Genomic DNA, 144,179 nt, shown 5'->3' with positions numbered 1-144,179 from the left:
CTAGGTGGGCCCCAGTTGAAGGAGTATGAGCGGAAGTGCGACGCGAGAGAGAGTGTGAGAAGAAGAGCACGACGATATGGTGAAATCGCTCTGTTGTAATGTGTAGAGCATAGTGAGTTCGTATTAGGTTTTTACAAAAGAATATGTGTACATACCTGGCGGCCCGTCCACTTACCTGGGCGACCACATTGGGCTTTATATCCACAACCTCCCACTCAAAGTCCAATATGGTACTTTAAGTGTGAGAGAAGCTACTATACAAGCTAATATACAAGAGATGTAGAGAAGTGATGTACTACCCTACACCTAACTACTTGTGAGCCAATTGTATAGGGAAGTCCTTTTGTAAGTAGATCACTAGGATTTTCTGTGGTGTGAACTTTGACAAGCTGAATTTGCTTATCCTCGAGCATTTCCCTGATGAAATGATACTTCACATCCACATGCTTTGTCTTTGAGTGACAAACTGGATTGCGAGCCAATTGTATAGCACTCTGGCTATCACAATATAACACAGGCATCTCTTCTTTGATTCCCAAATCTGTTACTAGTCGATTAAGCCAAATTGATTCTTTGCATGCCTCTGATGCTGCAACATATTCAGCCTCTGTAGTAGACTGAGTAACATAATCTTGTAATCTAGAACACCATGATGCTGCTCCACCAGCCAATGTAAAGACATACCTCGACGTAGACCTTCGGTTGTCTAAGTCGCCTGCATAATCTGAGTCTGTAAAACCCTTTACACTTGGCTCCTGACTCCCATAGAATATACGCATACTCTTTGTAGCTTTCAGGTATCTCAATATTCCTTTCACTGCCTCCCAATGTCTCTTGCTTGGGTTTGACATGTATCGACTTACTACTCCCACTGCAAATGCAATGTCTGGGCAAGTAGCAATCATTGCATACATCAAACTACCCCACCCACTGCAGATGCATATGGAATCTTATCCATTTCAGCCTGTTCTTCCTCAGACACAGGACAATCTTGTTTGCTAAGTTTCACATATGGTGGCAATGGAACACTCAATGCCTTTCCCTTCTCCATATTGAAACGTTGCAAAACCTTGTCAATATACTCTGTTTGAGATAACCAAATCAACTTCTTTGATCTGTCTCTCTCAATGCGCATACCAAGTATATGACTTGCCTCACCCATGTCTTTCATGTCAAACGATTTTGCCATCTTTGACTTCAAAGCTGAAATTTCTTCTAAGTGCTTGCCAGCAATCAACATGTCATCCACATACAAAATAAGGATCAGACAACTGCCATCCTTAGCCTTCTTTGTGTATAGAGAGTGATCGAACTCACTACGTTTGTAGCCTGAGAAAGCATAAACTTGTGGAACTTATGGTACCATGCCCTCGGTGATTGTTTTAAGCCATAAAGACTTTTTAACAATTGGCATACCAAATCTTCCTTGCCTTTCTCAACAAACCCTTTTGGCTGCTGCATTTAAATTTCCACATCTAAATCACCATGCAAGAATGCTGTCTTGACATCCATTTGGAGCAACACCAAATCTAATATGGCAACCAATGCAAGAAAGCATCTCAATGTAGTCATCTTGACCACCGGAGAGAAGACTTCATCAAAGTCAATGCCTTGTTCTTGCTTAAAGCCCTTGGCAACAAGCCTTGCTTTGTACTTTGGCTGACTATCATGAGCGGTGATCTTATACCTGTAAACCCATTTACAAGGTAGAGCCTTTTTGCCCTGTGCTAATTTAACTAGCTTCCATGTCTGGTTTTTATGCAGAGCTGTCATCTCTGACTGCATGGCCAATTGCCAATTACCGGAGTCCTTCATTTGCACTGCTTCCTTGTAACATGAAGGCTCATTGCAATCAGTCAACATGACATAGTTCATAGATGGAACAAACCGATCAGGAGGTCACATGATACGTCCAGATTTATGCAAAATAGGTGGCTCAGGCTCAGCCACAACTTGTGGTTCCACTCTATCCTGTCCTTGCTCCTCTTGAGCCCTGACATTCTGTCTTGCACGTGCAAGTCCATCTTCTTGGAAGAAAACTCTTCTAATCTCCTCAACCCTCTCTGGTTTAGAATGATATTTGGCTTCATTAAAGTGAACATCATTGCTGCGGACAACCTTTCTGGATTCGGGATCCCAAAGTCTGTACCCCATCTCACCAGAATTACCATAGCCTAGAAAGATGCACTTTCTACTCTTTGGCTCAAGTTTGTTCCTAAATTCCTTTGGAACGTGAGTATATGCCTCACAAACAAAGACTCTGAGATGCTTGTATGAGGGCACCTTGCCTGACCATACCATCTCTGCCCCACTGAATCCTTCTGCAAAACCTTGCTAGGAGATCTATTTATAAGATGAACAACTGTTGATACAGCTTCAGCCCAAAACCCATTTGGCAGCTGTGCATTAGACAACATACTTTTGACCTTCTCTTGTATGGTCCTATTCATCCTCTCAGCAACACCATTTTGAGGAGGATTGTAAGGAGCAGTAAGTTCACATTTTATACCTTTTGACTCACAGAAATCTTGAAAGGCCTTTGAAACATACTCTCCACCATTGTCAGTGCGTAAGCATTTAAGCTTCTTGCCACTTTGATTCTCCACAAGTGTCACAAACGTTTTGAAAACACTAAACGCTTCATCCTTGTGCTTGAGAAAGTAAACCCATACTTTCCTCGAGTAATCATCTATAAATGTCATAAAGTAAGAAGCTCCCCCTACAGATAGGTTAGGCATAGGTCCACAAAAATCACTATGAACAAGTGTCAACTGTGTATCTCTTCTACTGCTTCTATGCTTATGTGGCTGCTGTGTTTGCTTACCATACAGACAATGTTCATAGAATTCAAAATCATTAAATGAAAAGCCACGAAAATAACCAGAACGAGACAAGATTTCCATTCCCTTCTTGGACATATGTCCTAACCGGCTATGCTACAAAGAAACGTTCGGCTGCTCGGTTACATTGATTACATTTTTAGAGACATTTGATACATAAATCATGTAAAGTACTCCAGACTTTAATACATGTGCTACTGTCATAGAACCCTTGGATTGTTGGAATTAGGGTTGCAGAGAAACACACATAGCTTGGAGAAGACGAAGGAAGCTCAAGGCACACAATAGAGAGTGTGTTACTTAGTGTGCAATGGAAAGATAGATAGCCCTAGAGTGATGGGCGTATATACAATGCACGGGGGAAAAAACCTCCTAAAGAGGGAAAAAATGCCCCGGCGGTCCTAGTGTGTTCACACACATCACTACCACATGTATATGGTAAGAAATCCCCCCTGGTGATGCGGTGAACGAGAGCTGACACATGAGTAAAGGGAAGTGTCATGCCCTGAGGACAGGATCAATCCACAAAGGGGAGTAAGCCCAAAGCTTTGCGGAAAGCTTCAAGCTTCTCACGAGACAATGCCTTTGTGAAAAGATCTGCAAGGTTGTCCTGTGTTGGCACATAGGCCAAGCTGATCTCTCCTGCTGAGAGCCTCTCCCTGACATAGTGGTAATGCACCTCAATGTGCTTTGTGCGAGCATGAAAAACTGGATTCCTCGCAACTGCCAATGCGCTCTGACTGTCATTGTAGATAGTGTTGGCAGTGTCCTGTCCAACACCCAAATCAGCCATAAGGGGTCTGAGCCATACACACTCAACCGTAGCTGTGAAGACTACCCTGTACTCAGCCTCACAACTCGAAGTGGCCACAGTAGGTTTCTTCTTGCTCAACCATGATATACATGAACTGCCAAGCATGAAACAAAAACCACTTGTGGACACTCGTGTGTTAAAACAACCAGCCCAATATGAGTCCGAAAAAGCATGTAAGTTTGGCGGCAATGATCCCCCCTTGGGATAAAATAAGCCAAGATGTAAAGTGCCACTAAGGTAGCGGAAAATCCTCTTGACAGCCTGCCAATGCTTAGACCCTGGGCTATGCATAAATCTGCTGTCTTGTGAGACTGCAAACTGAATATCCGACCTCGTGTTGCATACATAAATGAGGCAGCCAACAACAGTTTGGTAAAGAGTGACATCAGCAGGATCTCCAGCATCATGTAGACTCAACTTCAAACTTGTTTCCATGGGAGTGGTAATAGGTTTGCAATCCTCAAGTCCAAACTTACATAGCAATGTCTCTATGTAACTTTTCTGACACAAGGCAATACCACCATCACACTGCTTAAATTGTATACCCAAGTAATGATGCAACAGCCCCAAATCTTTCATCTTGAAAGTAGCATTCAAATCAGCCTTAAATTCAGTAATATGTCTCTCATTTGGTCCAGTGATCAGCAAATCATCAACATAAAGAACCACAATGAGAAGTACATCACCCTCAGGCTTTACATACAATGTGCTTTCTGTTGGACTGTTACGAAAGCCTCGTTTAACCAAATGAGTGTCAGCTTTCTCATACCAAGCACGAGGAGATTGCTTCAACCCATACAAAGCCTTCTTACATCTGCACACTTTGTCCTCTTGTCCTTTTATGACAAAACTGCGAGGCTGCGTTCCATAAACTTCCTCAAATATGTCACCATTCATTAAAGCAGTAACAATGTCTGATTGATGTACATCCCAACCAAAATGAGCTGCCAATGCACATAGAAAACGTACAGTAGTCATACGACATGTGGGAGAAAAAGTCTCTTCATAATCTATGCCTTTTTGCTGTGCATAACCTTTTGCAACAAGTCGAGCCTTATGGCGATCGATCTCACCATTCGGCTTGCGTTTCAACTTGTAAACCCACTTCGTACCAATGGCCTTTTTGCCAGGAGGCAAATCACATAAAGTCCATGTGTCATTATGTGTCATTTTCTATAAGTGCATCATATTCTGATTGCATGGCAGCCATCCAATTTTTTGAATTCTGTGCTTCATCAAATGGCAGAGGCTCCTCAACATCATGTAAGCTAGACACAGCCAAAGCATAACAATCTGATGGATAAGACGCATGGCGAGAGCCTGAACGAGTACGACTAGACAAAGGTGTATCCAATTTACTGTCACGCAAAGTGTGCACCAGCCATTTTGGCATACCTCTAGCCTGCTCATTTTCAGCCCTTTCAAAGTACATCATGTACATCTACATCAGTAATAGGCTCATCTAAAACATGTTCAGAAACCCCATAGGCTGTACATTTGCCTCATTGGAACTTACATTCGTATTTCCACCACTGAAAAGAGGCAACAAAGTGTCATAAATGTCATGTGAGCTTACATTACTGTCTCTAGTACATGACAGCAAGGGCTGAACAGAATCTTCCACAAACACTACATCCCGTGAAACCAGAATACGTTTTGTTTGCGGATGATACAACCTGTAACCTTTGCTTTCAGCACTATAACCAACAAAAATAAATTTGACAGCCTTATCATCCAATTTTCTACGCTGCACTTGTGGCACCAAAGCATATGCCAAACAGCCAAAAACACGCATGTGCTCAATAGAAGGCTTTCTATCATGCCATGCTTCATATGGAGTAATAGACTGCAAAGCTTTCGTAGGACACCTGTTAAGTACATAAGTGGCACACATGATGGCCTCAAGCCAAAAAGAATGCGGCAAAGCTTGACTTTTGACCATACATCGTGCCATTTCCGTCAGTGACCTGTTTTTCCTCTCAGCAACACCATTTTGTTGAGGTGTATAAGGCACGTACATCGGTGTTTTATCCCACGACTAGCCAGAAATGCATTAAATTAATGAGACATATACTCCCCCCCTCGATCGGAACGGAGGGTGCCCATAGTACATTTCGAGACATTTTCAGCCATAGCCAGAAATTGTTTGAAGCACATAAAAACTTCGGACTTCGCTTTAAGCGGAAATACCCATGCATGCTTGGAGTAATCATCAATGCAAGTCACGAAGTACCGGTAATTGCCCAAGGACGGAGTTTGCATGGGCCCACAAACATCACTATGCACAAGCTGCAACTTGCATGTGGCTCGAACTGAACCATCCTTTGGAAATTTAGAACACTACATCTTACCCAAAATACAGCCTTCACAAACATGTTTGACAGGTGCTTCAAGAGGCGGCAAAGAAGCAACTATATCAGATTTCTGCAAACGCAGCAAACTGGCAAAATTCAGATGACCAAAACGTGCATGCCAAAGTTTTGCATCTGAAATAGCCCTTGAATTTGCAATAGCATTTGCAAAATTTTGTCCACACTTTTCATACAAAGTGAGCTTATACAGCCCACAACACAAAAGCCCAGATGCAACAATTGCATCAAGGAAAGTGTCCATGTCATCTTCCTCATGCATAATCTTCAACTCCAGCTCTTTACGCAGCAAAGAAATTTTAGCCTCATTGCGGCTTGCATAAAGACCTGCTAGAATATCCCAAGCCTGTTTTGCAGATTTTGCTAAACGGATGTGAGGAACAATGGTGCGCTTCACAGACAACGCAATCAATGCATGAGCCTGCGCATCCTTAACATCCCAACGAGCTTGTTCTGCCGTAGGCAAAACAACTCTAACAGCTGCAATCCTTGCAGCAAGACATGCAACATCCTCAACATCGCCTACATCCTCAAAACTAGGACGTACATCAATGCCTTGCACAATGTTCCAGACACCCTTTGACACAAGAACATGTTGCATCATATAAGCCCACATAGGGTAGTTGTCCCCATCCAACCTGTCCTTAGCAGCAAACATCTTGAACACATCTGTGTTGTTGTTGTCAGCCATGGTAAATGCTGCACTTGATGTGAAAACTGCCCGAAAAGAGGAGAAATGGAGCGGGAACAACCTGTGCTATATAGCACAAACCGTAGAAGACTATAAGGCACCTATTATGAAGAAAACGACACTGACAGAAATTCTGCACAAATTGATGAAATAGCCTGTGCAGTACTGCCTGTAGTGGAAATGGAGGCCGAAATGAGACCAAATCAAAATTTTGACCAGACCAAGCTCTTCGAGCTCACCCATAATATTTGTCGACTTGCAAACGCTTGCCAAAGCTCACTGAAATCGGAGAAAGTGAGCAGGCGTGTGCTGGAGCAGCTGGCGACTAAGCCCAGGAGGACGTGACCCGCTCTGATACCAATTGTTGGAATTAGGGTTGCAGAGAAACACACACAACTTGGAGAAGACGAAGGAAGCTCAAGGCACAAAATAGAGAGTGTGCTACTTAGTGTGCAATGGAAAGATAGATAGCCCTAGAGTGATGTGCCTATATACAATGCACGGGGGAAAAAACCTCATAAAGAGGGAAAAAATGCCCCGACGGTCCTAGTGTGTTCACACACATGACTACCACATGTATATGGTAACATGGATATCTTCCACATGTTATGTCCAAAAGTGGTGATGTAGCCAACATCATCAAGTAAACCTGTGCTGATCAAGCTCTTTGTAATTGCGAGAATGTGTCTCACATTCTTCAGCGTGAAAGAAGAGCCATTCTGAAAGTTCAATTGAACATCTCCAACACCTAAGATCTCACATGTCTGCCCATTGCCTAGCCGAACATGATCTTTAGTGGTCACATAAGAGGTAAACCACTCCTTGTTTGGAGACACATGAAGTGATGCCCCTGAGTCTATAATCCAGTCACTCAGTGCATGTCCATCAGATGCTGTAAGAAGAGCTGAGTCCATTGTATTCTTCAAGAAGTAGATGTCTCCTGACACTAGACTGTCATCCTCTGCAATAGTGTTTTGTCACATTTATTTCTTGAATCTTCACTGAGGACTTGTTCTTCTCACCATGGTCTTCAGCTTTCTCTTTGCCTTTTTCTACTTTCCATTCTCTGCAGTCTCTTTTCATGTGACCCTTCTTGCCACAATGGTAGCATTCTATGTCACTCTTGCCTTTAGCACTGCGGGACTTGCTACCAGACTGATTCCTCTTTCTACCTTTGTACTTTTCTTTGGTCCTTCCCCTGACAACTAAGGCTGTTCCTTTGCCTTTGTCCATTGTCTTTCTGTTGGTTTCTTCAGCAAGCAGACTGCGTTCTACACCTGCTATGGTCAAACCATCTGGAGGTGCAGAATTACTCAAAGCTGTGCGAAAAGTGTCCCAACTTTCCGGCAACAGGAACATAGCTCTAACATGTTCATCAAACTTGACACCTTGAGCTGACAACTGACTGGACATAGGTGTCCCTTCTTTCATCTTCAAGTCAACAAGATTCTTAAGCCAGTATACCTGTGAAGCTGCACTGTGCTTCTCATAAAGATCACTCAGCTTTGTCCATGCTTCATAAGCCGACATCTCGTCTGCTACATTGAAGTAAACGCTTTCTGCAAAGTCAGCATAATGGTAGAAAGTGCCAATTCATCCATTTCGCTCCATTCATCTTCGTCCATATCTTCTGGTTTTATCCCCTTGAGATTTGTAGGTTTTATCTGCTTCTTTTGTACCGACACGTGCCAAATCTGCTTCTTCCACAATGGGAAATTGGTTCCATCCAGCTTCTTGATATTGTAAAGAGCAGTGTCCTGTGATCCAGCCATAGCCACTCTTCATAGTAGTTTACTTTCCTGGGAAAAATTCGATAGAGTTTCCCTTGTAAACTGACCTCTGAACCAATATCAACCTGTCAAATGAACCAAGAAAGCTTCAGATTCTGCAAAAATTTCGGCAAAGTCTCCTTTGTAAAATGGCTCTGGTGTACTCAAAAAACAGACCAAAAACAGCTCAAAAACCACTGTCTCTCTAACACTATAAGCTGTGCACCTGTACTGTCTCTCACTGTCCTGTCACTGTCCTGTAAGCATAGACTGCGACAATGCCTCAACGGCAGTAAAGCAAAGATGCAATCCCAACTGTCTAACTCACAGTCAATACATCCTAGCTGCCTATCTAAGGGTGCTCGAGGGATCGCTCCAAGACCTGTATCACCGAAAGGATCTCAACATTCGAGAATCCCCCAGCTCAATAAAACCTCACTCGACCCTCAACAAAGGTTGCAGTAAATTTGACAATACATAGACTTCCCACAAAGTCATACATCCACAAATTGCCCACTGTATGCTGTAACCGCTGCGGCGGTTGTTTGCTGCGTGACTCACAGCCAGCAAACCCTCAACAGACATACATCATCTCTGACAATACATCCCATGTGGAAGTACCTACAATGTCAGGATGAAATCTGGAACATCAAGCAGCAAACACAAGCTACCTGATGAACTAGTGGATGTCGCCTACAGTCTGTGTGTAGAGTCGGATCCGCACCCGCCGCCTAGACCACGTAGTTGAAAATGCCTTGCGTAGAACTTCGTCGAAGCCGAACGGTGGCCGAGATGACCTCAGGATATGGGGCCATGTCTTCGCCTGTCGAATCTCACTCCAATCTGAACAGGTGACTCTAGCTTCCTGCAATGCTGCCCCGAGCCTTGATCTGAGCTCTGATACTAGTTGAGGGAGTACGAGCAGAAGTGCGACGCGAGAGAGAGTGCGAGAAGAAGAGCACGACGATATGGTGAACTCGCTCTGTTGTAATGTGTAGAGCATAGTGAGTTCTTATTAGGTTTTTACAAAAGAATATGTGTACATACCTGGCGGCCCGCCCACTTACCTGGGAAACCACATTGGGCTTTATACCCCAACACCAGTTTCAGCGACAGCGGGGCCGATTGCGTCAAGAGCTTCAGTGATGCCTTGTGGGAGGAGAGATTGATATCCTTATGCTCCAGGAGCACCATCTGTGTGAGAGCCGCATTCGGCGATGTGGTCAAATTTTGCGTGGACGTTATGATACCTTTTGGTCAACTGCTTTTGGACCTGGAGGCATCCAGGGTGGGGTTTGTATAACCATTGCGGAGTCATTGCAGCAGGCCATTGTGGGCAGAGGGATTATTGTGCCAGGCAGGGCTCAGTGGATTACTATGTAGGTTCAGGGTGGCCTTGTGGGCTTCCTGAACATCTATACGCCCAATGTGGCGAGCGCTCGTGCAGAGTTTTGGTCACAGATTGTTGAGTCTTTGCCGCAGGTCAATCATTGGTGTGTAGGAGGGGACTTCAACATGTTGGAGGACCCTTCTGACAGGATTGGTGGCAGCCATGCTACTGTGCATGGAGTCGAGTTGGCAGCTTGGGAGAGGTTTTAGGGTCTCGGATACATGGCAACACTCTAGTTTTGTGAGGCCCCCAGACAGTCTTGCCTTCTCTAGATCCGCCGACCGCAGAGTGGGAGGAGTGAATCTATCGCGGATAGAACGCTTCTACACTAGTGACCACTTCAGGACTTGGGGGGTTCAGTGGGCATCCTGGCAGGGACTTCCTTCTCGGACCATGCTCCAGTGATTCTCACGGTGGCAGACAGGCAGAGGATTGGGAGCACGATGCTTCGCATCCCAGAGAGGGTCTTGTTGGACTCATCACTCAGAGAGAGGGTAGAGGCTCTCTGGACAGAGGGCATGGACATCCAGGTCTCACCTGCAGACAGAGTGGCCTCAGGTCTAGCTCAACTTAGCCACTTTTTTCTTCAGGAGTCTCTGGCTCGCTGGGCTACAGTGAGGGAGGCGGAGCAGCGTCTCAGACGAGGCATTGCTTCACTATAGAGGATGCATCCAGAAAGTCCATGGTTGGAGGAGTAGTTACAACAGGCTCTATAGGAGATTGCTAGCACAGAGGAGAGGCGTCATGAGTTTGCCTTTCACCGACAGGCATCTCAGTGGACTCAGGTGGGTGACAGAGTGACTGGTGCCTTTTTTGAGACAGTGGGACCTCGACACTCGCATCCCAAGGTCATTCAGTTGAGGAGGCCCGATGGGTCAATTGCTTGTGAGCCCGAGGATATGCATGCAGTTGCTACTGACTTTTACCGCGAGTTACTGTCGGCTGAGCCTCAGTCAGAGCGGCAGGATGCATGCAGGGAGCAGGTTTGGGCACAGATGCCATGTCTTGTGACAGAGGAGATGCGCCAGAGGCTTGAGATGCCACTTCAGCTTGAGGAGCTACACACAGCTCTTAGGGCCCTCCCTCGTGGTAGCTGTCCAGGTGAGGATGGGTTGACTCCCAGCTTTTTCTTGGAGTACTGGGACCTGCTTGGCCCAGATCTTTGTAGTGCTTTTCAATACATTTTGCACACAGGGGTGATGCCTGACAACATGAGTGAGGGCCTGATCTATCTCATTCCCAAGGAGGGTGGCTCCTTGGATGAGATTCGACAGTGGTGCCCCATCACCATCCTCAACTCAGCCTACAAAATTCTTGCCAAGGCTCTGAGTTTGAGGATTCAACCACTTTTAGAGAGCCTTATACATGGGACTCATATTGGTTTTGTCAAGGAACGCAGTATCCTTGACAACATCTTTACTTTCTGGGAGGCCTCTGCCCTGGCACGGCTGCGTGGTGAGGACCTTGTGATTCTTCTTCTCGATTTTGAGAAGGCATACGACTGAGTTGACTGGGACTTTCTAGAGGGCACTCTCAGCAGGATGGGCTTCTCAGATGCTTGGATCAGAGGGGTGTCAACTTTGTACAGACAGGCTCACGGTCGGGTGCTTTTGGCAGGGGGGAGAGGTGAGCGCTTCATGCTCACACGTTCGGTTAGATAGGGTTGTCCTCTTGCCCCCTTTCTCTTTCTGTTCTATGCGGAGGCGATGAGCAGATTTTTGGTGTCACAGCAGGTTGGTCTTTAGGGCTTAGCAGGTTGGTCTTCAGCATGCTTTGGTGGTACAAAAAGGACTGTCCTTGACAGCACCTTTTACAAATCTTTGAGCTACAATTTCTACATGTCACATGAAAAACTACCTATCATACAATATATCAGTGGATAGATCTTCAAAAGGAGAATCTAAAAACACAAGGTCCAAAATTTTTTGACCTAAACTACAAAAATTTTACCAGTCCCCACTTTTTCATTGGTAGAAGTAAAATAGGTCCTTTTTTTGTACCACCAAACCACGCTTTCACCCACTCCCTATTCGGGGAGAGGAGCTACTGGATGCTGAGTTTGCCGATGACTCAGCCTTGTACTTAGATGGCTAGGAGGCCAATCTTCACAGATGTGAGCAGGCTCTGGAGACCTTCTGCTGTGCATCGGGCGCACTGATCAACTGGAGAAAGACAATGGATTTCTCGGTTGATAGTGCTCCTGTGCCAGATTGGATGCCAGGAGAGGGTTTCAGGTGGATTCCCCCAGGGACTGCAGTTTGGTACTTGGATTGTCAGGTTGGTTTGGACTTGTCTCCCGAGCAGCAGATTGCTCCTCTTCTCCTGTCCATCAGGAGAAAGCTGTTACATTGGAGCTCAACACGACTTTCGCTGGCTGGCAGAGTAGTAGTTGCCAACCAGGTGCTGTTGGCGACTATGTGGTACATCACTTCCTGTTGGATCTTCTTGAGTTCTTGTATCAGCCAGGTAGAGAGGCTGATCAGGAACTTCCTTTGGTCAGGACGTGACACTCAGATGGCCCGAGCCAAGGTGGCTTGGTCGGTCATCATGCTTCCTTGTTCTCAGGGAGGGCTTGGGATCATTGATCCAACACAGCAGAGCAGAGCCCTTCTAGGGAAGTTCATAGTCAGAGGACTTCTTCCAGGTGAGGAGCCCTGGAAGGAGTTCTTGTTGCAGAGGCTTCATGCCAGGGTGCCTCAGTCAGGAGGCCCTTGGCAACCTTCGACCAGATGGTTTGAGCAGGAGACTGGAGGACCGCTTCGTTGTGAGTTTGCTTCGTTCTTGGGAGCTCTTGCGGTGTGGCGTGGAGCAGCGACAGCCGATATGCACGGAGGAGCGCCTACGGCAGCCCCTTGTTCGGAACCCCATGGTTAGCACTCAGAGAGGCCACTTGGTTGGTAGTTGGCCCCATGTTTCCTGGGGTCCCATGGCAGCAAGTCCAGCGTGCTTTCTAGGTGACTGGCTTGAGTTCACAGGTTTGTCAGAGGAGGTGCAGGGTTTCCAGCTGCTGCAAGGCATGAGAGGGGTGCAGAGCATGTGTTAGGACATCTTAGAGTCAGTTCCAGTTGAGTGGCTCACGCCTCTCGAGCCACTAGCACCCCGGTGGATGGGAGCCTTCACACGACTGGAGGTTCTCATTTCAGTCAGGGCCTGCTCAGAGACTGTCCCAGCCCTGTTCTTTGAGCTTCAGGGTGGGGGACGATTACGACGAGTTGCAGTAGAGGCCCCGTAGGTAGCAGAGTGTTGTTTTCAGAGGATCCAAGTTGTGGGCATCTGTGGGAAGACTTACGTCATTGACCCTGACCAAGCAGCTCTTGAGACTGGACACTGGAGGCTATGGGCTTTGGATGTGTTGTCCACTGGCACGAGTACAGTGGGATCCTGGTGAGTGGCTATGGAGGGACCCCTTCTCTTCTGCAGACCACCCAGGAGTCCCCTTCTTTCAGTACATTGTTTGGCTTGGACGTCATATACTTGCAACACAGAGAGAGGCCTGCCCCACTGCACAACAGGTCATTGGCAGGAGGAGGGCCTCACAGTCGAGTTCTTGGCAGCCTTTTGGCAGAGGCTGTGGGACTCCAGACAGCCGAGGCGCGTCACTTTGTTTCAGTGGCTGGTTGCACATAGAGCTACAACAGTAGGGAGCTGGCTTGTGCATAGTGGTCTCTCGACCGCATGTGCAGCCTGTGACCAGTTGGCGGAGAGTCAGCGTCACTGTCTTTGGGACTGTCCCTCGGCCCAGCAGGTGTGGCTACGAGTTCTTCGGCTGATTCCTACTCTCTCCACGGCTAGACAATACACTTGGGGGGCAACGGCTTGGTCCACTCTCACGGGCCCGGCACTTCAATTTGAGCTATCTTCCACCAGCAGGATGATAGTGATACAGGGGGGTCGTCCTACACTCTAGCCTGCTACAAAGCTTACTCCACAGGAGTGGTGCAGTGAGAGAGAGGAGTGTTGGGAGCTCATCAGTGGCCTGACACTGTGGTTCATTTGGCGGGCCCGCTGTTTTCGCATTTTTGAGGCCCGCTCTGTGCCGCCAACAGAGACTGTTCGTGACTTCTGGCTAGAGCTGATCCATACTCTCAGAGGACAGCTTGAGGGACTACAGGGCAGCTCCGCCCGCATGCGGGAGCGCCGCGAGGCTTTCCTTCGACTCTGGCGCCCTGGGCCTTTCTATACCATTGTCCAGGGTGTGCTCAGATGGCACTACCGACCACCTGTGTGGCTATTCCCTCCTCCCATCCCTTGATTTAGCCTCATTGTATATATGTTGTTCTTTCATTGGGAGAGTCTCCCCATCATGCTTGTTGTAGCCCTCTCTTGCAGAGGTGGTTGTAGCCCTATGGGCAGCTTTCATTAACTAATAGAAGGATCTTTTTTCTCGGGGAAAAAAAAAAACCAAACAGAAAGAAAGCCTTTTGGACATGTGCGAAGAAAAACAACTTTTCCTAGTGTTTTTCCAACCAAGTCCATGTCTTGCATAATGCTATATGCCTTTATGATGCAAGTATAAGGTCAACATGCAAGTACATGTGATTTTGTTTGGAGAGAAGCCTAGATTTTTATGTAAAGACAAAATTTACAACAAGTAATAATACAGTACGCCCACTAGTCCAAGATGCACCCACTAGTCATTTCATAGGGAGAGAAGTAATAGTCCAAGATGCGCCCACTAGTCATTTCATAGGGAGAGAAGCCTTGGTTTTGCATCCGCTGAAAATAGTCGCACAACTTTCTCAATTATGATGTGGCATTGCACACGCTGTTGATACGGGTGAGAAAATTAACAATGAGATTGCTTGTCAAGGGATGTTGCGAAAACATGTCTTGATTGGTGGTGCTTTGCTTGGCATGTACACCGAATACAATGTTCTAATGATAGCATTGAAGTAATTGATGAACTTCTTGGAGAATGTTGATTGTGGAAAGGAAGTTGTGGGCTATTTCTATGATCACAATCACCTATGTGTGCATCTTCAGGTCATGTGACAATGCGAAAGATGTTGACATGGGTGACTCACGATGAGATACTAGTCAAGGGTTGTTGCAAACACATGTTTTTCTTGGCGGTGCTTTGGTCGACCTGTATGCCAAATGCAAAGTCCTCGCAAAAGCACGTTAAGATCTTGCTGAGGGGCCTGTGCAAGACTGTCTGTTGGAGCATGTTGAGTGCAAGATTGGTACAACATGGTTGAGCCAAGGAAGCTCAGGACTATTATGAACAAATGTGGAGTAAATGCCTTTCTCCAAATAAAATCGTGGCATATGTGCTGCACATCTTTTGCAATTAACAAATTGCAAGATATGCACAACTAGGGCAGTGCTAAAAAGCCCTAAATTGTTCTCAGGAAGAGATTCTACCTCCATATAGCCTTTTGGAATGCATTTAAAGAGGCATATGCCCATTAGCAAGGGCTAGCCGAGAAATCTCTAGCTGTTTTGAATGGATACGAGAACACGACATCCCCAAACATAATCACTTTTCCTAATGAGATCAATGTATGTATTTACTGAGGTGTATTGGACAAAGCCAAATGGATTTTGATAACATGCAAAGAAGATATGGCATTAGACCAAAAAACAAGGGGACATTTCCTACCGTAGTGCATATGCTCAGGATAATTTAGAGATTTTTGGCCTTCCTTATTTTGAGAATACATTGATATCATGATCCCAAAATCTGACAAAATGATTATCTTATGAAAACTCAAAAGAGGAGTCACATTACTTGTTGGTTCTCTTTGCCTTCAATCATTAGTAAGAAAATCATTAGTGATCGAGAGTGGGTGTGAACAAGAAAATCATTACCCAATGGCATGAAACAAAATGTCGTCTTTATAATATCGCAATATCAAAGCTATAAGCGACCCCACAAATGTGGAGTGATATTTATGTGAAATTCCCTAAAAAAGAATCAATAAACTTCAATTTTTGAGGCCTCTATATCTTCATTGAATTGGATAAGACAAAATAAGATCATGAAAGGTCTTGACTTGAGAGAGAGAGAGAGAGATTAATAACTTTCAAAAATTTGAACAAAAAGTAGTACATAACAAGTAGACCTCCCTTCGCTATTTGAAGACACAAAACATTACCTCTTTCTCTCTCACCTTGATAATGGCATGACTAAACCAGTACATAGAATTCTCTTTGCCATATGATAGGACAAAAAATTTACAAAACTACAACAATTTCTCGGTCAGCATGGCCCTGGTATGATTGAAGGTAAAAAAAGTTACTATGGAAAAAAAGGGTGTGAAGGCAAGGTTAGTGAAACCCGCGTGCAAACATAATCGGCATGATTGGGAGAAGATAAGCAACATTGAGACATCATGCGAATTCCATTGCCACTTTCTCAAAAAAGCCCCACACCATTGCATCGGCAATAATATGTGACATCTTTTGCCTCTTTGTCTCTAATGTAATCCACTCACACACACAAACTCCTAATTTGCGACCAAGAAACTTTGCATAAGAAGGAAATCTTCATGTCTTACCGCTACCTTCTCTAGGATTGCTAGATGCTTAGATATGCAAGACATGCCTCTTGTTATGTGCTTCATGGAACTCATAAAGAATTTATCTTCATTGTTTAAGATAACCACATCAAACTCTTGTTTGTGCTCTCCACTCAAGCAATGCAAATGTAGGTCACCTCTTAGAACGTGATTAGAAGAAAATTTGTGCTTTTGAAGCTCTAGTAGGATGCTTTCTCCAAACTTAGTTTTTGATGCCTTGGACTCATTCATATATGCAATTTTGGATAGCTTTCAACTTTTGATGTATGTTACTCTCTGCTTCGTCAATGTAGCATTCTCTATCTTCAATTGCTTCATATGATGTGATAATAATAAACTTTTGATTCCCCTAATGTGGCTGTGTCAATGGTGCTAAGCCAGTTGCTCGCCATCACTCCATCAAAGTGCTTTTTGTTCTTGAACTTGTATGTATGCTCTTCTCTAACAATATCTTCCATGTAGACCCTGGTTGAGGATGCACGTACTCTCTGACCTACTGTACAACTAGTCTCAGTCTTTGCAGGCTTGGAGCGCTACATCCTCTCTCTCTCGCTCTCCCCCCCTTCATCTCTCTACGTCTCTCTGTGTTTATACATACTCTAACCTTCACATTGTGTTTTTTACTCTGATCCCTTACTACCTTGTTTCTTTACCTTCTTCAAGTGACTCTCTTAAATCAGTTATTATTCACTCAGAGAAATTAAATGATGAAGATATTGCAACCCTTCGAAAAAATTACTTTTTAGAGTTCTAGCAGCATGCTTTCTCCAAACTTAGCTTCTACTGCCCTGGACACATTGAATACATAATTTTGCACAACTTTAAGCTTCTCATATATATTGCTTTTTGCTTTGTCGATGTAGAATTCTCCATCTTCAAGCTCTACGTATGATGTGATAGTCATGAACTTCACTTTTGCCTACTGTAGATGCTTCAATGGTGCTAATTGTCTGCTTTCCATCACTATGTCAAAGTGCTACTTCTTGCTTTGTCGACGTATCATTCTCCATCTTCAAGCTCTTCATATGATGTGATAATCATGATTTCTTATTCTCATGCTGTGGATGCCTCAATGGTGCTAACCGTCTACTTCCCATCACTATGTCAAAGTGCGCTTCATTCTTGATATGCTCTTCTTCAAGAGTATCTTCATCATTTACTTTCTCTAAGTAAATAATAGCTATTATACGAGAGTCGGCATAGAGTCATTGTAAAACCTTAAGCATCAATACCTCATCTCCAAGCACAGTAGACATATGATAGTAGAGATTAAGCTTATTGTCATCCCAACTAAGAGTGTTCATGGTCCTAAACTCCTTGGCTTTGCCATTGGGAGATAATTTAAACAAATATTTAAGCATATCTCTCCATGATGAGGCCACATAAACTTGAGAAGGATGAAGGCTAAGGATAAACAAAATTAAATAGTAAGGGATCGGAGAGAAAAACACAATGTGAGGGTTAGAGTATGTATTAGCACAAAGAGACATGGAGAAGAGGGAGGAGAGAGGAGGACCAAGTGCTCCAAGCTAGTGAAGACTAAGACTTTTGTGATGGGAAGTAGCTAGCTAGCACCATTGACACAACTACAACAAGGCAATCATAAGTTTATCATTATCACATCATACAAAGTGCTTGAAGATAAAGGACGCTATATCGACAAAGCAAAGAGTAATATACATGAAAAAAATAAAAGCTATGTAGAAATACATATCCAATGAGTCAAGGGTAGTAGAAGCCGATTTTGAGAAAAACATCCTACTAGAACTTCAAAATCACAATTTTTCTTCTAATCGCGTTTTGAGAGCCTACCATGACATTTGCATTGCTCAGGTGGAGAGCACTTGAAGTGGTCATCTTGAATGGAGAAGAAAAAGCCTTTTTGGGTTCTGTTAAGCACACAACAAGAGGCATGTCTTGCATATATGTGCATCTCATAGCCGTAGAGAAGGTAACGATAAGACACGAAGATTTACAAAGATTTCCTTGTTATGCACAATTTAGTGGTCAAGAATTAGGAGCATGTATACAAGTTGATTACATTAGACACAAAGTGGCAAGAGATGTGACACATTATTGTTGCTGATGCCATAGTGTGGGACTATTACAAGTCCATAGCTCGGTACTACTTTGAATACACAAAGAAAGTGACGAACCTGGATCACCACCCAATCGTAGAGAAGACCCCATTCATGAGCTTTATAGTGTGTGGCCTGCCATTTACACTTACTTGGCTGCCCGTGCCATTGAACCTAGGATGGTCCTTGTCGTCGCACTCTGGCCATGACCCTGGCCATCTGGCCAGTAGTCTGTTATGATGTTACAACCTATGTGACATTAGCCCCCTCCCCCCCCCCCCCCCCCCCAAAAAAAAAGAGAAAAGAATACTAACATTATAAGACTAACTACTAGGCACAATGCTCAGTTTTTGTCCTTGAAAACAACATGGGAAAATCTCTTGATAATCTCTTAAAAGACAAGGTAGCTAACATCATAAGACTAACTACTAGGTACAATGCTCAATTTTTGTCCTTGAAAACAACATGGGAAAATCTCTTGATAATCAGACTACGACGTTCTCAAGTTGTTGCTTCTTCATTTACTTTTGTCCATTTAACCAATACCTCCTATAAACTTTATGATGGATTTGTGTATCTTGATACCCTTGGATGCTTCTAATTTATGTGGTACCTTTGGTGGCTCTATCAGGTCGACCAAAATCTTTGGAGAAACTGCATTCTCCAACCCATGAACCGATTTCTTTAGTTTACTAACATGGAAGATATAGTGAACTTCTAAACACCAAATTATTTGAATAGTGCATGTATGTAGGGATAGTTAAGTTTCTATTTTAGACCATGGAAATGCCTCTACTTAACTTTTGCATATTCACAAAAGTTTGTGGAACACATCCTCTCGTCATTTATTCTTGATAATCACAAGAATATCAGATTCAAGCAAATCCATAAGGACTCTTACTGTCTCTTTGTAGATGCTATCTCTTACTCTTTTTGTAAGGACTCTCTCTTTCTTCAATTAAAGGATTATCATTTGTAGTCACCTTGCCTAGAGTGTCATTGGCATTGTCAGGCCCCTAGGCTTAAAGGGAGAATTAGAATGTTAACCTTAGGGCTATAGTCATGTCCTATGGTTCCACATTATGGTCAAAGGAGTTGTATGATTACTTGTCCTACTTTAGTGGGTTGGCCTTAGATTAGGAGAGACCCAATCCCACCATCGTAGACATGATGTAGCAATCTAGTCTAAACCATTGTGATGGCACTGATTGTATTCATAAGGTTGTAACATGTCAAGCATATGTAACCTCTCTTCTTAATCAATATCGGATGTGTTGTCTTCTCTGAAATCTCTCCAATATGAATGCTTCATTAGTGTATCCACCCTAATGATTTCCAACACTTTAGTGTGGCCTATACTATATGAAACTGCTGTTGACGTATTACCATTATTTCTTCTATTTTTCCCAAATAGTGCGCACATTTTTGTGTTTTAATTATGAATCTTGGCAAAAAATAATAATCACATTTCTAATGAGAAATTATTCCTTATTCCTTTGTGTGGAAGGGTGAAAGCATGTTAACCTGTCGCGCTTTTTGTGCTAGTTAGCAGTTTCAAGTAAGCACATCTTCAAAAAGTTGGGCGTCCGGTAATTTTTTTACAAATAATATCAAAATTTGTCGGAGGTTGTACATTTGGATTTCTTGTTTCAAGTGCTTTCTATTGATATATCATATGTCATAGATCTTGGAGATGTAGCTCAAGTTATTGTACTAGTTAGCATATGTCAAAATTGTGCTAGTTAGCATTGTCCGGGACATGAAAAAGCATGACAGGCTAACATGCTTTCACCCGGAAGTTATCTACCCATAGTTTTGTAGTCTCAAATTATAATTCTTGCAATTTTTATAGTAGTTTGATGAGATCTGAATGAAATGGAGCATAGATGCTTGTGCTTAAGCATCAGGTCTTGTATGTCTTTTTCCATCTTAGATTGGGTGCATTTTACATGCGATCTCATATGCTCTTTGCACAACAATTTAGTTTTGTACCTTTTAGTCTTGTAGTCCCACGGTGATGGGGGAGCAAGTGTTTGAAGGGGCCCTTTGTACTTAATACAACTCTATATTTCTTGTAGAGAGAGAGAGAGAGAGAGAGAGAGAGAGAGAGAGAGAGAGAGAGAGAGAGAGAGAGAGAGAGAGAGAGAGAGAGAGAGAGAGAGAGAGAGAGAGAGAGAGAGAGAGAGAGAGAGAGAGAGAGAGAGAGAGAGAAATGAAATGAGATGTTATATTAACGTCTTCAAAAGGCCAAAGTGACCTATGAGACCAGAGCATTACAATGTGGTGGATCTGATACAATGTCAGAGTAACAAAATGAAATGACAAAATGATAAAATATAAATACTATGAAATACTAAGCTCGCAGGCGTGAACTAAGCAGCTAGCTGGGATAGCCTAATCACAAGTCACAAGAGATCCAACATTGGTCGTTGGCGGATCTCATCAATCTCCTCCATGGTCAGCAGTCTGACCGGGCGTCGTGCATGTTGGGCCAAAGTGATCCGAATCCTCTGATGTAGCCTCTCTCGATGCTCTGTAGTCCTCCGTAGTTGTGGGTGTCTGGATCTCCCCAACTCAGTCACTCAGTCGATCAGTGTGCCTCTACTGTGAGGCGACAAGATCTGCTGTGGTAGTAGCTCCTCCAGGTGTCCAGTGTCTACTCTAAAGAAGTATGTGATGTGTCTTTGAGACTGGTTGGCCTCTCCTCTCATCAGGCTCGAGTCTGTGTCCGTGCAACTCGAGCAGAAACAAACCCAAGAATCTCTGATCCTCGTACCTCATGATTTTGGAGAGTGGTCAAAAGCCCTCTCTGAACAAGCAGTGGAAGCGGTCTTGTATCTCGTAGTAGACGCGGCAGTGGCACGTGCAATGTAACTCTGTCTCAGGCTCCATGCCACATAGGGGGCATGGCTTGGCCTCTGCTGGTACTTCGATGTATCTCCCAGTCTCGATTCGCAGCTTGTGTGAAGATGTGCGTATCTGGCCAATAGCACACTGTATCCCATGAGACAAGTGGGTGTCCATGTATCTGGGCCTAGTCAAAAAATCGTCCGTCGTAAGCTGGAGAAGATGCTCTCTGTAGAAATCCATCTTCGTGCCCAACTCTTGTGTGCTGGATGTATCCATGTCCTCGTGGTGTTTAGCTGAGTCAGGTCCTAGTGGATGAGCCTGGTGAACTCGGACTGTGTAAGAGTCATGGAGGGTGCATCCAGTGAGTATTGGAAGGTGGGAAATCTGTCTATACTGAACCCATGCGCATGGAACCATGATGTCATCTCCCCATACCAACATGCTTTATCTCCCTGCATGGCTAACTGTCAAGAGGACTCAAGTGCAAGGCGGATGTATCTATCTCTGGGAAGTTCCCACATGCGGTGTATGAAGGAGACAGATCTGGTGAGTGCCTCAACCACTAGTTGGGGGGGGGGGGGGGGGGCGGCTAGCTCTGCTCGGATAATAACACGTGGTACTGAAGCCTTGGCTTTAATGAGCCGCGAGATCATAGAGACCAAGGGATCCTCCATGTCCCCCCATCCATCAGTGCGACCTGTCCTCCCGTGATGATCCAATGAAGGCCCCCAATCTCAGCTCCATAGAGCAATGCAGAAGCCACCAAAGTGTCAAAGAGCCAGAGATTCGTCTAAGGCTCCTGAAATTGAACATGTGAGCACATCCTCTCTAGTCTACCCAATGTTGAGTGAGCTCTGGTCAATCTAGTCTCTGTTGCTCTCCTCAATGAAAATGCTGGTCCACTAAAAACCACTCCAAGGTAAGTGTAAGCATCTGTATACTCCAGTGTCTCCTGGCGTATGTGAATGTGGGCGCTGACCTCTTGATCCACTTTGGGGTGGTATTAAATACCATGACCTTGGTTTTACCAAGGTTGACAGACAAACCACTTTCATGGTCAAACTTATGCAAAGCATCCAAGTGACGTTTCATCCCCTTCGGAGAGTTGGAGATCAACACAATATTGTCATCAGCATATAACAATAGCAGAATCCATGTCCCTGCCAGCGATGCACCTCTATCACCATCTCTCTCAATGTAGTCATAAACCTCATCCACATACATACCAAATAGAGTAGGAGAGAGCGGGCAGCCCTACTTCACCCCAATGAAGTGAATCGATGTAGATAGACCCTGTAAGGTGCGTACATACCCTACTATTGATATGTACAATGCCATGATCCCCCATATGTAATATTGATATGTACTCCGATCTCCTGTAATCTGCGCATCAATCTAGCTCTGGGTACTCTGTCAAATGCTTTGCGGATAGATCCATCTCCCACGAGATTTGCCCTCATCGATGCTGGCCCTGCGTGTCAAGATATGGTCAAGAGTAGAAAAACCTCTCCTGAACCCTACTTGCCCACCAGCTGCACGCATTCCCTCTCTCTCTACCCATCTACTCAATTGATGCTCAAGAATGGATGCGTACAATCGTGCCAATGTGTGTCCAATCATGATAGTGCAATAATTTCCAGGCTCCATAGGGTCTCCCTATTTGAAGATAGGTACAATTGTAGATATGATCCAAGTATGACGCAAGGCCTCACACATGGCACGGTTAAACATGACTGCTAGAAGCTCTGCTATAGTAGATCTCTCGCATGCATGAAATGCTCAGCCACCAAGCCATCATGATCATATGTTCTCCCAGTCCTTATCCTGTCAATGGCCTTCTTCACCATCTCAACGGTGAAAAAAGCACATGTGTGTGGGCATGGATTGGGGGGGGGGGGGGGGTCGGGAAGGGGCGGCTGTCCAAAAACTGTGTACAAAGATGATGCGTATTGACCCCAAGTTGCTGTAGAGGTAATGGAAGGGGGAGATAGCTCATGGAAGAGCCGCCATGCCTCACACGATTCTTGACTCAAGAATAGCTGGTATAGATCTTGCTCTAGTCAAGCCAAAAATGCCCTCTTCTTCCGCCGCACTAGGCATTAGAAGTCAGTCTATGACTGTCTGTGAGTGATGTCTCCCAAAAGCACTTCCCTCTGAAGTCTAGCTCTAATATGGAGGCATTCCTCATCATACCAGCTATTCTAAGGCATGCTCCTTGAACGGCGTCTCTGCCCAGGCTGGGTGTGTGGGTATGCCTCTGTTGCTGCATCATGTAATGTTGGTGTAAGTATAGTAGTAAGCTCCTCCAGAGGTTGCCCTGGCTCCTCAGTGCATAGGCGTCTGTAGATACCATCTATGTATACAGAAACCGTCTCCCGTGTGAAGGTGTAGTGAGTAGGGGCTGCTACCCGTGGACCGTGTGCTACAATGAATTGGAAAGAGATGGTTAACAACACAATAGCATGATCCACTACCACCCCAACAAGTCTGGGCCAAACTATGAGGTCTTGTCATAAAAAACTAATATCTAATTCTCCCAAATGATTTTCTCGTGTTAAACTGATCATTTAATATGGGGAGGTACCATGGGAGTAAAAGCTAGAATATTGGTAAGGCTGCCAGACTGATCTCAGCAGGGATCCAAAGGGGGACAGTCTGCAAAAGAGCAATGTGCATCAATGGAGCTTAAAAGACCTAAGGTTCAGCTCCATTAATACTTCCATAGGCTAAGCTTCCAAAAATTAATTAGAAAGTCTATTGGCCAAAAGTGGGGAAAATTGGATGGTTATGGGAAGACTAAAAAGTCTTCCCACATCCCTAGGAAGGAGGGGGCAAGCCCTAAAGGTAGGGGAAGAGAGAGAAACACACACACACACACACACACACACACACACACACACACACACACACACACACACACACACACACACACACACACACACACACACACTCCCAAGCTCTCCCTTTACACAAAGGGAATAATGGACACATGGCAAGCTCCTAGCCCAGATGCCCCCAATCTCCCCTCAAATCCTATTGAATGACCATAGAGGTGGAACAATCAGAATTAGGCTAGAGTAAAATTAGTCTAATCAATTAAAAAATGCTTGATAGGTCCCTAGAAGACTATTGGACAGTCTACCAAGGGGTCCAATGATTATCAAGTAGCCCAATGGCTAACTTGATTCCTATTGGCCAAAAGACTAAAAGGTCCAATGAGAGTTTAAATAAATTATTTTGATTATCTAAAGCTCTCACAAAAGGGGAAAGGGAGACACTTGTCACAAGACTATCAAATATGCTTTTTAATTGCTATTGGCTAAGCTCTGTAGGAGCCAATGGGAAGCCATCAAGAGAAAATGGGAAGAGGGGTCGACCAAGAAGAGAGAGAGAGTTTGCATTTTTTTAGTCTAGCTCATTGACCACACACACACACACACACACACACACACACACACACACACACACACACACACACACACACACACACACACACACACACACAACTCATGTGTCGAGCAAGAACTCCATCTCCTTCTCCAAGCATTGAAAAGTAGAGGCCTACACCAACAACTCCTGGCTATGGAATGCAAATCCAACCAAGATCCAAGCTTCAATGGTATGCTCATCTCCTCTACCATGCTAATTACTAAGCTAAGCTATGCTATAAGAGTGATTAGTGAGAAGAATAAATATTTCTCGTAAGATACATCTTATTCCTCTTCATCTTTCCTCATTCCCTGCTAGCTCTCACCATCTTTGAAGGTGTGTGAGGTCTTGGGACTGAGGCTAGGGCCACTAGGTGTGTTTTTCAAGCATAATTTGGTACATGAAGCTTCCATCTTCATTGCACCAACGAGTTTTGTCAAGGAAAACAAAGATTGTATTGTACAAAAGTCTCCCTTGATTAAGCTATAATACAAAGCCTTTTTGGAGGGGGTATCGGCTCCATGTAAATCCGATCCTCAATTGTTGTCAATTGTTCTATTTCTCTCTGTTTTGAAGTATTGTCTATGCCAAACTAGCTAGGTGTAATTGCTATATTTCTTTCTCCAACCAAGTACTCTCTCTATGCCTATTAGGAACTTGTTCTTAATGAAATGCTCACTATGCTATCATTTTCCGATACACACAAGTTACTAGTGCATTAAATGTTACATTGGTATCAGAGCTATTGGTTTCTCTTTTCTTGTTCAAGAAGAGAGGTCCTCAAGCTTGCTACAAATGGTTGGTGTTATTAATTGCAAAAGAGTAATTAGAATAGGGATTTTTCATCCTTGAAGCACGCCTGCTTTATGCAGTTAACGGGGATACCGTCGAGAGCTATGGTCTTTATAATGGAGTCCTACGGGGCGTGCCTACCGCTTAACCATTATTGAGCTATCAGAAGCTTGACAGGAACCGGTTTTGTCTGGACTCTGTGAAACCCTCTCTTCTATTCCTTGCAATTAATAATATTCGAGCCACGGATATAGATGCTTGAGTGCTTATGTTTGAAGGTAATGAGGAGAAGCAACTAGGGCTTGAAGTGCCAAAGTACAAGTAAAAATTTACATCTAAAATTTTCTAGTATGACTGACAAGGGTAAAGAGATTGAAATGAATGTTGATAACTTTAAATTTGCTACTGATAGAGTAACTAATGCTGCCCTTATTCTTGTAAACTATCTTGTTTCTAGGCTTCAACAAGCCCTAGGTAATCCATCCCTCCAAGATGAAGTGCTACAACAATTGCGTACCCATGGTATTCTCCAAGCTCCCCACCAAGAAGAGAGAGTACCTAGGAAAGCTCCTAGTGAGACTTCCAAAAGAGGACTCTGTCAATAAGGGAAGAAAAGGAGGATCCATACAAAGGGCTCAAAAACTTACTACTCGATGGGGCATCTCCTTCTCAAAGGAGAGCCCAAGTTTCAACGGTGCCCCCACCGAAAGAATGAGAAAGAAGTGAGTCTGCTACCACCTCGACGGAGATGGCTCCACGAAGACGGCGGGAAAAACGCTCTCCAACACCTCCTTAACGGAGAAGACCATCGCATACTCCTTCTCGCCATAATTCAAAGAGGGAAGAGAGGAAACAAGGGAAGAAAAAGACGAGAAAGAGGTCACCGTCTTCTCCATCTTCCTCATTCTCTTCCTCTTTTGAAGAAAGTAATGGTGCAGAAGAGGAGGAACAAGGGAAGAAAAAGGCGAGAAAGAGGTCACCCTCTTCTCCATCCTCCTCATCCTCTTTCCCTTCTGAAGAAAGTGATGGTGTAGCTCTCGAATCGCCCAAGAGAAGAGGTCATAGGAAATCCTATGCCGCCTGGAAAAGGTCATCCAAGCTCAAAAAGTTCAAAGAGGGAGGAAAAAACATCTCTTTCTTACCTACGATGGCACCTCTGATGCTATGGACAAAGTCTTGGCCTTTATCCAACAATTCGATGCGGCATTTGGAGATGAGGGCTTCACGGAGTCCTCTAAGCTACACCATGTAGCTATGCATTTTCAAAGTCCACCAGGAAATGGTGGTCTAGCCTACAAGCAAACGGTGAAGCTCCACGAACGTGGAAAGCTTTAAGAGCTTCCATCATGAAGCAGTTTTTGGCTAGGGATGCCAAAGACAAAGTACTCACCGAATGGCGAAGCTTGAAGCTCTCTCCCTATGAATTTATCCACAAATATGTAGATAAGTCTTGGGATTTACATCTCAAAGTCACTATCTACAAAAAGATGGATTTTGGAGAGCAAAAACAACAATTTTGTGCAGGTTTATCTGAGGATATGGGGGAGTTTGTTAACTCCCAAAGGCCTCGCACCATATCTACGGTCATACACCATACCATGGTGGCTTCAAGAATCATTTTCCAACAAGGGGCTAAGAGAAATCTTAAGCCCATGGAAAGCAAGGACCGTAGTGAGCCTAGGGGGAAGGACAATGTCCAAAAGTCTCGCACAGGTAATCCAACAACAACAAAGCCAAAAAGAAGGGAGTTTATAAAGACAAAAATAAACTCTCTCCTGAAGAGCTAGAGCGTTATCAAAAAGATAACCGTTGTTACAACTTTGGGGAGCAAGGGCATGCCTATCGTGCTTGCCCCCACAAGAATATCCGTAATGCGCCTCCTAGAGCTTCCATAGTTAAAGTTCAAGAAGAGGATGCTCATTACAAAGGATATCCTCTATGTCATTCTTGGGGAAAGGTAAGAGAATATGATGCTTTCATTCTATTTGACCCTGGTTCTACTCACAACTTCATATCCATAGAGTTGGCCACCAAGCTAGGCATCCAAGCCTATGAGCTGGGAGATGTCCTACCTGCCGATGGTGCTTTCAAGGGACAAGAAGTTTCAATCACTCCCTTGATTGGGAAATTGAGGCTCCATGTCCAAAGCTATGTGGACAAGGAGGATTTCTTCATTTCTCCTCTCAAGCACGAGGATGTAATCCTAGGGGCACCATGGTTTGATCGCATGGCTGCCAATGTTAAATTCCCTGAAAGACAAATCTACTTTAGGTACAGGGAAAAAGGTATGTACATAGATGTTAAGGGGTCAGGTAGTAGCACCATACCCATTGTACATAAGCAAGCTTTTAATAAGTCAATAAAGAGCTCTATTTTCATGTACATGATTTTTGTTAAAGAGTCTCAAAATGAACCTAATGTTTTAGCAAAAGAAGATATAGGGAATCAAAAGGATTTAGAGTTGTCTAATTTCCTAAATGGATTCCAAGATGTTCTTATTGAAGACATCCCTTGTGAGCTTCCTCACAAATGAGGGGATGATGACCATGCAATTGAGCTTCTTCCAAGAAGCTCACCGCCTAATAAACGTCCTTATTGAGTTTCTCAAGCTCAACAAGAGGAGATTATGCGGCAATTGCATGAGTTGGTTGAGAAAGGCATGGTTAGGCCTAGCTCATCTCCATTTTGTTTGCCAGTTTTATTAGTGCAAAAGAAACATGGCACATATTGTATGTGTGTCGACTATAGAGCACTAAATAGGATCATTGTCAAGAATACGTTTCCCGTTTTCCATAGGTAGAAGACCTATTTGATAAGCTACAGGGGTTGATCCTGCTTCAGTAGGATTGCCGTAAAAAGTGGCTATCATCAAATAAGGATAGTTGATCAAGACATTGTAAAGACCGCATTTTGCACTTCGTTTGGTCTTTACGAGTACATTGTCATGCCTTTTGGCTTGATCCCAGCCACATTCAGCCGTCTGATGGAGAAGCTATTCAGGCCTCACCAAAGCTTTAATGGAGTGTTCTTTGACGATATAATAATCACATAATCATCTACTCTAATTCATTAGACGAACACAAGCAACACCTCCAAGTAATATTTCAAGTTTTACGAGAGAGTATGCTTTATATAAATCGGAAGAAAAGTGAATTTTTTTTACAAGAGATTCAGTATTTAGGTCACATTATCTCTCAAGATGGCATCCAAATGGATCCATCAAAGTTAGAGGTAATAAAAGGATGGCCTAATCCAAGGAATCTACATGAACTAAGAAGCTTTATAGGTATGTGTGCATACTATAGACACTTCATAGAAAAGTTCTCACAAATTTGCGCGACCATTACATGACCTAAAAAAGAAAAATGTTAGGTATATATGGTCAACCAAGGAGAACAAATCTCTCAACCTGTGCTTACACTGTCGGATCTCTCAAAACCATTTGAGGTCCAATGCGATGCATGTGGTGATTGCCTTGGAGCTGTTTTGCTCCAAGAAGGGCACGCCATAGCCTATGAAAGTCGAAGGCTCGACCATGTTGAGCAAACTCTAGGTATATATGAGAAGGAACTCTTAGCAGTTCTACATGCTCTAGAATCATGGAAGCACTATTTATTGGAGACTCCTTTCATTCTGCGAACGGATCACCAAAGCCTTAAGTACTTCATGACGCAGACCAAGCTCTCCGACAAACAATATGAGTGGAAAATTTCCTTTCGCAATTCCATTTTCATATTGCTCACATTACTGGCAAGCATAATCAAGTAGCCGATGCACTCTCAAGAAGACCGAGAGTGAATGCGGTATCCATAGCAGCTCACAATTATCTATCTTCTATGATAGATGAGTATGCTATCGATCCCAATTTTAAAGATGTAATTTCAGCCCTTGCACTAGGGAAGAAGGAAGAACCATTTACCTTACAAGATGGTTATCTTCTCTATGGCAACATGCTATGTGTTACTAACTCACTACGTGAGAAAGTAATGAATGAATCTCATGCTCCTCCTTATGCGGGGCATAGAGAGATTTAATCTACCCTAAGAGGGATAGAAACATACTTCTATTGGTCTGCCATGAAATCAAAACATACAAGAGTATGTTTCAAAATGTGTGGCATGCCAAAAGACGACGTTTGATAGAGGGAAGCAACCTGGATTGCTTCAACCTTTGCCAATCCGTAATTCACCATGGGAGAGCATATCCATTCGGATTTTATCTTTGGATTGCCCAAGTTTATCCAGGAGAATACATGAATATGGACGATAGTGGATAGGTTTAGCAAACAAGCGTATTTCATACTTGTCAAAAATACTATCAAGGCCCATCAAATGGTAACCCTCTTTATATCACAAATCTTCAAGTACCACGGCTTGCCAATGTCCATAGTGTCAGATAGAGGTCCTAGAATGACCAATAATTTTTGGAAGGGTCTCTTTGAGGATTTAGGTACAAGGCTAAACTTCTCTTTTGGTCTATCACCCGCAAACGGATGGCCAAAGTGAAATAGCTAACGTAACAATTCTTGATCTACTAAAAGCTTATGTCACAGAAGTAGATCAAAAATCCCAATGCGAGAAGTACTTACCTTTAGTGGAGTATGCTTACAATAACAATGTACATACATTCCATGGGAAAAGCACCTTTTGAGGTGATAGAGGGAAGATCAAAAAGTTCCCTTCTACTCAAAGTACATGGGAAGATCTTCGCTACAAATGAATATAGCCGAGACCTGCAAGAATATTTCCAAAAGATTAAAGATGCTATATCCATCTCTTAGCAAAGGCAAAAGGCTGTTGCTGATAAGCATAGAAGAGCTCTAGCCTTTAAACAAAATGATTGGGTCTTGCTTAAGTTTCCCAAGGCTCGATTAAGACACACGACGGACAAGAATCCCACGGGACACCAAATGCACTATGCTAAGTTAACAAAAAGGTACTATGGTCTCTTGCAAATTCTCAGGCCGATCAATGAGATGGCCTATCAGCTCAAGTTGCCCAACCATTGGCTCATACACAATGCTTTCCACGTGAGCCTACTAAAGCCTGACAAATGAGATCCACCTCAAGAAGCAACCATTGAAGATCCACCAGAGATCGAGGACCAAGAAGAGGTGCTGCAGCTCGAGTCCATTCTCCGACATGAAGACAAGGTATTGAGAGGCGGTAAGACTATCCGACAATATCTTATCAAGTTTAAAAATTATCCTTTTAAAGATGCTAGATGGATGCAAGGCATACAATTAAAGTATAACCTAAACCTTGTCAACGCTTACAATGATTCCCTAGAGTAAGCAAATGTAAATATGTATAAATGAACAAAGTTTTTGTCTTATAAAACTCTCTTTTTCTTTATTGTGCACAAATGTTAAATATGCATGCTTAGGATCATGTTTGTGGAGATGACGTCTCCTGAACACCAAGTAGAGCTTGTCACTCTACTATAGAAGATTGATACGGACTAATGTGCAGACATGCTTGCGATAGCTAAGGATCTCAAGCACCAAATGGACTAGTCATCCATTCTGGAATGGTGTCGTAGGGTAAAATAGGGATCCTCTACCCACTAGCAAACGGACTAATGACTAGGCTTTATCTTCTCTATCTCATAGTCGAGGACGACTCTGATTTAAAGAGAGAGGTAATGTCATAAAAATTAATATCTAATTCTCCCAAATGATTTTCTTATGTTAAATTGATCATTTAATATGGGGAGGTACCAGGGGGAGTAAGAGCTAGAATATTGGTAAGGCTGCCAGACCGGTCTTATCAAGGATCCAAAGGAGGGAAAATAGGGATCCAAAGGGGGACAGTCTGCAAAAGAGCAATGCGCATCAACGGAGCTTAAAAGAACTAAGGTTCAGCTCCATTACGTCTTCCATAGGCTAAGCTTCCAAAAATGAATTAAAAAGTCTATTGGCCAAAAGTGGGAAAAATTGGATGGTTATGGGAAGACTAAAAAGTCTTTCCACATCCCTAGGAAGGAGGGGGCGAGACCTAAAGGTAGGGGAAGAGAGAGAAACACACACACACACACACACACACACACACACACACACACACACACACACACACACACACACACACACACACACACACAAGCTCTTCCTTTACACAAAGGGAATAATGGACACATGGAAGACTCCTAGTCTAGATCCCTCCAATCTCCCCTCAAACCCTATTGGATGTAGAGGTGGACCAATGACGATTAGGCTAAAGTAAAATTAGTCTAATAAATTTAAAAATTCTTGATAAAATAACCAATAGATATTAAGCTCCCTAGAAGACTATTGGACAGTCTACCAAGGGGTCCAATGAGTATCAACCAGCAGCCCAATGGCTTCCTTGATTCCTATTGGCCAGAAGACTAAAAGGTCTAATGAGAGTTTAAATAAATTATTTTAATTATCTAAAGCTCTCACAAAAAGGGAAAGGGGAACACTTGTCACAAGACTATCAACTATGCTTCTTAATTGCTATTGGCTAAGCTCTGCAGGAGCCAATGGGAAGCGCTTTGCAGGAGCCAATGGGAAGCAAGCAAGAGCAAATGGGAAGAGGGGTCAACCAAGAAGAGAGGGAGAGAGAGAGAGTTGGCATTTTTTTAGTCTAGCTCATTGGCTACACACACACACAACCCATGTGTTGAGCAAGAACTCCATCTCCTTCTCCAAGCATTGAGAAGTAGAGGCCCACACCAACAACTCTTGGCTATGGAATGCAAATCCAACCAAGATCCAAGCTTCAATGGAATGCTCATCTCCTCTACCATGCTAATCACTAAGCTAAGCTATGCTACAGGAGTGATTATATGAGGATAATACTTCTTTCTCGTAAGGTACATCTTCTTCCTCTTCATCTTTCTTCATTCCTTGCTAGCTCTCACCATCTTTGAAGGTGTGAGAGGTCTTGGGACTAAGGCTAGGCCCACTAGGCGTGTTTTTCAAGCATAATTTGGTGCATGAAGCTTCCATCTTCATTGCACCAACGAGTTCTGTCAAGGAACACAAAGATTGTATTGTACAAAAGTCTTGCTTGATGGGAGAAGCTATAATACAAAGCCTTTTTGGAGGGGAGACCAACTCCATGTAAATCCGGTCCTCAACTGTTGTCAGTTGTTCTATTTCTCTCTCTTTTCAAGTATTGTCTATGCCAAACTAGCTAGGTGTAATTGCTATGCTTCTTTCTTCAACCAAGTACTCTCTCTGTGCTCATTAGGAACTTGTTCTTAATGAAATGCTCACTATGTTATCATTTTCCGCTACACACAAGATACTAGTGCATTAAATGTAACAGATCATGGATACTAGAGATGAGGTTCGGTTGTGCCATGACATAATCCAATGTGATAGCTTCATGCATGTGTGGAAAGCACGTGGAACCTCCCTCCACCGGAAATCTCTGTAGGCCATTTAAGATTTCCAATCCATGTGCAATCCCCATGTCTATCAAGTATCGTCCATACTTAGTATGTTCCCCATCCTGTGATAGTCTAGACAGGCCCGTCTCTGCAACATCCAGCTCTCTCAGCATCTCCTTTGAAGTATCATAAAATACTGTCTGACGATGGGTAGTCCTAGCATTGAAGTCCCCTAGAATGATAATGTTACCATCTCTAGAGAATTCCCATATGTCATCATCCAAAATAGAGAAGGGGGAATGTCCTATGGGTGGTACATATACTGGCGTGCTCGGGGGAAAGTAGCAAATAGAAATGTAAAGATATCTACCAATCTCTGCTCTCAATCTCACCCACATGTACCTAGCTTGCTCATCCCTACGAGCTATACGTATCAATGGTTGCAACTCCTCCCTGAATAACACTGCCACTCCTCTTGAGCCCCGCCCTCTGTGCTTTGATAGTGTCTGTTGTCTATAGGCTGTCTCCCATCTGTATCCACTAATGTGAGACACAGACTGCCCAAGGACCTGATGTGTCTTAGAGACTTTAAGTGCGGTCCCATAGGCCTCACACCGTCATGTGGAGGGTGGCTGCAATATCACCACTCTTCCATCTCGATAAAAAGCAATCTTACCTTTTTCCCTTGCCACTCTAGTCTTTGGCATTACCTCCTGCATATGGCCGACCTGTGAGAGGGTATCCCCAAGAAAGATGTCTGTCTTCTTAAGAGTTGGTCTCTTCTTCAAAAAGTCCTTCTTCGCTTCCATGGAGGGAAAACGAAGGACGAGTGCCCTTTCTTTCGAGGTTTCCCCCTTGCTCCCACTTTTCTTGTTGCCCACTCTCTAGGCTCTTGAGTGCATCGGCTCATGAACCCCCATCAAAGCCATGAGTTCTTTTACCTCTTCGTCTACATCATCTTTGTCTTTGAGGCCACAAATTCTCACGTGTAGAGAGCGTACACGTCTTCTTTGCTCCTCTTCTAGTGTCATCTTGATAATGGTGGGTTACTTTTTCCTTTCTTGGCAACCTCAATCCATTTCTCAGCTTCATTTGCTTTCTGTTGAGTCTTTGTAATAACATCCACCCAAGAGGTCGTTATTTCTTTATGCTTCTCTTTCCCCTCTTTGATGGCTCGCACTTGCTCTTTGATTGTGTTGAGTTCTTCTATTACAGAGGGTTGCAATTCTCCCTCTTCAAGCGTGTTTTGTGATTGTGCCTCAACGAGCTCCTTCTTGAGTGACGCAATCTCTTCTTCTTGGGACATCACAAGATCTCCCATTGTAGTGATCTTGGTTTCTTGAGCCAAAACGCGATCTTCAAGCAGTATTATTATCCCTAATAGGTGGCGGTTGATCTTGTTAATGGTCTCAGCCATTTCTTCTTTGCACTTTTGGACTGCATCTTCTAAGGGGTCGGGCTTATCATTCTGCTTCCTCATATTTGGTCGTTGCTAACAAACAAGAGGAAATTTTGCGGCGGAAGGAGACTTACATGCACAAGGCCTTCCACATACATGTATACATGCTCTCCCACATTAAGCATACATGGCGTACGATTCTGCAATTTAGGCAAATTACACCCAATTCCCGCTTTATTCAATTTTTGCAATTTCTACAATTCTGCAATTTTTGAATTATGCTATTATTTGAAATCTGCTATTTTTTGAAATTCTGCAATATCTAAAATTTTGCATTGAAAAAAATTCCTAAAAAAACCCTTCAAATCTCTGACTGCTGTACCTGGGGGAGCCGGGGGGGGGGGGGGGGGGGGTGGCGGAAGTGTGTGGGGCCGTAGGGGCAACACGAGGGGGCGGGCGGGCGGACGAGAGAGAGAGAGAGAGAGAGAGAGAGAGAGAGAGAGAGAGAGAGAGAGAGAGAGAGAGAGAGAGAGAGAGAGAGAGAGAGAGAGAGAGAGAGAGAGAGAGAGAGAGAGAGAGAGAGAGAGAGAGAGAGAGCAATAAAAGCCCAAAATGGAAAAGATTTATCTTTTGCAAAAGTGAAATAAAGACAATCAAGCATATGAAGGTACCAATTCTGTTCCCTTCAATTGGGTGCATATGTGTGTTTTTATCTCACGTGTGTTAAGATTGGATTGGGTATACTCATCTCACATGCCATTCTAAACAACAAAATGCAGTAGTCTTGTAGTACCTTGGTTACAAGCTCTATTCTTAAAGCCAGCCAGAGAGAAAATGAAATGAAATGAGATGTTATATTAACGTCTTCAAAAGGCCAAAGTGACCTATGAGACCAGAAAGTTACAATGTGGTGGATATGATACAAAGTCAGAGTAACAAAATAACAACATAATAGAACAAAAATACTATGGAATCCTAAGTTGTTTGATGTGAACTAAGCCAAGTGAGCACCTGGATGGGATAGCTATATAGTTAAATCACAAGAGATCCAACATCGATCGCTAGTGGATCTCATCAATCTCCTCCATGGAGGGGGAGAGAGAGAAATGAAATGAAATGTTATATAACGTCTTCAAAAGGCCAAAATGACCTATGAGGCCAATTTGTTACAAAATGGTGAATCTCATACCATGTCTGGGTACAAAAGAACTAAATACTACTACTAGAATCCATCCTCATTTGCACTTTGGATATCGAGAGAGTATGGCTTGAATCCTCTGATGTAGTCTCCGTCGATGCTGTGTAGCCCCTCTCCTCAATCATGGCCGTCTGGATCTCCGTAGCTCCAATGCTCGGTCGATGAGAATGCCGGTAGTGACTGAATGAGTGTGGGCCGAGCTCTGCAATGATGACTGCTCCTCTGGTTGTCCCATATCTAGTGAAAAGAAATCTGTAATCTGTCTCTGGGATTGTCACTCTCTATCTCTCCCAAGTAAAGTGTCTCTATATCCGTGTAACTCAAGTAGATATAGCCCAAGACATCTCTAATCCTCATAACTCATGACCCTAGAGAAAGGACCGAAACCCTCTTTGAATAAGCAATGGAAACGGCCCCGTATCTCATAGTACACTGTGCAATGACATATGTAATGTAGCTCTGTCTTTGGCTCTAACTGGCATAAGCGGCATATCCTGCTGTCTGCTGGTATCCCTCTAAATCTACCAGTCTCAATCTCCAGCTGATGTGAGGATGTGTGTATCTGACCAATGGCACATCGCAAACCATGAGACATATGTGTGTCCATGTAGCTGGGTCGAATCACAAACCCATCTCCTGTGAGGTGGAGAAGATGCTCTCTATAGAAAGCCATCTTTGTGCCCAACTCCTGTGGCTGCTATCCATGTCCTCCTCGTATCTAGCTGGATCAGGTCCTGACGAACGAGTCTAGTAATCTCCACTCATGTAAGAGACATTGAGGGTGCCTGAAGAGAGTACTGGAAAGGGGGCAACTTGTCCATGGTGAAACCATACGTTTGAAACCGTGATGTCATCTGTGCATATCAGCATGAAGTGTCTCCCTGAAGAGCTAACTGTCTGGAAGACTCAAGGGTCAGTCTAGCATATCTGTCTTTAGTAGTATCCCACAAGATGTGCACAAAGGAGACTGACCTGGTAAGCGCCTCAATCTCCATAGGAGGGGCAGCTAGCTTTGCTCGAATGATAGCGTGGGGTACGAAGGCCTTGGCTTTGATCAGTCGAGAGATCATAGATACCAAGGGCCCCTCCATACGTCTCCAACCATCCTGGCCTATAGAAGGTCCCCATGTTTGCACCCCATACAACATAGCTGAGGAAACTAAGGTATCAAAGAGCCATAACTTTGTCCGAGGTTCGTGGAACTGAACTTGCGAACACATCCTCTCCAAGCCTCCTAAGGCCACAAAAGATCTTCTCAGTCTAGTCTCTGCTGCTCTCCCCAAAGAAAACCTCGGCCCAGTGAAGACAACCCCAAGGTAAGTGTATGCATCTATATAATCTACAATCTCTTGACCATATGTGAAATTCGGTGCTGATCTCCTGATCCACTGTGGTGTGGTGTTAAACACCATAACCTTGGTTTTACCAAGGTTTATAGACAATCCACTATCCTCTGCAAAATTGTGTAATGCATCCAACTGTCGCTGCATATCCTCTGGTGAGTCAGAGATCAACACAATATCATCAGCATATAACAACAATGGGATCCACGTCCCTGCCAGCTGGGCACCTCTATCACCCTCTCTGTCAATGTAATCAGACACCTCATCAACATACATACCAAATAGAGTAGGAGACAATGGGCAACCCTGTTTCACCCCAATGGTGGAGTGAACTAAATCAGATTTCCCCTCCGGAGTGCGTACATGTCCCATCATTGATCTGTATAGAGCCATAATCCCCCAAATCAACACTATGGGCACCCCCATCTCCTGCATTCTGCGCATCAATCGAGCTCTCGATACCATGTCAAATGCTTTTCGGAAATCCACAAAGCTACAATAAATCCGTCTCCCATGTGACGTGCCCTCCTCAATGATGGCTCTAAGTGTCAGAATATGATCAAGAGTGGAGAAACCCCTCCTGAAACCAGCCTGGCCCTTTGCTCGTACACCCTCACCCTCTGCCCAATTACTCAACTGCTGCTCAAGAATGGATGCATACAACCAATGTGTGCCCAACCATAATAGTGCGGTAATTCCCAGGCTGTGTAGAATCACCTGCTTTGACGATAGACACAATAGTAGACAATCTCCAAGTCTCAAGTAACCCCTCACACATGGCACGATTGAACAGCACTGCAAGAACCTCTACCAACATATCTCTAGCATGTGTAAAGTGCTCTGCTACTAGACCATCATGATCATATGCCCTGCTGGTCCTCATCCGGTCAATGGCTCTCTTTACCATCTCAGTGGTAAAGAAGGTGCTGGTAGGTGGGCATGGCTCAGTAGGATCTGGAAGGGGGTCCTGTCGAGGAACCGTATATAATGATGAGGCATACTGGCCCCACACATCAGGAGAAGTAATCACTGGGGGAGGGGAGTGCTGATGAAAGAATCACCATGCCTCTCCTCAAGAACATCTGATACAAGTCTCGCTCCATATAGGCCAAGTAAGCTCGTTTCTTTTGTCGTACAAGGCGTCGGGAAGCAATCCGAAATTGTATGTAAGTGATGACTCCTAAAAGAAGATTTCTTTGAAGCTGGGCTCTCATCTCTCTGCACTCCTCATCATAACAACTATTCTGGGGCATGCTCCCAAAATATCGCCTCCGACCCGGCTGAGTGTGTGGATATGCCTCTGATGCTGCACCATGCAGTGTCTCAGTCGGTAAAGTGGTGCACTCCTCCACTAAGAGGCCAGGACCAGCTGTGCGTAGATGGCTATAGATCTTCTCTGTATAAACTGAGTCAGTCCTTGGTGTAAATGTATAACGGGTATGTGACCTATCTCCTGATTTCTGGGCTGTACTATACTGAAATGAAACAGAAAATGTCAAAAGTGCATGATCCACTGCTATGCCCACTGGTCTAGCTCCCACTATGAAATCCTGAATACAAGGAATAAAGCTCGGCTCTGTGCCATAACATAGTCCACTGTACTGGCCCTGTGTCTGTGTGGAAAGCACGTGAAACCGGTTGCTCTAGAAAATTCCTGTAAGCCATTAAGTATGGCTAACCCACGTGCAATCATCATCTCTGTGAAGTATCTCCCATACTCCGTCTGCTCTCTATCGTGTGAGCATCTGTCAAGCCCCAACTAACCCACATCCAACTCTCTAAGCATCTCATCTGAAGTGTCGTAGAAGACTGTATGAGAGTTGCCCGTTCGGGCATTAAAGTCTTCTAGGAGGATGATATCACCATCCCTAGAAAAATCTCATATATCATCATCTAGTATAGAGAAAGGTGACTGTCCTCTTGATGCAGCATATACTGATGTACCGGGGGGGAAGTAACTTATGGCAATGTATAGAAATCGGCCTGTGTCATCTCTCAACCTCATCCACATGTATCTAGCATGATCATCTCTCCGTACAATATGTAGTAGTGGCTGTAACTCCTCCCTAAATAGCACTGCTACTCCTCTAGAACCTCTACTCCCATGCTCATATGTCGCGACTGTCCTGGGGGCTGTCTCCCATCTGTATCCCACCACATGTGGCATAAGCTGTCCGAGGACTTGATTCGTCTCTCAGTAGAAAACAATGTCCCTGTCTCTGAAACTGTCCTCAAAGGCACCAACGTCCAACCTCATAGAGCCATTACAATTCCAAGTAGCCATCTTCAGTGTGGTTCCATAGTCTCACACCATCATGTAGAGCGCCGCTCTATAATCACCACCCACCCGACCATCTCTGTGAAAGGCCATCTTTCCCTTCTCCCTTGCCGCCGTAATCTCTGGCATTACCTCTCTCATATGCACAAGCTGTGAGAGAGTGAGATCGTCACCGAGAAAAATACCCGTCTTCTTGAGAGTAGGCCTCTTTCTCAAGAATTCCTTCTTCTCTTCCAAGGAGGGGAAGCGTAGTATGAGAGCTCTCCCTTTCGAAGATTCTCCCGGGCCATCACTCTTCTTGCCCACTCTCCATGCCTTTATGTGTGAAGGTTTGTCCACCCCCATCATGGATGTGAGGCTTGTGACCTCTTTTTCCACATTGTTTACGTCTTTGAGACCGGTTACCCTCACAGGTAGAGCCCGCATTCTCCTTTGTTCCTCTTCGAGGGTCATGTTAATAAGAGTGGGTGTACAAGGAGCTTCCTTACCTTTCCCTTTTTTGGCAACCTCAATCCATTTTTCGGCCTCCTCTACTTTCTTTTGTGTTGCGGAGATGACTGTGGCCCATGACTTCTTCTCCTCACTTTCCTTGATAACCCGTATTTCTTCTCTCATGGTATTCAATTCTTCTATCATGGATATCTGAATTTCGCCTTCTTCCAACTGTCCACTTTTTGCTTGTAGATTTCAGATGATGGAATCTTGGATGACCACCTTCTCCTTGAGCGAAGCGATCCTCCTACACATGCCATTTTTTTCTTCGGTCCATCTTTGAAGAATAGTGCTCCTCTCCTTCCTCCACTCTTAAGCTTCGGTTCTCCATTCTCTCATTTCCTTCTCTATTGTTGACATCCTTTTCCCTGTCCGCATGAAAGAGGCTTTGTGGGCGACCGCGGCGATGGATGCGTCTTCTTACACATGGGAAAAGCCGTTGGCACTTCAACGCTTTCCATGATTTTGAGAGAGAGAGAGAGAGAGCGAGAGAGAGAGTCTAAAACACCGAAAAAATGTAAGAAACCCTAAGAAACGCTTGTGAAACTTTAAATAACTGCAAAACACAAATTTGAAACCCTAAAAAAAAACCAAAAACAATGGTGAAACCCTAAAAAACAGTAAGAAATGGTGACGAAACTCTAAAACATAGCAAAAAACAGTGACAACCCTTAAAAACAGCAAAAAAAATAGTGACAAAACCCTAAAAACAACCAAAAGACAATTTCGAAATTCTAAAACCAACAAAGAAGTGACAAAACCCTAAAAACAATGAGACCCATGTGTGTGTGTGTGTGTGAGAGAGAGAGAGAGAGAGAGAGAGAGGCCAACAAAAGCCCAAGACTGAAGTGGCCCATTCAATGTGTTTAAAAGCTATATTTTTGCAAAAGTGGAATACAAACAATCAGGCATCTTAAGGTACCCATACTATTCTTGTAAGACCATAGAACTAGTGCCTACTTAAGACGAAGCATTGTTTATACTCAATTCTAGATAACCACACACATTTATTTCTTGTGCTCTGGCCACCACATGGACTCTATGTTGTCTCATGTGCAGCTGTCACACGAGGAGCCATTCATCCATGTGGTTACTTCTTTGGCAAATTCAAACCGGCCAGTTCTTAACAACCATTTAACAAGCACTTGGGACTCTCCACATTCTCCAATTGTAAGGCTCAAGAATGTGTCCATTTTCTTCCCAATCTCATGATACTGACCATCTGAGAGGTCTCCTACCCAATACCAAGGACTATGCTACAGTCATTGCCAACGAGCCTTTGCATCTTTATCATGTCACGGTCTCTTCGATTGCATGCTTCAAAATACAGTGCTAGTGTAATAGGTGTACTTTACATGGTGTGCTTCACTTTGATACCCATTATCGAAAAAAAAAAGAGACCACTCCACAAAGACCCAAAACCCAAGTAGATCAACATGTTGGATACTACAATGTTTGCAAAATTGGGGACAAGAAAAAAAGCACCTTAAGGTACTGATGAAAGAAACTGTTACAGAGATCTCGATAAGATTATCTTCCATATCTTCCTTACAAGTATACACTGTTCAATGTTTCTTCCAACAAATTTGAAGAACACATCTCAAAATTAGCACCGGCTTTGTCTTTGTATAGTGCACAAATCAAGAAGCTAATTCTTGTGTATCATCCACAGGGGACAATGAATTTGTTGCAGCTTGAACATGTACAGGATGTTGCAGCAGCTTTTGGGTCGAAAGACCCATTACTCTTTCACTAAGTGGTTATGCAGCGAAATGGACATATACAAGGAGACAAACAGACAGAATGTTAAAATATCACAACAAGGGTAGAGGGATGGTTTCCGTGCCATTTGTGTACGTAGCCACATTTTGCGGCACACTTTGGTTACCAATTCTGCACATAAATGTGGATCATTAGAAACAGATTTTCTTGTATCACACTGCCTAGATTTTGCCAACGTACAAAAAGCACAAAATTGAGTTACTTACACATGGAAACTCAGTGCAGACATACGATACAAGCTGGTGAATACCAGAAGGTGAAGACCTATAGAGTAAAAGAAAATAAAGGTCCGCGCGTACCTGAAGACAGTAAATCAAAAGACATCATCAGTCTTCATATGCAAGCGAACGCATGCAATGCCCTTATAGGCTAATAATGGCCAATAGCTCTGTTCTCAACCTCGAATGGCTATAAAGCAGCCACTTTTTGACAAATGAGAGATAAGGCCAACTGCAAGAAATTACTGGTAATATATACATAAAAGCTCAGACAGCTACCATGCATGTATACATTTATACACACGCATAGAGAGATTCACCCACTATGAAAGAGGAAGCTAAAATTGCAAGCTTTCATACAATCAGTACTTCCATCATGCAGACAACATACTACAATATTATTTGGTGCCATTGTATAGGTAGGTATTGATTCATGCTTCCCTTAGATGCACAGCACATGCGAGAGCACAGAAAGAGGAGTTTGAGAGGGGGTGGGGCGTTACTTGTTTCCCAGAAGAAAGCGACCACTTGTTAAGGTGATCTTGTCCCTTAGACCTAGCTCTTTGTATCTCCTCTCCTTCTCCTGCACACATTGAATTACAGGTATGAGCCTTATAGCTGACAGTCACGACATGGACCATCCAAACTACTTGTTACCTTCTTCGAAAAAGCTGTAAAAGGATTGATGTCTTCCTCATAAATTTTTCTGTATTTTGTCTCAACGTCTGAGCTAAATCCAGCTTCTAGATCTTCGGGACGCTGCAATCAGTTGATGATAAGGAAACGAATACCAACACCTTGAGAGTGCAGTATCAAAACAATAGAAACCTTCTTTGGCCCTCTTGGAAATGGTCGGTCTTGTGTGTAATCCTGAACGTATCGAATCTTTTCATAGAGCTTCACATTATCCATCTTGCATTTCTCCAGCTCCGCTCCAAGGGACTTGTTCTTTTCTTGCAAAAGCCTCAGTTCCTACAGTCAAAGAAGCAATTGAATTCTTGCCATCATGCTAATGAATCTTTCAGCATCTTGCATTACCCTGGTTTCAGCCGTACCTCCTCAGTTTCTCTCAAACGTTGCCGAAACCTATCCCTTTGGCTGCAGATAACTTGAAGCATTGAGTTCTGTTCATCATCATCCTTTCCTTTCACTGCATGCTGTCCAAAAACATGTTACAATTGAACATTTTACAATCTTTCAGCTTTAGGCTCTTGCACTCAAAGGATATATACACCTCTCTCTTTCTCTCTCTCATTTTTTTTGGTGGAAAGATCATCTCTAATAATCTGAGTACAGTAGAACCTTGGAGATGCTAGAAATAGCCTATCTTGCAGGATGTACAGGGCTGAAAAAAACCAGGGGTGGATATGCAAGAGTCCACCAAAGTGCAACTCCTCAAGGTGGGGCATGAGAGGAGTGCAGGATGAACCATTGTGGTGGGGAGTAATTGTTAAAGTTATGGGAACTTAAGTGAACCGCCCAATGTGATCCCAATATTTATTTTGGCTTTTAGGTATTTATTTCACTTATTTGTCAAAGTCTGGGTAGGGCTATTTATTGAGGGGGGTATATATGCAATCCATTGCCCCCATTATATTTGTATCAATTCATCGCCAAGCTTGGTTGGTTCAGCAGGGGATCATGGCCCTGTACACGACAATTGTGGGTCAGGTCCGCACTCCCGAGGGGGTGTCTGACCTTTTTCACTCCACTATTGGGTGAAACAAGGTTGTCCACTGTCCCCTACTTTATTTGGTATGTATGTGGATGAGGTTTCAGATTATATTGGGAGGGGAGGCAACAAAGGAGCACAATTAGCAGGGACTTGGATCTCATTGCTACTATATGCAGATGATAATGTGTTGATCTCAGATTCACTAGAGGGAATACGGAGACATTGGATACATTGCACACATTCGAGAGTGATAGCGGCTTATCGGTGAACCTTGGCAAGACCAAGGTTATGGTGTTCAACACCACACACCAGTGGGTCAGGCGATCTGCACCTACCTTTGCATATGGTCAGGAGACGGTGGAGTATACAGATGCATACACTTGGCTGGTAGTACTGATGGATGGAAGTGCATGGAGAGGCCTCTGGTCTCTATGATTTCTCAGATGATTAGGGCCAAGGCCTCTGTACCACATAAGACTATCCGTGCAAAGCTCGCTGCTCCCCCACTGGTCATCGAGACACTTACCAGATCCGTTTCTTTCATACACAGTATCTGGGATCTCCCTAGAGACAGATATGCCCATCTAGCTTTGGAGTCTTCTCGACAGCTTGCCTCATAGGGAGACACCTCTTGTTGGTATGTACAGATGACAGCTTGGTTCAAGCTGCATGGTTTTGACATGGATGGATTACCCCCTTTCCGGTATTCGCTGGACGCACCCTCCTTGTCTCACACGAACCGAGATCACTCAGCTCATCAAACAGGTCTTGATTCAGTTAGACACTAGGAGGACATGGATACAACCTCTGCGTGTGCTTGGCATGAAGATGGCTTTCTACAGAGAGCATCTCCTTGAGCTTATAGAGGATGGTTTTGTGGCCAGACTCGCCTACATGGAGACTCATCTATCCCATGGATTACGGTGTGTTATTGGACAGATGCGCACATCATCACATCAATTAGAGATCGAGGCTGGCAGATTTAGAGGAGTACCAACAGAGGCCAGGATTTGTCAATTATGCCATATAGAGCCAGAGAGACAGTTACATCACATGTCACTCCCAGTCTACTATGAGATACGAGGTCGTTTCCACTGCCTATTCAGAGAGGGTTTTGGACCACGCCAAAGTTATGAGATATCAGGATCAGAGATGCCTTGGGCTTATTGGAGTTGCGTAGACATAGGGAGAGCCCCTTGAGGAGACCAAACAATAGGAGACACTCATAGAGGGAGATCATTAATTTCTTCAGACAACATACGCGACATTCAGGTGAGCAAGCATCACATTAGACTTCAGAGTCCACCTGTACCAGGGGTACACCGACTGACAGGGCCACTGAGCTTGGGAGATCCAGACCCCACGATTGCGAGGGTCATCGAGACATCGGTGGCGGTTGCATCAGAGGGTCCGGACTATTCTGGCAAGACATGGGAGACGCCCAATCAGAGTACTCACTGAGGAGGACATTGATGAGCTTCACCAGCGATCGATGCTGGATATCATAGGATCCTGATTCTAGCATCTCAGCCTTTCATTTCATTTCATTTCACTTTAGCTCAGTTCAGTTTCAGTTTTCAGTCTTTTACACAAACATTGTATCAGATTCACCATTTGTAAACTCTTTTGTCTCATAGGTCACTTTGGCCTTTTGAAGAACAGGAGTGGTAGGAACTATGCCTACAATAACACCCTTCATGGAGGAGCTGGCGAGAAGCGTCAAGAGGAAAGAAGCCTCAAGGCGTACATGTGGCCACTGGCAAGGACCAGCGCTTTGAAACACAAGAGCATGGAAACTGCGTGGTGTAGAAGAGACAACACATCGGTATTTTTTCCTCTATAGCAGCTAAATCTCCATCTGTGTTTTCTTTGGTGGCGTTTTGATATGCTGCAGATATAAGAGCCATTGTTGAGACCTGTGTTTTGAAACGCCGATGGGCCTGGCCTATTGTTGGGCAGTTCTTTGCAAGCATTTTGAAACACTAGGAATCCGAATGGGCATTTAATGGCAGCGTCTTGGACCGCAGGGCCTTGTGACAACAAACTCTCCTTGCTCAAGCTTGAGCATCTTGAAATGCAGCCACCAAAGGAAAAGTTTTTCTCCTTGCGTTTTACAATGCGAAGCACACGAAAGCTCTTGGCTGCAATTTACAGCTGCATTTTGTTATGCCTAGGCAAGAACTGAGTTGGCGGTCTTGGACTTGCAATGGCATTTTGAAAGGCATGGACTTGAGAGGGCCTTAGAGCAACGTTTTTGGCCATAAAGGCAAAGGTGAGAAGTTTTTCCTGTAATCACTTCCGGCAAGGGATCAGACGGAAACACAGAGATATCTGCAAACTACACACTTAGTACACTTTTAGTACTTCAAAACAATTTGAGAGAGAGAGAGAGAGAGAGAGAGAGAGAGAGACGACACGACACGACACGGCAGAATTATGAGCCAAGACACATTGGCCCCAAAGATTGGCGTCCCTTTCGGTATTTCTTTATTATTGCTTCAAGATGGTACAACTTTGACTTTGATGGCATCTTGATCTTTGACTTTTCCCATAGCTTTGCATGGTTCATTGGATGCATCTAACGGTGTGAGCGGGATGGAAACACACACAACGCCTCTATAATCACCCGAAACACTCTTGGGATGATACTCACACACACACACACACACACGGGGGCACCACTTGGCTTACACAACCCAACTAGCCGAGACAAGGAACACACCGATGGAGTGAGAGAGAGACTATTCATTTGCCCACTCAACACAGAGACACACACACACCCCCCCAAAAAACTCAGCTCAAAAGAGGAAGATTTCTGATGATTAGATACAAATGAGCTTGGGCCAACACCAATGAGGGAAATAGCTCGCACAATATGGATGAAATATGCCAGATACAATCACAAATTGAAGACAGACTTCACTCACAGGAGAAACTTACACAGCCAAAACAGTAGCAAAAAGTGAAGAATTTGACAAAATGGACAGCGTCATTGCGTCCAGAACAGCCAAAAACCCCAGTCTCCAATATCAAAGTGCTCAAATCCGACCTCGGATGAACAGTTTATGGCCAAAACAAGCTCTAAAAACAGCAAAAACTCAGTTGCGGTTGTTCCTCCTCCTCTCCACGTTTTGCTCTTCTCTCCACGTTTTGCTAGTCTTTTTCTCAGGTTTTTCAGTGTCCACACTTTTACTTTATCCCTTGGGCACCTTTGGCCTTTTGATCGACCTCAAATGGACCCCGAACAGGCCAAAAAATGGCCACGTAGTGCATTTTTGTCACCCTTCTACATCCATCCGTATACCTGGCACTCAACTTTTTCCAATAATGCATCCCCCAATCACGTGAAGTGGCCCCCAAATATAGTTCATGACCTTTTCCATGACTCATCACAAGAAAACACCCACGTTGTGTCCGTACTTCTCCACGTGCAAGTATTGACCCCATTCGATCTCCTGACGCCACTAGATGCCATCTGACGCACCTGCTTACCTCATGTCGTCGGCCTGCTGATAGCTTCCTCGAGAAGTTTAACGTGCTACCAACTCATTATTATAAAAAAACAAACTGGTACTGGTGGTAATGAAAATCGATGTACTATGTACACGCTGTCCTACCTGTACACATGTGGGCCCCACATAACCACCAGACTCTGGAAAATGGGCAATTCTTTATTTGATGCACCATGCATGTGTATGTACATATTCGCAATCACTTCTTCCAAAAAACTCCTGACATAATTTGCCCACCCCTAGTCTGCTAGATCATTCATGATCAGCAACAACAAAAAGAGATATGAGACTCGCCGCATCACACGTCTCCTCATCCCTCACATACATTACTTGTTTTGCAGACAACTCATCTTGCTCCACCATCATCAATCTAGCATGATACAATTTAAGACGCAATCCATTTACCCTTGACTTATGTAGAATCCAATCTAGGTTAGCCAACTGATATGTACCATTCGGAAAACACTCCACTACCTTGAAAGGGCCTTCCCACTTAATTTGAAACTTCTTTTGGAATGTCTTGTCCAGCTTACTGTTGTAGCGCAAAACCAAGTCATGTTTCTTGATACCCTTACTTTTGACCTTTTCATTTATCTTTTCTAAAGCCTTATTTTGCATCTGCTTATAATGTTCCAATGCACTTATCCTATCCAGCTGAACCTCTTGTAATTGTAAGAGCCTCTCTTTGAATGCATCACTGGACCGCCCAAGCAACTTTTCTAACATCTTGACTGCAAGCAACTCTACTTCCACAGGCAATAGTGCTTCCTTTCCATAAACCAAATGAAATGGAGTAAACCTTGTATTTGTCTTTACTAAAGTACGGTAAGCCCATAATGCAGTAGGTAATTCCAAATCCCAATTCTTTCCTTGGTGCTCTGTCACTTTCGAGAGAATTTGTACCAACTCACCCATAGTTACCGGGGAACGCCCCCTAGCCCCCGTTCCGGCGTTCCAGGGGGGTAGTTCCCTTCCCGAACGTTCCGAAACGTCCCCAAACGTTTGACGTTCCGGGTGGCCAGTGCAAACCAGAACGGCCGTTCCGGAACGTTCCGAATGCCCCCAAAACGTTCCGGAATGCCCCTGAACGGCCAACGACTACAAACAAATTTGGCAAAAATTGAAAAAATTGAAGTAAATGTTTGGGCTTCTTTTTGAAGTGTGCAAGGCCTCAAGGACTCATAAAATGCACCCCCCTCTCCCTTTCTCTCCACAAGCTAATCCTCAAGGCTCAAGCTCTCCCCCTCTCACACTCTCAAGATCTCTCCCTCTCAAGACTCACTCTCTCAAGGCTCAAGGCTTTAAGCCTTCAAGCTCTCTTCCTCTCCCTCCCACTCTCTCAAATCTCTCCATCTCCCTCTCTCTCTCTCTCTCTCTCTCTCTCTCTCACATCATCTCGTCATAGCAAGATTGAATGGTCTTCAAAACGAGTTTTTTGTGAGTATTAGAGTCAAAGCACTCTAATACTCCTTGTATTTAAACACAAGAAGCTAAAAAATGCACTATTTGGGTGTTTTTTATACCTCCCGTTCCGCGCCGTTCCCGTTCCGAACCCCTAGCCGTTCCCCCGTTCCGCGGGGATCCCGTCGCCGTTCCCGTTCCGCGTTCCGGGTAACTATGAACTCACCATTGAATCTTTCATTTAAGCCATTACATTGCGGGTAATAAGGAGTGGTATGCTGGTGCCTAATCTTCATCTTCGCGCATAAAAAGTCTAATAGTTTAGCTCTAAATCCTGGCCCCTTGTCTGAAAGTAGCTCTAGTGGCACCCCAAACTTGCAACATATTTCATCGTACATAATTTTGCCACATCCTTTGCAGTGATTTGTTTTACTGCTATAGCCTCTGCCCATCTAGAGAGATAGTCCACTGCGGTCAAGATATAGCTTTTGCCCCTGCTTGTGATAGGTAACGGGCCTACTGCATCGATCCCCCACTTTTCAAACACATCAAATGCCATAATGGTTTTTAACACTCTTCCCAAATGCTTGACACCTATTGCAAGACCTATACCAATGGTGAACATCCTTGTGCAAACTAGGCCATACATACCCCTCTTGCAAGATCTTATGCAAGGTAATCTTTAGAGCAAAATGTCCGCCACAAGCGCCTTCATGATTCTCTTTCAACACTCTATAAAGCTCCTCCCGCCAAGGTACACGTCTCAACACGAGATCAGCCCCTTTTATGTACAAGACATCACCAATCAATTTGTACCTGGATGCTCTACGCACAAAACCATACTTCTTAGACTTCTGAATGTCCTTCGAAATGATTCCTGTTGGCAAAAACTCCTCGAGTCAAACTTTCCCGGCCATGATAAAGAGGTAAATTGGTCCTCAACCCAAATAGCTCCCCAATCATGCTTTAACAAGCCTTTAATTTTGAAACACTTTTCCTTCAATGAGGTATTCTTGCTCTTCCACACACCCAACACTTGCTTCACAACTAACAAGGGATCACCTTTTATGCTCAACCTTCTAATCCCATGCTTCAAACAAATGTATAATCCGGCTTCCAAAGTAACATATTCAGCCTCATTGTTACTATGCGCATCCAATTTGAACCCTCTCTTGCATACTAGCTTCCCCTCTGGATCATAAAGTGCTATACCCCATAAAGCCGCATCATGGCTCTTTCTATATGAGCCATCAAAGAACAACGCATGTGCATTGCTGATCTATGGCACTTCTTCAACTACCCTTCTCACCACCTCTTCCTTAACAAGGAGGGGATTCTCTTTGTAAGTCAACAAATCAGCTAGGGTAGCTCTTGTACAGTCTTCCACTAAAATAGAGAACTCAAACTCTAACAACTCAATTTCCCATTCCTTGACCACATTTGATATGTTAGTGCCATTAATTAACTGTGGCAAAAAGGCATAACTCGTTAAGAAAACAAAAGGTCGTGGTAGCAAGTAATGACGAAATCGTCAACAAGTAAATATTACACTGGCCATCACTAGCTCTACTTCCGAGAATTTTCTCTCTGCTACCAACTTCACTTGGCTTGCACAATACACTGGCCTCATATAATGGCTGCCCTTCCCCCTTTTGCAATAGCATGGCTCCAATGGATTTACATAAAACGGTTGCTCCCAATCAGGAGCCTGCATGGGTGACAACCCCCCTAACACCTCTTTCACCCCTTGAAACACTTCTTTACACTTGTCATCCCATTGCAATGGATCATGCTTTGCCGATTGTTGTAATGGATAAAGGAGATGTGAAGACAATGGAATAAACCGCGCCGTGTACTTCACTTTGTGTATAAAGGTTGCCAATTGCTTTTGTACTCGTAGGTGATGGAAGAAGAATATTAGACTTAACCTTGTCTGGATCAGCCTCAATGCCATTTTCTGACACCATATGGCACTCCACCCTTGGTTGTGCTAGATGACATTTCTTTGGATTTAGTTGTTCTTCACATTCATCATATCGAGCCAATACCATCTGCAGCTTCTCATGGTGTTCATCCCTACTGCTGTAGACACAAAAGTTGTCCATAAAAGCTTTAACACAACTACCAATGAATGGTTCCAATATCCAATTTGCTCTCTCTTGATAGAAGGATGGTCCATTTGACAACCCAAATGGCAATACCGTGTAGCAATAACAACCACATGGTGTAATAAAAGTTGTCTTTGTTCGGTCTTTAAGAGCAATCTTCATTTGAAAATAGCCTGAAAAACCATCACACACTGTACCTGTCATAACCTGCCACTGAATCCAAGATCTGATCGATGAATGGAAGAGGATATCAGTTCTTCTTAGTGGCTGCATTTAAGGGTTTAAAATCTACACAAATTCTCTACTTCCCATCCTTCTTTGGGCTCACTACTATTGGACTCACCCATTCTGTTGTCTTCACTGGGACTATGAACCCTTCCTTCAATAACTTGTCCACCTCTTCCCGCAAAGCTTCCATTAGCTCTTGACCCATCCTTCTTAGCCTTTGCCGCACTGGCTTAGCACCTTCTTTCAGCTCTATATGCATCTCTTCTTCTTTGAACCCTCTAATCTCTTCATATGAAGTAATGAACAAATCAAGAAAACTAGCTAGCATGTGCAAATATATCTCCTTCTCCATAGCTGAGAGGTCTCCATTGATCATTTGTGTCATCAATTCTTGCTTCTTTGACCATTTAACCTTGGTTTGCATCAGCCCTTCAATCACTTCATGAGGCCCTTCACTTTCATCTTCAATCTCATTTGCAAATGCAACTAAACCAGACTCCTGGATTTCTGTGTCCATCAAAAGAAATGCAACATCAACATCCTCATCACTGCTGGTAGTACTATCATTGTCCTCATCAGTCATTGTAGAATAGTCTTCATCACTAGACTCATCCTCATCTTCATAAAGCTCTTTCAATACTTTCCTTGTGTCCATATTATATAGCTTCTTGGCACCTGTCTTTCCATAGAGGCTAATCATACCACGTCGCCAATCTTAAAGAGCATCCGTTTGCGGTGATAGGCCGAAGAGAAATTTAGCCTTGTTCATAGATTCTCAAAGAGACCTTTCTAGAAATTACTGGTCATTCTAGGATCTCTATCTGACACTATGGACATTGGCAAGCCATGGTACTTAAAGATTTGAGATATAAAGAGGGTTGCCATTTGATGGGCTTTGATAGTCTTCTTGACAAGTATAAAATGAGCTTGTTTACTAAACCTGTCTACTATCGTCCATATTCCCATATTCCCATGGATAGACTTAGGAAATCCAAAGATAAAATCCTAGGATCTCTATCTGACACTATGGACATTGGCAAGCCATGGTACTTAAAGATTTGAGATATAAAGAGGGTTGCCATTTGATGGGCTTTGATAGTCTTCTTGACAAGTATAAAATGAGCTTGTTTACTAAACCTGTCTACTATCGTCCATATTCCCATATTCCCATGGATAGACTTAGGAAATCCAAAGATAAAATCCATGGATATGCTATTCCTGGGTTTTTCTTCACCTCTTGGCTGATTTGCAAACCTCCCTTGACCTCGATTATTCCCCACATTACCTAGCATGTTTACACTGAGATTCTTCATTAAATCTACCACTTGCCTCATGTCTTGCCTTAGCTCATCATTTTGCATTGCTGTAGTGACCACTGCTGGCATAACCTGAGGAGTAACAGAAATCACTGGTTCATGATGAACCCCTGACATGCGACCTTGCAAAGAATCCATAGGCTGAAACTAAGACCTCCTGGGCAAAGACTCTACTCCTAGCTGACTCATTCTTCTCAGCTTCCACTCTTTGTTCCTCGCTACCTCTAGTGCATCTTCATATGTCCTAGGCTTCTTTAGCTCCACTCTCCAACGTATATTCTCCCAAAGACCAGCCAAGAACCTGTCCTTTCTTTATCATATCAGGTGGGGGTACCTGTGGTGCTAAGGCCTTGCACATCCTCTCCCATGCCATTGAAAACTTACGTATGTACGCAACAATTTGCTGACGTGTCAAAGCCTAAAGAATGGAGCCAACTTACAAATGTGGCCGAGGGACCTAAACCCTAAGAAGAACAAGTAACAGAAGAAGTCCTACCAACTTATGGGGACCCTGTTCGATGGGGCCCTAAGTGACATAAAGGAAGAAAATAAAGCAAGATCCGGACACACGCAAAAACTGATGACGTGGCAGATTTTCGAAAATTGCACTGACATGATGACGTGGCAGGCTGTACGGATTTCCGTAAATTACGATGACAGCTTTTGGCATTGCTTTTTGGGCCAGAAGCTTTTGAGTTTTAAAGGCTTTTTACTGTAACTGCTTTTCAGGCCAAGGGCCTTTAAATATGAGGCTAGGGCTCATTCTCTGGCATGCTTCCTGCAGAAGGTGCAAAGTCTGGAGTACCGCTTGTACTGTGTTAATGCAATATAAAGAAATACCGAAAGGGGCGCCAAGGTTTGGGGCCAATACTCTCTGGGGTGGAATTCTGTCACTCCGAGTCGTGTGTCGTCTCTCTCTTTAAGTTCAGTTGTTATTAAAGTGCCAAAAAGTTTGTTCAGTCTGCTCTTTTCTATTGGCACGTCGTGCCCGTTTTGTGACAAGCTCACCTTCCCTTTGCACCAAACCCTGTACTTCTTGCCACACTTTATCAGGATCTTCTGTCTTCACAAAATCCACTTCCAATCCATGCCTTAGATTGTTCCAACTTAATCTCACAACTTAATCTCACAGGTGGATCCGCCGTACGCAACTCCTCTTCATATGCTTTGGACCAAACTCATGCATCACTCTTCAAACAAATTTGAGAAGACGTAACATCTGTGCACGATTGTGAATCTGAATGCTAATGCAGGCAATCTCCATCTTTCCCAAAAAGTCTTCCACATCTTCATCACTTCTTCCATGAAACTCCGGATAAGAGAAAGCCATGGCTACCCAAGTTTTAATGCGTTGAGAACCCCTTCTAACACAGGTGTAAGAACCCAAACTTTTTACTGACTCAATCCCCAGAAACTTCAATGAAGCTCATCTTTAGATAAGGACAAACACATGCACATCAAATGAGTTTTCATAGTTAATCATCGGAATTATAACAGGCAAAGGGGATTCCAGTATTTCTCTTAATCTTCTTGGCCCAAACATAAAGACTATGCGCTGCTGGAAAAAAATCTTCTTGGACAAATGAACATTTATCTGGATTCTTTGTGTTAAATAAAAAGGAGCGAATTGAGGTCCGTTTTGATCATCCATTAAAGCCAACCATATAGCTACCAAGAAGGCACACTTGACTTATCCTCTGATTTTGCCAAAATTTCAGCAACATAACAACATAAATGGCTCAAAAGACAAAAAAAGCAGCCATCTCAAAATACCAGATACAATCACAAATCGGAGCAGAGACTTCGCTCACAGGAGAAACTTACACAGCCAAAAGAGCAAGAAAAAGTGAAGAATTTGACAAAATGGACAGCGCCATTGCGTCTGAAATGGCCAAAAACCCCAGTTTACAATATCAAAGTGTCTACAATATCAAAGTGCTCAAATCCGACCTCGGATAAGCAGTTTATGGCCAAAACAGGCTCCAAAAACAACAAAAACTCAGTTGCGGCTGCTCCTCCTCTTCTCAACAATGTCAAACTTTGTAAATAATTAAATTATTTACAAGAAAATAATTATCTAATTAGTTGTGTGCACATCAGAATAGAACTAGCAGTTCTAGGGCCTCAGGTGCGTCTAAATTTGGGCCAGAGCACCTCAGGGAGATTCTAGCAGAAAATACCTTGAAGCCCTAGTGATTGGGAATCGGGTCTTCGATGAAGGAGTAGATAGTAGCCTCAGATTTCAGGCTCAAAAAAATACGCGCGTCAATGTGAGCACAGGAATGAGATGGGGTCCTTAAAACAACAATAACCCTAAGAATTATTTTTACGGCCTTAGAATAAGTCAATTAAATTATTTTAAATGGTTTGTGTTGAACCAAATGGCCGGACAAGTGCGAATAGGTAATGCCAGAGCAATGTCGGTACGGCATTGTGTTGTGGAGCAGTTAACATTTCATTAGCAGCATCTGTGTGTGCAGTTGTGAGTTAATTTACACATTTCATTAATAGCCTAGGGACTTTTAAATGTGAAAGTTGAATGATTTTAAAGCTATTAAGTGTGCCACTTGGCACACTTATCAATGCAAAACTAGCTCTCTCACTCTCACCCTCTCTTCCTAGCACCCCCTCTTCCTGCTGGCTTGATAAGAGTACCCCCTCCCCCATTTCTTGCTGTTGGCAGTGCTCCTAACCCCCCCATTGTCAGTATGCTCTACACATTGGAGCCCTCCATGGAAGCTTGAGAGCAACCCCTTGCGACATATGTGGTGGTCTCGTGCTCTCATTGTCTAGAACAAGGGTTCTCATAGTCATAGCCAGCTTTTGGTGAAGTTTCATCGTGAGAAGTTGCAGCAGGCACTCTCTTCGTAGAGTGTGGTGGCTGTAGATTCTCTGTTTTCAACCCCTAATCATCTCTTTTAGGGTGAATTTCAGCAAAATACACATAGAATCTAGTTCTTCTCTACCTACAATACGCATACACAAAGTTTGGTGCGATTCCATCGCGAAAAAGGTTTCTATTTCGGCATTGGAAGGTACTCAGGTAACATTCTCAAGTTATATGCAGAAAATTACAGCAAGCATGTGTGCGTACATTTTGCGTGTTTCTCCCTTGTTTTTATTGCAGGAATGATTCTGCATAAAGGGACACAGTTAGCGGAAGGTAGACCCTCATTTTTGAGAGCTTTTGTTGAGTTTTGTGGAAGATAGACTCGTTTTCGAGGGCTTCCCAAAATCTCATAGCAGAGGGAAAATCCTCTCAGTATTCAGAGAGTAGCTTTCGCACTTTCTCAGTTAGAAGCAGAAAAGAAAGAATAGAGAACGGGCTATTGCCCCGTTCCTGTGCTTGTAAAGATTCTCCCTTAGTAATAAAGATAATCTCTTTATGGGAGGGGACTAGCCCATCTTCTGGTTCCCAATGAAGTGTCAAGCTTTCTCTCTCTCTCTCTCTCTCTCCAATTCTCTTGAGTATTTGAAGTATAATTAAAGATCAGTTTACGCTTCTATATTTTTGTGACAGACCCAATGCCCACACACAAGCATTCAAAAAGCAATGCGTAGCAAACTGCTGACGTGGCAACAACTGTACGGACTGCCACAAATTTGCGCTGACGTGGCACTGTACGGATTTTCGCAAAATGTGCTGACAATAGATGACGTGGCAAGACTGTATGGAATTCAGGTTTTGAACGTTTGCTTTTGGAGATCAGATGCTTTTAATGTGATGCTTTATCGAAAGGAGCGCCAAGGTTTGGGGCCAGTGCTCTCTTGGGGTGGAGGTCCGTCACTCCCCATCTCGTGTGTCGTGCATCTCTTTCAATTCAATTGTTTTGAAGCATCTAAAGCCTGTTCAGTCTGTTCTTTCCCGTCGGCACATGGTGCCCTCCCGTTACAGCTCCATCGTCCCATACACTATTGGCAATCCTCCTTGATTTTGAGAAGGCCTATGACAAAGTACATTGGAGTTTTCTTGAGGAATCCCTACTTCTCATGCTAGTGGCTCTTGAGTTTGACTCTTAAGACTTTAGGAATTCCATTATTCATGCCTTTTTGTATTGCGGCTTGTCCCTAAGTAGTCTCTTTATGGCATATGTCACCTTAAGTTTTATTATATTGCGGCTTGCCCCCTTTATGGTATATGTTACCTTTGCTCTTTTTGTGGCGCCTTGGCGGACTTGTTAAGAGAAAACTAAATTTTGCTCAATGTTATGGCTCAACTTTCAAGTCTTATCTCTTAACTTCTACTCTTGCAATTATTTGAGAGCTCTAATCTGTAATTGCATGTGTTATTGAGTATGAGCATTGTGACTCTTGTGTATGTACTCTGACTGTGGCACCGCGCATCACCACACGATGCAATCAACTCATAATAAGGTTGAATGGTCTTTAAATCGTGTTTTTGTGAGTATTAGTGACAAAGGACTCTAATACTACTTGTAATCAAACACATGACGCTAAAAATTGCATTTTTTGGGTGTTTTTTATGCCTCCCGTTCCACACCGTTCCCGTTCCAAACCCCTTGTTGTTTCCCTGTTCCGCGAGGAGGTTCGTCGCCATTCTCGTTTTGCATTATGGGTAACTTTGATATATATGTACATACATACATATATATATATATATATATATATATATGGCGAAAATGTGAGCGAAGCAAGTTTGAACGTGAGCAAAAGCTGAGCACTCTAATAGTGTATGGTACTCAGACTCTCTAACTTGCAATGTACATAATGTGCAGAGTTGAATGAGTCTTTTCTGTTGCCCCAGTGGCGTATCTTACATCGAGAAGAGTGAAAGCTAAGTCGAATGGCTGCAATAGTGTGTATCACCGAAAAAGGGATAGAGTCAATCATCTAAGGGTGAGTATGGTTTCCTCTTTAGGGTAGTGTCATGTATGAAGCAAGACCCACTGATTGCTCCCAAGCCGTAATACATTGGCATTGTAGAAAAGCTTCATTCACTTGGGATTCCATTGAGGCATCATGTAGCAAGTGTAACGCATCCCATCTCCCAAACCACTTCTTTATGTCTTGCATCCATCCCGAGCTCAAGATCTTGCTCTTATGTGCCTTTTGAATTTTTTTGCTTGGTTTCCATGCAATTGTAGGAAGTCAATGTGTGTGTGTGTGTGTGTGTGAGAGAGAGAGAGAGAGAGAGAGAGAGAGAGAGAGAGAGAGAGAGAGAGAGAGAGAGAGAATTAACCTTCGATATCTCTGAAGCTCCTAGCTCATTTAGAGCCCAATCATCTGCTTTATTTGCTCGTTTCTCCAATGAATTGTAACCCTGAGAGGAAAAGCCCAGCCAATCTGTTGTAACATGAAAAAAGTTGGCAAGAGAACACAATGGGTACAAAAAGGCTTTCAATTAACTTTACAAACATACAGTCAAAATATCCTCCTCTAGCTTTGTGATAAGCTCTTGTTGCTGACCAATCTTAGATTCTAGTTCCTTGACTTTCCCCTCAGAGGCCTCTGCAGCATTTACTTTCTCTGCCAATTGTACCTATGAAAATGCATAACAGCTCTAGAAAGGTGGCTAAAGGCATAGTAACTTCTGCATGAAAGAAACCACCAAAAAAAACCTTTAATTGTGTCAGCTCATGCTCCATTTTACGATTTTTGTCCAGCAATAAAGCTTCCAACTTGGTCATATCTTCCCCTGTTGTTGCCAACTCCCAATCCTCAGCCTCAATTGAATTATAGCCGACCGCCTAAACCAACCCAAGAACTTGTCAATGACACTCTTAACCCTTAAAAGGGATGTCCTCAAACATGTGCAAAGCTTGCTTCTGATCAAACGTGACCATCAAAATCGTACTCTTTTTGGTGTCTACAAATAAGCAGTGAGGCATCTTAAACATGAGAGGTTTTTAAAACATGATACTGACTAGAGGCGTACCTGCAAGATTTTCACTTGCTTACGCAGATCCTCTATTTGCTTCATGGTTGGCCGCTGCTCCAAGTTCTTTTGCAGTTCTTCAATTGCTAATACCTGCATATGAGAACATGCCATACAAGCAGCTGTTGAACACATCAGAAAGCTGAAAACTCAACAACCTGCCATATCATAGTCACAATGACCCAGATCTAGATTTTTAGTCACACCAACTCTCTTGACAAAAAAATGAACCGCTCCAGGAGCACTTACGGTCACAAGATGAAAATGATGAACACATTTCTTAATTGAGCACAAAATTTTGCACACCTTCTCATTGACTGATGCGTTCAATCTCTTCAATTCTGTAAGGTGCTGGTCCTGCTGTATTGACAACTGCATTTCTAGATTGTTCAGTTCAACATGCAGCTCTGAGATCTTTTTCTCCTTCTCTATCAAAGATACTTCCAGTGTACTAGTGCTGATTTCTTGTCTGGCATCAATACACAAGGCATAGATTTGTTGGTAAAGTTTTTAACCACCCACAATCCATACACAAAACATGCACACATAGACAAAAGCACGGTCAATTCTCCTATTTCCCAACCCTAACTTGTTCAAACACTCACACTCTCAACATTCACATTCACATTCACATACTCACATACGCACCATGTGTGTCGCATGTGTGCCTGTGCACACACATTGTGTGCGAGTGCGCACGTACACACACACACACACACACACACACACACACACACACACACACACACACACACACACACGTTTCTAATACCGTTCGAGAACATTAGTCTCTGGAGTGTGTGCAACTTGCAGCTGTGATCTCAACTGCTCCTGCAGGGTGAAACATTTATATAGGTTCAGGTTACTTCCGTTAAAACATAACAAGTGTGCACAAATGAAAGCTCTAGTAAAGCACCTTCTCCCTCTCAAGGCTCAGTAATCTCGTTTGGGCCCTCTCAACCTCATCTGTCAGCAAATTCAGCTCTGCCTGTTTTGCTGCTCGCTCTTCGTCAGATTGTGCTCGAAACTCAAACAACTGACTTTGACCATATTCATGAAGCCTCTGCATGTTTTGCACAGTCTCCTTAGCAGCTCGCAACTGGTCTTGCAAGGACTGCTCTCTGCAAAATAACATGAATAACCAACTGCTTGCACTCTTCGACATGATGCTGTAAAATTTTGAAAATTATACAAACCTTTCCTTCAAAACCTCCAGCATTTTTTGGTTCTCTTCAGCTAAAGTCCTTTGCTTCATTTCCACAATCTCTTTAACTTTCTCTTCCATCTAGAAGCAAATATAAGGTTGGTCTTAGTTAACGATTCCTACCTTCAGATTAAACTAAATAACATGATGGTCCACTGAAGGCTAATAAAGCATTTTGTCAGATGACACAAAATCCCTCTTATGTGATGGCTGACACTATAAACAACTCATATAGCATTAAGGCCTCTGAGCATTGCTTACCTGCTGTTCCAGTTGGCGATTACGTTCTTCCAGCCTCCTAATAGTTGCTTGCTGATTTCTAAGATGCGCAGCTTCTGTCCTATATTCTTCCAATTCATGCTTCATTTTACGGTTTTCTGACTCCAGTTCAGCAACTTTCGATGACAACTCCTGCATGCACAACCAGATATCAGACAGTGATTTACAAGTACTGCATATAGATCCTGTCAGATTAAGCTTAAGTAATGCAAATTGGGGGGAAGAAGTGCATAAATTGTCTAGTTAATGCGGAAACTTCAGTCAGAACCACATCAAAGATACAGATCTTATAACGCAGAAAGCCCAAGAGGCAAAGAACATTACAAAATCATAAGATAGCCTATCAAAATAACACTGCTAAATTTTTTTTCAAACATAAATTACAGTGTTAAAACATTTGGTTCCTGCTGCACTAAGCATTTAACAAAGGACAAAGATGGTCCAACGTCCATAGAATACCAAACCAGCTAATGTGAACAAACCTAATTTCATATGTTGCCACTGCAATCGACTTCTGGCCTAGTCAAACCAAAAGAATACTAGTACTTGTAACAAACTTGGATGCCCCAAGTCAAGATTCTACCACAACACAACAGAGATTCACTTTCAAACAGTCCACAAAAGACGACACGGCCGAGTGTAGTTCCGAGCCAAGAGGTATTGGCCTCAAAGACGGGCGTCCCTTTCGATCCCCTTTCGGTATTTCTTTTTATATTAATCTGTGTGCAACGTACAAGAGAGCCCGCGGGTACTCACTCTCAGACTCTGCGTCAAGATACTCTCTGGAGTGAGTCCCTAAGGACTTATTTATTCTTACAAGGGATACCCAAAAGCAGAACCCCAAAATCAGTTAAGTTTCAAAAGCAACTCAAACTCAAAAGCAAACTGCCCAAAAGCAGCCCAAATCAGCCAACGCAATTTCCGTACGCTGTCAGCGGAAATCACGGAAATCTGTAACAAACTGCTGACGTGTCGACCTATTGAAGAACGGAGCTATCGGTTGAGGGGCCTAAACCCTAAGAAGAACAAGCAACAGAAGAAGTGTCACCGAGTGATGACGTGGTTGCCCGAGAGCAGAAACCCTAACTGCTGAAACCCTAATTCTGGAAACCCTAACCCTAAAACCTGCAAACCCTAATTTCTGCCAGAAACCCTAACTGCTGAAACCCTAATTCTGGAAACCCTAACCCTAAAACCTGCAAACCTTAATTTCTGCTGCCAGAAACCCTAAAACTGCAGAAACCCTAACCCTAACCCTAATGACAGATTTCTGCGTTTTGCGACGCGGCAGGCTGTACGGATTTCCATGATTTACGCTGGCAGCTTTTTGGCTTTGCTTTTGAACCAGAAGCTTTTGAGTTTTAAAGGCTTTTTACTATAAATGCTTTTCAGGCCAAGGGCCTTTAAATATGAGGCTAGGGCTCATTCTCTGGCATGCTTCAGTACGAAGGTGCAGAGTCTGGAGTACCGGCTTGTACTGTGTTGATGCAATATAAAGAAATACCGAAAGGGGCGCCAAGGTTTGGGGCCAATACTCTCTGGGGTGGAATTCCGCCACGCCGTGTTGCGTGCCGTCTCTCTCTCTCTCCATTTCAGTTCAGTTGTTATTTGAAGTGCTTAAAGTTGTTCAGTCTGTTCTTTTCTATTGGCACGTGGTGCCCGCCTTGTGACAAAATCTGCACGCCGCTACGTCAGCATGTCAGCACGTTCTACGGCCGTCTGTACAGTGCCACGTCAGCCTATCGGCACATTCTCCGGGAATCTGCCACGTCAACAGTTGTGTTTGTGTGTGTGTCCGGGGGCCTGCCACGTCACCAGTTTGTGACAGTATTGCCAGCTGTGATTGGATTCGGAGTAGATTGAGTTAATGGCTGGTTTTGGGACCTTCTATATTCCTAGATGGTAGCTTTCTCCACAATAATAATCAATTCTTGCTTTCTGGTTGCATTATTCGTAGGTGGCATTTCAACACTCTAGAAGAGTTGAATATTGGTGCTATAGAGGCATGTGCTTAGTTTTTCCATAGGTGCAGTAACAACTATCCCGAAACTCAGCCATCCATAATGAGCAGATATTTCAGTTTACAGATTTAGGGCTGTAGCTGCTTGTTCATTCTCTGCTATGGCTCTGGCCCTTCAAAACTGTATAGAAAGAGTCGTGTCAAAGTTTAGGTGGGAGGGGTAGGGTATCTTGTGGGGCCATAAATAAATGCCTACATGCATGCGAGTCATAAATGTTCCCAAATTTCTCTCCTAATAAAAGTGCAAATCATAGAATCATGGGAGTCGATCCACGGCACACACAATGTGATCATTGTGCCGATGAACAACCATCTGAGAAGCACGACAAAACCTCTTCTATTCACAAAAGTAACTATTCCTAATCATATCTTGAAAGGTCATGGTTTGTCAATTTCATCCATTCTCTCTTTGTTGATCAAAGAAGGAAATGGCATGCTTTGCTTCTGAGTGACTACATAGATTGACTACCCTACCATACTCAATAAGTCGTCATGCCTTCCATTCGTTTTCCCTGGCAATGGTTACTGTATCTTCAAATGTTACAAGCCTCTTCAACTCCACTTTGAACATAAGGCTTTCTTTGAGGTTGGCGACAAAGTGATCCTTCTTCAACAAAGTGGGTGGAACCGACTCTTGCAAGGCCCTACACCATCGAATCCAAAGACGTGGAAATTCCATCAAATAATAGTCCACATTTTGATTGTCATGCTTAAGAATCTCATGCCATACCACATCCACATTCTCCAACAATCATGTATTGGTTCAAAAAACATGCTTCACCATATTGTAACCAAGAACTACAAGTCGATTGAGCTTGAGCTTGGGCTTCAAACGTTAGCAACAATTTCCTCGCTTCATCCTGTAAACTAGAGCCCAACAAGCGTAGCATAATCGCTAGATCCCACCAAGAAAGCATTAGCATCCTCTCAAGGGATTCCATGAAACTTTGTAATATCTTGAGCCATGGCTTAATCTCCAACTATCAAGCTGTGACGGTAGGTACCAAGAGTACTTGCCCTCCTCAATGGGAGATGGAGAATTGACAAGGAAAGTGAAACGTTGGGCATCTCTATAGCTAAGCCTCCTTGCCGTTTGGAAAAGACACTTTCTAAATTCAAAACCTCACCCAAATACACAAGAAGGTGTCCTTTCTCCGCACTCCATCCTCACCTTTTGGGAATTACAAGCACCTCCCAACCCCAAACACCCTGTGAGACGAATTGTAGAGCTTAAGCTTGGAGTTCAGAGCACACATGGCAACCAAGCCAACCAAGAGACTCACGAAATACACCATTTTCTCAAACAGCAAAACTTTTGACTCCCAAAAACATCCCAAAACTTCAACCTCTCTCATTGTAGCCTTGCCTCCAATGAGAAAGTATAACCGGCCTGTACAACGTAGAGGGCGGTACTATTTCAATTACCTGTTAACTTTACACAGAGCACTGAGAAGGGAAGAGAACACAGTTGCGTCCAGCGACTAGAATGTCACTGCGCACACGAGACCGACACCTTGTAGGCCCCAAAGACTGGCGCCCCTTTCGGTATTTCTTTATTCAAATTAAGGTAGACGATCGGACCACTTCGCACAAGCTTTCACAAAGCTGTCCAAACCTGGCGAGGGCTGAAAACACAGGTTTTTGACTTGATTTTTGCAACATAACGGTGCAAAAACCCCTGTAGGTCAAAAGCACCTGTCTAGGACGGATTCCCTCGCTATCTGGAAGCTTTCTGGTGAGCTGTCACAGAAATTCAGCAGGCTGTAATTCCCTGTTTTTCACTGCCGGGTGCCCATAAGCCTGTTCACGCATCCCAAGGCTCTCACGAGGCTCCCCCGGTGTTCCCTTGCAGTTTAGGTGCGAAACCCTAAACCTGCAGAAAAACACAGCAGGCTGTAATTCGCTGTTTCGGATCGTTTTTAGTGGAGCGAACACGCCTACGCGTGTCCCAAGGGCTCCCGCACACAATGGGACAGTTCCCTTGTGAATTGGACGAGTTTTCAAGCGAGAAAACTCTCCAAACTCGCAATCTTTCGCGATGGAACTGTGCGTACCTGTGGGGGATTACCAATTAGCTAATCCGGTTCCTGTTCAGAAGGCTCTTGCCTTGGCAAACGCGCATAAACCCCCAGAACTGTACATGTTCAACTGAGTAGCCCAACTAGTGGGGCATTACCATATATGCCAAAGGGGAGAGAGAGATGCACGAGAGCAAGTCATCGCGCTACATGAGACAGAGGAGAAGGCAAGCTTTCCATTAAAGCTGTAGACCTGCACCCACTACTCACACACAGACTGTAGGTCACTTGTGTTCAAAAATCAGCCTCCTCTCTCAAATTGGGCGCCCCCTCTTCATGCTGGAAGTGGCAAAACTGCCTGGAGCCGCCATGTGTCCAGTTTGCCCCTTTTGAGTTAATTCTCTAGTTCCCACTGACTTATAAAGTTATAAGTGACTTTCCGAGTGGCCCAGACTTCATTTGGCGCACACAAGCTTCCATACTCATCAAAATTCAGTGCTAACTGGCCCGACCAGTCCCAGACTGACCAACCCAGACTCCCGCTGTGAGAAACCTATTCGGCCGCAGCCGTTTCACACTGGCCATGCAATGTCCACTTGCACCTTTTCAAGGGTTCCGAGGAAAACAAGTAAAAATAAAATAAATAAAAATATCTAGTACTTATTTACGGAAGGCAACAAGAAAAATACACCTCCTGGTGACAGAAAGCCCTAGCTCCAGTTTGCCCTACAGAAAACCATAGCCTCTTCCCTCAAGACTCCATCAACACACATCCGAGAGAATTTCAACACTCTCATACACAACAATACACAATTTTGAAGAGTGGAAGCCCTAAATCACTCCCTCACACACCCAAAAGCAAGAAGGAAGAAAGGTGGGACTACACAAGAGCATCACCATCAAAGATGCTAACTTGTTCTTTGAAATGCACAAAAGTGCTGATGTTTGATTTAAGCCATGCCCCCCCCCCCCCCCTTCCTCCCTCACAACCATGGCACTATGATTGATATGGCATTTTTAGCCACTTTTGGCCAATGCTATATCATTTTCAAGCCATTTCATTACTATATTTTTGGTAGTTTACAACCCCAAAATGACATTTTTTTGAGCCAAAAATCTTGAAGGGGTGGGGAAACTTCCCAAATCAAGTTCAAAAGCATATTTCAGCTCCAAAGGCATATAATCCCTCGTGGACACAGTTCTCATGGCCAGTTTCCACTATCCACATATAGTCGTCTATGACCGCACATGAACTTTCTAGGCGATATGCCTACTTGGCCACATTGCGCTTCAGCTTTGTTTACATTAGAAAAACCTATTTTACATGTTTCAAAGCATTCCAAGGAAAAAGGCATCACGTCCAGGAAGCCAAACCCCAAAAAACATGTACATGGCTGATTGATCATTATTTTGCATTCCAAAAAGTGCTTGACAATGTGAATGGCTGATGCACTATCCTTTATCTTCCATTTCCACACAAATGGTCTTGCTTGTCAGTGTGTTTATGGCCATAAAAATTAGGATGCTTTTTTGTACTACCAAGAAGCAAGCCTCTGATGTAAATGGCTCACTATCCTTTCATCCTTTTTTGCCACACAAAATGGTCTTGCTCATCAGTGCAATCAGGTCCATATAATCGGTTTATTCATGGACACATGGATTACTACCAAGAAGCAACCTCATTTTAAGTTACAACACTCTTTCTCCTCTGCAGCTTTGAGGGTGATTTTTGGCACCTAATCAATCCTTGTCATCATATTCCCCACTTCCTCTTTTTCTCCAGTTTCTTTTGCTTCATCTTCCAGTTTTTGCTGGATTATTTAAGATGCTCTGCCTTCTCTTGCTCATGGTTAGGATTGGTGCATCTGCAATGCAGTTGTGAACTTGTGATGTGTGGGACCAGGATGCATGCATGTGAGAGGGAGTGTTTGGGCGTGTGATTTCTGTTTGGCCTTCTATTTTCTGAAACGTCCCTGCTCCTATTGCCTCTGTGGCCACTTGTGACTTCATAAAGGGGTGGTTCTTTGAGGCGCAGCAGGCTTTTGTTGTAGCCCAATAAAGGGACGACTCTTTTGAGGTGCAGCAGGTCTTTGTTGTAGCCCCACCTCCTCATAAGATCTCACCTGCAGTTAGGGTAAAGCCTTTTCAGAACTGCATATGATTTTCTTTGGCTGCTACTGCCACCCCCTTACCGTCTTTTTTATGTTTATTTTGGGTGGGGTTGCTCGGCTCTCTCCCTAAGATCTTTCTCCTGCGGAGCACTATTCGCCTTGCAAACTTTCTGCCTCCTGGTTGAGGTCCCACCTCTGAATTTTGCAGGGGACCTAGAGTAATTAAACTGCACTGTTATCTGACTTCCTCCCTTGGGGTGTTTTCTTGGGCCTTGGTTGTTCTTCTAAGGAGCAGATGTAGCTGCAGTTTGCCTTGGCATCACACTCTGGTGACTTCTTTCCTTTAATTCTAGCTCGAGCTCTTCAGCTGGTACCGTTCGGTGAATCGTGGTTCCTCTGCCAAATTTGTGTCCCTTTCCCCTCACATACTTAAAAACAGTTTTTCATTCTAGTCTGTGACCTTGGCCTCACCTATCTCGATTTGCACCAATTCTTTTCAGCCGAGTTTGAATCGACCTATGGCCTTGTCTTATGTTGTGAGCATGTTCGGCATCTTGCAGACATAATTTGTCTCTGGCCTCAGAGAGAGAGATAATGAGACTAGGTCACAAGTTCGACTCGAATATGCATCCACTCCCAAACAGACAGTTCAAATTTTTGCCAGATGTGGCCAAGTAACATGAATACTGGGTTAAACTCTCAGATCAAGGGGCAAAAAAAGAATCACCCACCGTGGCTGAAGCAAGAGCAGGTGAATTTTTGCCAGATGTGGCCAAGTAACATGAATACTGGGGTTAAACTCTCAGATCAAGGGGCAAAAAAAGAATCACCCACCATGGCTGAAGCAAGAGCAGGTGCCGGATCTGGGGCTTCATAAAGCTTTTGATAAATGGCCAAGAAAGCATTTTCTCCAAATTTTGCTCTTTTAGTTAAATTATCTACTTCTTCTTGAAAGGCTTTTATCAGAGTATTAAACAACCTCTGTTTATCCTCGGGCGAAGCCTTCTTGAAATCTGCACTAGGAACACCACCATGGAAGATTAGTATAGGGTCGAAAATAAAGTGATTAAAACATTGAAAAAGAAAGAATGCTCACCCCGAGTGCTTTCAGCAAGTTTTCTTCTATTTTTGAGGCTTGCTTCCTGATTTTCGCCAATTTGTAATCCTTGCTCATCAAGCTTGGTACGCTCATTCTCAAGATCAAAATCTAATATAATGACCAATCATTAAGAAAAAGCAAAAGGAAAAAGAATCAAACAGTTTCACAAGACAATACCAAATGAGATGCAACATGGATGGTGGTTACATCAATATGAGATGATAATGGCAAGGAATCATCCTCAACTTAATCCAACTGGTCATAAATTTTTAAATTTTCCGTGACAGATGATCAAAAGATGCATGTGACACCTGCTTAGCTAAGCAAGCCTAAATAACAATTCATAACACAAAGTAGAAACACAAAAACAGGGCTACAGAACATGTCGCTCAAATTACATGTTTGTCACTCTGAAAGATAGGTAAGTCTTAGGTCACCAGACATCAAGCATAGTGATAGCACAAAGCAAAAGGTACCGGTAGGTGCGCGTCGTGGTGTAGTGCAGGATTGGGGCAAGAAGCAGAAGGCAGAGAGCTAGCGCTAGAGATCGAAGCAGGGAGAGAGAGTGAGAGAGAGAGCTCACATTTTTGGGGAAAACTCAATAAGTGAGTTTTGGGTTTTTCCACTTTTATTATAAGCGACTTTAAAAAAACATGTCCAAGTTCAATGTGAACCTGGACAAAGTATAAAAATATACAAAAAGGGGTTATTTAAGCCTTTAACCCAACAACCTCCCACTTAAAAGCATAAATGACGTCTTTAAGTTAACCAACTCCCACCAGCTATATGTAATGCTCATGTTGAGCCTTAGCAAGACTCTTGGTGAGAAATCTGCAGGGTTATCCTGTGTATGGATCTTAGTCAAGGTGACCAGACCATCCTCCAATACCTAACGTATGAAGTGGTACCGCACATCTATGTGTTTGGTACGCACATGAAACATGGCATTTTTGGCTAAATAGACAGCACTCTGGCTATCACAACCCAACACGGGTTTATGAACAAGCATGCCAAGTTCTTTTGCAAGTCTGCCCAACCAAATGGCCTCCTTTGAAGCCTCTGTGGCTGAAATATATTCAGCCTCAGTAGTATATTTCAACCTCAGTAGTACTCAATGCCACAATTTTTTGCAACCTAAAACACCAAGAGATTGCACCACCAGCAATGGCAAATACATATCCACTGGTAGATTCCCTGGTATCCATGTCACCTGCCATGTTTGCATCACAATATCCTTGCAACTTTAAGTCACTTTTTCCATAACAAATACACTTTGATTGTCTACCTTTCAAATATCTCAAAATGCATTTGACAACTTCCCAATGAGCTTTGCCAGGATTCGACATGTATCGACTAACAACTCCCACTGCATAAGCAATGTCGCGACGAGTGGCAACCATAACATACATAAGAGAACCACAAGCTGATGCATATGGGATTCCCTTCATTGCTTTCAATGCCACCTCATCCTTTGGGCAATCTGCTTTGCTAAGCTTAGTGTATGGAGGTAAAGGTACTCCAAGAGGTTTAGCATCAACCATATTAAACCTGTCAAGTACTTTTGCAATGTACCTTTCTTGAGATAAAAACAACAATTTCAGCTTTCTCTCTCTTTTAATACGCATGCCCAAAATATGCTCTCCATCACCCAAATCCTTCATAGAAAATGCTGAATTTAGCTTACATTTCAAAGCATTAAGACTAGTCTTATGTTTCCCGGCAAGTAGAATGTCATCAACATAGAGAACAAGAATGATAAGACTACCATCTTCATCCCTTTTCGTATACAAACAATGATCTGCATGGCTGCGTTTAAAGCCTTGAGACAACATAAAAGTGTCAAACTTCTTATACCACTGCCGTGATGATTGTCTCAAACCATACAGAGCCCTTTTCAGTTTGCATACAAGTTCCTCGCGTGTAGAACTACAAAACCTTCAGGTTGTTTCATGTATATGTCCTCTTCAATGTCACCATGCAAAAACGTTGTCTTTACATCCATTTGATTCAATTCCAAATCAAGCACCACAACGAGAGCAAAAAGGACACGTAAAGTTGTAAGCTTTACAACAGGAGAAAAGATTTCTTGAAAATCAATTCTTTCTTTCTGTGCATATCTTGCCTCGCACTTGGGTTTTTCATCCACAATCTTAATCTTGTATACCCGTTTGTTAGGAAGAGCCTTTCTCCCTTTAGGCAATGGCATAAGATCCCAAGTACCATTTGCATACAAGGATTTCATTTCCTCTTGCATCGCAAGCTCCCACTTACTGCTTGACTCATCTATCAACATTACATGATCTAAAGAGGGGTTAAATCTCTGCGGTTACCTTCTCAAACGAGTTGACCTACGTACCCAATGATCTACATTCTCAGGCAACGGTTCTACATCATAAGGCAACTCATTTTCAGCTCTATCATGTTGCTGAAAATCATTTTCAGCCAATCCAGGTGGGGCTGTCCATCCTCATTAGGAGCATCAAAATCATGTCCTACCTCTTCTGGCTCAAGGTTAACCGGTTGATTATCAATTTCAGCTTGCAGTAATGCATCATGAGGCTCTTTTTCAACATCAATGGGTGGCCCAGAAGGCTGAAATCTGACTTTTTTCTTGTCAGTATCAGATTTTGTAGCATTCTTAAGTAATTTTGTAGCATTGAACATGACATCTCGGCTACATCAATGGGTGGCACAGAAGGCTGAAATCTGACTTTTTCCTTGTCAGTATCAGATTTTGTAGCATTCTTAAGCAATTGTTGCCTCATTGAACATAACATCTCGGCTACATATTACCTTTCTAAACTGTGGTAACCACACTCTATAGCCCATTTCACCTTCTTTCCCATAACCTAGGAAAACTCCTTTAATGGACTTCATATCAAGCTTTGTTCTCAAGTCATTGCGTACATGAACAAAAGCTTCGCAGCCAAATACTCTCAAATGATCATAAGAGGCAGGTTTGCCAGACCAAACCTCCTCTGGAATGTCATTTTTCAGCGTACTAGTAGCAGAGCGATTGCAAATATGAACTGCAGTTTTCAATGCTTCCCCCCAAAACTCTTGGAAAAGATAAGCGGTGGACAACATGCAACGCACTCTTTCGCATAAAGTACGATTATACCTCTTAGACACACCATTAGAAGACGGATTATAAGGGGATGTCAACTCCCTTTTAATCCCATGAGCCTCTCATTGCATCCACGTCCAAGGTGGTTGCTTTCCATCAACAACCACAACATACTTCAAGCCGAGTTCTTGAAGCGGTAGGGGAGCAAAGTGCTTCTAAAGTAATGTGAGACTAGCTTCGCCTACAACTATCTTATAATAAGCCGCTTTGTAGAGTGTCGAAGTGCAGTGCAATAACTCTTCATCAGTACAGAGTTTGCTGAGACATCCCATGGAAGTATACACACAAGGATCATTTGTACAAGGAAGGTAGATAATCCTGAGTTCTGGGAGTCTCTTAAGACTCTTGACAAAATGGTGAGACCAGTGATCCACTTTCTTAGAGTGATGGATGGTATGCAACCTTGCATTGGTAGGGTCTATGAAGCAATGGATCGCATGGTCGAGGCGCTTGAACTTTGAAGATCATGAGAAGGACCCAGATAGGCTCGAAGAAATCATAGACCTTTGCAGTAGCAGGTGGGACGCCTATAGTTCTCTTCATGGTGCATCTTTTGTGTTGGACTCAGAGTTCCAGGGTGTAGGATAGGAGCAGCAGAGTCTAAGCACAGAGGACCCTCGGGAGTTGTACCTTGATGTGAGCAATAATAAAGAAATACCGAGAGCGGCGCTAGTGCTTCTAGGCGCCGAACTCTGCCGTGGGTGTCAACTCTCTCTCTCTCTCTCTCTCTCTCTCTCTCTCTCTCTCTAAGTTAAGTGATTTTGAAGTCTCTATTCGTGTGTTGCTATTGATTTCTTGCTTGGAGTGTCCAAGCCTGTAACAGGAGCCGCCAACATTGTCACAGTGTTCTCAAGCCTTCATACAAGATATACTTTAGGAAGAGATCGTTGCTTCTCCCTCCCTCCCTCCCATCGTTACCCCCACCCCATCGCGCTCGTTGTTGCCCCATCCCACCCCCTCTCCTTACCTTATGTGATGGTTGTCGATCTCCTTCCTTGCTTTGGTTCGCTCTCTCCTCGCATTGCAATACCCTTCTCCTACGGACCCTACCCTCCCTTCATCCTCGCGCTATCTGTGGACTGAGTTCAGCCTCCTCGTGGCCTTTGTCAATGACTTTGCCTTCTGTTTTCAACAACAAACACAGAATTGCGGCCCTTGCTTTACCCGAGAGGGACCCTATTGAAGCCCTCTTGTACTACACCGTGGAGCTCACCAGAAGAGCAAGCGAGCTTGATGGCCGAGGTGGAATGGTCATCTACAAGACAGTTGGCACATGGCCTAGCAGAGGCGAGGTTTCAGACTTGTTCTAGGCTCGACTCCTTATCGAAGTCCGCAAGATCATTGATGTGCAGATTCTTGGGAGAGGATATTACCAAATAGAGTTTGAGTGTCCAGAGATGGCAGCCAAAGTGATTTCGATGCGCTCCCTTGGCATTCGGGCGGCTCAAGCTTATTTTAGACAGTGGCACCACGGCTTCTAACCAACTTTAGATGTGCTTGAGGAGGAGGCATATCTTTCTATCTTAGTTTGATTCCAAGGTTGGAGGCAAGAGTACCTCCCCCTACTTTCTAGGATTGGTTCCATGTTTGGAACATGTACTCTGAAACAAGCCGCTTCGAGGTCAGAGGAAGAGTCGTCGAGATAACGTGTAGAGTGGTACTCGCAGAAGTCCTACTGGTGGCGGTAGTCGAAACTGGTCAGCTCACGAGGAATTGCCGCAATAGGCGACACCTGCACCAAGAGGGGCCTTCGCACGTGGGGTGGCTCCTCTCGTGACAGGCGACTCGTGGCAAATGCACTGACAAGAGACCTCCGAACTGGCAAAGAGTGGCTTATCCCTTGAGCCGGCGAAGAGGCACGGAAGGGGTCAAACGTCGGGGCGGAAGGACTAGCGGGAGTGATGGGAGAGGCGGAGTGGGCGGGTGGAGAAGGTGAAGGTGGAGGTGGGGGTTGAGAACTCAGGATGGTCGGCGGGGGGTGGAAGGACTAGCGGGAGTGATGGGAAGGACTTCCATCACTCCCGAAACGGGAAATTGGAACGGGGAACGCAAAACGGGCAACATGTATGAAATGCCATTCCCTGTTTCCGATACTCACGTCAGAAACACGGAACGGGTATCCGGAATGTGAATTGGGATGGAAGCACGGAACGGGACCTGAAAATGGCCATTCCTTGTAACTATGGCGGGAGGGGGAGGGGCTAGTGGTGGTGGCGAAGCTAAAGTGGAAGGGGCACCCTCAGGCTCAGAGCGGTTGGCTTGTGCGAACCACCAGGGGCGCCAGATTCGCGTGCCTGTTCTTGAGGGTGCTAGCCACGAACCTTCGGCTAGCCCTCATTTGCATCGGCACCTGTATGAGAAGAGGTATCCGCTTGAGCTCCCTCCATCTCTACCTACGGAACCTAACCAGTCTTGATAGGTTGGGTCTGTGTCGAGGGTCGAGTCCTTCTCCGTGGACGGGCCTTCGCAAGATGGTCCATCTGTCTGCAAATGAAGTATTGTTTGGGAGGCCCAAATACTCCACACTGTCTGATCCAACCACCACTACCCGAAATAGTAGAACCACCTTTGGAAGTGTTTGTGTGTCCCGAACAAGAAGCCGCAAAGTGGGTAACCCTACGACTGTGGTCACAACTGAAGCTGAAGTGTGACAAACTTCCTCCAAGATAGTGTGGTCCCTCTAAAGTTCTTAAAAAGATGGGGAACGTAGCATATAAACTTGAGTTACCGGAGAGTTCACAAGTTCACCTTGTCTTCCACGTTAGTAAATTGAAGAAATCAATTCACGGGTTAGAGAATCTCCAAAGATTTTGGTCGACTTGATAGAGCCACCAAAGATACTGCATGAACCATTAAGGATTCTAGGATATTGAGATAGACAAACGCTGTAACAGACTTGGACACTCCAAGTCAAGAATCGACCGCGACAGCACCAAATAACCACTCAAAACAGTGCACAGTTCACAATAGATTTTCACTGGCCCGGCGGAGTTTCGTGCCTAGAGATATTGGCCCCAAAGACTGGCGCCCCTTTCGGTATTTCTTTTTGTATTGATCTGAGTTCAAAGTACAAGAGTGGTTGGGTCTCACTCTCAGACTCTGCGTCCAGAGGCTCTGCCGAGTGGGAGCCCAAGCCACTTATTTATTTACAAGGGATGCCAAAAGCAGAGCCCCAAAAGCTTAGAATCAAAAGCCTAAAAATAAAGCAAAGGCTCTTTCTCTCACAAGCTCTCTTGAGCTTCTAAAAATAAAGCAAAGGAGTTCTCTCTCTCTCTCTCTCTCTCTAAAATTGCGTAGAATAAAAGCACTGCTTTTCCTAGTGCAAAATCCGAAAATCTGCTGTACAGTCCCGTGAAACGCGCGACAAAATCCGAGATCTGCCGTACGGTGCCACGTCATCATGTCTGCACATTTTTTGAGATCTTCCCCTGCTGCCTTTAGGGTTAGGGTTAGGGTTTCTATAGTTTAGGGTTTCTGGCAACAGAATTAGGGTTTGCAAGTTTTTAGGGTTTCTGCAGATGGGTAGCCATGTCATCACTTTGTGACATACCCCCCTCTTGAAAGCATTGTAATCGCCCTCGATTACGCATGCAAAACAGACAGAGGCCATAAACCGTCTTAGTAGACACTAACTGTTAGTACCTATGCACTAGGAACACACATCTAGCACATGTACCAATCGACAGTCACATCACACGACATCACATGACATTCAACATTCATTCGGATCTTAGACAATGATTTATTGGCAATGTAGCTAGCAATCGCATCTAGATCTAGTTGGGACCTCGTCAATGTCTGATTGACTAACCCCTATTGCAACCATGTCTATTCGAGATCGATTAGACCAAAATGCTGCAGTCATTTCGTCTATCAGTTCTGCACTTAAACAGAAGTCAAGAACAATTCAGAATCATAAAGTCATACAGCAGAATACTGCCAACTCTCAGTATCCCTGAAGCTCAAAGAGACATCAGTGACTCTAGTATCAAAATCGAGGCATCTGTTGACAAAGGAGCGGAGTAACTCCCCTCTTGTGCATCCCACTGCACCAGATCTCCGGCCAAGCTGAATTTTGGGGTTCATTTGGAGTAGACTATGCTAAACCAAAAGCCTCGAGGTAAAGTTTCACAATCTGAGGAGTATCTGCTAGATCCTCCTCCTCCATCCACTTCGCATCCAATGCAAGATAGTTCTTAAACTTAACCAAGAACCGCCTTTGGACTTTACCTTTATTCTTCGTATCCTTATGTGCCAAAATCTGTTCAGGAACAAGGATCTCCTCGTTTTCTTCCACTTCGGGTTGCTCATCAAGCTCCCCATCATCAGGCACATCACCTTTGAAAGGTTTCAAGAGACTCACATGAAATGCATTGTGAATCCTCCAAGTGTCAGGCAGTTTCAGTCGGAAGGAGACATCATTAATCTTTTCAGAAATCTGGAAGGGTCTGTAGTATCACATACAAAGCTTTGGAAAAAGCCTCTCCTTTCCCTTTTTCTTTCTCAGGCATGCCTTCTCAACACGTAAGAGCACCCAATCATCCTCCTTCAATTTCAAGTCGTGACGATGGCGATCTGCTGCCTTTTTCTGTCGTTCTTGAGATTTCTGCAAAGCCTCGTGAACCTTGGCCAAAGCCGTGTCTAAGTCTCGCGTATACACATCCGCTTCAAAAATCTTATCTTTCGTGCTTAGGAAGGGTGGAACCTTTGCAGCACCTTCAACAATCTCAAATGGCGCCTTCCCCGTCGAAGAGTGTATCGTGTTATTGTAGGCAAATTCCACCAAAGGTAAGTACTTTTCCCATTGAGTCTTCTGATCCGAGATATAAGACTTCAATAAATCTAAAACCATTGAATTGGCAGTCTCAGATTGCCCATCAATCTGCGGGTGGAACGATGACGAGAACTGGAACCACGTGTCAATGTTCTCCCAAATTGCCTTCCAAAACAAACTCATAATCTGGGGTCCCTGTCCAAGACAATCGTCTCAGGCATGCCATGTAATCTGAAGATCTGGGCCACAAACAGTCTCGCAAAGTGATCCGGCTTGACTGTTTTCTTCACTAGAATGAAACGAGCCTGTTGCTAAATCTGTCAATAACAGTCCAGATATCATCGTGACCACTCTGTGTTCTCGAGAGATCAAAAATGAAATCCATTGCAATACTTTCCCAGGGGCGGGTGGGTATGGGTAAAGGCTGTAACAATCCCTGTGCTTTATGCCTGTCAAACTTGACCTTCTGGCATACCAAGCAACTGTGCACAGACTCTTCCACATCCTTCTCAAATCTCGGCCAAAAGAAGTATCTCTCTATCCCTTTCCTGGTGATAGCAATGCCGCGGTGACCCGTAAAAGGTGGACAGTGGTATTCAGTCACATAACCTTTTCCCTCAATGGCTGTGTAACGCACAACATGGTTTTTCTCATCAAGTAGCCATCCCAAATGGAATATCCCGCTATTGTCTCCCCATCCCGTATTCGTGTGAAAACGTCTGCAAAATTTGTATCTGTGGCATACTGGTCGACCATATCCTCTAAGCTCCTATGATCTATCGCGGAAATAGCAAGAAGCAACGGCTTCCGAGACAAAGCATCTGCCACCACGTTCTTCTATCCCTGAACATGGACAATCAAGAAGTGAAACTATGACAACCGCATCTGCTTTTTCGAGAGCTGCTTCTGTGACAAGAAGTAGCACAAACTCTCATGGTCTGTAAAGACAGTAAAATCCGCTCCGAGCAGGTAATGTCGCCACTGAGTAAGCGCATGGATAACCGCCAAAATCTCCTTCTCATAAGTCTGTGGTCATCTCTGGCCTTGAGAACAATCGGCTCTCATAAGCAATGACATGGCCTTCTTGCATTAAGACCGCACCTAGACTACGACCACAAGCATCACAATATACTTCAAATGACTTCTGCAAGTCCGACAAAGTCAAAACTGGTCCTGTAGTCCATTTCTCTTTCAATGTCTGAAAGGTAGTCACCTCTATGGGTCCCCACGAGAAAGGGACTCTTTTCTGTGTCCAGACATGCATAGGGGAAGCAACCTTTGCAAACTTTCGAATGAACCGCCTGTAGTACGAACACAGTCCCAAGATGCTTCTAACTTCATGGACATTCTTCAAATCAGGCCAATCACGGATAGTCTCTATCTTGGCCGGATCCATTTGCACTCCCGCAGCAGAGACAATATGTCCCAAAAAGTGTATCTCTGGTAGGAAAAATTCACTTTTCTTTGCATTAATCACTAACTTGTGATCTCGTAATGCCTGAAAGACCTGAAGCAAATGATTTCTATGTTCTGCCTCATTCTTGGAGAAAACAATGATATCGTCAAAGAAAGTGCCAACAAATAGCCTGTACTCTCGAAAAATCCTATCCATCATCCGGTTGAATGTCGCAGGAGCATTGGTTAAGCCAAAAGGCATCACCAAAAACTCAAATAACCCAAAAGTCGTCCGAAAAGCTGTCTTGTAGACGTCTCCCGACACAATTCTGATTTGATGATATCCACTTTTCAAATCAATCCTGCTAAAGCCCGAGGATCCATGTAATCTATCGAGTATATCATTGATCCTAGGAATCGGAAACCTGTTCTTGATGGTGATTTTGTTGAGAGCTCTATAATCGATGCACATTCTCCAAAATCCGTCTTTCTTCAAAACCAACAACATTGGAGAGCAATACGGTGAAGTACTAGGCTGGACAAAACCCTTTTCCAAGAGGTCTTTCACTTGGTTCATAATCTCTTCATTCTGTGCTCGGCTCCATGGTAAGGTGGCCGGTTCGGTGGTGTGCTTCCAGGTATCATATCAATTGTATGATCTTCAGGACGAGCAAGTGGTAACTTGCCTGGTAGGCCCTCTGAAAAGCAATCGGCGTGAGAGTGGAGAAAACCTTGGCGTTCTTTATCAAGTTTAGACATATTTGTCCTATCCTTATCACTCAATTCTTTCATAAAGATCGAGTAAACAAACAGACTAGATTTCATTAATTTAGAAATGGCCGAAGCCGATACAATAGGGACGGACTCGCCCTTCAGTTTATTGTCAAGTACAATGGTTCTGCCCTTCTCTGTAGTCAATGTCGCTTTCCTCGCCCGATAATCGACCACGACGTTGTTCTTGTGGTACCAGGGAATTCCCAAGAGAACATCACAACCTTCCAAAGGCATTATGAAAAAGTCCTCATGCCCCAAATACCCCTGACAATGCAACCGAAGTTTGCCAATGACAGGTGTAATGGCTATGTCCATGCCGGGTACCAAAGAACAGCCTCCGCAAGTGGTCCCATCCAATCGGGAGTGATCTCGAGCTGCACCGCCAATTCTGGTGAAATGAAGTTGGCCTTGGCTCCTCCATCAAAGAAGATCAGGGCCTCCTGGTCTTTCACTTTGCCCCAAGCTCGGCAAAGTTTTGTACTCTCGTCCATGGTGTTGGGATCGGTACCCACACAATCTAGAACCAGTCCTGTTTTCATCTTGCCTTTTCTTCCACGTCCTCAGTTGCTCTCAAACCATAGTTACATGGGACGGCGGGTCGGGGTCGGGGTCGAGAACGGGGTCGAGACGGCAAAAGTCAGGAAACGGGGACGGAGGTTGGAACGGCAAAAAAAAAAAAGAGTTTTTTTGGCATTTTTTAACCTACACACATGCCACACACATAGAGCATCACTTTGTCCATAAATTTACACTAAATAGACCAAAGAACATGAGTCATATAGGCAGAAATGTGCTAATAAAACATCGATGATCGATGGATACAAAATGAGAAGTGCATGCCACAAGGGTTCAAGAGTCAAAAAGCCTAAAGGACTTAGGACAAGCCTGAGGCCTCAAGGATAACAAAAAGTACAAAGGGCTATGTAGGAGGTAGAGTCGTAGACTCAAGAGTCTAGACTCGAGAGTCGAGTGATCAATGATCATCAAACTCAAGAAGTGCTCGCCTGCTAAATCTCCACATCGTCCTTGTAGTCGAGGTCGTCAACGACGTATGAGGGCTCGGGAGGCTCGCATTGAGGCTCGGAATCCTCCTCTAGCTCCTCCAAAAGAGTATCGGCCATAGATGGATTCTCTTGTGCCATCTCCCACTCAGTGAAAGGATCTGCCTTATGTGTGACGCTCTTGGCAAGCATGCGCAAGTTAGCGCTCACAAACACCAAATCATTGGCCCTTTGAACCCCAAGGCAATTCCTCTTCTTAGAGGCAATGTGGCTGTACACACTCCATAGTTGCTCCAAGCAACTAGTGGTACATGCTTGGCTAAGGACACGAACAGCCAAGCGCTGCAAATGTGGGCCATCTCCTCCATAGTCCTCCCACCACAAAACCGAGCCAATCTTGTTGCGATCAAGCTGTGCATCTACACATCCATAGGAGCCCTTCTTTTGCCTGTAGTTGAGTAGCTCGTCTCTAATCTTGCGCCTAATGTCACTGCTAGGCTCAAGGCGCTCCAATGCAAGCCGCCATCCTTTGCTCACCTCCTTGTCGGTCTCTTGACGCCTTCCTTGCAACTCAGGGTCAAGCACATAAGCTGCCGCATGAAGTGGAGAGTAGTATCCATTCCACCTCGACTCACACAAGCCATGAATCCCCGCATACTGAACAATGTCAGGCACAAGCTTCTCAAGTGCCTCTATCATCCGATCCATGGCTTCGTAGACTTTGTCAATGCATGGCTGTAAGCCATCCACCACTCGAAGTAGGTGTAGAATAGGCTTTGACCATGGCGTCAAGAGTCTTCACCTCCTCCCACCAAGCAGTGTCGTCGGCCCATTCTCGGCATTTCAATCCTACTGCTGATGTAGACTCCGGCGTGGCCTGGAACTCATCACTGAGAAAGAGGCCCCTTAAGGCTCCGCCACATGTAGACAAGCGGCCTAGCATAAGCCAATTAAATGCAAATCTTGTCTCTGAATATTTGAGCAAGGACAAGTGGCTCCTCTTTGAGAATTCATGGCGCACTTTTTGATGGTTGAGCACAAAGGAGACAATTCGAGAGGCGTCACCAATGGTGGGTGAAATCCATGACAAGTTCCCTATGTCCTTGAGGAGGTTATTGAGGCAATGCGCCATGCAAAATGTGACATGGATGCTGGGATAAATGCCCTCAATGATAGCTCCGGCTGCCCTATTTGACGCCTCTCCATCTGCAACCATACATAGGACATTCTCCGGGCCAGTGATCTCTATGGTGCTTGTCCACTACGCAGCAAGCATCTCGGCGGCCTTGCCACTATCGGATGCATCATGTGACTCCACAAAGTACATCTCCCCTCGAGAGTAGGCCACCACCTCGTGGATGGACCGCTTGCGGGTGTCGCTCCATCCATTTACAAGAAGAGAGACGCCATTGGTCTCCCACAAATCCTTTGTTGCTTGGGCCGCTTGCTCCACGACAAGCTTCTCTTTGTCAAGGAGGGTGGTGTGAAGCCTCTCCGATGAAGGTGGCACATAAGAGGAGCCATATTCCCCTATTTTCGTAACCATGGTTCGAAAGTACGGAGACCTATCCACACAAAATAGAGCATGTTGTGTTAGTATGGAGAGTCGAGAGTCGAGAAGTTATAACCCATTATGAATACAAAATGGAAGATTGCAATGTGCATATGCCAAGGGAAACTCACCGCGAAGCATGGAAGGCAATGTGGTCGTCGAAGAAGAATCGGGCAACCGACCTATCCACCTCTTCCTTCAATTTAGGATTCCAATTTTCGTTGAGAGTTGTTTGGCGATGCGGAACCGAAGAGGACGGAGTAGATGCATGGCTCTTGAAGGTTCGAGAGATGTCGTCAAGGTTGGCTTCCCTTTGCTCTCGCGGTGTCACCGTGGCGGAGGGATCAACGGCAACAAAACGGCCCCTCTTGGCCGCTTCCGCAACCTCATACACCGTGAGCTTCTCAAGAAGATCCAACCTCTTCTCGGGAGCTACATGAGGGCAAAACTTCACCTCGTGACCGGGTTCATGAAGAAGATGGGCTCGCACTTTGTTTGAACCACCCGTTCTCTTGTATGGACATAGCTTGCACGTCCATGGTCTTGCACCGCCACCTTTGCCACACGAGCTAAAGTCGACTTCATCCCACCACGACCACGTTTGCACGGCGGCCCTCCTTCGAGAAGAACCGGTTGAGAAGTGGAGTTGGCTTGAGATGACATGATGGTGGAGAGACTCGAGAGAGTAGAGCTTAGAAGTTAGAGGAGTTAGAGGAGAGCTTGTGGAGAGAGAGTAGAGAGCTTCAAATTGGGTAGAAGAGGGAGAGGAGAGCTTCAAAGTTCAAACTTCAAAGTGGGTAGAAGAGGGAGAGACTTGAGAGTGGAGACTAGAGTGTAGAGTAGTCAATGGTCATGCTTCAAGCTTGAGCAATGAGCATTGAGTAGAGAGGAAAGCATTGAGTAGCTTGAGCTTGAGGGAAATTGCAAATTGGAATGAGACTATGAGTATTAAGAGGCCCAAGGGAGCCTTTTATAGCCTCCCAAGGGCCAAGGCTCCCAAAATGTGGCAGTTGGGGCTGCACAGATCCGTTAAACGGTAAAAAACGGTCGCATTTTTTGAATGGACTGCAGCCGTTCGCAGCCGACCCCGTCCAACCCCTGCCGTTCTGTCCGTCCCCGGCCGTCCCTGGTCCGGCCCCCCTGCGACCCGCCCGTCCGGCCCGAATTCCGTCCGTCCCACAGCGTTCCCTTCCGTTCCCGGCCCGGTTACGGCCGTCCCCCGGCCCTAGGGTCCGTCCCCCCCGTCCCTTGTAACTATGTCTCAAACTCTCAGGCCGTCATTGTCATTCTGTTCTTTCTGTGCCTTTCTAGGGCACTTCGCGGAGATATGTCCATGTTCCCCGCATCCAAAGCACTTCCCCTCCCTGATGAAGCGAGCTCTCTCCTGAGGAGTAAGCTTGGGTCGTGCATCCTTCTTTTCTGGGTTGCTCTTTCTCTTTCTACTTTCATTCGCTGAAGTCTGTTCGGCTCGTTGTGTCATGACCTCATCCGCGAGGTAGGTCAGACTGCCATAGTGAATGGCAACCCCGTTTCGCATGACTCATCAACTCCTAAATAGAAGGTGACTTCTGTTCCAAGCGGTGATCTCGGATCTCTATAGGTAGACCCAAGGTAAACCGCTCAAGCTGTTCTATGAACGAAATCTTCTTGAATGAAGAGGTGGGTAGAAAAGAGCTCAAGAATCTCTTGCAATAAGCGTCCACTGTATCTCTCTTGGTCATCCGAAGATGGTTCCAAGCAGCTCGTATATTGCGTTCATACTTTTGAGTTAGCCAAGAAGAAATAAAAAGCTTCTTAAATTTCAGCCATTTAACTGGCGCAGTCTTGTTTAATAGAAGCGTGGACCACCAAGTTCGAGCATTCCCCTGAAAATAAGAGGCAGCTCTCCAAATCTTAGAGTGCTTCGAATAGCGTCCTCTCGCGAAAGCGATGTCAAACTGCTGTATAAAAGACAAAGCCTTCGAAGTATCTTTATATCCTGAAAAAATGTCAAATTTAATTGTCTGTCCACCTTCCTTAAACTCTCGAACTTTCTTGCTTTTGTCTTCCAAAAAGTCATACTGGTTGGCTTTATAAAAATTCTTCTTGTGTGCATAAAAGTTGCCGTCATCAGAGTCTGAACTGTCTGTAGACGAGTCCTCTGTAGAACTATCACTTACTGGGCGAGATTTAGACTTCTTTGCCTTTTTCTTGCCCTTTCCGAAGCGTTGTTTCTTGCTTCGCCTTTTGCCTTTTCTGTCTTCTTCGCTCAGTCAGAAGAGCTAGCAAAACTGTCAGAAGAAGAAGAAGAAGAAGAAGAGGAACTGGGTACTCCTTCAAATCAAACACACTTCTTCTGTTTCTTTGCCTTATCAAATGTCCACTGACGACCCAAATAACCGGGAAAGTCAGTGCCTTTCTTCTGCCTTTTGCCGTGCTTTTAGCTTTGTTCTGCGCGTCAAAAAGCTGAGCAATCCGTGCATCAACCACCTCTTCTAATTCCTTTTCTGTATATTTCTTGTGAGGAGAAGGTTTCTTGAGAGCGGGTTTCGGGGGTGGTGTTGTGGTTTTCTGCCACTGCTCGTGCACTTCCTGAAAAGAAGTCTCGCTCATATATTTTGCAAATTTTGGGTCCTTCGCAAAATTGAGCATCATCTTTGTTGCATCGCTGATCAATTGACGACGCTCCATCTCTTGTCGCTCCGCCTGAGTAGGCAGAAGCGGGCCATACTCTCTGCCAGTGTCTTCGTTGTGATCCCTTGCCGCATCTCCAGATGCAAAGGGAGTCGACTAATCCTTGCATGAAGCCATAGGTGTCGCGGAAAAAAATAATTTGGGATCGGATTTCCCGTAGAAGAGAAATCGGGCGTGTTTTGATACCACTGTAACAGACTTGGACACCGCAAGTCAAGAATCGACCGTGATAGCACCAAATAACCACTTCAAAACAGTTCACAGTTCACAATAGATTTGCACTGGCTTGACGGAGTTCCGTGCCTAGAGATATTGGCCCCAAAGACTGGTGCCCCTTTCAATATTTCTTTTTGTATTAATTTGAGTTCAAAGTACAAGAGTGGTTGGGTCTCACTCTCAGACTCTGCGTCCAGTTGCTCTGCCGAGTGGGAGCCCAAGGGACTTATTTATTTACAAGGGATGCCAAAAGCAGAGCCCAAAAGCTTAGAATCAAAAGCCTAAAAATAAAGCAAAGGCTCTTTCTCTCACAAGCTCTCTTCAGCTTCTAAAAATAAAGCAAAGGAGTTCTCTCTCTCTCTCTCTCTCTCTCTCTCGAATTCCGTAGAATAAAAGCACTGCTTTTCCCAGTGCAAAATCCGGAAATCTGCCGTACAGTCCCGTGAAACGCGTCGCAAAATCCGGGATCTACCGTACGGTGCCACATCATCATGTTTGCGCTTTTTTCCAGGATCTTCCCTTGTTGCCTTTAAGGTTAGGGTTAGGGTTTCTGGCAGAATTAGGGTTTGCAGGTTTTTAGGGTTTCTACAGACGGATAGCCATGTCATCACTTTGTGACAAACGCGTCATAAAGTGTACCAAGAGGTACTAGTTGAGTTGTAACCGGCCCGTAGGGCGGTAGGCGTTGGCTTTCACCCGAAATTCTTTACTTTATACACACACACAGAGCACTTTGCAAAGAGAACCTGTAATGGGAATTAACACTTCAACTCACACACAGCTCAGAAGCTAGAATGCTCCGAGCAGACGCCGACAACCTGTAGGCCCCAAAATTGGCGCCCCTTTCGGTATTTCTTTATTCTTTAGGAGGGTAAATTACAAGGTAAGGTCTTGGGAATCTTTCACGTGTATCCACCTAGATACCATTTGATTTGGCCAAATTTCGGCAGCATAACAGCCCCAAAACTTGCGCGAAACCCATTCCCCTGCTGGAACTCGCTTGCACTGACGTATACCCTCTGATTCCTGTCCAAAAACAGTAAATTCAGCACGCTGTATTTACTGGTTTTTGCCCTGTTTTCAGCCCCAAACAGTCCCCTAATTGTCCTTTGCCAGTGGGGCACGATTCCCAATGATCCTGGCGTCCGTATGGCTGAAAAACAGTCAAATTACAGCGCATACACAGCGCTGATTTTGCACCGGTACGGTGAGGTTATGACCCTCACCAGTGCCTGCTTTGGAGCAGCAGTTAGCTACCCCTGTTCCTGCTCAAGGAGGCTCTTGCCTCAGCACAAAAGCATGAACCCACACAACTGTACATCAGTCAAATGAGTAGCCCTCTGGTGGGGCATCACATAACTGCACGTAGGGGAGAAAGAGAGCAGTATGTAGCGTGCGGGGCATCACTCCCGTCACCATACTGTGCATAGAGGGCAAGGTAAGCATTCCATAGCTTCTGTACCTGTTGCAATCCGCCTGTGGCTGAAAATGGCACCCCCTTTGATGATATGCAGCTCGTTTTTGCCTCCCAGAGTGGCAGAATCGCTCACAAGCTGACACGTCGCCCAGTTTCCGAGTTTGGGCTTCCCCTGCTAAAAATATCTCAACTGGTGCGTCAGTTGACTTCGCGGCACAGTTGTAAAGTGTTCCCCTAGTCATACCGAAGGTAATGACGCGAACACATTTCGTGGCCCAAAATAGCAGTTCCCTAAATTTTAGGAGATGCTTCCGTTGGGCTCCCACTGGTCTTCTGACCATCTATCCTCAGTAGGACCGCATCCAAAAATGCAATGTGGCCCAACTGTCGGATACTTTTTGTTGGTAGTCCCACCTTGACTTTATGCCTTAATTGAGTTCACTTCCTAGTATCCACCAACTTGCTAAGTGCGACGGGGGGGACCTATATGATCTTGCTCTGAGCCTAGACATCCTCTTACCATACGAATTCCAGTGCCGACCACTTCCCGTCTGCGGGTGAATCTACCGTTCACATTGGCCATACAATGTCCGACCGTTTGCTACTTCAAAAAGAGGGTCTCAAAATAAATAAAATAAACCCCATTGGAAAGAAACCAACAACCAAGGTTAGCAGTTGCCACATCTCTGTGACATGGTTAATAACTGCCACGTCCTCGTGACATACCCCCCTCTTGAAATCGCAAACGTCCTCGATTGCATACCATAAATACACGCCACTGATGATCTTGTGCTATCAACACTCTTTTATCATCGCATGTATCCGCAAGAAAGGTCGTAACATACATAGATACAAATGACTTAATGAGGCCTTCATACTTTTGCCATTTCTATCTATGGCACTGAATTCATATGTACATTCGATGTACTAGCTCTATCATTACCCCTCCTTTGCACACGTTGGGTTGGGGCATAAGTAGACTGTAACCGAAAGGCTTCAAGGTAAAGCTGCAATACATTTGGTGACTCTGACAGTTCATGCTCTTCCATCCACTTTGCATCCATAGGCGGATAGTTCTTGAACTTCACCAAATAGCGTCTTGCAACTTGTCCTTTAACTTTTCTGTCCTTATGTGCCAAAACTTGCTCAGGTACCAGGATCTCATCAAGTTCCTCAACTTCTGGCTGATCCTCAACTGGCATATCTTCTGGCACATCACCCACGAAGGGTCTTAGAAGACTCACGTGAAACGCATTATGAATCTTCCACACATCAGGCAATTTCAGCCTGTAAGCCACATCGCTGATCTTGTCAAGCACTTGAAAAGGCCCATAGTAACGCATGCTGAGCTTAGGAAACAGCCGTTCCTTGCCCTTCATCTTCTTTAACCTTGCCTTTTCGAACCTTAAGAGAACCCAATCACCAGGTGATAGTAGCAATTCACGACGGTGACGATCAGCAGCCTTTTTCTGTTTTGCCTGAGTCTTCTCCAAGGCAACTTTAATCTTCTTATACATCTCATCCATGTTCTCAACATATCGATCTGCCTCAAAGATCTTGTCCTTTGTGTGCAAAATGGGAGGAACCTTTTTGCCGCCTTCAACAATTTCAAAAGGTGCTTTGCCAGTGGACGAATGCACCGTATTATTGTACGCATACTCAAGCATAGGCAAATACTGTTCCCACTTGCCCTTATTATCTGACACATAGCATTTCAGCAGATCTAAGACAGTAGAATTGGCCTCTTCTGACTGTCCATCAGTTTGTGGATGAAACGAAGACGAGAACTTGAGCGTAGTACCCATGTTCTCAAACAATCCTCTCCAGAACAAACTGGTCATGCGAGGATCACGATCACTGATAATCGATTGTGGCATACCATGGTACTTAAACACATTGTACATGAACAAGCGTGCCATCTGATCAGATTTTATCTTCTTCCTGACAGGGATAAAATGGGCCTGCTTGCTGAACCTGCAGATAATGGTCCATATACCATCATTCCCTGTTGGCGTCCTTGGAAGATCAAAGATAAAGTCCATAGCAATGCTTTCCCATGGCTTATCCGGAATCGGCAGTGGTTGTAACAACCCTGGTGCCTTTTGCCTGTCAAACTTGACCTTTTGGCAAACTATGCATGCTCGCACAAAGGCATCCACATCTCTCCTCAAGGTAGGCCAATAGAAGAACGTCTCTACCGCTTTAACTGTTGCATCAATGCCACGATGCCCTGCATACGGTGGGACATGACTCTCTTCCATGACCTTATGTCGCAGTGGCCTAGTGACACAAAGTCTGCCATGCATCATCATAAAACCGTCTCTGAGGAGGTAGTGCTCGTGATGTTGCCCCTCTTGTAACTGTTCAAAGATCCTTGCAAAATCTTCATCAGCAGTATACTGTTCCTTCATGTCATCTAACTCATGATGATAAGGAATTGACACAGCTGAAATTTGTGGCTTTCTTGATAACGCATCAGCCACAACATTCTTCTTGCCTTCCACATGCATAATCTGGAAGTGGAACATGGAAAGAATGTTTGCCCATCGCATATGCTTTTCGGATAACTTTGACTGTGTCAAGAAGTATCGCAAGGTCTGATGATCTGTTTGGACAACAAAATCAGCACCTAAGAGGTAGTGCTTCCAGCTAGAAAGCGCATGAATAACGGCCAAGAGTTCTTTCTCATAGACTTGCATAGTCCTCTCTGGCCCTTGCAAAATTTGGCTTTCATAGGCTACTACCCGTCCATCTTGCATTAGCACTGCTCCGATGCTACTGCCACACGCGTCACACTGGACCACAAATGACTTCCTGAGATCTGGCAAAACAATAACTGGATCTGAAGTCAACTTTTCCTTTAAGAGACTAAAAGCTGAAATCTCTTTTTGGGTCCATCTGAAAGTGACCTCTTTCTTTTGCAATGCGTGAAGAGGCGATGCTATCTCTGCAAAATTTCTGATAAACCTTCTATAGTAGGAACACAATCCCAAGAAGCTTCTGACATCGAGCACAGTCTTCAAGTCTGGCCATGTCTTGATAGCTTCGACCTTGGCGGGATCCATTCTTACACCATCCTTTGAGACTATGTGGCCCAGAAAGTGGATCTCTTCAAGGAAGAATTCACTTTTCTTAGGATTGACAAGTAACCTGTGACTGCGCAGCTCTTCGAACACAATGGTCAAGTGACGCCTATGCTCCTCTTCATTCTTCGAATACACAATCATGTCATCGAAGAATGTTCCAACAAACTGTTGATGCGAGCGGAAAATCCGGTCCATCATTCTGTTGAACGTGGCTGGAGCATTTGTTAGCCCAAACGGCATCACTAGAAACTCATAAAGACCAAATGTCGTTCTAAACGCAGTCTTGTGCACATCCTCTGAGCTTATACGAATCTGATGGTACCCACTCTTCAGGTCTATCCTGCTGAAAATTGCAGCACCCTCTAAACGATCGAGAATATCATCAATGCGAGGAATAGGAAACCTATTCTTGATGGTATTCTTATTCAACGCACGGTAATCAATACACATGCGCCATGAGCCATCCTTCTTCTGCACTAGGAGCACTGGGGAGCAAAAGGGTGAAGAACTAGGCTGAATCAGCCCCTTCTCTAATAACTCCTCAACCTGGCCCATAATCTCTTTCTGCTGTGCCGCACTAACCCTGTAGGGAGGTCTACTTGGTGGGCTACACCCTGGCACCAAATCTATCCGATGGTCCTCAGGTCTCTCTGGCGGTAATTGCGACGGTAATGAACCAGAAAAACAGTCACTAAACTTTTGCAAAAATGCTGACCTTTCTTTATCTAACACAGATAAATTTGATTGATCCCTATCTGAGACATCACGTGCAAAAATCATGTACACAGAAAGATGATTCTTTATTACAGAAGTGATAGCAGAAGCAGATACAATAGGGACTGACTCTCCTTTAAGCTTTACATCCAAGATGTGAGTTTTGCCCCTATGCTGTAGAGTGATCTTTTTGTTGTAGGCATCCAAGACTCCATGCACTCGGAACATCCACGGGATCCCCAACAAGGCGTCACAACCTTCCAGCGGCATGATGTAAAACTCTTCAGTGTCCACATACGACTGAATATGCAGACACAGTTTTCCAATGATGGGAGTAACACACTCTGAGTGGCCAGGACATGCCAACCCTGCCTCTGCTGTGTACCCAATCTCTTCAGCTTTGATGCCGAGCTTCATAGCTAACTCTGGTGAGATAAAGTTGGCTTTGGCACCTGGATCAAAGAAGATGAGTGCCGTCTGATCTCTAACTTTACCCCATGCCCTGCATAACTCACTGGCATCTGTGCTGGGCCTGTCACCCACCATGTCTGGCACTAAACCTGCCGTGGGTTTTGGCTTCTTGCCTTTCTGGTCTTCTTTATCATCTAAGTCAGCTGGCCTTTTCCTTTGTGGACAATTGATAGAAAAGTGACCAGGCTGCTCGCATATAAAGCATTTGTTCTCAGCCATTAGGACCTTCTTTTCCTCGAGCGACTTGCGCACAAAAGGCTTCCTTTTCTGTTTCTTTGCCTGCGCTCCAGAAGTCCCAGCTGAATCCTTGTCTTTGGTGGCCTGTTCAGACACCGGTGACGCATCAGGAGCCGTCTTCACAAAGGGCTTCTTCGCTGAATTTTTCTTTTGCTGCCCTCCTTTATAACTGCTCGGAAATCCACTGTCCTCTCCTTTCAACAGGGCAAGACCAGTGTTCGCAACTTCCATAAGCTGAGTAAGGGTAGCCACTCTATTCTTTGTGCAGTAATCGCGAAGCCCTTTAGGCAACCCACAACAATACTTCTCTATCTGCTCTGTCAGTGGCACAAATCTGTAGGAGGTCACTGAGAGTAATGCTTTACAAAACCTCCTATTGTACTCCAGCAAGCTCTTGCACGAAGCTGCCGTAAGCTGGTGCCAATCTGTCAAGACATCGGCTTCAAATTCATTTGATAGCCAAGCAGATGCAAACATTTGCTTGAAGTAAACCCAAGTGGCGGGTGCCTGTCCTTGCATTAACAATGTCGTCCACCATGTCAGCGCATTGTCCTTTAAGAAAGTGGCAGCTTTCCTAACCTTCGAGGCCTCTGTAAAATTCCCTCCCGCATAAGCTGTATCAAACTGCTGGAGGAAAGTGAGTGCCTTTGTCTTGTCCTCGAAACCACTGAAGGTACTGAACTTTACCGCTGCACCACCTTCTTTGTAAGCCTTCGGCTTCTCTAGTGCCCCCAAATTGTCATACGGAATGGTCTGCAACATGGACACTGTACTAGGCATGATCAGCACGTGTTGGCCATTCACATTTTGCATCAGAGGTGCGATATCTGGCTGCTGTCCAGAAAAACCAGCCATGCCAAAATGACCCTGTGGCACCCCAAACTGGCCCTAGTTGCCGTGGAAACCTTGCTGCATGCCGATAGTACCATACATGGGGTTTGGCATGATGCCTTGCATACCCCCGAACACTGTTCCTGGCATGTACGGCCGACTTCCAGACGCATAACCAGCCATACTTCGGAACACTGATCCACCCCCCAAAATCCCCAGGATGTACCGTGGGTGGTGGAAAAACTGAGTGCATAGCCTGGTATCCAGCTCCCTGTCCATTCAAGACAGCATGCTGGCTCTGAAAGGTGGCGGGCTGAACTGGCATAACCTGTGGAATAGGCGTTCTAGCCACCTGTTCAAGCACGGGAGGAACTTGCTTTGGAGCCCCCGACTCCGCAACATGCGAGTGTTCCCTTTCCTCCTGCGCCTCATGAAGTACCTGGGCTTGAGCTTCAACAAGCTCCGTACGCGGCGTAGGTTGCCTATTTTGATGTTGCACTAGTGGCGCTTGCAAGAATTCCATAAACCTCGGATTCTGCACCAGCTGCGAAAAGACATTCACCGCGGCAACTAACTGAGTCTTAAACGCATCATCCTCAAGTTGCCCTGTCATAAAGCCCTGTACTACTGGAGGGACATTCACGTTGACAGGAGGTACAGACTGACGTGGCCGTGAGCTCTCGCCAATCTCAAAAACCATAGGAATCTCCTGCCTGTCCTTTGGAGAGGAACCCTCTTCCATAATTCCCTTCCCCTTGTCGGCCATAGTGTAATCCCCGCGTTCTTGCACTATGTGTCTTTACCCTGAACAATCCAGGCTCACTCTTTGAGGAAAAAGTGATTGAAATCCCGGCAATGGAACCATGTAACCGGCCCGTAGGGCGGTAGGCGTTGGCTTTCACCCGAAATTCTTTACTTTATACACACACACAGAGCACTTTGCAAAGAGAACCTGTAATGGGAATTAACACTTCAACTCACACACGGCTCAGAAGCTAGAATGCTCCGAGCAGACGCCGACAACCTGTAGGCCCCAAAATTGGCGCCCCTTTCGGTTTTTCTTTATTCTTTAGGAGGGTAAATTACAAGGTAAGGTCCGGGGAATCTTTCACGTGTATCCACCTAGATACCATTTGATTTGGCCAAATTTCGGCAGCATAACAACCCCAAAACTTGCGCGAAACCCATTCCCCTGCTGGAACTCGCTTGCACTGACGTATACCCTCTGATTCCTGTCCAAAAACAGTAAATTCAGCACGCTGTATTTACTGGTTTTTGCCCTGTTTTCAGCCCCAAACAGTCCCCTAATTGTCCTTTGCCAGTGGGGCACGATTCCCAATGATCCTGGCGTCCGTATGGCTGAAAAACAGTCAAATTACAGCGCATACACAGCGCTGATTTTGCACCGGTACGGTGAGGTTATGACCCTCACCAGTGCCTGCTTTGGAGCAGCAGTTAGCTACCCCTGTTCCTGCTCAAGGAGGCTCTTGCCTCAGCACAAAAGCATGAACCCACACAACTGTACATCAGTCAAATGAGTAGCCCTCTGGTGGGGCATCACATAACTGCACGTAGGGGAGAAAGAGAGCAGTATGTAGCGTGCGGGGCATCACTCCCGTCACCATACTGTGCATAGAGGGCAAGGTAAGCATTCCATAGCTTCTGTACCTGTTGCAATCCGCCTGTGGCTGAAAATGGCACCCCCTTTGATGATATGCAGCTCGTTTTTGCCTCCCAGAGTGGCAGAATCGCTCACAAGCTGACACGTCGCCCAGTTTCCGAGTTTGGGCTTCCCCTGCTAAAAATATCTCAACTGGTGCGTCAGTTGACTTCGCGGCACAGTTGTAAAGTGTTCCCCTAGTCATACCGAAGGTAATGACGCGAACACATTTCGTGGCCCAAAATAGCAGTTCCCTAAATTTTAGGAGATGCTTCCGTTGGGCTCCCACTGGTCTTCTGACCATCTATCCTCAGTAGGACCGCATCCAAAAATGCAATGTGGCCCAACTGTCGGATACTTTTTGTTGGTAGTCCCACCTTGACTTTATGCCTTAATTGAGTTCACTTCCTAGTATCCACCAACTTGCTAAGTGCGACGGGGGGGACCTATATGATCTTGCTCTGAGCCTAGACATCCTCTTACCATACGAATTCCAGTGCCGACCACTTCCCGTCTGCGGGTGAATCTACCGTTCACATTGGCCATACAATGTCCGACCGTTTGCTACTTCAAAAAGAGGGTCTCAAAATAAATAAAATAAACCCCATTGGAAAGAAACCAACAACCAAGGTTAGCAGTTGCCACATCTCTGTGACATGGTTAATAACTGCCACGTCCTCGTGACATGAGTGGACAAACATCGATGAGGAAGCGACAACTTGGGAATGGCGTAGTGCGATAGCCAAGAAATTTCCCCATGTTTTTGAGAGCGAAAACTCTTTATAAGGGGGGAAGGTAATGTCACGTAGGCTGTAATGGCTGTGAAGGGGTCGACCGCCCTCTAGGCATACAGCCATGAGAATGGGGTTGAGGGGGCGACTGCCTCGCCGTAGTGCTCACGAGCCGGACCAATGTGGACGGCAAGCCACACACTTATATATGTTCCAAGAATGAGGGGCAATCCTCATTCTCTCAATGGTTGGGTGGAGAGCTGACGACCTAACCCTCTCAGGAAGGCGAGTATACGGTCATAGTTACATGGAACGGCAGATCGGGGTCGGGAACAAGGACAGGGGGGACGGAACGGCAAGAGTTAGGGAACGGCGATGGGGTCGGAACGGCAAAAAAAAAGAGTTTCTTTGGCATTTTTTGACCTACACATGCCACACACATAAAGCATCACTTTGACCACAAATTTACACTAAATAGACCAAAGAGCATGAGTCATATAGGCACAAATGAGCTAATAAAACATCGATGGATACAAAATGAAAAGTGCATGCCACAAGGGCTCAAAAAGGACAAGCCTCAAGGATAACAAAAAGTACAAAGGGCTAGGTAGAGGAGTAGGCTCTAGACTCTAGAGTGATCAATGATCATCAAACTACGGAAGTGCTCGCTTGCTGAATCTCCACATCATCGTCGTAGTCGAGGTCGTCAGCGACATATGAGGCCTCGCGAGGCTTGCATTGAGGCTCACAATCCTTCTCTAGCTCCCCCAAAAGTGTCTCGGGCATAGATGGATCCATAGTTGCCACGGAGTTTCGAAACGTTTCGTTTGAAACAAAAGTCGGAAGTTTCGAAACGGTTTCGTCCGAGAAAGAAACACCAAAACAGAAGTTTCGTGCAAACTAAAGAAATGTACATAAGTGTGGAGCAACCATACTAAACAAACTGGGACACAAAAAACAGAATAGATAACTTTTTTAAACGATAAAAAAATTCAACGCTACAGCCTGACGTGCGAAAACTTACAAGCCTTGACTTTACCTTAGAAACGTCCAAACTCATACAAAAACGTTTCGTACGTTTCATGAGTGAAGAAACACGTTTCTTGGTAACACTGGATGGATTCTCTTGTGCCATCTCCCACTCAGTGAAGGGATCTGCCTTGTGTGTGACGCTCTTGGCAAGCACGCGCAAGTTAGCGCTCACAAACACCAAATCATTGGCCCTCTAGACCCCAAGGCGATTCCTCTTCTTAGAGGCAATGTGGCTGTACACACTTCATAGTTACTCCAAGCAACTAGTGGTACATGCTTGGCTAAGGACACATGTCACCAACGTGTGACTACTATCTAACCTTTTTGTTGATTTCTTTCTTATTATCTATTTACTTTCACTTTTTGGAAACACCCCTCGGGAAATCTAACTGCCCTGCATTGCATAGCTAGTGTGGAACTGTCCAGAGGGAGTCCAGGCCTGAGGGCAAGAGAGCACTAAGGTTGGACAAGGACTATGGTTAGCCAAAGTGGGGTCATTGACTAGCCAGAGTGGAATCCTTTGCTACAAAGGCTACAAGTCAGTTCTGGATGTGGCAGCAGTGTACAGAGGGTCAGATGACCTAGAAAGATACAATGGCAGCATCTCCTAAAATTTAGGGAACTGCTATCTTGGGACCTGAAAATGTGTTTGCGTCATTACCTCCGGAATGACAAGGGGAACATTTTCTTACTCTATCGTGAAGTCAACTGGGCAACCGGTTGGGAGATTTTTAGGCGGCAACCCCGAAACGGGAAAATGCTTGTAAATGTGCCAAGTGGCACCTTCTAGTGCACTTTCCTCATGCAACAAGAAGTGGCGCTGAATTTTAAGCTGGGGGAGGCTCATTTTCAGTTTTGTCACACGTTAAGAGCTTTGGGGTGCTTGCTTTCCCTCTTATGCACAGTGCGGTGCCAGGAGTGATGCCCTGCACGCTACGCACTGCCCTCTCTCTCCCCTATGGCAGTATGTTATGCCCCACTAGTGGGCTTTTCATTTGACCAATGTACAGTTGTGTGGGTTCATGCGCGATTGCCGAGGCAAGAGCCTCTTGCACAGGTACTGGATTAGCTAGCGGCTAATCCCCCGCAGGTACAGGTGAATTCAGAGAGGTTTCACGCTCGAAATCTCGTCCGATTCAAAGGGCAAGTAGCCCTACAGGTGCGGGAGCTCGAGGACTTGCTACGGATGCGACCGGCACACGAAACAGAGCCCGAAACAGTAAATTACAGCCTGCTGTGTATTTTTGCAGGTTTAGGGTTTTGGCCCTAAACGGACCCTAATACCCCCAGGAGGTTCGGGGACGCAAGGGGACCGCTGTACAGGCGATCTGGCATATTTTCAGGGCTGAAAACAGAGAATTCAGCGTGCTGCAGATTCTCGCCAGGTTTTGCAAAGTGCCCGTATGCGTCGGGAAAGTCAATCAATGCGTGGGAATACTGACTGTGAAGTGTCCTAGTACAGTTATGCTACCGAAATCGGGCTGGAACAGTGGAAATTCAGTCGAGTTTGTGCGAGGCAGCTTGTAGGGATTCACAACGTTTATTCCCTCTTTTGAGGAATAAAGAAATACCGAAAGGGGCGCCTAAGTTAGGGGCCAATCTGGTGTCGGTCTACTCATTTAGGTGCAATCTAGCAGCCTGTATCCCTTTCCCCCTTGTTGTGTCTTGAAAGTACAGGTAAAATAGACGACTAAGAATGGGTGAAAGCTAAATCAAGGTTTAAAGTAAAGTCTACCGCCCTTTTTGGATTGAATAGGCCGGTTTCAACACGAACAGCCAAGCGCTACAAATGTGAGCCATCTCCTCCATAGTACGAGCCAATCTTGCTGCGATCAACCTGTGCGTCTACACATCCATAGGAGCCCTTCTTTTGCCTGTAGTTGAGTAGCTCATCTCTAACCTTGCGCCTAATGTCACTGCTAGGCTCAAGGCGCTAGGCTCAAGGCGCTCCAGTGCAAGCCGCCATCCTTTGCTCACCTCCTTGTCGGTCTCTTGACGCCTTCCCTGAAACTCGGGGTCAAGCACATAAGCTACCGCATGAAGTGGAGAGTAGTATCCATTCCACCTGGACTCACACAAGCCACGAATCTCCGCATACTCAATAGGGTCAATCACAAGCTTCTCAAGTGTCTCTATCATCCGATCTATGGCTTCGTAGACTTTGCCGATGCATGGCTGCAAGCTATCCACAACTCGAAGTAGGTGTAGAATAGGCTTGACCATGGCGTCAAGAGTATTCACCTCCTCCTACCAAGCAGTGTCGTCGGCCCATTCTCGGCATTTCAACCCTGTTGCTGATGTAAACTCCGGCATGACATGGAGCTCATCACTAAGAAAGAGGCCCCTTAAGGCTCTCCCATATGTAGACAAGCGGCCTAGCATAAGCCAATTGAATGCAAATCTTGTCTCTGAATATTTGAGCAAGGACAAGAAACTCCTTTTTGAGAACTCGTGGCACACTTTTTGATGGTTAAGCACAAAGGACACAATGAGATTGCCATCACTAATGGTAGGTGAAATGCATGACAAGCTGTCCTTGGGGAGGTTGTTGAGGCAATGAGCCATGCAAAATGTGACCTGGATAGTAGGATACATGCCCTCCATGATAGCTACGGCTGCCCTATTTGACGCCTCTCCATCTGCAACCATACAAAGGACATTCTCCAAGCCGATGATCTCTATGGTGCTTGTGCACTCCACAACAAGCATCTCCACGGCCTTGCCACTGTTGGATGCATCATGTGACTCCACAAATTACATCCCCCCCCCCCCCCCCCCTCGAGAGTAGGCCACCACTCTGTGGATGGACCGCTTGCAAATGTCGCTCCATTCATCTACAAGGAGAGAGAGGCCATTGGTCTCCCATAAATCCTTTGTTGCTTGGGCCGCTTGCTCCACGGCAAGCTTCTCTTTGTCAAGGAGGGTGGTGCGAAGCCTCTCCGATGAAGGTGGCACATAAGAGGGGCCATATTCTCCTATTTTCGTAACCATGGTTCGAAAGTATGGAGACCTATCCACACAAAAAAGAGCATGTTGCGTTAGTATGGAGAGTTGAGACCCCATAAAGAAATACAAAATGGGAGATTGAATGTGCATATGCGATAAGTCACAATGGAAACTCACCGCGAAGCATGGAAGGCAATGTGGTCGTGGACGAAGAATCGGGCAACCGACCTATCCACCTCTTCCTTCAATTTAGCATTCCAATTTTTGTTGAGGGTGCTTTGGCAATGCGTAATGGAAGCCCCCAATGTGGATGCATTTGTCTTGAACGCTTGAGAGGTGGAGCCAAAGTTGGCTTGCCTTTGCTCTCACGTTGTCACCGTGACGGAGGGATCAACGGTAACAAAACGACCCCTCTTGGCCGCTTCCTCGACCTCATACACCACGAGCTTCTCAAGAAGCTCCAACCTCTTCTCAGGAGTAATGCGTGGTCAAAACTTCACCTAGTGGCCAGCTTCATGAAGAAGATGGGCTCGCACTTTGTTTGCGCCACCCGTTCTCTTGTGCGGGCATAACTTGCATGTCCATGGTCTTGCACTGCCACCTTGACCACGCGCGGTAGAGTTGACTTCATCCCACCACGACCATGTTTGCACGGCGGGCCTCCTTAGAGAAGAGCCGGCTTGAGAAGTGGAGTTAGCTTGAGATGACATGAGGGTGGAGAGAGAGTAGAGGAGAGCTTGTGTGGAGAGAGAGAGAGTAGAGGAGAGCTTCAGAGTTGAGAGGGTAGAGGGAGAGTGGGTAGAGAGGAGACTCAAGGGTAGAGGAGGGAGAGAGTGCCAAGTGGGTAGAGAGGAGACTCAGAGGTAGAGCTCCGAAGCTCTGGGAGAGGTTAGACCGTAGAGGTGAAGCACCGAAGGTAGAGAGGAGAGGCTTGAGCAATGAGAACTTGAGGACCGATTAGGTGGAGAGCTTGAGCCTTGAGACATATGTCAAAGTGACCCAAAGGGTGGCTTTTATAGCCATCGGGTTGCTTCAAACTTTCAACATCCAAAAAAAGAGCTGTTGGGCTGTTAATTGGCCGTTTGAAACGGTTCAAAATTCAAATTAAAAAAAGAAAAGTCCGTTGACTGGCCAGCGGTCCTCGTCCGTTCCAATCCGTCCCGTCCATCCCCGAAACGTTTGCGTACATTCCTGCCTGGATTGACCCCATTCGTCCGTTCCTTGCCGTACCAGCCCGTCCCCATCCCAGTTTCGGTCGTCCCCCGCCTCTAGGCCCCATCCCCTCCGTCTCCTGTAACTATGATTACGGTATTCTAATATTTATGGTGCTGATCACAAGACACATGTAAATTGTCTTTTTGCATTGTGAGCGAGACTTTGGAGCAAATTGGTTTGACCCATTCTTGGAGGACGTGCAACCAATCTCCTACTTTTTCTATATAGCCTATAGCTAGTGATGAGTCATGACATGTCCACTCGGCATGGTGTGCAAGCACTGGAGAGCTGACGACCTAACTCTCTCACGCAAGCAATTATGCCACTACTGCCTGTAGTGGCATTACGATATTCTAATATTTTTGGTGCTAGTCACAAAACACATGTAAGTTGTCTTTTGGCATTGTGAGCAAGACTTTGGAGCAAATTGGCTCGACCCATTCTTGGAGGAGGTGCAACCAATCTCCTACTTTTCCTATATAACCTATAGCTAGTGATGAGTAATGACATGTCCGCTTGGCATGGTTTCATCTAGGTATATTTTTCAGTCGTATAGCGGACATGCAGACTTCACATTGTGAAGTTTTTGTCCGAGTTACGACCAATGGATATTGTGCTAATTCTTTCTATCTTTGTGGTGTGTGACCCCTATCAACTACCTCATTTTTGTGCTAATTTTTCCGATTTAATGCTTCTTTTAGTGCTAGGCTTCATTATGACCGAGTCTTCCCTTGATCTTTGGAGTCATGACAGAAACTCAGTACGTTGAACTGCGTGTTGATGAATGCTCATGTGTGTGCGTTTGTTGTGTTGTGTTGGGGAGCATATGTTATTACCTTGTCTACTCCCACTATTGGGTATTGACGACGTTAGTGGAGATGTAGTGGTATTTAGTCAATACTACGCATGATGGAGCTGATGGTTATATTGTCTTGTGGGTGACTACCATGGGTCTAACCTTGCACTTTCCTTCAAGGGTGAATCTGGGCTTATCCCGGATTCATCTAGGTATATTTTTTAGTCGTATAGCGAACATGTAGACTTCACATTGTGAAGTTTTCGTCCGAGTTACAACTAGTTGATATTGTGCTAATTCTTTCTATCTTTTGTGGTGCGTATGCCCTATCAACTACCTCAGTTTTGTGCTAGCTTTTCTAATTTAATGCTCCTTTTAGTGCTAGGCTTCATTATGGCTGAGTCCGCCCTTGATCTTCGAAGTCATGACAGAAACTCAGTACGCTGAACTTTGTGTTGATGTATGCTCATGTATGTGTGAGCATATGTTAGTACCTAGTTCTACACCCACTATTGGGCACTGACAGCGTTAATGGAAATACTATGCATGATGGAGCTCATGGTTATATTGTCTTGTGGGTGATTACCATGGGTCTATACCTTGCACTTTCCTTCAAGGGTGAATCTGGGCTTATCTTGGATTCATCTAGGTATAATCGTATATGGTGTGCAAGCGGTGTATGACAAACTCAGCTTCCATGGATTTGGCAAACACTAATGGCCATTGAGGACTCTATAATTATGCCATTAGTGGATAGGATTTTCTATTCTAGGCCCTACCATATTCTGTAGAGAGGTGGTGTGCTTGATGCAATGGAGGACTGGACTTGTTAGATTCCTTCTTCACTCGTAGACGCCCAAGATCCTTGGTCTTATTGTGTACTCGGGATCGAAGAGGGGATGTTGAGTTTTAGAGGTCATTGATTGCAACTCCATAATGAAAGCAAAGCTTTTGAAAACCCAAAAAGCTTTCACAAAAAATAGCTACTAAAGAACTAAACCGTAACTAAACCCAGCTTTCTAAACCCTCACCCCACACAAATATCTGCTATTTCCAAGAGCCAGATCGGAAGAGGGTACTAGTCCCCAAGCCATTCTCAAAAGAGTGACGTATTTGTCTTTAATCTTCAACAACAGCAGCTAATGATTAATGCACAAAATGTTTCAGCACAAATATTTAGGCACAAGAATGTAAGCCCTAATACCGCAATAGTAGTCAAAAAAGGCCTTCCCCTCAATATAGCTATTAACTTCACAACTTCTTCCTTCCAATACTGATGATGGAAAATAAGCCAAGATAGATCAACATCAATACAAAGAAACTTCATATTGCGATGCTGGTCATGCTTATGGTTAGTGCACAAGTTCCCAAATCTTTCAGCACAGCAAAGAATGCGAGCCCTGAAACGGCAATAGAAGTGAAAAGTGGCTTTCCCCTCAATATTGCAACTAACGTCACAACTTCTTCCTTTCAATACCGACGATGAGCCAAGATAGATCAACATCAACACAAAGAAACTTTATATTGCTATGGTAGTTATGCTTATAAGAAAGCTAGACATTGAAAGTGGTAGGGCAATGGGACATTGATCAGGTAATCCAGTTGTGGACGACATGTTCTTGATGCAAAATCTGGCACAGAGTTCACCCATTCTCAATTAAAGAGGGCATAATGTGCAGAAGACTACAGTAACAAGCAATCATAAGGTCTGTGATAGATAGTGCACTACTAGATTGCATAAACGCAGATCCAAGAGCATGACAGAACTTCACATAAGCTTATTGAAACATATAACCAAGAGACATAACCACACCAATATCCACGGTGAAACAAGCTGTTAGAGCTATAGTAACTAGGCAATATGCATCTCCTCGTTCACTGAGATATTTTAGGCTAGTATTTTGATGTTACGATTTATGCTATGTGCTAACCATGATACATCTGTGTTGGAACTTAATCATAATCTGATGATAAATTTATCTCATTATGGACTTCAATTGCTGTTAAAAAATCTCTTTGTTGAGAACTCTACTCAACTGAAAACATATACCAAAGCTCAGTAAGAAGCCTAATTAAAGCCTTGTTCCCTTTTTACGGTACACACACACACACACACACACACACACACACACACACACACACACACACACACACAGATTGGAATTGGAGACAACATATTAGCTTAAGCAGATCAACTCACTCGGAAGCAGCATTAGAGGCTCGGACCATAAGGAACAAACAGCAAACAACAGAGCAGCTTGATTAAGACAAACACGCGTAAAAGAAATGGCTTATGATAGTTCGCAGCAAGAAAGGTCATATCAAATAACTGAGGCAAAGAAGGGGGTTGGTTACCTTTCCAGTAACTGAAAACAACAGCGATGGATGTTGCGGGACTGAATCCAAGAGCTCCAATGTTACTAGATTTCTCCTTTTCTTTCTCCTTCTCTGCATCTACGAGTCCCTCCAGGGCCACTGTCTCTTCGAAGGTCTCCATGGTGGGGAGCTCGGCGGTCAGCAGAACTCGTGGGCTCGAGATTTATGTGAAGAGATCTACGAGCGAGAGAGAGAGAGAGAGCGAGCTATAGATGTGCATAAAGACCTATTTTTTGGTTTTATAACTGTTATTAGTTTCATAAATTGAAACTGACGAAGAGGGAAAACCATGGCGTTGGGTATCGTCGTGGGGATGATGCGGGCGGGGCTGCGACGCAAGCACCGCGCCAGCCTTAACATCCTCACTTCCAAGACGGGCCCTCGCAACTACTACAAGGGCAAGAACTGCCTCTCAACCGGTCGACACACTAGCAAAGGTACTATCTATCGTCTTCCGTGTCTATCTTTCTGTGTGACCCTCAACCGAGAGAGAGAGAGAGAGAGAGAGAGAGAGAGAGAGAGAGAGAGAGAGAGAGAGAGAGAGAGAGAGATGAAATGTTATATTAACGTCTTCGACAGGCCAAAATGATCTATGAGACCAAAGAGTAACAACATGGAGAATCTGATATAATGTCTGAGTACGCTCAACCTGGAGAGCTTAACACACACACACACACACACACACACACACACACAGAGAGAGAGAGAGAGAGAGAGAGAGAGAGAGAGAGAGAGAGAGAGAGAGAGAGAGACTCCAAATGTGGGCTAATTCTGTGCATTGGAATTTCAGAGCCGTTCAGAGATGAAGTGCCCCTGTTGCCTTAGGATAGGACTCGATATCTGCTTATCCATGTCTTTGCATCCTAGTAATAGGTGACTACACATTGGTCACACATTCACAACACCATTACATTGATAGATGGCTTTGCTTGCAGATTATCCATGACATAGAAAGACATGGAGATTTAGTACAGTATAACCTCCTGTAGACGCTGATGTAAATTGTTTTTCTCTTCTCATATGTCGTCTTTGGGGGTTGTAATATGGTGTACTTGGATGGCCTTGTAGTAACACTTTTCGTAAGCGAAGAGCTTTAGATGAGGCTGAGGGTGAAGGTATTTTTGTTGTTTTTTTTCCTTTTTATTGTTGATTGAGAGAGAGAGAGAGAGAGAGAGAGAGAGAGAGAGAGAGAGAGAGAGAGAGAGAGAGAGATATGTTATATTAATGTCTTCAAAAGGCCAAAATGACCTATGAGACCAAAAGGTCACATCCATGTATGACTAGTACAATGTCTAGGGAACATAAAAATAAAAATAAATGAGGTTACCTAGAGTGGGTATGTATGAAAGCCTACCCTACATCCTCATCAGCATCACATGATACATCATCTCAAATCATATGGGGAGGGGTACAATCACATGTCAAGTGCAACGGAATTGAAATTGTGAAGATCTAGATTTTTACACTTCCACAAATCCTTTTCTTTCTTTCCTTGTGTTTTCCTTTTACTTTTCCGTGAAGGGAGGAAATGAGAGAGAGAGAGAGAGAGAGAGAGAGAGAGAGAGAGAGAGAGAGAGAGAGGGGGGGGGGGGGGGGGGAGAGGAGAATGACACCTATTGGGGTTGGTTGGGGTTCCAACCAACCCTCTCAAGGGGCTGGCAACCCCAACCAACCCTCTCAAGGGCCCCCCACATTGTTGCCGAGGTGGTATTTGCTTTAGATTGCATAAATGGAATGTACATGCATGCAATACCTAAAGTGCAGATTCTACCGATTTGAATGGGGAATGTCACCGTGGTAATTCAAGACAAGGCACCTCCGGGGCATATTTGATGCACCTTTGGATCCTTATTGATGTGGGATTGCGGATGGCCACCAAGGTGTAGATCTGGGGCTCCCGATGTGAGGGGAATGAAGGTCTGAAAATGTAGATCTTGATGATGCCAATGATGGGCAGCAATAGGAGCACTCGATGCCCGAGAGGAAATGGCCGAGGAGAGACTCAGTGGGTTGCCGAAGTACGGGATGGCAACGGAGAGATCGCGAAAGCAAATCCAAGCCGCTTTTTGGCGATAGAAAGGGCTGAAATCTGAAAATGCTGAGGCCGATGTGCTATAGGGAAAGCGCTAGGGTTGATTTGCTATTGCCAAGCAAAAACGCTAGGGCTGCTAGCTAGTTGCGAAAATGCCAATGTTGATTTGGGCAAAAACGTTGGGTTGAATTGTTGCATCTGCTAGCGCTCCTCACCAGCCATGTGCACATGACATCCCCTCCTGCTGAAGGTGAGATATTGGTATTGAACTCCATGCATGCCATAAGATGGTCTCGGATGAAGTTCCTTCTAGATGATGACTTCCATGGTGACTTTTGAGAGAGAGGCTCCCTTGGGTGATGTGGAAGTCAGGGATGGTGATGATGCATCGGCTCGCAAACGATGGATTTCCTCTTGGATCAACGATGCCCTTGTTGGTTATGGGTATGCAATAACCTTTGATGTCCCAACTTGGATGGTATGAACCAAAATGCAAACCGGATGGATGCTCATAGAGTGACTGGTGGGATATGCAAACGCCGATGTTCACGAACATTACCGGCTAATTTATGCTACCCCTACTCGGGAAGATTGTTGAGAGCAGCACTGAATGGGAGATGAAGATGGATATGCCCTTTGGAATGCCCACAAACCATGGCAAGTCCTCTGTATGATGTCTCATGAAATCGCTAAGTTGGGCTTCGACTAGATTGTTATCTGATAGAAGCTCTAGATGAATCCTCTCTTTGCAACGGATGTGGCTGTCAGTGTAGGCTCACGATGCCTGCAAACTCCCGTTGTGGTTGCTTTAGATTGGAACCCTTTGGCTCCGAATTGATGACTACCGATTGCTACGAAGATGCAGATGGTGTGGACCTAATGTGCTGCCAAAGATGTGTATAGATTGATGATGATGCAATGCCTCTTCTAGAATGATGGAGTTCTCCAAGCAAATGGGAGATGATTGTTGATACAATGTCAAGACATTGGAGGAGAGCGACAGAGACTAGATTGACTAGATCATACGTAGCTTTGGGAGGTTGGAGAGGATGTGCTTACAAGTTCAGTTCTAGGAGCCTCACGCAAAGCTATGGCTTTTTGATACTTTGGTTGTTTCAACTCTGCCATATGAAGTGCAGATATGGGGACCCTCAGTAGATCATCATAGCAGTCAGCATGGTCGTACATATGGGTGGTGAGACTGTGAGAGGCCACTTATGTTCATGATCGGACAGATTTGGACATTATCACACCAGTTGGAGATTGAGACTAATCGATTTCAAGGCATTGCAGTTGAGCCTAGGTTGTACCAACCGTGTCAAAGAGAACTAGAGACAGAGCTCCACTATGTATGCCACTATACAACATACTATGAGACACGTGGTTGCTATCACCACCTCTTTTAAGAGGGTTTTAACTTTGGGGCCTCTATCTTGAGTTATGAAATACGGGGATTAGAGATGTCTTGGACTCTTATCTACTGGAGATTCAACGACATCGACGCGAGAGAGAGAGAGAGAGAGAGAGAGAGAGAGAGAGAGAGAGAGAGAGAGAGAGAGAGAGAGAGAGAGAGAGAGAGAGAGAGAGAGAGAGAGAGAGAGAGAGAGAGAGAGAGAGAGAGAGAGAGAGAGAGAGAGAGAGAGAGAGAGAGAAATGAAATGTGAGTAACGTCTTTAAAAGGCCAAAATGACCTATAAAACCAAAAGGTTACATGTGGTGAATCTAAGACCAGGTCTGGGTACAAAAAGTACAAAGAATTGAAAAGAAAATAGTGGGTAGGGGTGGGGTGAAAGTTGATACAAAGGGGAATACAAAGGGTGAGCTGATACAATGGAGCTCTCTGATAGTCGAGGCATACATATACATCAGTATCCGGGACGGCTCCTATGTCGCGACAGTATGGTATGGATCCTCTGTCGCAATCTGCGTCGATGTCGAGAGATCCCCCTCATCCGTGGGCAACGGAACCGCCCCAACTCTATCTCCTGATCAAGCAGTATGCCTTTGGTGTTGTTATGCTGTGGGGGCTGCTCGAACTCCTCTGTCTGTGATTGAAAGAAATCTGTAATCTTCCGTTGTCTCTGGATCTCTCATTGTGCCCCTCTTCAAGACGTCCTCTCTGTGTTTGCGAATCTCCAGTAAGTATAATCCAAGGCATCTCTGATCCTGGTATCTCATGACTCTAGAAAGTGGCGCAAACCCTTTTTGAATAGAGTGAAAGCGGCCTCATATCTCATAGTATATTGGGCAGTGACATATGTAATGTAGCTCTGTCTCTGGCTCTGTTTGGCACACTTGACAAATCTTGGACTCAGTGGGTACTCCTCTAAATTTGCCTGTCGATCTCTAGCTGATGTGAGGATGTGCGTATCTGACCATAGCACATCGTATCCCGGTGGGATAGATGAGTATCCATGTATCCTGGTCTAATCACACAACCATCCTCCGTGAGTTGGAGAAGATGCTCTCTATAGAAAGTCATCTTCGTACCTGGCTCATGTGTAGGCTGGATCCATGTCCTTTTCGTATCCAACTGAATCAAGTCCTATCTGATGAGCCTGGTAATCTCTGCCCTAGCGAGGGAGATGGAGGGTGCATCCAAAGAGTATTGAAATGGGGATAGCCGGTCCATACTAAAGTCGGTCCATATCATCAGGTCAGAATCGCACCGGGAGATGTCTACAAGACAGCCTTTCGGATGAGCTTCAGTTTATATGAATTTTTTGGTGATGCCTTTTGGCCTTACGAATACTCCAACGACTTTCAACCGAATGATGGATAGGATTTTCAGAGAAAACAGATCTTTTGTTGACACTTTCTTTGATAACATTATAGCCTTCTCCAAGGATGAGGCAGAACATACACACCATCTGCTACAGGTCTTCCAAGCATCGCGAGATCACAAGTTAGTAATCAATGCCATGAAGAGTGAATTTTTCTTACCGGAGATACACTTTTTGGGACACATCGTGATTCGTCTCAGCAACACGAGTACAGATGGACCCGACCAAGATTGAGACTATACGTGATTGGCCTGATTTGAAGAATGTCCATGAAGTTAGAAGCTTCTTGGGCTTATGTTCTTACTACCGGCGAGGTTGCTTCCCCTTTGCATATCTTGACACAGAAAGGAGTCCCTTTCTCGTGGGGACCCACAGAGGGGACTGCCTTTCAGACTTTGAAAGAGAAATTGACTATGGGACCAGTTTTGACTTTGCCGGATTTGCAAAAGCCATTCGAAGTATATTGTGATGCTTGTGGTCGTAGTCTGGGTGCCGTCTTAATGCAAGAAGGCCATGTGATTGCCTATGAGAGCCGATTGTTTTCAAGGCCGGAATTTACAGCACAGATTTATGAGAAAGAGCCTTTGGCGGTTATCCATGCTCTTACTCAATGGCGACGTTACATACTCGGAGCCGATTTAACGGTCTTCATTGACCATCAGAGTTTACGCTACTTCTTGTCAAAGAAGAAGCTATCGGAAAAGCAGATGCGATGGGCTAACATCTTGTCACAGTTTCACTTCCAGAATGTCTATGTGCAGGGACAAAAGAACTTGGTGGCAGATGCTTTGTCCCGCAAGCCGTTAGTCTTAGCTATTTCCGCGATTCACCATGGAAGCTTCGAGGGCATGGTCGATCAGTACGCCACAGATCCAGATTTTTCAGATGTATTCAGTCGAATACAGAATGGGGAGGTAGTAGCGGGATATGCCATTTGGGATGGCTACTTGATGAAGAAAATGATGTTGTGCGTTACACAGCCGTTGAGGGAAAAGGTTCTAACCGAATGCCATTGTTCACCATTTACGGGTCACCATGGCATTGATACCACCTTAAAAGGTGTGGAGCGTTACTTCTTTTGGCCGAGACTCAATAAGGATGTGGACCATTTTGTACGCAATTGCTTGGTATGCCAGAAGGTCAAGTTTGACAGGCTTAAAGCATAGGGATTGTTACAACCTAAGAAAATCAGGGCTTCTTGATCTTTCACTTTGCCCGAAGCTCGGCAAAGTTATGTACTTTCATCAATCATGCTTGGGTCAGTACCCATGCAATTTGGAACCAGTTCTGCTTTCATCTTGCCTTTTCTGCCACGTTCCTTTGGTGCTCTTGAACTCTCTGGCATGTCTTCATGTTGTTCTTGATGTGCCTTTTTGGGGCACTTTGCGGAGACATGCCCATGTTCCCCACAACCAAAACACTTCCCTTCTTTTATGTAATTGGCCCTCTCTCGAAGAGTGAGCCGGGGTTGAGTATCCTTGTCTTTCTCTTCTTGGAAACTCTTTCTCTTTCTACTTTCAGTGTAAGGGGTCTGTTGGGTTCTTTCAGTCAAGATCTCATTAGTGGGTAAGTCAAATTTCCCGAATGTATCACAAAACCCGTTTTACATGAGCCATCAATTCTCGAATAGAATTCGACTTTTGTTCCAGGCAATAGTCTCGGATCTCTGTAGGGAGTCCGCAGGAAAACCGCTCAATCTGTTTCTTAAAAGAGACCCTAAATGAAGAGGTTGGTAGAAAAGAGTTCCAAAATCTCTCGCAATAAGCATCCAAAGAATCTCCCTTGGTCATCCGAAGATGATTCCAAGCAGTTCGTATATCTGGTTCGTACTCCCGTCAGCCAAGAAGAAATAAAGAGCCTTTTGAATAATTTCAACCATGTAATTGGAGCTTCCTTCCTCAGAAGAAGAGTGGACCACCATGTTCGAGCATTTCCTTTGAAGAAAGATGTAGCCCTCCTAATCTTGGTGTGCTCTGAGTAATGCCCTCCAGAGGAGGCTGTGTCAAACTGCTGAATGAAGGCCAAAGCCCTCGGAGCATCTCGGAACCCAGAAAAGTTTAAAGGATTCAAATTTAATCGACTGTCCAACTTCTTTGAATTCTTTTACTTTCTTGCTTTTGTCTTCGAGAAAGTCATATTGGTTGGCTATGTAAAAATGTTGCTTCTTCGCATAAAACATGTGGTCGTCGGAGTCCGAACTATCAGAGGATGACTCCTCTATAGAACTGTCAAAAACCGGGCAAAATTTGGGTTTCTTTGCCTTTTTCTCTGAAGCTTTACTTTTTGCTTCTCTTTTTACCTTTTCTGTCCTCCTCACTCGAGTCAGAAGAGCTAGAAGAACTGTCAGAAGAAAAAGAAGAAGAAGAACTGGGTAGTCCTTCTAATCGTACACGCTTCTTCTGTTTCTTGCCGATGCAAAAGAAGATTGACGACCCAAATAACCCGGAAGTCAGTCCCCTTCTTGTGCTTTTTCTCTTGCGTTTTGGATTGGTTATTTGCATCCAAAAGCTGACTTATTTGTGTCTGAACCACCTCTTGTAATTCTTGCTCTATAAACATCCTTGGAGAAGGAGGTTTCTTGATTGCCGGTTTGATGGGTGGTTCTGTGGCTTTCTACCATTGGGTGTGCACTTTTGCGATAGATTGCTGAGAATTTTTTTTTGCAAACTGCGGATCCTTCGCAAATTTAATCATCTGCTTTGTGCACTCGTCATCCTGCTGTCGACGTTCCATCTCTTCAAGTTCGTACTGAGTAGGCCGAGGTGGCCCGTCCTCTGTTTGTTCATCAAAATCTTCTTCGTGATCTCTTTCCGCATTAGCAGATGCAGAAGAAGTCGATTGATTCTTGTTGGAATCCATAAGTGTTGCGAGAAAAGGATTGGATTTTTTGATAGAAGAGAAATCGGTCGCACTCTGATACCAGTGTAACAAACTTGGACACCCCAAGTCAAGATTCTACCGCGACACAACAAAGATCGACTTCAAAACAGTTCACAAAGACGACACAGCCCGGCATAGTTCCATGCCCAGAGGTATTGGCCTCAAAGACTGGTGCCCCTTTCGGTATTTCTTTTTATATTAATTTGTGTGCAAAGTACAAAGAGAACCTGCGGGTGCTCACTCTCAGACTCTGCGTCCAGATGCTCTGAGAAGTGAGCCCCAAAGGCCACTTATAAAGAATTTACAAGGGATGCTAAAAGCAGAGCCCCAAAAGCTTCTCAAACTCAAAAGCAGTAATCTCCAAAAGCTTGGCTCAAAAATTAAAGCATGATTGCCCAAAAGCTTCGCAGCGTAATTCGTACGGTTATCAACGTAAAAAGCGAAACGTCCGTCCGTGCTGCTCTACGTACGGCCTGCCACGTCAGCATGTCAGCCCGTTTTCCGGCGGGATTTCCACCGACCAACTGCCACATCAGCCTGTCGGCGCATTTCATGGGAGTCTGCCATGCCATCAGTTTGTGACAGATGCCCACCGAAGTGTAATAACATCTGTAAAAACGCTTGTATAAACCTAATCTAATGGACTCATCCAAACATGGAGGTCCTGCAAGCAGGCCCACAAAATTGCCGGTAATCTTCCGAGGATTCTAGACACTCCTATCTAGAGATATGTACAGAATTGGCTCTGGAAGTCAATGAAACATGTCCACGTGGTGCACAGTCATGTGCACTTGACATCAATCATCGCAAATCACACGAGTCCGTACAGTGCCACATCAACATCATCCATACAGTCCAGCCACGTCATTAGTTGGCTGCGCAAGTCTTTTTGAGTTTTTGTAGGTCTTGCTTTACTTATAGTAACTTGGGCCCATCGTGATCCCATAAGTCGTAAGGACTTTTAATGATTTGGAACTCTTCAAATGTTTGGCCCACTCGAGGAGAAACTATAAGTTGGTGAGCGTGTTCTTTTGCTGTTGCTTCTAGGGTTTAGGCCCCTCGGTCGGGATCTACAAGTTGTCTAGGTTAGGTCTAGGAAACCGTAACCTGCTAGGTCTTCAATGGTTGACACGTCAGCAGTTTGTGACAATTTCGCATTTGTTCTCTTAGATACACACCCACCTCTTGTATATGTACCCCTCAGGTTCTTGATACCCACCTTTTACAGCTCTAGTAGTGTTTCTAGTTAGTTTCTTTCTTTTCATTCAGACCTTATATCGGATTCAGCATGATGTAACTCTTTGGTCTCATATAGGTCATTTTGGCCTTTAGAAGACACTAATATAACATTCCATTCTCTCTCTCTCTCTCTCTCTCTCTCTCTCTCTCTCTCTCTCTCCCGAAAAAAACAAAAAACAAAATCCGCATGTCCTCACACGTAGAAATTACAATGTTATGCTTATTGGCAATTGTTGCCTGTGTGTGCATTGATGAAGCTTTTTGGGATTGTCTTTGAGGTAAATGTATGGTTTCATGTATAGATCAACACTTGGTTGTGTGTGCATTTAACAACTGCTTACTTTTGATGTGCATGGCCTAACATATGACCAACAACAAGGAGCTTGATTGAAATCCTTGATAATTTACAGGAAAATATATACTGATTGCTGAGAAGCTCCCAAAATATTGTGTTCCTGATTTGACAGGATTTCCGGTAGGCTTCAAATTTGTCATTGTATTACATTTTATGCATGTGCCAAGCTTATCCTAATGTATTTTTGTTTGCAGTTGAAGCCTTATGTTGAACGAAGCACACCTAAGGACATAACCGATACTAGCTCGTCTTGATTACAAAAACCAGTAATCTCTCTCTCTCTCTCTCTCTCTCTCTCTCTCTCTCTCTCTCTCTCTCTCTCTGTGTGTGTGTGTGTGTGTGTGTGTGTGTGTGTGTGTGTGAGAGAGAGAGAGAGAGAGAGAGAGAGAGAGAGAGAGAGAGAGATTGTTAATGCTTAGGATGAGTGCCTAGTGTGTGCTCAAGGTTCCTTTTATTGATATGAGAGTTTCTTTTGCTTCATCAAAGATGTGCAAAGACTAGAGAGCATACTACAGATAGTTCCAAATATTGTCCTTCACTTGGACATCTCTCAGGGGGATGCAATTTTTACTACGATCTATAGCATCACTGTAATGTGCAGCAGAAGTGGTTTAGGGTGACTTAACTTAGGATCAGTGCTCAGTGTGTACTTGAGGTTCCTTTTATTTCCATGAGAGGGATATGCAATAGACTTAGAGAGAGAAGAGAAATGATATTGTGATTGTAGGTTCTGTGAGTGAAAGAGAGAGAGAAGACTAACATTGGATGGGGTCCCAAACCCCCCTCCAAGGGCCCCCCTCTCTATCGCTAGAGAGGTATTTGCTTTAGATTGCGCAAATGCAAATACAATGGATCTAGATGCTGAGATGCTGATGGGATCTTGCTATTGAAGCTTGGATCTGCGAGGCTAAGGGCTGAAAATGCAAAACGCAAGGGTATTCTACTTGGATCTGCGAACTGGACAAGGCTATGGGCTGATCTGCTATAGCTAATGTTGAGGGTGCTGATGATGGCAATGGGAATGGAGCATGGGCTGAAATCTGAAAACGCTGGTGTGACTAGTTGGATTTGCGACGGTACCGTGAGGTTATGGCTAAAAACTGAGAACACTGCTGCTGATGGGATTATGAAGGCTGATTGGGTGTTGTAGGCTGATCTGGTGCAAGAACGCTAGAAAGTGCTGGGTGTTGATGCTAGCAAAATGCTAGGGAGATGGTGCTCTGCTCTGAGGGCCTGTATGCCCATGAGGGTACTGGCTAATGATCCAAAAGGTGGACCCTAGGGTCTCTTCTATAGCACCTGGAAGCTAGGTAGAGCAGTGCAAAAATAAGATCCCACGACTTTTCTTATTGCTGGGCAAATTGTCTCTTATTAATAATGTGGACATATCAGATTTGACGTGGTTCATATGTAGATAAACTACCTAGGCTGATACTAAAGCTACTGGATGGGGAACACTCCCCAATGCCTACACCTAGTAGACACTAGCTGTGCTCATGTGCAATCAAAGGGTACGTAACCACTCTAGAGTGCTTGGACATGCAGGTACTACGTACAGGCTCACAAGAGGGCCAAAACTCTTCCTAGGTTGTCCTAAACCCTAGAAGTAGGAGTTAGCTTGTCCACATGCACATAGGGTTAGATGTGCACGTGACAATCACTTTATGGACCATGTGGAAGGCTCATGTTGCTCACATTCTAGGCTCATAGAGTTCTTGACATCGACCACTTTGATAGCTATTTGGATTGACCTGGTCATACTCTTTTGCAGATAATGGGATACATCGACAGGCTCCTCTAGTGCAGCGAAGAGACATGGTCTTTCATCAGGACATCGGCAAGATCTTCGATCCTTTTTCAGCTTGGACCATGGGCACATCACATAGCACTACACATCGGTTTATTTTGCATTCTTCATACATGTCACCTTGATATATAAACATAGCCCTCACATTGTAGTCCCCATCTTGTACATTCTCTAGGTGATAGGCCTTTGAGCATCCCGAGGGTCTTCCTTGTACATAGTAAATCACTTTTTTTGCATTAAAAAAAGATATGGGCATGTTTGAAGAAGCCAAAGACAACATGCATTGAGAAGCAACCACTGCACATGAGGTTGAAGGATGAGCTGGAAGAGGTTCAAGAGGATACCACACGTGCTAGGTGCCCGACCAAAAGGAAAAGAGAAAACACCAATGGAGTGTTGTGAAGGAAGTCAAGGAGACCACAAGGCAACCACTAGATAGCCGCCAAAAAGCACCACCGCAAGAAGAGGCCAGCAAGATCGGCATTGAAACCAGCAGGGTAACCACCAGCAAGGAAGAATCACCACCGCCAATGGATGCCATGGAGGATAGAGAGGAGACCTCGGGTCAACCCCCAAGTAATTGCTAAAAAGCATCACCTAAAGAGGGTCCAGCAAGGGTAATTGGCTTGGACACTCCAAGCGAGAAATATAAAGAAACTGCAACAACAAAGCATGAAATAGAGAGAGAGAAGGGGAGAGTCAACAAGGGATGGCTCCTGCTCCCAGATGCAGTGCCTCCCCTTCCGATATTTCTTTCTTTATTGCCAATCACACAGCTACAACTCCAAAGGGTCTGACTCTGTGGGACGTTGCTATTGTTTACCAGAGAATGGCACAAGGGCTCCTTATAAACTTACATGGGATGCCTAAAAGCGAGCCCCAAAAGCTGTCACTTCCAAAAGCGTGAGTTCCTAAAAACACTTACCTAAAAAGCTTGCGCAAATTAAGGGATTCTGTACACTTTTGGCACGTCAGTATCTTCCACGTTTTTTGGGCCGAGTGCCATGTCAACAGCAATCCTACATTTTGCGTTGTTGCCTTGCCAACCACGTCTTTAGATCTCATGCTTTCTTTTAATAGGGTTTTAGGCCTAACTTCAAGTTGTCAAGGTTAGGGTTTAAAAACCCTAATCCCCTATCCTCTCTGTATGCCACGTTAGTCACTTGTGACATATACCCCCCCCCCCCGGTGAAAGAAGAGTAATTGGATGTGTACCCCAAAACTATGGCAGAGCCATACTGTAAGAGAGACAAGAGGGACCCAATATTGTCATTTACAAAAGCCAAGGAAAGGTACCAAGATGCACATCTCTATGACCAAACTAACCTCCCCAAGGCCTCACTAAACTTACTCTCAAACAACTCTGCGAATTGTCTCACATCCATAGTGTATTTGGCCTCAACCATCCTCTGCTCGTGTATGGTATCATAAACAAGCCCCCTTGTCCAAAAGGAAACCCTCATGTAAAACTTGCACTCTGGATATGATCATTGAAGAGCCGTCTTTGGACCAAGGAAAATGTGATGTCCTCCTAATGACTGTAGGAAAAACATGTCAATGCAAAGTGGTCCACACCTCAAAGAGATATCTGGAAATCTCCATGGACCAACGGCAAAGAATTGGGCAGGCAAGATCTCAAATTTAGGACATCTGTTGGTGATGCAAAACCTGTTGAACAGGCACACACCTCTACATACTAAGGAGACTCACGCTCCTAATAGTGCCTACTGTAAGAAGCACGTGTGATTGAATCTCCAAGGAATTCAATGCTTGTTGAACTCGCTCATCCTGGGGCACCTCAGGCTGAACTAGCTCCAATTGTTGGTCCTCATGCTCTATCTGTCTGTCCACTGTTGTAGGACATCCTCTCGATCTTGATCTAGTGTAAGGTGCAGCGGAATGAATGTTTGAACTTTGCTCAAGATGAGTGCTCCGAATTGTGCTCAAGGTTCCTTTTGTTCTTATGGAAGGGAGAGCCTTCCGTTCTTAATGAGAGAGTGCAATGATCACAAACAAGTGAATGGACATTGTGCGTGCAAGTGTATGAGACTGAGAGATAGAGAGAGAAGAGAATACGACACCAGACGTAAAACCCTCCTCCGAAGGCCCCACTCTCGTCGGCGAGAGTGGTCTACTATTGATTGCACAAACCGGTACAAAGTGGATGCATGTGACCGATGCAAGTCTAGGCTAGATCGATGACGACGGCGGGGATGGCGAAACCGATCTAAGGGTTGAAAACTGATGCTTATGTCTGGCTGTCCAAAAACGCTACTGGCTGAAACCTGATGTCGCCTTGCTGCTGTCCCAAAAACGCTAATGGCTGAAATCGTCTGGCACCAAGAACGCTGATGTGGGCGGGTCTTTGCGGGCTGGAATTTGCTGCTCTTTAGGGCTGAAATCTGATGGTGCTTCATCTGCTGAAAAACGCCATGCAAGGGGGCGACAAAGGCCTGTTGAAATCGCCCAAGGCTGAGATCTGTTGCGACAAATGCTTGGATAAAAAACGCTAGGGCTGGGACTGTGTGTCGATGATGCTTGCTAAGGAAAACGCCAAGGCTAAGGTTATGCTGACGATGCTTGATGAAAAACGCTAGGGGATCCAAGTTCTTGCTCGGAGGAAAAACGCCACCAAGGGATGTTCTTGTTGAGAAGTTGCATGTTGAGCGATGGTGCTCCTGCTGCCTCTTCTGCCAATTAGTGCTAGCCTAGGTTTGCTTATATACAAACTTACTTAATTTGCCCTACCTACTTTCCAACAAAAGTCACTTAAAAATAATAAGTGAAAAATGTCAAAAATAGGGAAAATAGGCTAAATGCACTAGAAAATTCCCGTGAAGGATTCTGATGGATTCTGATGGAAATGCTTATGATCATGTTGTGTGCAACCAGAGGATATGCATCAACACTAAGCGACTCGGCATGCACGGTTTGCGAACAAACTCACAAAAGTGCCAGATCACTTCTAAATCTAGACTGACTGGATTGATTGAACCCTTGTCGTGATGTAGCTTGTCCACGGACACATAGGGTTGGATGTGTCATTTGACATCTAGTGACCTTTCCTCGTGAGGTTTGTCTGGGCGCGACTCTGGCTCATACAACCTTTGTCTCACTACCCGTCTATAAACAAGGATAGGTTGTACCTATTCTGTCTACTTGCTTGTCCCTATTTGTCTCTGTGTCCAATCAACACTGTGATGTTGTCGAGCACTCTTGTTGCTGCTAACTTTGACCCCTCTAATCTCTATCATGTTGTTACACAGGGCCGTGCTACTGTGCAAAACTCTGCTCGGTCAGTTGTGGTTATGAGGGTTGTCCCCTCTTGCAACCAGTCTCTCTCTATTGTGGCTCTCCGGGGCAATCCCCCACCAAATGCCCCATTTATGACATATAATGCCCAACATCTAAGGCATTGGTTCGGTCTACCTATATAACCATGATCCTCTACAAGTGTAGCGGAAGGGATGGTAACCACCTTCATAGATGGCATAGATGTTTGGGTCTGTGCTGAACATAGAGCGGAGAAGGGCGAAACGGCAATGGTGAGTAGCAGCGCGTGCAACATTGCTCTCTCTCTCTCTCTCTCTCTCTCTCTCTCTCTCTCTCTCTCTCTCTCTCTCTCTCTCTCTCGCGCGTGTGTGTGTGTTATTAAGAAGAGGAAAATGGTATAACTTATCACCCAAGTGTGGTAGATTGGTTATGCCATTCCCCTCTTGAATAACAGGTCTTGAGTTCAATTCGAGTCCTCGTCGGATAGATCTTTAAGGTCTCTTGGGATGGTTTCCTACGACGTTAAAATTCTCTTCTTCTCATGTGTGTGTGTGTGTGTGTGTGTGTGTGTGTGTGTGTGTGTGTGTGTGTGTGTGTTAATAAGAAGAGGAAAATGGTATAACTTTTCTATCACCCAATTGTGGTAGATTGGTTATGCCATTTCCCTCTTGAATAACAGGTCTTGAGTTCAATTCGAGTCCTCGTCGGATAGATCTTTAAGGTCTCTTGGGATGGTTTCCTACGACTTTAAAATTCTCTTCTTTTTCTTCTTCTTCTTGTCTCTCTACCCAGTCAGGTTTTTGACCATGGAGGACATCGTGGAGATCCGACACCGACCTATGCTGGATTTACTCTGAGGTGGGGGATTATCCCCTTCTTAGGAGCAAGTTACTTGCATCCCTCATTATATTGTACCTTTGTATTGACTAGAGAGTCTCTAGTCTTTCCCCCACTTTCACTCTTACTATAATATTTTGTTTAGGATGTTGGTCTTTCTTTCAGGACACAGACTTTGTATTAGATTCACCAGTTTGTAACTCGTTGGTCTCATAGGTCATTTTGGCCTTTTGTAGATCTCTCTCTCTCTCTCTCTCTCTCTCTCTCTCTCTCTCTCTCTCTCTCTCTCTCGGCAAGGGAAAGGGGCTGTACTCTAGTGATGCTAAATGGCCTATGACGCAGAGGAAGTACAAAAGTGAAATAACAAATGTGTGGATTATGTGAAACTCAAGGTGGCCTGCATGATGAGTGTAAATGAAGGTGCATAATGCCAAGTGATGTGACTATGGTCCCGACTAAAAGGAACTATAGATCGTGCCCATGTGTGAAGGAAAGAGCATCTACGCTGTTCCGCTGCCTTGGAGGAGCCTGCTGAAGTATCGCACTGATGCGAAGAGTATGCAGCAGCTCAGTCCAAATGGCTGTCACATTGGTGGATGTAGGGGAAGGCAGGACCAGATTGTGAGCATAGCGACCCTTCCACATGGTCCAAAGAGTGATGCTGCAAATCGTAGTGACAACTGTGTCCTGTTGGTAGAGGTTCAACTGGTGACCTTCATCTGGAATCATCTGTAGAGTGCCTGATCTATATCCTAAGGAAGTAAGCATGAAGACTGGATCGGTCCGCAAGCCCTGGAAAAAGGCCTGTGACCTTGGAAATTGTAAAAGCCATGCAACTGCCCCCCATGTCACGAACCCATCATGTATGCCCACTCTAATCAACAAACAACAAACTGCCATCCACAGTGGCTGAGCATATGGACAAACCCAGAAACAGTCTCTCTCTCTCTCTCTCTCTCTCTCTCTCTCTCTCTCTCTCTTTTAAATTGAGTGATGCATTGGGCTTTCTACCAGAATTGTTGAACTTAATGAGTAGCACATGGTAAAAATTGCCTGCAGGTAAATTTGGAGTTATATAGTGGTCCAAGTCTATCATAATGTTCTTCTTCATCAACAAAGGTGCTTTGACAAAATAGTTCTATTGCTTGAGGCAGGCAGTTTACATGCTTGAACTTCTGTGGATGGATATGTAATGGTTTCCAGGATGCTGAGTTGAGTGATCTCATTAGGCTAAAAGAGAGAAACACTGTGATGAAGTTTGTGGCTTGCTCAAACTGCTCTTTGCCCTTTCTTTTTTTGAAAATGCCTTCTGTTTTGTTTCTGGTAGCTCATTTGCTTGATGTTGTTTTGAGCATGAATGGGGCCTTGTAGCGAGCAAGCAAAACTAAAGTTCTGATCAGATTACTCAACAGAAGCATAGAATGTGCATGCATTTGGTACAACTGGTTTTTTACAGGGTTAGTCATGTCCTAGTGAGGTGAGTTTATTCTCCTTTATTGAGTGCTCTTGTCACAGTACATTCAAACCAAGCTATCTATGGTGGTACCCATTCGTCTGCACCCATTGGTTAGTGGGAGGCACAGACCTTGACGGAGGTTAGATGGCATTTCTGCCTTAACCTTTTGACAGTTCTTCTTCATCAACAAAGGTGCTTTGACAAAATAGTTCTATTGCTTGAGGCAGGCAGTTTACATGCTTGAACTTCTGTGGATGGATATGTAATGGTTTCCAGGATGCTGAGTTGAGTGATCTCATTAGGCTAAAAGAGAGAAACACTGTGATGAAGTTTGTGGCTTGCTCAAACTGCTCTTTGCCCTTTCTTTTTTTGAAAATGCCTTCTGTTTTGTTTCTGGTAGCTCATTTGCTTGATGTTGTTTTGAGCATGAATGGGGCCTTGTAGCGAGCAAGCAAAACTAAAGTTCTGATCAGATTACTCAACAGAAGCATAGAATGTGCATGCATTTGGTACAACTGGTTTTTTACAGGGTTAGTCATGTCCTAGTGAGGTGAGTTTATTCTCCTTTATTGAGTGCTCTTGTCACAGTACATTCAAACCAAGCTATCTATGGTGGTACCCATTCGTCTGCACCCATTGGTTAGTGGGAGGCACAGACCTTGACGGAGGTTAGATGGCATTTCTGCCTTAACCTTTTGAAGCTTGGATTGAACTTGATGTGTGAGGTACATCTATATGGATTGCCTGGACAAATGTCGGTTGAAGCACTCCTTTCACCATTTGTATCTTGATCGAATGACATTGTAATAGTTTGCAAATTAGAACTTGTACTAAAATTTTTGAATTGGAAACAAGATTTATAATCTAGATTTGGCTTCCAAGTTTTTGATGCCAGTAGTACAACTCGCCGGAGATATTAATTTCTATGGCGGCCTAAAGAACAGACAATCAACACTTTATCTTTTAATGAAAGGAGTCCCAAACTTTACACTGATTTCCCTTCTCATTCTGTCGCTGTTGCTGTTTTGGTAATGTTTTATGGATAAAAAAGCACTTGGAAAACCGAAGCTGGAAATGTATCAAACATTTTTTTGAGTTTCATTTGCTAAGGTGGTCAAGATACTGTTTGCATACATCGTTAAATGTGATTTTGTTCTGTGTTGTGTATTTGTCTTATATTCCCTTCTTGAAATGTCATGTGGAGAGTCTTAGTGATACACTTTGCAAGAATTACTAAATTTGTCTAGATTGGACACAATTTATTTGCCAAGTGTGTCGTTTAGTTCATCAAGCTTAGATTATCTTGAGAAAGCAAAGAAATGTTTCAATTCTATAGCTCTAGGTTTGTATGTACAATTTCCTACTCTTTTCAAGGTAGAGTTTTAATAGGAAGAGTAATCCAAGAGTGTGATTGAAAGCCTTAAAAGGTGTTTAGTTAGTTACATCATTAATTTAAAAGTACTAACCATCTCATGGCACTAAATAAAAAAAGTAGTACTTACACAGAAATTGTTCATAATCTCCAATGCTTGGTGAAACAAAATAGCATCATGCTTGTGCAATTGCTCCAACATAAGTGGATCCATTAGGACACTTTTTCTTGTGTGCATTGTCTTCTAGAGCGCCTTCAGCCTTTCATTTTGTCCACAATCAGCACAATCATTTTGATTTGAGTCCTTGAAGTAAGTTTCCTATGACTAGTATCATTTATGAAATACTTGCATACATTTTTTCTATAGTAAATTAAGGATGCACACATCTTGGAGATTGTGAAGAAGCTCAAGGCACATAATAGAGTGTAGTGATTATTGCACAAATAGAAAGATAAGTTAGCCCTAGAGTGATGGGTGTATATACAATGTACAGGGGACAAAACCTGAGTGAGGGAAAGTGTCACGGTGGCTTAAGTGTGTTCACACACATCACTATCATATACGGTAACACTATCATATATATGGTAAAAATCCTCGGAGTGATGTGGTGTATGAGAGTTGCCAATTAGTGTGTAGGAAGTGCCATGCCTTAAGGTCATGATCAACCCACAAAGTGAAGCAAGCCCAAAGCTTTGTGGAAAGCTTTAAACTACTCATGAGGCAATGTCCTGTGAACAGATTTGCGAGGTTGTCTTGTGTCGACACATAAGCCAAGTTGATCTCTCATTGAGAGTCTCTTCCTAATATAGTGATAATGTATCTCAATGTGCTTTGTGTAAGCATAAAAAGCTAGGTTTCTTGCAATTGCCTGTATGCTCTAATTGTCAGTGTAGATGATGTTGGGAATGTCTTAATTAACACCCAAGTCAACCATAAGGCGTTTGAGCTATACAGACTCAATTGTAGCAATTTAACCTGCTTTGTACTCGGCCTCATAACTAGAAATGGCCATAGTAGGGTACTTCTGGCTCAATCATGATATGCATGACTTGTCGAGCATAAAACAAAAATTACTTGTGGACACTCGTGTGTCATAACAATTAGTCCAATATGAGTTTGAAAAGCATGCAAATCTAGTGGCAATGATCCCCCCCCCCCGTCCCCCTTCTCTGTCCCTCTTAGATAAAACAAACAAAGATCTAAAGTGCTACTCAGGTAGTGAAAGATCCTTTTGATGCATGCCAATGCTTAGACTTTGGGCTATGCATAAATCTATTGATGTAAGACTGCATATTGAATATCCAACCTGGTATTGTATACATAAATAAGGCATCCAATAGCAATCTGAAAAAGAGTGACATTTGCAAGATCTCCAATATTTGAAGCAAACCTATTTCCATTGGAGTAGCAATAGGGGGACTATTTATTCACCAAAAATATCATTTTAGACTGTGAAGGCTCCATAGGGGTGCATAATGTAGATGGGCCTCACCATGAGGCCCTACGGGTGGCTCCTGCGGGGTATCTCAACTTGTCTGTCTTGGCATTTAGAAAGCATCTTTAGGTTGGTCCCATCACATGCAAGTGACCTTGAACACTCATTGCTCTTCTAGAAGATGAGTAGGGGAAAAATAAGATCTCACCCTCTTGATTTACTTGATTTACAGTTTTCTTTTGCTGCGAATCTGACAGATTTACACTATTTTGACCATAACTTTTTACTTGTAGCTCGGAATGACATGCTTCAAAAGGCAAAATTGACCTTCTCAACATGTTTGATATGAATTTGGACTATTCTTCACGCCCATACACCAAGGAATTCGGTTTGGAAGGTCCACACTAAGCTAAGGAACCTTTTGCTTCCAAGTCTTTTTGTATGGGCCCTTTGCTTGTATGCATCCAAGGGGAATCATGCTTTTTCAAAAGGCTATGATGCTTAAACAAATAGAGGAGGGCCCAATATTATTTGCTTGTGAAAAGAATATACAATTGGAGTCTTTTTTAAAGGAGAGAAACTATATGTATATTCTTAAGAGATATTGGGCCACCTATGTAGGGGCCATAGAAGACTTGTAGAGAGTTTCCAAGTCTAAAAACTTACATAGTAATATCTCTATGTGTCTTACTTGATACAAAGTAATACCTCGATCACTGCTTGAATTGTATATCCAAGTAATGATGCAAAAGTCCCAAGTCTTTCATCTTGAAAGTATCAATTTATCTTTGAATTCAACAATGTATGCCTCATTCGGACCATTAATCGGCAAATCATCCACATATAAAACAACAATGAGAGATATATCACGCTTACTTTTGACATACAAAGGGATTTCAGCTGGACTGCTATGGGAGCTTTGTTTAATCAAATGAGTGTCATTTTTCTCATATCAAGCATGGGGAGAGTGTTTTAATGTATATAAAGCTTTCTTACATTTGCACACTTTATTTTCTTGCGCTTTCTTGATAGAACTACTAGGTTGCATCACATATACTTCCTAAAGTATATCACCATTCAAAAATGCAGTAGCAATGTTTAATTGATGTACTTTCCATCCAAATTGATCTTCCACTGCACATAGAAAACATTTAGCAATCATACGACAAGTGGGAGCAAAAGTATCTTCATTGATGCCTTTTTGTTGTGCATAACGTTTTGCAACAAGCTTAGCCTTGTAGCAATCAATCTCACCATCCTCTCTTCTCATGTGTCGGCCCCCAAGACTTTTGGACGGCATTGGCAAGATCTTCAATTTTGATAATTCAACTTGTAAACCCACTTCGTAATGGCCTTTTGCCAAAATGCTAATCACATAAAGTCTATGTTTCATTTTCTATAAGTGTATCATATTCTGATTGCATTACATGCCATTTAATTTTTTGACTTTTGTGCTTCATCAGAAGAAAGAGGTTCTTCTTCATCACATAAATTAGAAAGAGCCAATGCATAACAATCTGATGCATATGATGCATGGAAAGAATCGGAATGAGTACAATTAGACATAGGTGCATCCAATTTATTGTCACGCAATGTATGCACCATCCATTTTAGCATACCTCTAGCCCCTTAATTCTCATCCCTTTCCACATCATGTATCAGTAATAGGCTTATGTGTAATATTTTTTGAAACCTCCATAGGCTACGTATTTGCCTCATTAAAACTTACATTCAAGTTTCCATATTGAAAGGGGCAACAAGTGTCATAAATGTCATGTGAGCTTAATTATCTCTAGTACATGATAACAAACGTTAAACATAATCTTTCACAATATCTCATGAAACCAAGATACATTTTGTTTGTGGACGGCATAACCTGTAACCTTTGCTTTCAGGATTGTTATCAACAAAACCACATTTGATAACCTTATCATTCAATTTTTTGCGTTGCTTTTGTGGCACGAGAACATAATTTAAACAACCAAAAATACATATGTCATCAACAGATGACTTCTTATGATGCCATGCTTTATAAGGAGTCTTAAATTTTGAAGCTTTAGCAGACACATCTTAAGTACATAAGTACCACACATGATATGCTAGACTCTTGACCATACATCATGCCATCTCCGTAAGCAAGCTGTTTTTCCTTTCAGCAATACCATTTTGTTGAGGTGTATGCAATACCATTTTGTTGAGGTGTATGTAGTACTATACATTGATGTTTTATCCGACGACTAGCCAAAAATGCATTAAACTCGTGAGACATGTACTCCCCCCATTTGAGCAATCATCAATGAAAGTCATGAAGTATAGGTAATAACCCAAGGATGGAGTTTGCATAGGCCCACAAACATCACTATACACAAGTTGTATGTGGCTCTTACTAAACCATCCTTTGGAAACTTTGAATGTTGTATGTTACCCAAAATATATCCTTCACAAACATGCTTAGAAGGTGATTCAAGAGGCAGCAAAGAAGCAACCATATTTTCAGATGCTCAAAACATGCATGCTAAAGTTTCGCATCTAAAAATAGCTTTTGAATCCACAATTGCATTTGCAAAATTCTATCCACATTTGTCATACAATGTAATGGAAAAGGCCTATGAGCGTTGAGAATAGCAGACTTAAGAGAATTGTAGAGAGCATTTTTTATGAGACTACTTTGAGAAAATAGAGGGTGAACTTGATTAGAGGTAGCAACATAACCATTATACTTAATCAACTTGGCATGAACAATGCTTTGCAAGAGAGAGAATTAGAGAACTCGACAACATTTGAGGACCGGATTTATGTGGAGCCGGTCCCCCTTCCAAAAGGCTTTTGTATTATAATTTCTCCCATAAAGAGAGACTTGATACAAAATAATCTTTGTGTTCCTTGAGGCCTTAATGGTGCAATGAAGAGAGAGAGAGAGAGAGAGAGAGAGAGAGAGAGAGAGAGAGAGATCTTCATGCACCACAATTATGCCTGTAACTTAGTTAAATGAAAGCTTTAACTTGTCCCCGGCCTCAGTCCCAAGACCTTAAACACCTTCAAAGGTGGAGAGAGATAGTAGGGAATGAGGGCAGGGAATGAAAGCTATACCTTTTCCCAGGCCTCATTCCCAAGACCTCAAACACCTTCAAAGGTGGAATGACTTAGCAGGGAATGAGGGTAGGGAAGAGGAAGAGGAAGAAGAAGCATTCTTACGAGAAAGAAATAGTTCCTCACTTATCATCACTCTTGTTGCTTAGCATAGCATAATAGCATAGTAATGATGATGATGATGATGGAAAGCTTAAGCATTGAAGCATGGCTCTTGGTTGGATTTGCATTCCATAGCCAAGAGTGTTGGTGTAGGCTCTCAACTTCTCAACAAGCTTGGAGAAGGAGATGAAGTTCTTACACTTAGCACTTCATACAATGAGAGAGAGAGAGAGAGAGAGAGAGAGAGAGAGAGTATATGCCCCAAGCTAGCCCTCTACTTGCATGGTCGACCCCTTCTTCTAGCTCATGCTTATGGCTCATTAGCTCTCTCAAGCCTAGAGAGAGAGAGAGAGAGAGAGAGAGAGAGAGAGAGTATATGCCCCAAGCTAGCCCTCTACTTGCCTGGTCGACCCTTCTTCTAGCTCATGCTTGTGGCTCATTAGCTCTCTCAAGCCTAGCCAATCACAAGCCTTGGTCACAACTAGCAATAGAGGTAGCCTTTGGACAAGTTTCCTCCTTTCCGCTTTGAGAGAGAGGAAATATGCTTTAGGCCCACTATGAGGGCTACTTAGCTTGGGTCTTGACATGTGTCCCTTTTGCCTCTTTGAGCAAGGGGTTCCCTTTGGATGAGGGAGTGGTCATTCAACCCCATCCCCTACTCTCATGGCTCGCCCCCTCCTTTGTAGGCCTTCCTTTGACTTCAAGTACCTCAAGCACCTTAGTCAGCAAGCACGACAAGCACCTCAAGCTTGGGCCGGATTCCCACCTCAAGCTCATCCTTAGCTTGCCTAAGGTCCTAAGTCTAAGGACTTTTAACATTATCCTTTGGAGGTCTTTAATGAAGCTAACCCTAAGGAATTTCAAGTTCCATTAGCTAGCATTGCTCTTTGACATACTATCTCTTATTTGGACCCATTGACGATCCATAAGCACATGTCTATATTCTAACTTTTGTTCCTGTTTATTTATGGAATACAAAGTGAGCTTATAGAGCCCACAACACAAAATGCCAAATGCAATAATTTCATCATTAGAACTAAGATCATGAATTGTACATCTGTCATCCACAAATTTGACAACAAGAACAAGTCTTGCAAACATAGATACAGACAAGAGTTTTTTTTTAATCCTAGTACATAAAGTGCATCAACAAGTATGAAAGAACTACCATTCATAGCAAATAGCACAATCTATTCAATTCCCTTGACCGAATAAGAGGCATTGTTGCACAAGTGATTGTATTCTCGTGCAGCATCCATTGCATTTGCTAGACCAACCTCAGGTACTATGAACGCAAGTAAAACTTTGTTTCCTTGCAAAGTAGGGATAGGAACTAGGTAAAGTGCTGTCAACCACCACTTCAAAGCAACTTTGAAGCAAAAGGAAAAGTGTCTTTAACCACTTTATGTGGCTATTGTTTGTATAAGCTGCTAGAAGCTTGTAAACTACACTTGAAAACCACTTTCAAGTAGTTTTTTTACCACTGTTAATCACTTTCTGGGGGGCTGGATTTGAAAAGCTTCTGAAGGTGCTCCCAAACACATTGAAGTGCCTTCAAAAGCCTACAAATGGTTTGAATCACTCTTAGGTGATATTGACCATTGTCAGACTATCACAACCACTTGAAAGTGGTTTTAGCAACCTCAAATACCACCTCAATGCGTTTTGGTGGTGTTGGATTCACTTTAAGTGAAATGAGGACGCTCTTTTAGGTGGTTGAAATTAGCCAAGTGCTCATAGCTCCTTCTAACTACCACTTTGAAGTAGTTTGGTGACCGCTTTCAACCACCTTCAAGTGGAACTTAGAATTTTACAAAGTGCTTATATAGGTTCTCAACATTTTCAAGTAGTTTCATGACCACTTTCAACCATCTTTAGGTGGTTGAAAATTTTCCAAGTAGGTTCTCACCACTTTCAAGTAGTTTCATGACTACTTTAATCCCTCTTCAGGTGGTTGAAAATTTGCCAAGTGCTTTTAGCTCCTAACTACCACTTTCAAGTAGTTTTATGACCGCTTTCAACCACGTTCAAGTAGAACTTTGAATTTTACCAAGTGCTTATATAGGTTCTCACCATTTTAAGTTGTTTGATGACTGCGGTGGTTGGAAATTTTCCAAGTGCTTTTAGCTCCTTCTAGCTACCACTTTCAAGTAGTTTGATGACCTCTTTCAACCACTTTCAAGTGGAACTTGGAATTTTTCCAAGTGCTTGTATAGGTTTTCACCATTTTCAAGTAGTTTGATGATCGCTTTCAACCATCTTCAGGTGGCTAGAAATTTTCCAAGTGCTTATATAGGGTTTGATGACCACTTTCAACCCTCTTCAGGTGGTTGGAAATTTGTTAAGTGCTTAAAAAGATAACCACTTTCAAGTATTTTGATGACCACTTTCACATGGCTGGAATTTTTCAAGTTCTTTAAGGTTCTTCTTAACACTTCCAAGTGGTTTCTAAATCCTAAAAGTGGTTCCAACCAGTATGAGGTGGTTAAACCGCTTGGAATGGTTAAAAGACACTTCAATCATGCAAAACCACTTCTAAGAGGAGGCTAGCAACCTCAAAAGCTGCCTTTTAATAAATTTATTCCACCAATTTCATGACTTTGAGGTGACTATAAATTTTCCAAGTGTTGATTAATAAGTTCCTCTTTAGTGCTTTAACAAACCTGAAATTTAGTTGTAACAATGCGTAGGTACTGGTTTCAATCAGCTTAACCATTTTGGGCACGTTTAATCACTTGCTTAGCATTTTAAACCAATTTAAGTTTTTGTACATTACTATTGCTATCTTTAAAATACATCAGTGGGAGCTCACATTATCTCATCATTGCCTCCATTCTTGCATAGGTAGAACTGTACAGACGATTTCAAGACATGCATCCTACCATGCACATCTCTCTTAGATGCTTTGAGAGTATGAAGCCTTTCTTTGTTTGAAAACTAAAGGACTGTAATACATGCTACTGCAAGTATCACGTGCAGACTATGTACATCAAAGAGGCTTTCAATAAAATGTGGCAAGGAAGGTATGGAGTACATGGAGGTTCTTGTTGATGTTGATGTGAGGTTAACCCTGCAGTCATTGGCAGAATATGTGTGGCTACAAATTCCACATTTGAGACCCTCACAACACTATGGGAGTCCTTATTGTGTCCCAAACCAAAAAATTCCATGTTTCATTTACACAATTGCTTGATGGGAGAATGTGATCAGTGCGGTGCTAAACGACTCAGATGTCCTCCTCTTGAGGAACATAGCAACAACAACTTCATGGTGGCTGCAAAGGTTTTTGTTGGTGTGGAGATGCACAAACTGAACAAAGATGGTCAATGCCACAAAAGGAAAGATCTTTTTGTTCAGCAGATTAGGTGCTATGCATTCATTTCTTTCATGAAAGAGAAGCTGACCAAGTTCATCAAACATAACTACATCTACAGATGACAGGCTGACCAATTCAAAGAGTGTCTACAAAATTTTCCAAGTGATGTTGTTGTCTTTGTGGTGGGATTTGCTAAAATTTATAATTTTAAAATTCAAAATGAGATCCAATTCATGCATTGGTATTCTAGTCAAGTGAGCATTTTGGTCCACATCTGCTATGTGCTTTCCAGAATGACAGACATCCAAAAAATTCTCCATTTGTGTATATATGATGACAATGTGCATGACACATTGTTTGTACAACACTACTTTCTACTGCATGACCAGTGGTTCAAGGACCAGGGTTCTCGTTTGAAGCGACACTAGGTATGGTCAGATGGTGCAACATCACAATTCAAAGCACGACGTGTAGACATGTAGTAGTGTTAGTGTGTATACGCGCTTCACCAGGGGCACTTTTATCCCACTGGGTTTTTCCCCCTGGACATCCGGTGTGAAAGGACACCTTATCTCTTAGGGTTTCATATAAGCTTTGTAGCTCTGAGTTTGTATATACTATTATTCCAATACAGAGAGATAGACTACAGAGATCTCGTACACAAGCTCTGTGTCTTCTCCTTCTCCATCTTCTTCCTACTCTGAGTTGCTGTCTTCCTTCTGTTTCCTGTTTCATCATCTTCAACAATTGGTATCAGAGCGAGGTGATTTCCAGAGCCTCTACTTGCGTTTTCGCGTCCGCGCGCGCCATCGCAGTTTTCATGCAGTTTTCGGAAAATTTGTTCGTGGGAGCATCCTCGACGTTCCGGGAGTATTCTGATCAGGCGACCTGGGGTTTTACCCCCCTTTCGAAGCCGTTCGAGCCCTCAGAATTTTGTTCTGAGCAGCGTAGCAGAAGTTACTTTTCGGAGGCGTTTAGATCAAGAGGGTGTGCTTTTTGACAGATTTTCTTCAGGTAAACAGTTCTTTTGGGAAGCAGCTTGTCTTAGCTTTGTGCTGAGATTTTGTGTAGAGTTTTGCTTGGATTGGAGAGGAGATTTGTGAATCTCTTGGAGGTTCTTTTGCTCTCTTGTGTGCATCTACAGTATGGCTCAATCTACGGAGAAAGAGATTTTTGGTGCGTTTACATCCGAAGACAAATTGGATGGTACCAACTATTCTCTTTGGTCTTTTATGGCCAAAAATGTTTTGGTTGGTAAAGGATTGTGGGATTATGTATCTGGAGATGAAGTTCGTCCAGGTAGCATTGCACCTGCCACGCCTGGTCGTGGTGTAGCTGTTGGTGCAGGACCCTCACAAGTCACTCCAGAGCAAAAGAGATGGGATACTAAAGATGCACAGGCTATGGCTCTGATTGCCTTAACCATAAAGAGGACAATCACACCACATATCAGATCTTGCAGAACTTCTGAGGATGCTTGGAACACTCTGCAAGCTATGTTTGGAGGAAGAAACGCTGCCAGAATAGAGTTTTTGAAGAAACAACTTGACAAAATACAGATGGACGAAGGTGACGATATTGTCGAGCATCTTACAAAAATCAGGGATCTTAAAGAGCAATTGCTTAGCATTGATGAAGTGATTCCAGAGAAGGACTTGGTTTCCAAAACACTCAATTCACTACCACCATCTTATTTGACTTTTCAGACTTCTTTGACTCTGTCTTTGCGAGCTAATCCTGACCCTCTTTATTTTGAAGAGTTAGTGGCTTTGCTATTGCAGGAGGATCAATCACGTAAGAACAAGTCTTTACAGGTGGATGGTATGGATCATGCTCTTGTTGTACAGAACAAAAACAGGGGTAAAGAGAGTGCTCATCACTCCAAGTCTAGTGCAGGACAGTCTTCAGAGAAGTCTAAAGGTGATTCCGACAAGTCCAAGAAGAAAGGTAAATGTCACTACTGCAAGAAACCTGGTCACTACATTAGTGAGTGTAAAAAGCGAATTGCTAAAGAAAAGAAGAAAGAGTCAAGTTTGGTTGTTTCAGCTTCTGGTGATTCTTCTACAGCTAAAGAAGAGTCTGCAAACTTTGTGCAGGATTCTTATGCTTTTGTAGTATGTTCAAATTTTTCTGCTTACAGTGTTGACAAGACACAAATGATTTGGTACTTTGATAGTGGTGCATCCAGGCATATTACTTCAAGGAAGGATTTGTTTTGTTCATTGGATGCAGCTCCAGCAGGAAAGAAGGTGACATGTGCAAATAATGCTTCTTATCCAATCAAAGGCGTTGGTAAGATTTTGATTACCATTTCAGATGGTTCAGATTTATGCTTGCCAGATGTCTTATATGTTCCAGGGATCAAGAAGAATTTGTTGTCTGTATCCTCTCTTGCAAAAAATGGTCTTCGGGTCATTTTTGAGGATGACAGATGTGTTGTACGAGATCGAGAGAATGGTTATTCTCTTATCACTACAGGTACGCTGGAAAATGGACTATTTGTGCTAGATCGTTATGAAAAGCAGATTCAGGTATGTATTGCAGAAACAAAGACTCGGGCCATGCAGGATGCTGAGTTGTGGCATGCTAGATTTGGGCATGTTGGTTATGGCAGTTTGATGACTTTACAACGTCATAATATGGTGCATGATTTGTCTTTATTGGAGATGCCACCAAGACATGTATGTGAAGGTTGCGTTCTTGGAAAGATGCACAGATTTGCATTTTCGCAGGATGGTTCAGTTAGAGCAACACGAAAGTTGCAGCTTGTACACAGTGATGTATGTGGTCCTATGAGGACGCCATCTTTGGGAAACAGCCTTTATTTTGTGACCTTCATTGATGACTTTTCCAGGTTTTGTTGGGTGTATCCACTCAAAGCAAAGTCAGATATGTTTGCAGTTTTTCAACATTATGTCGCCATGGTTGAAAATGAAACAGGTTGCAAAGTACAGACTCTTCGTACCGATCGAGGAGGTGAATACATGTCAGGTGCATTTAAGGATTTTTTGGGAAAGAAAGGCATTAAACACCAATGCACTATGCCATACACACCACAACAGAATGGTGTTGCAGAAAGGAAGAACAGGTCTTTAATGGAGACAGCTAGATGTATGCTCAAGGCTAAGAGTTTGCCTCATAAGCTATGGATGGAGGCAGTTGCTTGTGCAGCACATGTTTTGAACAGGTGTCCTACTCGTGCCTTGAAGACCATTACTGCATATGAAGCTTGGTATGACAAAAAACCTTCAGTCAGTTATCTTCGTGTTTTTGGTTGTCTTGCTTATGCTCACATCCCTCAGCAGTTACGTGGGAAGCTTGATGATAAGGCAATCAAATGTATATTTGTGGGGTACAGTAGTGGAAGTAAAGGTTATAGACTTTACAATCCTGCTACAAACAAGATTTTTGAAAGTCGTGATGTAATTTTTGCAGAAACTACTGCTCAACCTATGGTTGCTTTTGATGTACCTCATATGCAGACACATGATGTATTTGAAGGTTTGCTTCCTTCTTTTGTGGAGAATCAAGAATCACAACAGGTTGATAATCTTGATCAATCTTTTGATCAGCATGTGACACCTCATGATGTAGAGGAAATTGTGCGTGAAGAGCAAGAAGTTCTCAGGGAAGAAAGAACCTTGCCTAAATGGGTTCAGAAAACTTTGCAGGATAGTAAGTTGGATGCACCGTTGCCACGAAAAACACGTGCTGGTACTACTTTTGGCAGAGAGCAAGTAGAGTTGGCTTGCTTTAGCACTCTTTGTGATGCAGATGAGCCTGATTCATTTGAACAAGCTTTAGAGTGTGTTCAGTGGAAAGATGCTATGCAGCAAGAAATTGATTCTATTCATAAGAATCATACATGGGATCTAGTGGACTTGCCTACAGGTAAAAATCCTATTGGTACAAAGTGGGTTTTTAAGGTAAAAAGGAAACAAGATGGTACTGTTGACAGGTACAAAGCAAGGCTTGTGGCAAAAGGCTATGCGCAACAGAAAGGCATAGATTATGATGAAACCTTTGCTCCTACTTCTCGTGCGTCCACAGTTAGATCACTAGTTGCAATTGCTGCTCATCATGGTTGGAAAGTGCATCAGTTGGATATCAAAACTGCTTTTTTGAATGGTGATTTGCAGGAAGAAGTTTATGTAATTCAACCAAGTGGTTTTGTTGTAAAAGGTCAAGAGCAAAAGGTATGTAGATTGCGTAAAGCTTTGTATGGTCTCAAACAGGCTCCAAGAGCATGGTATGAGAAGATACATACTTATTTGATTGGCCAGGGATTTCAGAATAGTCCAACAGAAAGTACTTTGTATGTCAAAAAGAGAGATGGAGTTCTCATTATGCTAACACTTTATGTGGATGATATGCTTCTTACAGGCAATAATGCAAATGAAATTGAAGCGTTTAAAGATGCTTTGAGAAAAACCTTTGAGATGTCTGATCTTGGTTTGCTACATTATTACTTGGGTATTCAGTTTGTGCAATCAGAGGATGGCATATACATGTTGCAGGCAAAATATTTGCATAAAATTTTGGACAAGTTTGGTATGCAAAATTGTAAGCCAATCTCTACACCCGTAGAAACTGGATCAAAGTTGAGCATGCACGATGCTGGAGAACCTTTTGATGTACATACTTATGCAGCAGCGGTTGGTTGCTTGATATATTTGGCAGGCAACACTCGTCCAGACATTCAATTTGGGGTTTCACAAGCAAGCAAATTTATGCACAGCCCAGGTATGCATCATTGGCAGGCTGTGAAGCGCATACTTCGTTACCTTTCAGGTACCCCTAATCTTGCCATGTTCTTTCCAAGGGGGGATATGTATGGAAAGCACAGTTCTATGCAGCTTCTTGGTTACAGCGATTCAGATTGGGCTGGTGATTTTGACACACGACATTCCACAAGTGGCAATTGTTTTTTCTTGGGAAATGCATGTATATCTTGGCTAAGCAAGAAGCAACCCACAGTGGCTACATCAACTTGTGAAGCTGAGTACAGGGAAGCTTTCACGGCAACAGTTGATTGTGTATGGATACGCAGGTTATTGGCAGATCTTTGTGAGTGTCAACAGGCACCCACTACCATTTTCACTGACAGTCAGAGTGCTATGGTAGTTGCAAGGAATCCAGTATTTCATGCAAGAACAAAGCACATAGAGGTTCACTACCACTATGTCAGGGAAAGGCTACATGCAGGGGAGATCACACTAACTTACTGTCCTACACAGGATAACATTGCAGATCTATTTACGAAGGCGTTATCACGAGAAAAGTTTGAAGCTTTCCGAAAAGCTTTGGGCTTACTCTCATACACATGATGATCTGCTACCTTGTACGGATTCACACTATCACTACAGGGGGGATTTGTAGACATGTAGTAGTGTTAGTGTGTATACGCGCTTCACCAGGGGCACTTTTATCCCACTGGGTTTTTCCCCCTGGACATCCGGTGTGAAAGGACACCTTATCTCTTAGGGTTTCATATAAGCTTTGTAGCTTTGAGTTTGTATATACTATTATTCCAATACAGAGAGATAGACTACAGACATCTCGTACACAAGCTCTGTGTCTTCTCCTTCTCCATCTTCTTCCTACTCTGAGTTGCTGTCTTCCTTCTGTTTCCTGTTTCATCATCTTCAACACGACGGTCTTTCTAATTTGTTGCCACGTTTTGTGAGCTTACTGGGCTTGAGATGATGCACAACTATTTTGGGTCAAGCCATGGAAAAGGTGAACATGATGGTGCTCGAGAGGTCATAAAGAGGGCATTGACCCATGAGCAGTTGAAGGTGGATGGACACCCCCCGCATAATGTAGTAACTATGGTAAATTACCTCACCATAATGAACAATAGGAAAGATTGTTGGTCATCTGGGAATAAAGTCGATAGGGTCTTCTGGGAAATCAAGGTTGGTGATGTGTCGAGAGATATAAAATGGGATTGCATGCCAGTGAGTAGATCATGCTCCTTGCATTGTGTGAATGGTTTCTTTGCTACGACTGCACTGAGGTGTAGAAACTTGTCTTGCTTGTGTGCATGGGTCAATGGAGAAGATGTGAAAACAAAGTGCATGTAGAAGCACAACAGTATTTGAAGATCCTACCAACAGAGGCTAACACAGATGAAGATGTTGTTTCAAGCGACAAGGAGATTTATGCACCCATGTACGTTGTCCATCATGATGATTTGAATGATGCCTTGCGTGTTGGAGATAACTTTCCAGTCAACGTTGAGGAAGAAGACTCTAATTTTAATATACCGAGGTGTTGCTAGGGGAAGAGGCTATCCACCGCAATGGCACATTAAGATCAAGAAAAACTCCTACTATGTTGAGGGGAACTTTTACCGTAAGTCAAGGGATGCTATGATCGATACGTGTCATTAGATGATAGACTTCCTGCTTCCTTGTACTCACACCTGGTTAGATGCCTTAAGTTCCCCTTGTATCCTGAGAAAGATAACCCTAATGTCTACACCTTGACAGATACATTGTATGGGTAAATCTGCAATAGCATGCCTTGTGATACCATGCCTTATTAGAGCACATTATACTCTTGAGGTATAGTTGGGTAGACCTTTGTTGCATTTTCTCCTCACAAAAGCTTATGTTTTTGACCCTATAGCTAAAGATTTTTAATCCATCCAAGTACTTATAGCCACTCACAACCTATGGTAAACACTTTCAGATGGCTGGTCCACTAATGAGTGGTTCAGACAAAAATATATAGCCACTTGCAAGTGCTTTGAACTACTTGCACGTGGTTCATACAAGTTTTAACTAGCCCTTAAAACCTTCTAGAAGTGGTTTCTAGAACACTCTTAAATACATAATTTTAATACAAAAGACCACTTGCAAGTGGTCCCCAGTTTACAAGGGTTCTTTAGAACACTCTTAAACAAATAAGTCTAATCTCATACACCACCTGTAAATGCTTTCTCAACCACGTGCAAGTGATTATTAACTACTTGCAAGTGGTCCCCATTTCACATGTGGTTGATTGAACACTTATCCATATAGATCTAATCTCATACACCACTTATAAATGATTTTCAACCTTTTGCAAGTGATTTTCAACCACTTGCAAGTGGTCCCCAATTCACATGTGGTTTATTCAACACTCATTTTCAGATAGTTATAATCTCATACACCACTTGAAAAAGCTTTCATAACCAATTATGAATGGTTCTCAACCACTTGCAAGTGATACCCAGTTCACATAAGGTTGATTGAACACACTTATGCAGATAGTTCTAATCTCATACACCACTTACAAAAGCTTTCCCAACCACCTACAGGTGCCACCGTTTACAAGTGCTACAACTTATACTTCTTCCCACTGACAGGTGGTTTTAATTCAACTGCAAAATCCCAAAGACAAACAACTAAAACAATTTAAGACCGACTTTTAATCAGACTTGTAAGGCACAAGGAAAAAGTTGATTGAGTAGAAAATCGGGTTTCACATTAGAAATCAACGTATAATGTCGCAATACAATATCAAATTCATTTACATTTTGAAATGTGAAATTCTCCATGATGAGTTACACTATCAAACACATCATGGATATTTTCATACATAGTCTTAGGTATCTAGCTCTTAAGATTTATGTTGAGAATCACAGGTCCTGATACTACTAGCAGGCCTTTTGTAACATGGTGCTAGAGGTAGGACTTTGACCCCACTTTGACATGTTTTCCCTCACCATTTCAACTAACTCAGACTGCTTTCGATTTATTCTTACATCCAACGCATAGGTAGTGACTATCTCCGATCGATTTTTTGATATCATCCTTTCATAGACAAGTGACAAAACCTCATGATGTAGGAAACTCTTCCATTGATCCTCTGTTTGGTCCTCTAGAGAAGGCCAGATAACATAGGAGTCTTTGTCATTCAAGCAGCACCTGTAATATTTGTCATCTAGCAGGAGGGTGTTATCCTTGTGGAATTGTGAAAAGTCTTTCAAAAAAGTGCTCAAGTCTAAAAAGAGCATCCGTTCAAACTATTGCTTGACAAGCCATGAGCTTTTACTACACATCTCTCTTGGAATCCACACACTCAAGCACCTGCTTGACAAGCCATGAGATTTTACTACACATCTCTCTTGGAATCCACACACTCAAGCACCTGCGGGATTGAGGGAAGCACAATTTTTTAATCTTTGTTCTAGTTCTCCCCCATTGCATGTGTTCCACATGTACATTTCAGCGATCTGGCTAGCCCCAAGAACAAACCATTCTACAACAAGTGGTGCACATAGTGCTTCACATGGCTATCCTACTTCACAATTCTGAAGTGCACCATGTCGACACCACGCGGGGTCTGTCCCTCTTTTTTGTTATGAGTGACAAGAAGCATATCATTCATATTAATGATCAAGGCAAGCCTATTTTCCTCAATGAGGTGAGGGACACAGAACTGAAGAACCCAGGGTAACTCGTGACGATCAAAATTCCCCGGGTCTTCTTCGCTACACTATCGGTGCCCAACATTACCAATGACTTGTACCTTTACTAAAGCGCCCAAAAAAACACCCAGTAAATTGAAGTGGAGATTGATACACGAGACAAAAAATATATCTTATATTTGAAAAAATTACATAGCACAGGAAACTTAAAGTTTCCAATGTGCACGAGTTTTGGGGGGGGTGGTGGTTAGTACTTTTCTTTGGATATGGAGGGTGAAATCCTTCCTCCAGCTATCTCTTACGCTTCTTCTTCATCATTTTTGCAATTGCCCGTAACGTCTCCACATCCTCAGGGCACTCCACTTTATTCTCTATTTTCGATTCTGGGATCATTTAGCAAGGCTTAAGGGGGTAAAACAATAGAAAGCTTGTCCAACAAGTAGATAAACTACATCAATGTTATTTTTTACCTTCTTGGTTGTGGGTTGAGAGCTTGCTGGAGTCATCCACAATGGTAGCCTTGCCATGGTTCTCCTTAACCACTATTTGTTTAGCCCCAAGGTCCATCAGGCTATCCGTAGTTTTTGATTCTAGGATAACAGCAGGATTTAGGGTAAAGCAATAGAAAATGGTCCAACAAAATGAAATGTTATAGACATGTTCTTCTTTACCTTCTTGATTGTGGGTTGAGAGCTTGCTAGAGTCATCCACAATAGCATCCTTTCCATGGTTCTCCTCAATCGCTATTGTTGCAGCATCCATTTTGCAAGGAGGGCTATCATCCATGGATGTGTCCTTGAACAACTAAAAGCCATCAGATAGTTATGTGTTCTTTTCGTCAAATGCAAGCAAAGAAGAACTTTTCTCAGCATTGGTTTCTCTGAAGGAATGAGCATGTTAGACTCTTGACGCACTAATTTCATGGAAAGTGGAATTAAGTTGAATATAGTGAACTCACCCCCATGTTTTGTGTATGTAGTTTTGAGCGCCCAGCACTTGTAAATCTCTGGAATCTTTACCATGCACATTGGGTAGGCGACAATACTGCAAAGCAAAATGGGTGATACTTATGTTGACATTCCAACAAGAAAACCCCCTCCATGAGATTAGCTAAGAGGGTTTTCCACATGCAACACATTCGCCACCAATTTGCGCAACCGGTTTCAAAAAAGAGGCCATTGTAGGTGGTGAAGGCACCATGAAGGCTCTACTTTCCTGTTGCATATATTGACTTGTTGTAGCCATGAACACTTTTTGAGACGTCAAGAACCGTGATTCACGTTCCAAAGCATTCATGCTCTCCTACCAACCAAAGCAAAGATAACATCAAAGAATAAGATCATTTGTTGCTTGGTTGCACTTAAATGCGCTACCAAACTTATTCTCAACAATTTAAATAATATTGAAGAATGATTGGCAATCACTTTTGAAACACTAATAAAGCACTTTCCGTGCACTTTCTTGTTACTTCCAAGCACCTACTAAGCACTTCCCATCCAAAATGAGTTGCCAATGCACATAGAAAATGCACAGTAGTGATACGACAACTGGGACCAAAAGTCCCTTCATAATCTATGCCCTTTTGTTGTGCATAACCGTTTGCAACATGTCAAGCCTTATAGTGATCAATCTCACCATTCGACTTACGTTTCAAATTGTAAACCCACTTCATACCAACTGCCTTTTTGCTAAGAGATAAATCACATAAAGTCCATGTGTTATTTTCTATAATTGCATCATATTCTGATTGTATGGCAGCCAATCAATTTGCAAAATTATGTGCTTCATCAAAAGATAGAGATTCCTCTACATTGTATAAGTTAGAAACAACCAAAGCATAACAATCTGACGCATAAGATGCATGGCGAGAATACGACTAGTCAAAGGTGCATCCAATTTACTATCACACAAAGTATGCACCAACCATTTTGGCATACCTCAAGCTTGCTCGTGCTCAGTCCTTTCCACATCAAGTACATTATGTACATCTGCATCAGTAATAGGTTGATGCGTAGCATTTTCAGAAACCCCCATAGGTTATACATTTTCCTCATTGGACTTTACATTCAAGTTTCCACCAGTGAAAAGAGGCAATAAAGCGTCATAAATGTCCTATGAGCTTATTATCTCTAGTGCATGATAGCAAGGGCTGAATAGAATCTTTCGGAAATACAACATCTCATGAAACCAAGATACATTTTTTCTGCAGATGGTACAACCTGTAATCTTTGAATTCAGTGCTGCAACCAACAAAAATGCATTCAGCAGCCTTGTCATTCGATTTTCGATGTTACATTTGCGGCACCAAATCATAAGCCAAACAACTAAAAACATGCATGTGATCAATAGATGGCTTTTATCATGCCATGCTTCATAAGGAGTCATAGACTACAAAGCTTTAGTAGGACACATGTTAAGTACATATGTATCACACATGATAGCCTTAGGCCAAAACGAATGTGCCAAAGCTTGACTTTTGACCATACATCGTGCCATTTTTGTAAGCAACCTATTTTTTTATTCAGCAACACCGCTTTATTGAGATGTATATGGCACTATACATGTGTTTTATCTTACGACTAGCTAGAAATGCATTAAACTCATGAGATGTATACCTTTAGCTTTATATTGTGTGGACAAAAATTGAGGTGAAAAAAACTTTTTGAATGCATGCCAGATACGTGGTCTTTTACCATGCTATTTGGTGACATCCCACCACAATGCAGGGCTATTGGTGAGATGATTTGATGCACACTTTATCATTTCACATTCGAGAAAGTTTTCATCATGTAAATAGTCATCTAATTGACTAAAACCGTGCTAGCATCTTTAGTGCCATCAAAATCCTTGAAAGTGAATCCTTTTCTGCTAATTTTGTTTTGCTTGGGTGCCATTGCAGATTCTATGTGTGTAGAATGCAAGAATTTATCTTCAAGCTCTTTCCTTCACATGTGTTCACAAATGAGAGATTGTTGCAGACGAGCAAGTTGCTCAGCAACTGTGGGTGCATGTGGAAGGTGTGTTATGATAGCGTGCTTTTCTTTCTTTCTTAGCCTTTTTTAAAATTGCTTTTTATGTATGTATGTATATATTTTTAAATAAAGGAAATTGACTATGTAGTAATAGATGTAAGCTTGGCATGTGGAATTAATGCAAAGAAGACTAAGTAAATAGCAAAATAATGGGTACTTAGCTCATAGATTGATGAGGGAGTCTAGTCCAAAATGTGGGGTACTCATGCATGGTTAAGAATTGGCATCCAGTTGAGGAGGCGCACATGCAAGAAGTTAGAAATTTTTACTTCCGAGCTCTCTTCCTCCATAGATGGTAATCGTTAATAGTGTTCGCCTTTGATGGTTGACAATTAATTACCGCCTGCTTCAAGCTCTCGATATAAGTTCTTGAAGGCTCTGGAATATGAGCGACCAAAATTTGAAGAGTTTTGGCTACGTTGGTCGTGGTTAAAGTGGAAGAACCAAATTTGTGGGAATTGGGTGGCAAGGAGTTTTTGGTGGTAGGCCAATGAAAAAAATTAATAGTGATTGATTTTTTTTAAAAAGATTCTTTCCTTCTGATGCTCGGTGGCCAACCTGGGGGGAGGGGGGGGGGGGGTTCCTTGGGCGGTCAACTTGAGGCCACACCTTTTAAAAGGTTAAAATAGACTGTGAAAAGGGTGATGTAAATAATCAGTGCGGTGACCTGCAGTAGATGGAGTTGGTGTGAGGGAAAGGGAAGTCCGCAGCAACTACTGTGAGGGGTTTTAGCCCACGTGGAAGAAGGCAAAGTTGCTCCAAAATCCTAGGCACTCCCATTGGTACAAGCCTTGCGGGATGTGATGGAGGTCGACGACAATGGTTTCGTGCATGCAAGAGAGGACTCCCACGATTGTAATGGTCGAGCTCTCAAATTTTCTTCCTTGCCTTTCGAACACAAGGTGTTGCAACTTCGATTGGAAATTGTCGATGCTACCCAATGTTTCCTTGGTTGTCGTCTTAGCTTCACCTCAAGCCCACAAATATTTCTTCTTCCTAGGAGGCCTTCAAGAATCCCGCAAGCCGTCTTCACAATTATTTTAATTTTTTTCTCTTTTAATCTCCACTAAATTGATATACGATTTTGTAAACTTCCTCAGTAATCCTTCCTCATATCTCTATGTCGGTTTCTTAATCATTGTTTCTTCAGTATCTTTGAAAAGCTCTTGTTTCTTCAATTCGTGGTCTCTCATCTTCACAATCCACATGAGTTAGCAATCAATTGAAATTGAAACTGGCTATATTGAGTCTCAATTGTTGATAAGAAAAATTAATTTGTCGATTTGTCGATTAATCACCAATTATCCTTAATTTGTGAACTCGATGCTGCAGATTTGTAATTCGGTTACCGATTTTCCTTGAACTAGAAGCTCAGATACCACTGTTTGCAGGGGAGATGGGGAGAACGGTTGCTTCCAATTTCCAATCTTTCTTGCACACTACCTTGTCGACCTTTCACCATCCCTTCCAATTTCCAATTACTCACACACACCTAGACTATGACAGCACACTCACACACACAAAAGAATAGATTGACAAGGAAAGAGTGTAAGAGGGATTGTAAGAGATGTAGACATAATCATGGAGTACACAGAGTAACAAAGCATAGCATAAGAGAGAGGGAAGGGAAAATTTAGGGCATCTACACAAGAAAGGCCTAAAGATTGCAACCCCAAACTCCACGGCACCTCTTGTGGAGTTTGGTATTTGTTATTTGTATTATTTGTTGGTGCCAAAAATTGGAGGCCCCTCTTTTACATATTAGTCCCACTTTAGTTATTAGTGGAACACATAACTTATTGCAAAACCCTCTTAATGTGAGTTCTCACTATCCTATTTACAAAGTAGCCATAGTGGCTTATTGATAAAAGATCTAAAATACTGTGCAAGAATAAAATGACCGAGAGGATTATTATTTTGTCGGTGCCTCTTTCTCAACTCCCAGGATTCCAATCTACAAATCATCGTGCGCTCACTATTAATAAAAATCAAATAGACACCACATAATTAACCATTAAGCCAACTATCCCTATTGCAGTTAACCACGTGCAATAAGAGGGTGCCCAGTCTCATAATACTCGTGAAACCAAGATACGCCTTGTTTGCGGATGGTACAACCCGTAACCTTTTCTTTTAGTAGTATAACCAACAAAAATGCATTTGACAACCTTATCATCCATTTTTTTGTGCTACGTTTGTGGCACCAAATCATAATCCAAACATCCAAAAATGCGCATGTGATCAATAGATGGATTTTTATCATGCCATGCTTCATATGGATTCATAGACTGCAAAGCTTTCATTGGACACCTGTTAAGTACATAGGTGGCACACATGATAGCCTCAAGCCAAAACAAATATGGCAAAGCTTGACTTTTGGCCATACATTCGTGCCATTTCCATAAGCGACTTGTTTTCCTTTCAACAACACCATTTTGATGAGGTGTATGCGGCACTATATGTGAGTGCACGAATGCGGTGCGTGTGCGGAGAGCGAGAAGGGGAGAGAGAGAGAGAGAGAGAGAGAGAGAGAGAGAGAGAGAGAGAGAGAGAGAGAACACATGCTGTGGGTGGAGCAGTTAAACACTATGTGTGTGAGAGAGCCCCTTATTCTTTTATCTAGTAAAGAATAAGGTGTGTACAAGTAATGGGTCGTCAAACATCTCTGACGTGTCCGACAGAGGTAAGAGGCACATCGCCTTTACCCCAACACTGTTCACTGGTGTTTATTCGACGACTAGCTAGATATGCATTAAATTCATAAGATATATACTCCCCCCCTCAATCGAAATGGAGGGTGCCCATTGTACATTTAGAGACATTTTTAGCCATAGCCATAAATTGCTTGAAGCACATAAACACTTCAGACTTAGCTTTAAGCGGATACACCCATGCATCCCTAGAATAATCATCAATGAAAGTCACGAAGTAAAGGTAATTGCCAAAGGATGGAATTTTCATGGGCCCACAAACATCACTATGCACAAGCTGCAATTTTCATGTAGCCCTCACTAAACCATCCATTGGAAACTTTGAATGTTGCATCTTACCCAAAATGTAGCCTTCACTAACATGCTTCACAGGTGCTTCAAGAGGTGGCAAAGAAGCAACCATACCAACTTTTGCAAATGTAGCAAACTGGAAACATTCGGATGCCCAAAACATGCATACCAAAGTTTTGCATCTAACACAGCCTTTGAATCCACAACTACATTTGCAAAATTTTTCCCACGCTTGTCACACAAAGTGAGCTTATACAGCCCATGACATAAAATGACAGATGCAACAATTTCATCACCTAAACTGAGATCATGGATAGTACATCTATCATCCACAAATTTCACAACAAGACCAAGTCTAGCAAGTGAAAATACAGGCAAAAGGTTCTTTTTTAATCCCAAATACATAAAGTGCATCGACAAGTGTGAAAGAACTACCATTCGCAACAATCAGCACAATCTCTCCAACTCCCTTGATCGGATACGAGGCATTATTTGCACAAGTGACTGTATTCCCATGGGGGACATCCTCGAGAGAGGTAAACAAGTCACGATGAGAGGTCATGTGCTTTGTATCACCACTGTCAAAGTACCACACATGAGCATCTGCATCAACTGACATACATGCATCATGGATAGAAGGATCATAAGTGCACTCTACACTACCCATTCTGTATCCACATCAACATCACAATCTCCTTTCACAAAAGACTCTACAATAGCTGCACTTGTAGTGGAACTATCCTCTTTCTTCTTGGCCTCTTTTGCCTTCAATTTCAGACCACACTACTTGATCAAATGATCATCAAGTTTACAATAATGGAAATGCATCTTCTTTTTTCCCTTTTCATTAGAATTCCTAGACAAAGTGCTGGCAGCAAAAGCATTAGGAACAGATGCCTTTCCACTCACAGAAGGACCATGAGAAGTGGCTACATTATCGTTACCACTATTTCTTTGAGCAACAATAAAGGCATGTTTAATTGCACGCTATTTAGCCCTATTTTTTTGGAAAATGACTCTTTCAATAGCAATGTGCATGATGCATCAAACCTGACAACTTCAAGATTTCTTGGGTCATAAGTCTCCAAGTACTAGCAAAAGTCTAGTAAGAATCTGTAAAAGCATCGACAACAGTCTACACAAGGGAACTGTAAAAAATGATTTCGCCTTGAAAAAATAAGTTTCTCATTGATATCCACATAGTCCCACATAGGAAAGTGTTAATTTCATCTTCCTCATGCATAATCTTTGACTCCAACTCTTTATGTAGCAATGCAATTTAGCCTCAATGCGACTTGTATAAAGACTAGCCAGAATATCCCAAGCCTGTTTTGCAAATTTAGCTGACCAAATGTGAGGAGTAATAATGCACTTCATAAATAATGAAATCAATGCATGAGCTTGCATATCTCTTACATCTCAACAATGAGCCTGCTCAGCCGTAGGCAAAACAACTATAACAGTAGCAATCCTACCACCAAAAGCTGCAACATCCTCAACATCCCCTGTCAAGACATACATCAATGCCATGCATAGCCTTTGACACAAGAACATGTTGGATCATGTAATCTCACATTGGGTAAAAGTCCCCATCCAATTTATCCTCATTAGCAAACATCTTGAACACATTTGTGTTGTTGTCAACCATGGTGAATGCTTGCACCTGATGTGAAAACCGCCCGAAAAGAGGAGGAACAAAATGGGAATAATGCATGCTATATAGCACAAACCAAAGAAGACTTTAAAGATTGTGTTATGCAAAAAATGGCATTGATAGACATTCTGCACAAAAGGACAAAATTGCCTATGCAGTACTGCCTATAGTGGAAATGAAGGGTGAAATGAGCTCAAATAAAAAATCTGAGCAGACCAAGCTCTATGAGCTATCCCAAAGTATTTTTCAACCTATTGACGCTCACCAAAGCTCACTGAAATTGGAGAAAGTGACCAGGTGTGTGTTGGTGATGCTTGTGACTAAGCCCGGGAGGATGCAACCTGCTCTAATATCAATTGTTGGAAATGAGGTTGCAAGGAAACACACACAGCTTGGAGAAGACAAAGGAAGATCAAGTCACACAACAAAGAGTATATTACTTAGTGTGCAATGGAAAGATAAGATATCCCTAGAGTAATGGGTGTATATATAATGCATAGGGGAAAAACCTCCTAATGAGGTAAAAAATGCCTTGACGGTCTTAAGTTTATTCACACACATCACTACCACATGTATATGGTAATAATACATGCATCATGGATAGAAGGATCATAAGTGTAATTTGCACTAAATGCCCACTCTGCATCTATCCGCATCACAATCTCCTTTCACAGAAGATTCTACAATAGATGCACTTGTAATGGGACCAGCCTCTTTCTTCTTGGCCTTCTTTTCCTTCAATTTAGGACACTGCTTTATCAAGTGATCATTAGCCTTGCAATAATGGAAACACATTTTCTTTTTCCCTTTTTCATCAAAATTCCAAGACAAGGTGCTGCCAACTGAAGCATTAGGAACAAGTGATTTGCTACTCACAAAAGAACCATGAGAAGTGGCTACATTGCTGTTACCACCTTTTCTTTGAGCAACAACAAAATCCTATTAAATTGCACGTTGTTTAGCCATGTTCTTTCTTGAAAGTGACTCTTGCAACAGCAATATGCATAAGCATCAAACCTAACATCTTGAGGTTTTTCCTTGGTTCATAAGTCTCCAAGTACTAGCAAAAGCCCTGTAAGAATTTGACAATGCATCAAGAACAGTCTGCAAAAGTGAAATATCAAAAATGACTTCGCCTGCAAAAATGAGTTGCTCATTAATATCCTTGATACCAACAAGGAAAGTGTCCATGTCATCTTCCTCATGTATAATCTTTTGACTCCACCTCTTTAAGCAGCAATGCAATTTTAGTCTCATTGCGACTTGCATAAAGACAAGCCAGAATATCCCAATCCTTATTTTTTGATTCAATTGAGAAAATGTGAGGATTAATAGTTTGTTTCACAGATAATGCAATCAATGCATGAGCATGTACATATCCAAAATCCAAAGGATACAACTCATCTATATGCAAAACAACTCTAGCATCACCACACCATTCTCAACAAAGCTTGTATCCACATAACTCGGATGTACATCAATGCCTTGCACAACATTCCAAACGCCCTTTGACACAAGAACATGTTGCATCATGTAAGCCCACATTGGTTAATTATCCCCATTGAGTTTATCTTTAGCAATGAACATCTTGAAAATATCTATATTATTGTTAGCCATTGTGAGTGACTGCATCTGATGTGCAAATTGTCCAAAAAGAGGAAACACAAAGTAGGACCAACACGTGTTGTATATCACAATCAAAAGAGCATTGTAAGGGACCTGGTTTGTAGAAAATTGCACTAACAAAAATTATGTATAAAAGGAAGAAATTGTATGTGCAATACTGGCTATAGTGGTAACGAAAGCCAAAATTGCCTACACAGTACTGACTGTAGTGGGAACGGAGGCCGAAATGAGCCCAAATGAAAATTTTGAGCAAAACGAATGTGGAAAAGCTTGACTCTTGACCACATCATGCCATTTTTGTAAGCAACCTATGTTTTCTTTCAGCAACACCATTTTGCTGAGGTGTATAGCCATTGTCCATTAGCCCATGATTAGCTAAAAATGCATTAAACTCATGAGACATATACTCCCTCCCTTGATCTGAACAGAGGGTTCCCATAGTACATTTAAAGACATTTTCAACCATAGCCAAAAATTACTTGAAGCACATGAACACTTCGGACTTAGTTTTAAGCAAATACACCCATGCATGCCTGGATTAATTATCAATGAAAGTCACGAAGTACAGGTAATTTCCTAAGGAGGGAGTTCACATAGACCCACAACCATCAATCTGCACAAGTTGCAACTTGCATGTAGCCCTTACTGAACCATCCTTTGGAAACTTTGAAGATTGCATCTTACCCAAAATATAGCCTTCACAAACATACTTCAAAGGTGTTTCAAGGGGCGGCAAGAAGCAACCATATTAGACTTTTGCAAGCGCCACAAACTGGCAAAATTCAAATGCCCAAAATGTGCATGCCAAAGTTTTGCATCTAAAATAGCCTTTGAATCCACAACTGCATTTGCAAATTTCTGCCCCAAACTTGTCATACAAAGTGAGCTTATACAACCCATGGCACAAAATGCCAGATGCAACTACCTCATCACCAAAATTGAGATCACGAATTGTACATGTGTCATCC

At 43.6% G+C, this 144,179-nt stretch overlaps 2 protein-coding genes and 1 pseudogene across 3 annotated transcripts; 1 reads left to right on the top strand and 2 right to left on the bottom strand.

Moving 5' to 3' along the window:
* Positions 1-39,152: 39,152 nt before the first annotated feature.
* On the bottom strand, positions 39,153-39,940 carry LOC147460649 (uncharacterized; annotated as a pseudogene).
* Positions 39,941-41,072: 1,132 nt separating this feature from the next.
* On the bottom strand, positions 41,073-99,637 carry LOC147460648 (protein CASP). The gene is made up of 18 exons (XM_086508333.1): positions 99,480-99,637; positions 66,474-66,584; positions 66,212-66,390; positions 59,211-59,360; positions 58,942-59,030; positions 58,662-58,866; positions 58,518-58,576; positions 58,052-58,214; positions 57,746-57,838; positions 57,429-57,557; positions 57,230-57,349; positions 57,050-57,130; positions 42,665-42,766; positions 42,438-42,581; positions 42,267-42,368; positions 42,113-42,192; positions 41,598-41,690; positions 41,073-41,502 (listed from the first exon to the last, which is right to left on the bottom strand). Exons 1-18 carry the CDS (start codon positions 99,619-99,621, stop codon positions 41,424-41,426), a joined length of 2,121 nt encoding a protein of 706 aa, XP_086364459.1. The 5' UTR covers positions 99,622-99,637; the 3' UTR covers positions 41,073-41,423.
* A 152-nt stretch (positions 99,638-99,789) lies between these two features.
* Positions 99,790-116,561, top strand: LOC147460647 (uncharacterized). Of its 2 annotated transcripts, none has more exons than XM_086508338.1 (4): positions 99,790-99,937; positions 108,845-108,909; positions 108,984-109,055; positions 115,766-116,561. In XM_086508338.1, the coding sequence occupies exons 1-3, from the start codon at positions 99,790-99,792 to the stop codon at positions 109,041-109,043; spliced, it is 273 nt and encodes a 90-aa protein (XP_086364464.1). In that variant the 3' UTR covers positions 109,044-109,055; positions 115,766-116,561. The 2 variants fall into 2 exon arrangements, with proteins under 2 accessions (XP_086364464.1, XP_086364468.1); XM_086508342.1 differs by lacking the exon at positions 115,766-116,561 and adding an exon at positions 114,662-114,922.
* Positions 116,562-144,179: the final 27,618 nt, after the last annotated feature.

The sequence above is a fragment of the Adiantum capillus-veneris genome, chromosome 3 (genome assembly GCF_014529385.1).
Source record: "Adiantum capillus-veneris isolate H3 chromosome 3, ASM1452938v2, whole genome shotgun sequence".
In the NCBI taxonomy this organism is placed as follows: Eukaryota; Viridiplantae; Streptophyta; class Polypodiopsida; order Polypodiales; family Pteridaceae; genus Adiantum; species Adiantum capillus-veneris.
The sequence above is the reverse complement of the archived record's forward strand: the minus strand, read 5'-3'. Positions and strand labels throughout refer to the sequence as shown.

Excerpts from the sequence above, each read along its gene's own strand:
- LOC147460647 (XM_086508338.1), top strand. The coding sequence starts at position 99,790 with ATGGCGTTGGGTATCGTCGTGGGGATGATGCGGGCGGGGCTGCGACGC. Across the intron at positions 99,938-108,844 it reads CGGTCGACACACTAGCAAAG|GAAAATATATACTGATTGCT; the intron begins GTACTATCTATC and ends GATAATTTACAG. Across the intron at positions 108,910-108,983 it reads CTGATTTGACAGGATTTCCG|TTGAAGCCTTATGTTGAACG; the intron begins GTAGGCTTCAAA and ends TTTTGTTTGCAG.
- LOC147460648 (XM_086508333.1), bottom strand. The coding sequence starts at position 99,621 with ATGGAGACCTTCGAAGAGACAGTGGCCCTGGAGGGACTCGTAGATGCA. Across the intron at positions 66,585-99,479 it reads TGTTTTCAGTTACTGGAAAG|ATTTTGATCTTGAGAATGAG; the intron begins GTAACCAACCCC and ends TCATTATATTAG. Across the intron at positions 41,503-41,597 it reads TCTGCACTGAGTTTCCATGT|AATTGGTAACCAAAGTGTGC; the intron begins GTAAGTAACTCA and ends ATTTATGTGCAG.